General features: G+C 34.0%; 1 protein-coding gene across 1 annotated transcript; it reads left to right on the top strand.

Annotated features, from left to right (window-relative positions):
• Nucleotides 1–92,730: 92,730 nt before the first annotated feature.
• On the top strand, nt 92,731–93,217 carry LOC131145035 (uncharacterized). Its single transcript, XM_058094069.1, has one exon. The coding sequence runs from the start codon at nt 92,863–92,865 to the stop codon at nt 93,070–93,072; it is 210 nt and encodes a 69-aa protein (XP_057950052.1). The 5' UTR covers nt 92,731–92,862; the 3' UTR covers nt 93,073–93,217.
• Nucleotides 93,218–144,179: the final 50,962 nt, after the last annotated feature.

The following is a 144,179-nucleotide window of genomic DNA, read 5'->3' as shown; positions in this document are numbered from 1 at the left end:
TCTCAAAGATTCAATAGCAATAAATGGTTTCTCCAAAAAATATTTTCAAATGAAAATAGTTGGGAAAACTATTGATTTGCTCTCAAAAATATTTTTTGCAATGAAGAGAGTGAAAGTAAAAATGCTTTTTTGATTTGAGAAGATGAGAAAAATGTCCAACAATGTAATAATATGATATGAGATTAGAAAAATTCATTTAAAAGGTTTTGGGCTTAGTATTTATAGGCAAGGATACCAAGTAGTCGTTAAATGACCGTTTGACTTATTTAAAATTGATTTCATTTGAAAACTAGTCGTTTTCTAGCCATTTAAGTTAGTTCTATGATACGAATCATCGACGAGTGGCACTTAATTGTCAAAGAGTGACCTGCTATCATCGACGAGTCACCCTATTTCGTCAATGAGTCACCTGAGCTAAAAAATCAATTAAGCTACTGGAAAAATTCATCGACAACCCAAAGACCATTCGTCGACGAGTTAGCCTCATTTGTCAATGAGTCTATCCCATTGGTCGATGATTGACCTAGGCATATTTTCATTAAGGCTACTGGACTGATTAGTCGACAAATACATAGCATTAGTCAAAGAATCCCCTATTTTTCAGCCTAGTAAGCCTTCAATTTACTTTAAAATCACTTTAAACCTTTTATGTAAGTTATAACTTTTTAAGTCAAAGGTTTTCCATGAAAAATTGATTTCCTAGGGTCAATCTATGGTCGTTATTGAGTTTTCCAATCAAATCATGTAAGGCATGCATTTACAATTCAAACTAAATACAATACAATTGAAAAATGAAAGTCTTCAATCTTTTTCTCTTCAATTTTCCATGTAAAAAGGTGAGTGATGTGAGCTTTAAGATCCTCATGGCTTACATATTGCAATGACCATTTGTGCTTTCTAAATTAGTAAATTTGTTCAAAGTAATGCACAAATGAGATTATTACGATTTGTCATTATCAAAGCAGGGATCGGACTCAAAAAGTTAACAATCTCCCCATTTTCCATGATGACAAATACGGGAGCAAAATAAGGATTGCCTAGCAAGGCTCCCCCTTACAATATGCAAAATGTAAAATTTTACAATGTAGTTTAGGCATACATCAACAATGAAGACATTTGAATTTTTCAAGTTGATAATTTTCAACTCAATTTGCATTTAGATATTTCTCCCCCACTATCAACAAATTTTTGTTATAAAGGTAGGGTAGGATTTATAAGAGAAGTTCAAATTTTGCAATTACTTTTCTCAGATCTATCTCACCCTTTTGTCAACAACAACAGGACTAAACTAAGCATGATATCATTTAAGAAATATTTAGCTCGAAAAATACCCCTTTTTTGAAATAAAAATGGGCTTTGATAGAAGTTTGAAAAAGAAAATGGCATTTTTGTACACAAACAACAGTAGAGGTGGCCATCAAAATGACATTTTAGGTATGATAAGACTAGAAATAACAACAAACCATTATAGTTTTGATGTTACATAAAGCCTGTAAAGATTTGAGCTCAAAACAAAAGGCTTATGTTAGCTAAGTGTAGGTTTGAGCATTGTGGCTAAATTTTATCATGATAACACCTAATCTAACAAAATTTGGGCAACATGACCTTCCTATTTTGTTCATTTTTCCATTACAAGTCTGATAATAAATAAGACGTGTAAAACTATTTAGAATTCAAAATAAGTCTTACGGAATTATAATTTTAGTCAGCTAGGCAGCATGTATGTCTATATTTGAACATTGAATCAATCATGCAATACCCTAGTCAACTACCAGCATGCATTCACAAAGTATGCATCAGCCACGCAGATGGCGTTTAATTCAAGTAGCATGCAAGTATCCTAAATTTTTCTATAGCATGCATTCTGCATCAACCATGTAGATGGTATCCAATCAATTCAGTGTAGCTCAAAACAATTCATACTGTAATCAAGATACACTAACCATCCATTAAATAAGTTTAAGCATTCAGTACATTATGGATAGTAAGTGTAGTGTTGTTCTTACAAAGGCATACAAGCATAAACAAAAGAAGATTGTGAGTGCATTTAATTTTCAGAGCTTATAAGATCAAATTGTTTACTAGATGAGATTACAAAGAGAGCTGCTTCCCCTTAGTTATGCAACCTACTCATCACCATCTTATGCCTTAGATACTTAGCCATGATTACTCAATTCTCAATAATTTAAACTTGGCTTTGAATGCTTTAGACTTACAAGACCAAAAAGTCACAAACAATATTTCTTCAAAGAAGTAAGCATATTTTGCCTCTTTTCTTATGAATTTCAATATGTGAGAAGCTCAAGTTCAAATGACTTTCAATTTTAACTGGTTGTGTATAGGTCTCCTTTGAAATTTATGCCTTCTTATAGATTGAACCCTATAACAACCATCCTAGCTCATTAATACCATTCTAAGGAAATAAGGCTCTAATTGATTTGATTAATATTCGAAAGCTAATGTAGGGAGTGTGGATAAATACTCTTAAAAAGTAACTTTAATAATGAGTTCAGGAAGAGTATTCAGAAGATATTTTCTTTCTGGCTCAATCAAATGTTGTGAATGCTAAAAATCAAATTGCATTGCACAAATACTTTGAAGTTCATGATTAAGTGTGGGTTTCTTAGATAATCATGACAGTTCATTTTAAATACCCCATCATTGCTTTGAGTATTAGGATCCAAAGGACTTTCATCTATCATATGAGGCTTCATATTTTGATTCTCAAAGTGACACCCTATCTTATGAAAAGATTTGCCAAGTAATTGATAAAGGGTGGTTCTATTACGATATCAATAGAGAGTTAAGGATAATACTAAGTTAGTTCATCTATTGATAATATCAATCAATATTTCTACTGTCATTACTGCAGAGTACAGATTTATATATTTTCCTCTAACGATTTTCATTCTAAAAATGTAGAAGTCTAACAACTCTAGAATGTGTCTATAACAAAATAGATTATCAAGTGATTGAATTTGAATTTCTGCTGAGCATTTTGTTAAGCACTTAGAAGCTTTTGTCTAACAATCATCTTAACAAAGAGAATTTTAAGAAGTTTATTTGTCCTCTATCAAGACTTTGGTGATGCTCCCCTGATTAACATTCAGGTGACATATATTCCTAAGCAGGGGGGTGCTCATTAGTATAGCCCAAGAGCTATTTTTAAATTTAAGGTAATTCCAAAGTAATTATTAGTGGACATTATTCAGAATAAGCCAAATATTTTCATGCTAGTGGCCAAAATGTCCTAACAGCTTAGGCAGAGACTATTAAGAGTATACAAATTTTCTTGAACAATGCTCTTTGGTGAGAGAAAACATTTTCTCCTGATTTACCACAAATAGAAAGAAATCCTAAATTTTGTTTACAACTTTGATCACGGATACACAAGACCATGAATAGATAATTCTTTACTAAATATTGTTTGGTAAAGAATTCCTATAGAAGAGAAGGCTATTTGCATTAACAATAGCTATCATAGAGGAAAGCTTTGATTTACTAAAGACCTTGAATCCCTTATTAGATGCTTCTAAATTTATCATGAAGGGATTTTAGTAAGCACTGATAGATTTAGAAATGATTATGAAAATCAGTGCTTATGATTGAGAAGGATTCACTGGTAGATCATGAATTCTAGTGATGACTAAATTAACCCATCATGGGAATGAGATTTGAATGCACTTGAATATGATCAAGCAATAAAGCTCTAAGATGAGTTTAGGGTTAGATGATACTAAGTTCTATGATTAATTCCCTAAATCTCAATTTTATGCAATGGAAAAATATGCTTAACCTTAGATTTTCATATTTAAGCATGAATTAAGCATTAAGAATCATTTATCAAGTAAAGATATCTTTGTCCATTTGGAAGTGGATTTACTATTGCATGCTTCTGATATTTTACTCAAGAGTTGATGATTTTTGTTATTCATCTCAGAAATACAAGGTTCTAGATATTGTTGCCAGTTACCCCCTTAACTTATTCTTTGAACAATTCGAAGGAATGATATGGATTAAGTGGAGATTAATGCCTTATTCAAGCAGAGATTAACTCATTCCTTTAAAGTTAGCATGCTATAGCCACTATTTTCATATTCTAACCAATAATTTTGACATATACGGTAAGCGATTTTACAGGATATATCACATGAATTTTCATATTGGCTTGATTCTCTAAGGTTCTTAGTATGGCAAGTGTGTATACCAAGATTTTTCATTTAAAGAACAAGCCACTTTCCAAGCATTTGGTCATCACTATCCCCTTTTCATTTATGCATGGTAACTCTACCAAGTTCTCAATCCTAAGATTTAAGGAAAAACATTTCTAAAAATTATGGAATTCGTTTTGATATCCATTTTTCCTTGACTCCTATGGGGTTAGTAACTGGTGGTTCTTTGACTCTTCAGACCATCTTGGATTTAGTGTCCTTATTTTTGAAAGGATAGTAAAATTTAATGTGGCCTTTCCTCTTATACATAAAACATATGGTGTGCAAATAAGACACTTTTGAGGGAGTATAAGATTTTGATTCTCTCACAAAATAGCTCATGTAAAGATTTTTTTTGTTTCTTATTTTCTTTCCATTAAAACTCAATCCTTCCTTGTCCAAGGATTTTCTTTGAGCACCAAGGAGTTTTTCAAAATTGTTTTGGCTCTCTGTAAATTTGTAAATAATTTTGGAGTCATCTTCTAGTTTTCTTTCCAACTCTACAATTTTCAAATTTTTTCTTTTATCAAAGTAGAATGAGACTCCTTTTATTTTTCTAAAGACTTTGACAATTCTTTATTTTTTATTTTTCAAGTCGATGTTCTTCTTAGTTATTTTCACAAGCAATTTATGAACACTAATATACTCTTGCTACAATTCCTCATATGTAGGCATGTTATTATCATTAGAATCATCACAAGAATAATACAAAGATAAAGAACAAGATGATTGTACCTCATGGTTGCAATGTGCCATCAGGCACAAATTAGCAACTTCATTGTCACTAATGTCGCTGTCAGAACTACTTCAACTATGTTTGTCCCAAGAGATTGCTTTCATGGCCTTATTTTTCTTTTTTGAGTCCTTCTTGAGTAATGGGCACTTCGGCATGATGTGGCCAAATTTCCTGTTGTTGTAGCACGTTGGAGGATCTTCCATTTTGTTTTTTCTTGCTTGACTCTCCTCTTTCTATTTGTGAGCCCCGATAATTTTTTGTCAGGCCTTCTAATATTTTTAAAGAATTTGCTGAACATTTTGGTTAGCAAGGCCTTGTCCTCTTTGAAGTCCTGATCACTTTACTCACTTGAGCTACTCACTAAAGCTTTGAGAGCTGTAATTTTATTTGCTTTGCTTTGCTTATTTAACCTCTTGTTTATTGTCATTTCGTATATGATAAGGGATCCAACGTTCTCGTCTAGCGTCATTGCTTTCAAATCTCACCCTTCAACTATGGCTGCTACTTTTGGCTCCCAGATTGGAGGCAATCCTAGGAGCACCTTCCTAATCATTCATAAATTGGAATGTTTTTCCAAGAGCATGTAGAGAATTAGTAATGTGTGTGAATCTAGTGTACATGGATTATATAGATTCATTGGAAGTCATTTTAAAAGTTTCATATTCACTAGTAAGCATATCTATACATCAATCCTTCACATCCTTAGTTCCCTCATATGTTATTTCAAGTTTATCCCTAATCTCCTTAGCAATTTTACATGCCATGATTCTATTAAATTCTTTTGCATATAATGCACTGTATAAAACATTCATGGCACTAGCATTTACTTGAACTAATTTCATATCATCATTAGTAAAATCATCCTCGACCTTAGGAACACTCTTTCCTTCAACAGTTGTTACAGGTACATACTCTCCCTTGGAGACAACTCTCCACACTTTCCAATATAAGTTTTGAAGAAAAATTCTCATCCTTTGTTTCCAAAAGGTGTAGGTAATACCACAAAATACTGGAGGGCGTGTGGACAATTGTCCCTCACCAAAAGGGGATACACCAAGATGAGCCATGTGATCTTTAAAAAAAACATTTTAAGTCTTTTGCAACAAGGCTCTGATACCAATTGAGATTTATGGTGTAATCCCAAGAGGGGGGTGAATTAGATATTTTAAAAAATCTAGGTCACTTTTTGCCATTTTTTTAAAATACACAATCAAACTATTTTAGGGTTATCATATCTCAAGCAATCAGTATTTCTCAGTCAATCTCAAGTGCAATAAATATTTAATAAATTCATAATAATCACAATAAAATAAATTTAAGCATACAAGTGCGGAAAAATAAATAATGTAGGGAAAGAGAATGCAAACACAAGATTTTTACGAGATTCGTCTATCCCCACATACGCCCTTACCTTAAGACAACCCGCTTGAAGATTCCACTATCCACTCCTTCAAACAAGATGGAGCAACCTTTAAAATCCGCTTCTTCACAAGGCGAAGCTACCTTTACAATTTGCTTCTTCACACAAGGTGAAGCTGCCTCTTTAAGTAGTGTACCCTCGCTTAGCATGGTTCACAACCCGAACAGCAAATACAAATGATATAAAAATATTTTTGTACAATGAAATACTTCTTGAACAAGCTAATTTGTACAATTAAAAACTTGATACACTCTCACAAGATATGATTTGAGCTCAATAGAGTTTAAGTGTTTCTCTTTAAAAAATATTTTGAAATAAATGAGAGTTAGTGAGAATAACCGACCTTAGAGTGAGTAAATGTGTAAAATAATAAATGCTCAAAGACTCTAATGTAATAAATGATTTCTCAAAAAAATGTTTTTCAAAATAAAGTGTAGGAGAAACTAGGGCTTTGCTCTCAAGAGAATTTTTGTAATGAAGAGATACAAATGAGCTGAAAAGTAAGGCGAACTCCCAATAAGGGGGATGAATTGGGTTTTTAAAACTTCTTTGCTTACTTTGTATTTAAAAATTCCTTAGTTGAATTTTAATCTCATCAATTTACAATAACCACAATACTATTGATAATCAATTAGTTTAACCAATATTCAATCTCATATTCAAAACTTTGATATTGACACTCAACTGATTAAATTCCAAAAATTAGATTAGGATAGTTAAAAAATAAAACTCAGATTTCAAATTTAAAAACTCAGATTTTATTCCTTTACTCCAATCAATATAATTTTCAGATATTTGATTTTTGAAAAATTTTGATTTTAAAATAGCTTGCAGCTGTTTTAATATTCAAAATCAGGACTTTGATGAATTTGTCAAACCAACCAACTAACTAATGTATGCTGAATTTAAATATGCTTTCAAAACAAGATTCCAGCACTCCCCAAAGTTTAGCAAGATATAAAAATCATCTGCACAGATAATATACTTACAAAAAATAAAGAGAGTAGGGAGAAGAGCTTAGAACCGGATTTTTTATAAGGTTTGCCCAGCAGCCTACATCCTTACCCCAAGAAACCACTGTAAGGATTCCAACTTTTTATTAGGCCAAGTTACAACCTCTGTCCTTCTCAGGTGGAGATCCCTCTCTAACAATAATAGCCCTTCTCATTAACCAACGATTCAACAACCCTGAATCGTCAAAAACAACAAGAAAAACAAACTTTGTTGTCGTACAAAGAACACTCTCAGTTAGAGCATATTTGTACAAGTTGAAAGCACAATATACTTCAGTAAATAAACAATATAAAGAGATGAAGCTCAAAGTAAATATCACCGGGGTTCTTTCTTAAATAGTGAAACTCAGTTAGAGCACAAGAACCATAAGCTTTAATTCTACAAGTACTCAGTAATAGCTTTCAGCAAAGTATTCAACAAAAACTCTTTGAAAGTATAAGAATTTAATCAATAGCTACTTGTTGGTAATTGTTGGTGTGTGTAATTCTTGGGTTTAGTATGTATTTATAGATAGAAAAAGTAAATTTCGTGTTCCCTAAGTTTACTTGCAATATTCCCCAAGTTTTTACAGAGTTTGAGGACCAGCAATTAGTTTTGAAAACTTTCTATCATTGTTTTAAATTTAAAAATTCGAAGGTCAGTCGATTGTGATTCACATGGTCAGTCACCTGATCCTCTATAATTCAACGAAAATTCAAACACATAATGGGTTGAGTCGCCTGAGCCTATAAGGTCAGTTGCCTGATGCTATTCTATTTGCTCAGATTATTCAACATAAAAATATCAGTCAACTGATCAAACAATGTTAGTTGCATAACGTTACAATATTCCAAAAACTTTGTTTTTCACCACTTTAAACCTTTGATATTGTAAAACTTAAATAAGAATTATTAAAATCATTTTTCAAGGTTTTCAAAAAACAAGTCTCTAAGTTCATAATAATTCCTAAGAGCTCAACCATTTATATTGAAATTTAATGAAGTACTTACATGATACTTCTTAATATTCTAACTTTCTATAACATTAAGTCTTTATGCTTTTGCTTCCATTCTTTGAGTCTATCTTGACTTCTTTCTTCAAAGGTCTTTAAGATTCATTTGATCTTCTATCTTTGAGTCTAACCTTTTAATGAACTTCATCAAACATTTAAGATCTTAAACCTTTTTCTAAAACGACTTGAATGCTGAAACATCATCACTTAACCACATATGTTAAGTTCTCTTGATTTATTATCATCAAAATAAGATTCTTAAGCCTTGTTAGGCCAACATGAGCTTTTGAATCTTTGCAAATGAGATATAAAAAATTGCTCAAAGATTCACTAATAAATGGTTTCTACAAAAAAATATTTTCAAATGAAAATAGTAGGAGAAACTATTGATTTGCTCTCAAAAAGATTTTTGCAATGAAGAGAGTGAGAGTAAAAATGCTTCTTTGATTTCAGAAGATGAGAAAAATGCCCAACAATGTAATAATATGATATGAGATTAGCAAAAGTCATTTAAAAGGTTTTGGGCATAGTATTTATAGGCAAAGACCCCAAGTAGCCATTATATTACCATTTGGCTTATTTAAAAATGATTTCATTTGAAAACTAGCCATTTGCATTAGTTCTACAATACGAATCATTGATGAGTTGCACTCAATCATTGACGAGTGACCTGCAGTCATCGATGAGTCACCCTGTTTTGTCAATGAGTAATCTGGGCTAAATACGCGATTAAGCTATTGGAAAAATTCATTGACGACCCAAAGACCATTCGTCAATGAGTCGGCCTTATTTGTTGACGATTCTATCCCATTCATCAACAATTGACCTGGGCAGATTTTCATTAAGGCTACTAGATTGATTACTCAATGAATGCATAGCATTAGTCGACGAATCCCTTGTTTTTCAGCCTAGTAAGCCTTTAATTTACTTCAAAATCACTTTAAACATTTTGTGTAAGTTATAACTTTTTAAGCCATAGGTTTTCCATGAAAAATTAATTTCCTAGGGTCAATCTATGGTCATTATTGAGCTTTCTAATTAGATCATGTAAGGCATGCATTTACAATTCATACTAAATACAATACAACTGAAAAATGAAAGTCTTCAATCTTTTGCTCTTCAATTTTCCATGTAAAAAGGTTAGTGATGTGAGCTTTAAGATCCTCATGGCTTCCATGTTGCAATGACCATTTTTTCTTTTTGAATCAGTAAATTTGTTCAAATTCTAAATGCACAAATGAGATTATTATAATTTGAAATTATCAAAACAGGGATCAGACTCAAAAAGTCAACACATCTCCTCTCCCTCGGACTGGGACTTTAGTGAAATCGCCAAAAGAGATCTCCCCCTGAACTTTCTCATCAAGTTCAATGAATAGATTCTTTCTGCTAGTCATATGGTTTCTGGCTCTAAAGTCGAGGCACCAAACACTTTGGTCCTGGGTTGAGTTGTGCACCATTAGCATCAACAACTCTCCATCTGCATGTTCATTTTTAGAAAGGTTAGCCTCTTCTTGTTGTCACTCCCAACACTTGTTAATATAGTGGCCAAACTTATGGTAGTTATAGCACTCAATGTTTCTTTTGTCAATGTTCTGACGGTTGTTGTAACCGCCACCTCTTCTTCCACATCCTCTTCCTCGTGGGACGTTGTTCTGTTGTCCACATCCTCCTTGTCTGCCTCGATCTCCTTCTATGGATTCAGTATATCCAGATCCTTTTTTGCGAGATACCCGACCTCGCTTTCATCCTCAATGCAACGTCCCCCCTTGCTTGTGTCTCCCATCAGTCAAAGATAGTTTCAACTGTAGGAATTGTTCAAGTGACTTACCATCACTTCTTTTGTTCACCTTCTACTTGTGAGCTTGTAAAGATCCTACGAGCTCTTCTAAAGACATGGTCTCTAGATCTTTCGTTTCTTACAGCGTGATGGCTATGTAGTCAAATTTTGGATCCAAAGATCAAAAAATTTTCTCATATATCCTTATATCTATGAGATTCTATCCATTTCTCCTCAAATGGTTCGAGACAACCATTACCTGAGTATAGTACTCGGCAATGGATTCAGACGACTTCATTTGCAAGGATTTGAATTCACCTCGTAGTGTTTGGAGGCAAATCCTCTTTACTTTGTCGGCTCCTTTGTATGTCTGGTGGAGATTATTCCAGACTTCTTGGGACATCTTGGTGGAGGCGATGATTTTGAAGGTGGCCTCATCAAGACCCTGGTAGGTAATGGACTTGGCTTTGCAATCCCTTTTTTGAATGATGCAGAGGATCGTTTGTTGAGCATCAGATGTAGATGCTTCGGCTTCTTCTAATGGGGCTTCTTTCTACTCATCTTCAATGATATCCACGACATCCTAAGCACCTAGTAGGGCTCTAATTTGAATGCACCAATTGTCATAGTTATCTTTGTCAGCTTTGGAATGACCGCTTGTGCAGTACCATTCATCATTAGGTTTGATATATATATATATATATATATATATATATATAATGAATTTTGAGGATGGATTTTGGCAAATCTGATGCCACCAGTGTGTTCTAAAGGTTGAAAAACTTTAAGAACCGGCATTGAGTTGCAAAGAACCAGTTTAAATACCACTGAACTGGCTAAAAGAAGTTCTCAACCGGTTTTTTTTTAACGACCGTGAATGTCGTTAGGCCACGTGGCAAAGTCTAAGCATGCCGCATATTGTGATGATCTGTGGACCTAGACGCGTGTCAGTGCGTGAAGCGAGTTATGTCACCGACAGCACTCTCACTGGCACGTGCAATGCATCTGGATGACACATTGTCAGCTGGTGGCATTTGTGAGCGCATGGGAGGGCCTCTAGACTCCGTTTGAGATGCAGCTTTCACCTATGGACTCATGTCGAAGCATTCTACGTGATGATATGCTCAAAATTTGATTTCAAGCAACTTCAAATCTCAGAAAAAATTTGATTTCCTCTCTGTTTGGCTTTGTTTGGAGAATTTCGGCAACCTTTGAGGCTCTAATACCACTAATGGGTGGAGGGGACTTACTCAATCACTGGCTGTATTTGAACTCAGTGAGGAAAAACTTTGATTGCATAATAAAACACACTTTGATTTCAATCTTAAAATTATATATGACTCATAAACTATACAATCTCTTCTCTCACTAGTTACTCTCCCTCTACTACACCATATATGTAACAACCCAAAAAAAAAAATAATATACATGTAAGTGTAAAAATAAAATAAAATAACATTAAATAAAATAATAATAATAATTATTATTATTATTATTATTATTATCAATTAAATAATATAATATAATATAATGATATATTAATATAATATAATATATATATATATATATATATAAGCTTGTGAAGGATCAGGAGCCTTCAGGAAACTTAAATTCCCCCCTCTTTTGTTCTCACTTCTCTCTCTCTCTCTCTCTCTCTCTCTCTCTCTCTCTCTCTCTCTCAATTTCTCAGCCAAATTGAACAATGGACATCATTCCCGAGTCTCAGCTCCGCTCTTCAAAGATTTAACCGGAGAAATTTCATCTTTTGTGCGTCGTAGGCACCACTCCAGGGTTAGGGTAAGTGGGCTAGATTATGTCAGAATTTATTTTAAAATATACCTAATTTAAATTGAGTACGAGAATTTAATTATTTCCATGTTCATATTTCATTTTAAAAATATGTTTGTTTTAAATTAATTACGTGAATTTAATTATATGTATATGTTTGATTTAAATTAAGTTTGTTAAATTAATTATATTGGTTTTATTCAAATATATATACCTGAGTTAAATTAAATTACGCGGATTTTATTGATTAAATTTGAGTACGTGGATACGGTTATATTTGTTTTATTTAAATATAGTTGCATTAAATTAAATATATGGAGGTGATTATAGCTGCATTTTTATTAAAATATACCGGAGTATATTATTATATGCTTTCTCTAGTAATTTATGAAATTATAATTATTATACAAATCGTGTGGCATGAGTTTAATTTATTTTATTGCATAATTTAGCAAGTTTGGGATTTTTACAGTATTATATTTATTAAGTGTTTATTGTGAATTTTACGGGGTTATATTTATTACGTGTTTTATTGGAAATAATGATGAGATTTGGTTACAAATTATATGTTGAGAAAATGATGAGATCATTATACTGTGTTGTTGTATAAATTGCAATATTATGTTTTAAGAACCCTGATGGGCCGAACGTGGTGGATGCTCAGTACCGAAGCTATAGATAAGCATTTGTGCAACCACATTGTTGTGAAGGTGTTGGTGGTGGATAGTGGATTTGGCCTAAGTAGAGGAGTACACGCCTGTTTTTGGACCAGAATGTGAGGAAAATTTCACTTACAGACATAAACCTTTGATTTAGCTTTGGTCGGCCAACAACGCTAAGTCTAGTCTTCAGACCGCACACCTCGATAATGGGGGTTAAACATGACATGCATCGGCCGAAAGGAGTTCTTTTATATAAATATTTGGATATTTATATGATTATGACCACTTAATGGGCTTAATGTGTGTCGCGAAGTCTCGGACCCTGCCTAGAGAACCAATCTCAGGAAAAAAATGGGGTGCGGCTGTGAATTGGGAAAAATGGATGTCTAATTTTGAAAAAGTATTTTTCGTGGAAAACAATGTGTGATGGAGTCACCACTAACCTTTTGAAGTGTGGTTAGAACACTTGATTGCTATCCCATTAGGGGTAGAATCAGTCTGCGTCACCAGAATCGGGCTCAGGAGTATGATTACGCTAGGGGAAGGTATTAGCACCCCCTATGTGCCCATTCTTACGAACAGTACTAGATTAATAAAAAATTATCCCTAAAATAAATCTAATAAGTCTGTCAAAATTACTCCCTTTCCAAAATCAAAAGAATGAAAATAATATATAGGTATTCCCTCATAACCGAGGCAATCGAATACTCCGAGGAGTCTATACCCTTGGTTGCAATCATCGGGAAGGAAAATCAAGAAAATAAGGTACGAAATATGCTCCCAGGGGTTTTGAAATTTGTAGGTTTTTCTAAGTAGGAAAATACTTTTCGGGAGGTTTTTGCAGTTTGTTCGGGATGAAAATGATTTTCTGTGCCTAAAAAAATATTTTTGTGACTTTTCCTAACTGCAAAAACATTTTGTTGTATTTTTTGTGATTTTTCCCGAACTTCAAAATAGCACAAAATAAGACCATGAAAATCAAAGTATGAAAATATTTTTTAGGTTTTTTGAGAATTTTGTGATTTTTTGTGAATTTTCTAGATATCTAATAATATACAAGTGATATGGAGGAAACTTGCGTGAACCGGTTCCGAGCATGGTGAACCGGTCAAACGTTGATCGGTCTGGGGGGGAAAACCAATTTAAGGTCTTGGTCAAGACCATGAATCAACACGCATTGCCTTACGCATGGGCTATGTGTGTTCAGGTGTATTCTAGCGTGCATAAACGATGCATGTGAGCATGAATGAGCACGCGTACAAATGTGCGTGCATGCATGAATGAGCATGTGCACAAATGTGCATGCAAACATGAATGTGCACACGTATGAATATGCGTTCATGCATGAATGAGCATGCGTATGAATATGCGTGCATGCGTGAATGAACACGTGCATGAATGTGTGCATGCATGATTGGGTACGTGCATGACTGTGTGTGCATGGATGAGCATGTGCATAAGTGCACGTGCATGCATGAATGAGCATGTGCAAGAATGTGTGTGCGTGCATGATGTGCACATGTATGAATGTGTGCATGCATGATTGGGTACATGCATGACTATGTGTGCATGGATGAGCACGTGCATGAGTGAACGTGCATGCATGAATGAGCATGTGCACGAATGTGCGCGCGTGCATGATGTGCACATGTATAAATGTGCACGTGGATGAATGTGCACATGTATGAATGTGTACGTGCATGAATGTGTATGCATGCATGAATGAGCACGTGCACAAAAGTGTGTGCGTGCATGATTGAACACGTGCATGAATGCGTGTACATGCATATGCGCATGTGTATGAATGTGTATGTGTGTGAATGATGTGCACGTGTATGAATGAGTACGTGCAAGAATGATCATGCGCACGTGCCTTATTGAGCACGTGCATGAATGCATGTGCATACATGTGCATGTGAACATGCATGTATATATGCGAATGAGCATGTGCACGTGCCTACTTGCATGCATGAACAATGACACCGACGCATGAATATGCGTATGCATGTGAGGCACGAGTAAGCATGTATGTGCATACTGTGTGAACGGGTATGCACATGTGTGCGTGCATGCATGAGTAATGACTTAGATGATGACATAACGCATGAATATGCGTATGCGTGTGAGGCAGGAATGGACGTGCACATATGCATGATATGTGATGGATGGGCGCACGCGTAAACATGCGTACGTGTGCATGCATGCATGCGGGAATAATGACACGATGTAAGTCCTAGACTAGAATACTCATGCCACGCATGCATGAATGGACAATGACCTACATGATGATGTCATGGGTGATATCCAAATGCATGAGGTGGGTTGCAAGTGCACAGGTGTATGAGTGTATGATTATGTGCATTACATGCATGTACATGCACGTGCACTTGCATGTGTGTTTGAGTGTGAGTGCATACATGCATGTGCATGAATGTGAATGTGTGTTTGTGCGACAGCATGCATGCATGCATGCATGTGTGAAGCATGTGTATGTGAGTGCATGCTTGCATGTGTACACATGTGCATGTGAATGTATATGAATGCGTGCATGCATGTGACCGTGAGTGTATATGAATGCATGCATGCATGTGACTGTGTGAATGAGTGGCTAGGCGAGTGTACGAACGCAGGGGTATGTATGAGTGTGTGAGTTTGCATGAACTAATGTGGACATGCATAAGTGTACGTATGTGGGGGTGTACATGTGCGCTTAAAAAAGGTATGAGAGTGCTTGAATCATGTATGTGTGATAGAATTACTAACCTAATTGGGATTTTTCTTTTTTTTCTTTTTTTTTTTTTGGCATTTTTATTGAATTTTTATGAGTTATTTTAAGCTTTAGGAGAAATTATTGAAAACTAAACCAACCATATACCGGCTCAACAGACCCAACTGGTTCAGGAAACCGAACCAGTCGACCCAGGTCAACCCGGTTCAGGGTCTAGGTCAGGACCGTGCGGTTCGGCGGGGACATGTGGTGACATGAGGATGGTTGGGTTGGCATAGGTGAGATCTCTGGCGTGGCTGGATCCTATCCATCCTTTCAGCGACAGCGATCCAAGAGTTGAGAAGCGGTTGCATCATGTTAGCTTCATGTGGGGCAGACATGCGCCACACGTCGGGCATCTGGATAGCCCACGAGTGCATGGATCCGACGCCTAGGGAACAACGAGGCTCCCTCATTATTTTCCAGGGGACAAATCATCCATGTGTTGGCTTCCAGGCGATGGTGTCTGCAAGCATGATCGGTGTTCTGATGCGGGCAGCTAGAACCGTTGAAGCGGCAGTGATCGAACGGCTGAGAATGGGAAGCGCCTTTGCATTGATTTTGAGGGAGACCGGGGGGCCACATGGTGTGACATTGGTGGATGGGCGGGATTATCATTTATACCTACTAACACGGGCGAAATCCAGATCATTGATGCAATGGAGATCAAACGGTGGTGGTTAAGTGTGTCAAAGCTACTGACGAGTGAATCATTGCCATTCAATGGATCTAGATCGTATGGTGAATAGAAGACTACACACGACTCACAAATGTGGTATAGATCAGAAGCGTTGGCAACAAACACAAAATGGACGGTGAGGATTCGACCATTTGCAGCTTCAATCGTGCGGATATTGGAGACACCATTTGTCATTATCTTGGAGTACCGAGGCCTAACATATTTAAACCAAAAAATTTTGGTTCTCTCATTTTTGCTCTCTCGAATTCCCTTTGACTACTCTCTTTCTCATTCTCTCTCTATAACTCCGAAGACGAACCCTTTACTTCTTACGTGCAACTTACCTCTTTGTATTCTCTTCTCTACGAACCAGGCTCAAAGACCCTAATGGTTTCTACAAATCCAATCTTTTCTTTGCCCCTCCCCTTTTTCTGCTTTCTATTTTTCAATTTGGGGGGGGGGGTCTTTAGGAACCCCAATCTCCCTTCGAAGCCCACTCTCTTCATTGATCTCTCTCTCCTTTTTCAGTTCCCCTCTGTTTTATACAAATCTCATGTAATCCAAATCCTAGGTCTCCTCTCAAAACTTCCTCAAACCCCCTTTGTATCCTTCTGAGATGGGAAGCTAGAGTTTATGACCCAAACTCCAAAGGGTGTTCTTAAGAGTAAGGTCGAACACGGGGGTTTAAGAGAGAGGTTCAATTCGATCAGGCCATTTGAAGATAAAACCACTAGCTGAGTATCTTCGAACCTTCTCCCCCTTTTCATTATTATTGTTTTTTTTTTTTTTATGAATGATGCATGAGATCTTGAATATTGCTGTTTCTATTGTGTGATTCGGGAAATGGGGCTATGGTTAGCTTTACAAGTCTCAAGTTGAAGACGAGCGGAATCATTTCAACCCAATGAGTGGGTGACCGGGTTGACTCGCGTGAGTCAAATAGGAGTGAGTGAAATTAGAGTTGAGTCATGAGAGTCAACTCAAGTGGGCTGAGTGCACTAGGGTTAGTCCGAGTGGGGCTTGGCACGTGAAATCAGACACGTGTGGGTCTGGTTAGGCAATGGGCTCCCTTCTGGTTTTTCATTTGGGCCTATCTTGAATTTTAAAATGTAGACCGGCCCATTTCACCTTTTAAACACAAAGCCTCTTCTGAATTTTAAAATGTGGGCCAACCAATTTAAGACAATGCCCATCTGTCCTTTTAAAATGTAGACCGACCCATTTTACCCTTTAAACACAAAGCCTCTTCTGAATTTTAAAACACGAGCTAACCAATTTAAAGCAAAGCCCATATGTCCTTTTAAAATGTAGGCCAACCCATTTTAGTTTTAAGAACAGAGGTCCAGCTCGAGCCCAAAACAGGTCCGAGGATAGAGTTCAAGTCTGGTGAGTATCAGGAGGATCCAAACCCGAATTAAGGTTCAGGTTGGATGGTCGAGTTTGTGAAGCTTCCTATACTAGTTTAGGAGTTTTGAACCTGAGCAAAGATACTTGCAAGCATATAAAAACAAAAGGCAAATAGCAAATCAAAAAATAAAATACCTCAAGCCCTTCTCTCCTCTAGTCCTTCCTTCCTTCTTTCTGTATCCGGCTGGGTGGGGTACTAGCTCCTTGGTCCTACTTTTGGGTCTCTAGTGGTTCGGGGTTCAGCTTCTGCTTTCTACGCCGTTCAACACAAGGCCCCTGCTACCAAATGAGCGAAGCTTTCCCACCCTCAATTGTCTTCCCTCTTCTTTCAATTCTTGCAGGGTGACTTTGTGCTCTTTGTTTTGCCTCTCAATGTTGATAGAACCTCCCCTCAATTTCTTTATAGTTTTCTCCCCTATCTCCTAATTTCCTTCTCTCTCAATTCTTATAGGATTTCTATGTTCTCTGTGTTCCCTTTTTCCCCCTTTCTAACTTACTGTCTCTCCCCATTTTTGACAGGGTATGGCTGCTTGTCTTCCCCTCGCCACTACAGTGCTGGGAACCATCCCTATTTATAGGGAGGTGGGGTGATCTCCTTGGCACCAAAATCCCCAGCGTGGCCTCCTCTAATGGAATTCCCCCCCAACAAACTGTCAGGGAATAATTCCCTTTAACCACTCCCACGTGTGACTCCACTTTTTCTTTTTCTTTTTCCTGAAGTTTGCACTAACAGATTGATTTGGTGGCTTTTTTGTGTGCAGGGGCTTTGAGAGAAGACATTCCAGGTGGCAGCTTGGTGGTGGAGGGCTTGGCATCTTCATTTTTATTGAATTTTGTATTTTTCTATTTTTGTGATTTTTGTATGAATGTAACTCGGGGTCACCACCCCCCCCCCTGTAACCATTATTTGTATACTTTATTATTTCCTTATGTTTATCTTGTAATTTTCCTTTCTGCATATTTAAGAACCTGTGTGTGCATGTGTGCACACCTGCCCATTGTTAACCAATTTTGTCATGAAAGGACCTGGTGACTAAAGTATAAATTTAAAATCTAAACAAAACCCCCGACTTTGAAATTAAAGGACTTACTTGATTAACATTCTCATTAAAAGTTTGAAAGAGTCGATTAAACATTTAAAACTCAACTTTCGACGATACATTGTTTAATTTTGAAATTCAACTCAAAGATCATCATTCAGGTTTAAATTGAGATTATTAAGAATGAATCTTGCAGAACAAGCATTTTCTAGCATTAAATATCACAAAAAGATCAATTTAGAACCATGGTAAAAATGATTTTTCTTTCTCTAGAATACTGAGACATACCTAAAAATTTCAAAAACTCTCTTGAGATAACTAGGCTTTCATAATCGGGCTCCAGTTACAAAAGGGACCCAGAATTGGGACGATCGGGGCTCAATTAGGCTTAAAGTCAACTTTATCACACCGGGTCTTTCCAGAAAGGCTTGGTAAAAATTAAGGTGTCTACAATGTGTTTTGAAGAAAGTGATGTATATTGATATACGTGATCCACGGGCTACAATGGAATTTTTATTATAGAAAATTTATGTGGTTCTCTGTTTATAAATGTGGTTTAACAATTGAATTATTAAATTAATTATTTTTATACCACAACTTATTTTAGTCACACAATGATAATAATCTAGTCCTTACTTACTAAGAGGTGTCTCACCCCAATTTTTATCAAACATTTTAGTTATCTTGAGGAGCATAGCCGAAATCAGAGTAGCATAGCGGAAGCGTGGGAAGGATTAGAAAGAGTTGTTTAGATTAGATATTAAATTTTTTATTCTTGTATATTTTAGAATTTTTTTAGGAAGAATTAAATTTGATATTGGAGATGTTGTTTTAATGAGGTTATTTAGTACTCTGGTATAAAATGAAATTGAGGTCTTCCGCTGTATAAAATTTGGGTCGCTACAACTGTTATCAAAGCAATTTTTAAGTTGTTACTCCAGCTCAACAATTCAACGAAACAGGCTGGGGTTGGTGAAGCTGCCACTATCCACGGTTAAGTTTAGATTTCAACAAAAGTCAACCTCAAATTTTGAAGGAAAAGAGATCAAGAATTACATATGTGTTGCAATAGAAGAAAATGAAGATAAAAGGTTGCATTAAATAGTTATCCAAAAAATAACAAAGACATTATCATTGAATTAAATAATTGTTTCAACAATTATTATAGAATTTGGACTATGAAACACCATTTTCTTACATAATTAGTCAATTACTTCGATTATTTTTTTTTTCCATTGTTTTTTCCTCACAAAAATTTTAAACATAATCATTCAATTACATTGATTATTTTTTTTTCCTTTTTTTTTTCCACTCAAAAATTTTAATTGCTAAACACAATTGTTTACTTTTTGAGTCTGATCCCTATTTTGATGCTGACAAAGCGTCTGTATCTCATGTGTACATTTAGTGTGTGAACAGGTGTATATTTTAACATGCACATGAGGTCAAAGGAAAATAGAAGCCAGAAGGACCTCAAGATCATACATCCTGGTGTATTCCATAAAGCTTGAAAAGCAAGATAGAAGAAGAAGACATCTACTTTCAATTGTATTGCATTTTGTTTTAATTTGATCTGTAATAATTGCATGGCATGCATGATATGAATCTAAGCTCAAGACCATAGAATGACCTTAGGGATCACCCTTCAACCAATCGACGCCAGATTTTTGGGACTAATTAAAAATCTTAGACCATAGATCGACCTTAGGTCCCTACACATCCCTTGCATTAATCATACCATATGTATTAGGGGTAACATCTAGAAAAAATCTGGACCTAAAATTAAATTTGAAAGGGTTTAAATCAACTGAACCTATTCGACCGAACCTTTCAGATGTCAACAGTTTGACCAGGGTTTAGCCGACCGAACGGTTTTTGAACATATCTTCCTCAGCCGACCGAACTAACTCGTGTATGACACCCAACCATTTAGCCGACTGAATCTCTAGTTCATTTTTTATTGGGTTGACCAAACTATATGATCAGTAGACCGAACTTAAATATAGTCGACCGAACCTTGAAGGGTTCGAAAATCGCCTTTAATTCAGTCGACTATATCTTTAGTTCAAAAGTGCCTCGGTTGACCAAACTTAAAATACAGTCCACCCAAACCTCTTGGGTTGGACATTTTTATCGTGACTTAAACAAGGTTGTTTTTTATTAAACCAAATTAAACATTTTCAAAATACCCTTTATGTCCCTAACGGTCATATTTTCATCCAACTCTATATATACCCCTTCATTTGTCTTAATTAGCATAGGATTAGCAAAAATAATTAAGAAAAATTCTCTCAAATTTTTATACTCATTTTTTATCCTCTCTTTATTATTACTTTGAAAAATCTATTTTTAAGAGAGCATTATATTTATCTTGAGCATTTGTTTTTACATATCATATTATTTTACTCTCATCTTGCATTCATTTTTCAAATCATATCTTTTAAGAGTAAATCCATAGTTTTCTCTCACATACTTCATGTTAATTCAGGTGTAATCCCAAGACGGGGGTGAATTGGGTATTTTTAAAATATTTCAGATTATTTACCACTTAATCCCGATTTCTATATTTAACAAATTAATTGCACAGGTTTGAAGCTGATTCAAATAATTATCTCAATGAATTCTATTTTACCCAAATAATTATCAAGTGTGTGTGGGGTTATTCAATTGCACACATGCAATATAAGTAATGAAATGCAGTGCGAAAAATAAAAGGAGTAAAGGAAGAGAGAAAGCAAAGACAGTTTTTGTGAGGTTCAGCCAACCTGACCTACGTCCTCGCCTTGAGTAACCCACTCAAGGATTCCACTAAATCCCTGCTCCTTTAACTTGGGTGGAGCTTCCCTTACATCCGCTGCTTACAAGAGGCATAGCTTCCTCCTCACCTGGTTCACAACCCGAACCATGATTACAATACAGAATTTTAAATCTACAAAAAAAACTTAAGATTTGCTTCTAACAAAGAAAGTGAGTACAATTGAAATCCTAACACAGTATGTATGTAACGATATAATCATTATATGAATGATATGCTTCAACACACAATTTCCCTTTTTATCAAATCTCCCGAAGTAATGATATAAGTAAAACTTTCGAGAAATTATGATTCTAGTTCAACTTATTTGATGCACAAATACCAAATGTAATCTCATCGAAAGATTTGTCTTGAATATTATAACGATCAAAATCAATAAGTTTTCTTCCAAATATTCTTCCATAATATGATCTTTGTAATACACAAATATATATATATATATATATATATACATACATATATTTATGCATATGATATGATTTCCAAAGATCAAAAACCTAATATAATAGTTTTCAAAAAATATCCTTCAAGTATATATATATATATAGTTATGCACTTTATGGATATTTAATCAAGTGGTTTTGTAATATCGAAAATATCAAGTCTTTAACTGAATACACACTTGAATCAAAATCGTTTAACCAATGGCGAAAACTTTTCTCAAGTGATGATCTTGTTAAAACAATTTAATATGAGCACACTCAAGATCAATCTCTTAACTAATATTCAATAATGGATTTTGAGATGAAAAGTTCTTTGAAAAATAAATATCAGCAAGCAAATCAGTTTACATGAAAAACTCTATGAGAATAAATATTAACAAACAGATTAATTTACCAAACCTCAATACCAAAATGAAAGCACAACAATTGCTAGATTGCTTTTTGAAGATCAAGATAGCCTTAGCTCAAACTTAACATATAAACTTTGAAATCCCAAGAAAAAACTTCAACAATGTGTTCAAAGTTCTCCTAAGTTGTGCTAAACGTACAATATGCTCAATCGTATACCAAAGGTTGGTTCTCTTTTCACTTCTTGGGGGCACAAGGGTTTAGATGTTGATTATATAGGTAACCTTGCCCTTAGGATGATTTCTAACTGTTGGATCAACTTGTTGAAGAAATAACTCGCACGTTCTCTCATTAAAAAATCAAATTTTTAATCTTCCCGTAAGTTCATACGACTGAGGGTTAAAGCTCAGACAACTAAAGTTCCTTAGAGTTTCGAAAAATAGAACCTGGACACAAGGTCAGACGACTGAAGTTGGTGTTCAGTCTTCTGAAGTTGTGGGTTCAGACGACTAAAGTCAGGGTTCAGTCTTCTAATGTGCTTCTTCCTGTTTCTGTATTTCTCCAATAATTCTTTAGGTGACTAAACTTAATCTTCGGTCTTCTGAAGAAATTCTTCAGATGATTGAGGTTAACTTCGGTCTTCTGAAGTTGACACTTCAGATAACTGAACATGGAGTTTGGTCTTCTGAACAGTGCATTCTCTGAATTTTTCATTTTGGTTTCAAAAATCTGTTTTGCTCTCTTGCTTTACTCTTTTATAAAATATTTTCCAGGGTTTCAAAAACAACCTCTAAGTCCATAAATATCCCCTAAAGATGTTCATGAGTCCTAAGGTTAGTCCAAGGTATATTTTGAGCCTCAAATTAAATCATATGAAATATGTGAATACATTTAGTTCTAAATACCCATTCCCATGACGATCTTGAACTTGCCACTTGCATCTTCATTCTTCAACTCTTTTAGTTCCATGGATTTTACCAAGATGTATATTCTTTAATCATCATGGCTTCCATGATTTGCTAGCCTTCTGTGCATGTTAAATATCATTCCTGTTCACAATCTCAATGCACAGATCAAATACCAAATGATTTGTCATTATCAAAACAGGATTGGACTCATAAAGTCAACAATCTCTCCATTTTTTATGATGACAAATACACGAGCAAAAATATATAATGGGTTATGCCTAACAAGGCTCCCCCTCAAATAATGCACAAATATAGCAAATGCAATATGCTCATGCCAAATGAAATATGTTCATGCTCTTACACAATTAGTTTCCCATTTTTGCTATAGCCTAATTCTTCTCCTACATATTTAGTTTTGCCAATAATTTTTGCTAGCCTGATTTTTCTCCCCCTTTTGACATCAACAAAAAGGTGTATAATAATATATGAGTGGACATAACCATATATTCTTCTCCCCTTGTAAATCTTAAATTGTTAAACTCATTCAACCTTCAGATTTTAAAAGTTGTGCTGTTAAATGTGTCTCCCTATGCTAATTCAATTTACTTCTCCCCCTTGCTAATGCAGAAAGCTGTGTTGTTGAATGTAAATTGCAATGTGAACATTCAGTGTGACAAATTTCATAGGCATGGATAAGTAAACACAATTACTAAAGTTCAATGATTATGTGAGGATTACCATGTGTAAGTTAATATGCTCTTATCATGATATGAGTTTGATGCCAAATGGTAACTAATGTGATACGAACTTGGGACAAATGAGCCTGTGATATCAACTTGCTCCCCTTGAATTATGTCATCTAAGATAATTCTAGGCAACCTCTTAACTATGCATCAGGCCTAATTCAAGCCTAATTTGGATAAACCTATCCTCCGCAAGTGGTTTCGTGAATTTGTCTACACATTATTTAGATATACCTATCCTCCGCAAGTGGGTTCGTGAATTTGTTTGCACATTATTCATCTGTGCATACAAACTCAAGTGTCACATCTCCTTTTTGCACATGATCACGAAAAAAATGATGTCTTATTTCTATATGTTTAGTTCATGAATGTAATATGAGATTCTTTGAGATGTTTATTGCACTCGTATTATCGCATCTCATAGGTATTGTGTCATAACTTAATCCAAAATCCGTTAATTGTTGCTTCATGTATAGTGTTTGAGTACAACAACTTTCTGCCGCTACATATTCTGCCTTAGCTATGGAAAGAGCTACTGAATTCTGCTTCTTGGAAAACCAAGAAACTAACAAATGTCCTAAGAAATAACATCTACCACTCGTGCTCTTCCTATCCACTTTGCTACCAGCAAAATCAGCATTTGAATAGTTGATAATCTCAAAAGATGTATACTTAGGATACCATAACCCAAGTTCAACGGTTCCTATCAGGTATCTAAGTATTCGTTTGACAGCTAACAAATGTGACTCTTTTGGTGCAACCTGAAATCTTGCGCACAAGCATACACTAAACATTATGTCAGGTCTGCTGGCAGTCAGATAAAGTAAGCTACAGATCATTCCACGATAGAGCTTGACATCTACTGGTATACCTTGTTCATCTTTTTCTAATTTCAACGAAGAGCTCATAGGTGTTCCTAGTATTTTTCCATCTTCCATATTAAACCTTTTGAGTAGATCTCTAATGTACTTCGATTGATTTATGAAGATTCCATGTTTCACTTATTTGATCTGAAGTCCTAGGAAGAAATTGAGTTCACCCATCATGCTCATCTCAAATTCATTTTGCATAGTACAAGCAAACTTATTTTACAAGTCTTTATTTGTAGCTCCAAATATGATATCATCTACATATACTTGAACTAGGAGCAAGTCATCTTTCTTAGATTTTATGAAAAGTGTTGTATCTATCCTTCTTCTGATAAATCCTTTGTCAGTATAAAGCTACTTAGTCTCTCATCCCAAGCTCTAGGAGCTTGCTTTAAACCGTATAAGGCTTTTATTAGTCTATAAATGTGATCTGGATACTTATGATTTTCATAGCCTAGGGGTTGTTCTACATATACCTCTTCACTTATGTATCCATTTAAAAATGCGCTTTTGACATCCATTTGATATAACTTAAAATCTTTATAAGCAACATAGGCTAAAATCATTCGAATGGCTTCCATTCTAGCTACAGGTGCAAAGGTTTCTTCAAAATCTATTCCTTCTTCCTGGTTATATCCCTAAGCTACTAGTCTAACCTTATTTCTAACAACTATCCCATGTTCATTTTTTTTGTTCTTATATATCCATTTTGTTGACCTTATGGGTCATAGCCTATTTTGATTATGACAAATACTTAGGTATTTAATGTCTGCCGAGTTGATGTGCAGGTTTATCTTGGCGATATCATATGATGGCACTCAGAGACCCGAAGAAAAATGAAGACCCTGAAGACCTTGTTTATGTTGTATTATAATTTAATCTTTTATTTGGGTCTGTAATAGTAACATAGGGACATGGTCTGTAATAATTAATGTCTTACCTGCATGGTAGGATGTATAAGCTCAAGACCATAGATGGACCTTAGGGAACACCCTTCAGTCGACCGACGCCGAATTTTTTCAGGGTCTTCAAAAAGACCTTGAAAATGACCCTAGGACACTCACTCATGCACGTATATGAATGATTATTTGAAATGGGTGATTGAGCGCTTAAAAAAGGGCTGAAATGCACAAAATGTGCACCTTCAGTCGACCGGCCTTTCATGTATATTTTCCCCCCGATCGACCGAACCCGGACCAAGTCAACAGTTTGACCACAGTCCAGTCGACCGAACCCAGCTAAGTACATATCTACTGATCGACCGAACTCCATCCAAGTCAACTATTTGACCTCCTAGTCGACCGAGCACATTTTGTACACCGCCAACCTGGTCGACTGAGTTCCCACGTATGGGAACTCAACGGTCTAGTCGACCGACCAGTTCAATTCATATTAACCCTGGTCGACCGAACCTCGCAAATGTTGAAAATCTCCTTCTGACTTACATGTCCGGTCGACCGAGGACCTCAATTCATTTCACGCCCAGTCGACCGAACCTCAAGAACTTCGGTCGACCAAACTTGTCCTGGTCGATCGGTGCTCTCGGGTTACCCCATATTTTTAACTACGATTAACTTTTTTAAATGGGGTTAATTTAATTAAATAATATTAAAACTTTTCTAATTATTCCACATGTATCCCTAACAGTTATATTTTTGGGGAAGTCTATATATACCCCCTCATTTGGAATAATTAGCATGAGACTAAGAAAATAATTAGCAAATATGTTGACCCTATGGGTTATATCCTATTTTGATTATGACAAATACGATATTTAATGGTTTGATTAGTTTGTGTGTAGGACCGATCGAACGTATCATATAGTGCACGCACACGATACATGAAGTGAAGACCTGAAGACCCTGTTTATGTTGTATTGTAATTTAATCATTATTTGGGTCTATAATAGTAATTAGGAGAATTTGGTCTGTAATAATTAATGTCTTACCTGCATGGTAGGATCCATAAGCTCGATGTTTTGAAAAAGGCTTAGAAGAGACCTTAGGACACTCACTTATGCATACATATGATTGATTATTTGATTCGGGTGATTGCATAAGGAAAAAGGACCGAAATGCACACATTGTGCACTTTCGGTTGACCGGTCAAGGCAGTTTATTTTGCCCTGATCGGCCGAATCCGGCCTGGGTCAACAATTTGACTTCAGCCCAGTCGACCGAACCAGATAGTTCATTTATAGCTCGGTCGACCAAACCCAGGTCCAAGTCAACAGTTGACCAAGGTCCTGGTCGAACGAAAAGTTTAGTTCAAAACTCCCCAGTCGACCGAAACCCTCTTTGGTCAACAAGTTGACCATCTGGTCGACCGAGTCATTTTTATACTCCAACTACCTGGTCGATCGAGGGTCCTCGGGAAAAATCCTAGAGGTCTGGTTGACCGAACCAGCCAGTTCAAAATGGCCTGGTCGACCGAACCTCGGTAAAATGGAAAATCGCCTTTGAAAAGGCACTTTCGGTCAACCGACCATTCAGTTCAAAAATGCCCTATTCGACCGAACCATATAAGATCTGGTCGACCGAAACTATTCTGGTTGACTGGACCTCTCGGGTTGCCCCTCATTTTTTATCGTAGTTAATTTTTTTAAGCGAGGTTAACTTGGTTAAAATGTATTAAAACTTTTCTAATAATTCCATATGTGTCCTTAACGGTTATATTTTAGGGGTTATCTATATATACCCCCTCATTTGGAATAATTAGAATTAGATTAGCAAAACAATTAGAAAATATCCTCTAATTCTCAAAAACTCTATTTCTCACATCCAAGCTATATTTCTTCATTTTTACTTATCCTCATTGCAAATCTTATTAAGTAAGAGTGCTTTTGTGAGTATCTAGTTAAGCTTACGCTCTCATTTGTTCTAGTTGATTGATATATACTTTTATCTAAGAGTAAACTTAAAGTTTTTCTAGGAGGCTTCATTAATAAGTCTTCCATAGGAAAACTTCGTAGAGCTTGTGAGTTTTGCATCATCATTGCAATACTCAAGAGTTTGTATTTCTTTTTGTTTGTGAAATAAATAGTTGTAAATCGATTTCAAATATCTCGTGTGATTTACTTTGAGAAATATTTTGTTGAGATATTTGAGCATATGCAAAAAGATCTTTGTTGAAATATCCTTTGATTAATTTTATCTTCTTGAACACAAAGATCAAATTATTTTATAAACTAAATATGAATATCTCTTGTGGTTTATATTGGGAAACATTATCCGTTGAGATATTTGAAGTGTGCTTGTGATCTTCGTCTGTGCATTGTGATTGAAATATTATTTTAACACAAAGATCCTATCGTTTACACTCTCACACACTGATTGCTATATTTGCATAAATATTTGAGAGTAGACACTCAGACTACACCGAGCTTATCAAATCCTATCTCTTGGTAGTGTATTAATTACATTGTGCTTAGTGGTACATAATCAGCTTAGTGTAAGAAGCATTTCCTTGTACAAAAAATTATATACACATTTGTTGTATTTCCAGGCATGAGCCTGAAGAGGGAGACTAGCCCTAGAATAGTCCCGGATTGGCTTAGACCCGGTTAGGAAAGCTAGCTGCGTCATCCTGTTAAGGCGTGTAGGTTGAGGTCAGCCCCACTAATTGACCTGGTTAAGGTTGAGGTCAGCCCTATGCTCATTGACCTGGTTGTAATTGGTGTCGCTCCACCCTTTAAGTGAGCATTAGTGGCCTTGTGCTTGTTAGCCAAGGTGGAGACGTAGGCAATTTGGCCGAACCTCATTAACATATCGCGTGTACTGTTACCTTTCCGCATCTTACTATTATTGCACGTGTATGTTTATTCATTGATTGCATAGATTGTCCCCAGGTTTGTATAAATACTGTTGCTAGTGAATTAACCTAGGGGATAAATTTTAAAATACCAATTCACCCCCCCCCCCTATTGGGATAGCACCAAAGCTAACAAAATATCCTCTGAATCTCAAAAAGCCTATTTTTCATATCCAAGCTTTATACTCTCATTCTTACTCATCCATATTACATATACCACAAGCTTAAATTCTCGCTTGCGTATACTGATTGAGATTTAATTTTCACAAAGAGTAAACTTCTAGTTTTTCTAAGGGGCTTCGTAAATAAGCCTTTCGTAGAAAAAATTCTTAGAGCTTCTGAGTTTTGCATTTTTATTGCAATACTCAAGAGTTCATATTGTGTTTTGGTTGCAAAAATATTTTTCGAATCATTTTTCAAATATCTCTTGTGTTTGCCCTTGAGAAATATTTTGAGATATTTTCTTGCATGCTGAAAATCTTTGTTGCTATACTTTTTCATTGAGATTATCATTTTATCACAAAGATCAAATAAATATTTTTACAAACCATTATTTGAATATCTCTTGTGGTTTATATTGACAAAAATATTGGTTGAGATATTTGAAGTTTGCTTGTGACCTTTGCATATGCATTGTGATTGATTATATTGTGTGATACAAAGATCATATCATTTGCACTCTCACGCACTAATTACATCGCTCATATAATTATTTGAGAGTAGACACTTAGACTACATTGAGCTTATCAGATCCTATATTTTGGTAGTGTATTGATTATACTGTGCGTAACTGGGTATATATCTGCTTTACATGAAAGCACAATCATTGTACCATTTGATTGAATGAATATTGTTGTATTTCCAGGCGTGGCCTGAGGGGGCGGTAATCCAGCCCGGTAAGGATTGTGTAGGTTAAGGTCAGCCCTGTGTTAATTGACCTAGTTGTAAATGTTGAGGTCAGCCCTGTGCTAATTGACCTCGTTGTTTAGGTGTCGCTCCACCTATTAAGTGAGCTTATAGTGGTAATCCTTGTGCTTGTTAGCCAAGGTGGGGACGTAGGCAATTTGGCCAAACCTCAATAACATTTCTAAGTGTCATCTCCTTTACTGCTTTATTGTGCATGCTTGATTAAATTTTCATTGCGGTTTAAATTCCATTGTATATTTGCATTGATTTATTTTAAATGCACTAGATTGACCTTAGGCTTGCGTAATATTGTTGATTAGTGGATTGACTTAGGGGATAAAATTTTTAAATACCCAATTCACCCCCCTCTTAGGATTGCACCAAAGCTAACACATTTTGTTCCAATAATTGTCTTATCTTCAGGTCTAAGATGTCCATACTTTATTTCTCTCAAACTGGTCTAGCTCTTCTTGCATGGACATCACCCTTGATTCATCCTCAATTGCTTCACTCATATTCCTGGGTTCTTCTTGAGATAGAAAGGTAAAATGACTAATCATATTCCTAAGTGAGAACCGTGTGGCTACTCCACGTAATGGTTCACCTATTATTTGATCAATGGGATGATTCTTTATGTACTTCCATTCTTTAGGTAGTTAATTAATCTCATTTTCAATTTGATTAGTTTCAGCAGATGGTTCCTTAATTTCATTTTTCTTTCCTAAATCATCTTTGAAGGACAGTTTTTCAAATTCCTTATTTATCTCAATTTCATCTTCATCGGTCTTCTTAGAGAAGGGATTTGACTCATCAAACACTACACGAATGGATTCTATAACGGTTATTATTTATTTATTGTATACTCTGTAGGTTTTACTATCTAAGGTATACCCTAGAAAGATACCTTCATCTGATTTCACATCAAACTTTCCTAAATGTTCATTATCTCAAAACACAAAACATTTACAGCCAAAACATGAAAATATGATATGTTTGGTCTATGGCCATTCCATAATTCGTACGAAGTCTTATTAAGAGATGGTCTAATCAAAACTCTATTTAGAACATAGCAGAAGGTATTTACTACCTCAGCCCAGAAGTACTTAGGTAGTTTATGTTCGTTTAGCATAGTTCTGGCCATTTCTTGTATAGACCTATTCTTCCTTTCAACTACACCATTGTGCTGTGGTGTTCTAGGATCCGAAAAATTATGAGCAATTCCTAATGAATTACTGTAGTCTTCCACGCTTTGATTTTTAAATTCTTTACCCCAATCACTTCGGATTTTAGTGATAGTATAACCCTTTTCATTTTGAATTTTCTTACACATATTTATGAATTGTTCATATGCTTCATCTTTGTGACCTAGAAATAGAACCCATGTATATCTCGAATAATCGTCGACTATAACGAATGTGTATGATTTTCCTCCTAAACTCTAAATTAGGTTTGGACCAAATAAATCTAAGTGTAGCATTTGAAGTGGCCTAGTAGTAGAGATTACTTTCTTCTTCTTAGGTCATTTTTGCTTGTTTTCCTAGTTGGCATGCATCATAGATTTTGTCTTTCACGAATTTAGTCTTAGGCCTTCCCGTAATTAATTCTTTCTTAACAAGTTTAGATATTAAATCCATGTTTGCATGTCCTAGTCTCCTATGTCAAATCCAACTAATCTCATTTATAGCAGAAAAACAAGTAACATGTTGAGAAGCAAGGTTATCAAGGCTAGTGATGTATACATTTTCATGACGATCAGTAGTAAACAATATTTTGTTTTTAGAATTGTTCTCTATAGTGCATTGGTCATGTTCAAATGAGACTTTATAACCTTTATCACATAGTTGACTTATACTCAATAAGTTATGTTTCAATCCATCAACTAATAACATATTATCAATGACAATTGAAGGTTCCTTACCTACTTTACCAATTCCAATGATTTTACCTTTAGAGTTGTCCCCAAATGTAACAAATCCTTCATCTTTGGATATGATAGATGCTAATTTAGCTTTATCTTCTGTCATGTGTCTCGAGCATCCGCTATCCATATACCACTTGTCCTTTGAAGAGGACAATCTCAAGCACATATGTAGGACATGATCAGATTACTACTTTTGGTACCCAGATTTTCTTGGGTCCATGGGGGTTAGTACTAGATTCTCTTTTGACTTTCCAGAATTTCTTAATTTTGACGTCTTTATTTTTGAAAGGACAATCAAATTTTATGTGACCCAATCTCTTACATTTAAAACATGTAATATTTCTATGATAGTCTTTAGTTGGAACAGACGATTTTAACTCTTTTACAAAATATCCCATGTAGAGTTGTTTGTGTTTTAGATTCTCCTTCCCATTAAAACCAAGACCTTCTTTCTCTAGAGAATTTCTTTGAGCTCCTAGAAGTTTTTCAAAATTATTTTGACCTTTAGTAAATTTACATATAATCTTAGATTTATCTATCAAATTATTTTCTAACTCCTCAATTTTCAAATCCTTGTCTTTCATAAGAGATGCATGAGATTCATTTTGACGTTCAACTATTTGAAAATTCTTTCAATTTTAATTTCAAACCAGAATTTTTATTTTTTATTTTCTCAAGAATTTTAAGGGTGTACAAATATTCCTGATGCAATTCATTATACGAAAGCATGCTATTTTCATTTTCTGAATCACTTGAATGGTAAGATGAAGCAGAACAAAATTATTGTACCTCATGGTCATCGTGTTCCATCAAACATAAATTTGTCATCCCGTCATCACTGGATTCAGATTTCGAACTACTCGTACTGTGTGTGACCCAGCCCACTTGATGTGTCCAAATTCTCTATAGTTATAACACATGGGAGGATCATCTTTTTGCTTCCTTTTGCTTGACTCTCCCTTTTCTGCTTTTGACCTCTTGAATTTTCTGATGTATTTCTTGTTCTTTCTCATAAATTCTCCAAATTTCTTAGTGATGAGTGTCATGTAGTCATCCGATTCCGAATCACTTCCTTCACTGGAGCAATGAGATAATGCCTTAGGTGCTGTAGTTTTCTTTGGTTTAATTTGCTCATTCTTCCTCTCATTTATTGCAAGCTCATGGGTGATGAGTGATCCAATTAGTTCATCAACCAACATCTCCTTGAGATTTCTCCCTTCTGCTATAGCAGTAGCTTTAGCTTCCCAAAATGGAGGTAGTCCCCTGAGTATTTTCCTGATCAACTCATAAGTAGGGTAAGATTTACCAAGAGCATTTAAATAATTTGTGATATGTGTGAATCTAGTGTACATAGATTGAATAGATTCATCAGTAGTCATTTTAAATGCTTCATACTCACTAGTGAGGATGTCTATCTTACTATCTTTTAGTTCCTCAATACCTTCATGTGTAACTTCTAATTTTTCCCAAATCTCTTTAGCAGAGTTACATGCCATTACCCTATTAAACTCATTAGATCTAAGGCACAGAATAATAGATTCATTGCAGTAGCATTTATTTGCACTGATTTCTAGTCCTCGTCAATATACTCATCTTCAGTTTTAGGTACATTAACCTTATCAACTACTTTCATAGGGACATAGCTTCCTTTGGAAACAATTTTCCACACTTTCCAATCTACATTTAATAGATATATACTCATCCTTCTTTTCCAGTAGGTGTAGTTTACACCACAAAAAATAGGTGGTCTAGTGGAGGAGTGTCCCTCACCGAATGGAGTTACACCGATGTGTGTCATGTGATCTTTTTACAAATAAACAATTAAGTCTATGTAAACCTGCTCTGATACCAAATGTTAATTCAGGTGTAATCCATAGAGGGGGGTGAATTGGGTATTTTTAAAATATTTCATATTATTTACCACTTAATTTCTATTTCTATATTTAACAAATTAATTGCACAAGTTTGAACCTAATTCAAATAATTATCTCAATGAATTCTATTTTACCCAGATAATTATCAAGTGCATGTGGGGTTATTCAAACATACACACATGCAATATAAGTAATGAAATGTGGTGCAGAAAATAAAAAAGAGTAAAGGAAGAGAGAAGGCAAACACAGTTTTTACGAAGTTCAACCAACCCGGCCTACGTCCTTGCCTTGAGCAACCCACTCAAGGATTCTATTAAATCCCTACTCCTTTAACTGGGACAGAGCTTCCCTTACATCCACTACTTACAAGAGACACAGCTTCCTCCTCACCCGATTCACAACCGAACCATGATTACAATATAGAATTTTAAATCTGCAAAACAACTCAAGATTTGCTTCTAACAAAGCTAATGAGTACAATTGAAATCCTAACACATATCCATATGCTGAAACTTGAAGCTCAGTATGTATGTAACAATATAATCGTTATATGAATGATATGCTTCAACACACAATATCCTTTTTTATCAAATCTCCCAAAATAATGATATAAGTAAAACTTTGGAGAAATTATGATTCTAGTTCAACTTATTTGATGCAAGAATACCAAATGTGATCTCATCAAAAGATTTGTCTTGAATATTTTAACGATCAAAATTAATAAGTTTTCTTCCAAATATTCTACCACAATATGATCATTGTAATATATATAACATGATTTCCAAAGATCAAAAACCTAATATAATAGTTTTCAAAAAATATCCTTCAAGTATATATATATATATATATATATATATATATATAGTTATGCACTCTATGGATATTTAATCAAGTGGTTTTGTAATATCAAAAATATCAAGTCTTTAACTGAATACACACTTAAATCAAAATCATTTAACCAATGGCAAAAACTTTTCTCAAGTAATGATCTTGTTAAAATAATTTAATATGAGCACACTCAAGATCAATCTCTCAACTAATATTCAATAATGGATTTTGAGATGAAAAGTTCTTTGAAAAATAAATATCAACAAGCAAATCTGTTTAGATTAAAAAAAAAAAAAAACTCTATGAGAATAAATATTAACAAGTAGATTGATTTACCAAACCTCAATACCAAAATGAAAGCACAACGATTGCTAGATTGCCTTTGGAAGATCAAGATAGCCTTAGCTCAGATTTAGCGTATAAACTTTGAAATCTAAAACAAAAACTTCAGTAGTGGGTTCAAAGTTCTCCCAAGTTGTACTAAACGTACAACATGCTCAAACGTATACCAAAGGTTGGTTCTCTTTTCACTTCTTGGGGGCACAAGAGTTTAGATGTTTATTATATAGGCAACCTTGCCCTTGTGATGATTTCTAACCGTTGGATCAACTTGATTAATCTTCCCATAAGTTCATACGACTGAGGATTAAAGCTCAGATGACTGAAGTTCCTTAGAGCTTCTAAAAATAGAACCTGGACACAGGGTCAAACTACTGAAGTTGGGGTTCAGTCTTGCAAAGTTGAGGGTTCAGACAACTGAAGTCAGGGTTTAGTCTTCTAATGTGCTTCTACCTGTTTCTATGTTTCTTCAATAATTCTTCAGGCGACTAAACTTAATCTTCGTTCTTCTGAAGAAATTTTTCAAATGACTGAGGTTAACTTCGGTCTTCTGAAGTTGACACTTCAGACGACTGAACAGGGAGTTTGGTCTTTTGAACAGTGCATTCTCTGGATTGTTCATTTTAGTTTCAAAAATATGTTTTGCTCTCTTTCTTTACTCTTTTATGAAATATTTTTCAAGGTTTCAAAAACAATCTCTAAGTCCATAAATATCCCCTAAATATGTTCATGAGATGCATGAATCCTAAGTTCAGTCTAGGGTATATTTTGAGCCTTAAATTAAATCCATATGAAATATGTGAATACATTCAGTTCTAAACACCCATTCCCATGATGATCTTGAACTTCCTGCTTGCATCTTCATTCTTCAACTCTTTTAGTTCCCTAGATTTTACCAAGATGTATATTTTTTAATCTTCATGACTTCCATGACTTGCTAGCCTTCCGTGCATGTTAAATATTGTTCTTGTTCACAATCTCAATGCACAGATCAAATACCAAGTGATTTGTCATTATCAAAACTGGATTGGACTCATAGAGTCAACACTTCATTTGATAAATATTCTTGGGAGTTAATATTATTTTCTTGTGAATCTTGCACATCCATTGCAAGATTCAAAGGCTCATTTGCCTATGCTAGCGAAAATATTTTTGAGCCATAAACTCTAAATTCTACAGCACCTTATTAAGAAAAATATTTTTGGAGAAATTTCTTATTTGGGCATAAAATCTTTGAGCACTCATCATACACCTTTTTACTCAAATATTATATTCAGAAAAACACCATACTCACATTGAACTTGTATTCATATCATACATGAGGGCATTGTGCTTATAGTTGTATACATCTGCTTGTTGTAGAAGCATTCATTGTCGTACCAAATATTTTATTATTTGTTGTTTTCCCAACATATAGTCAGAAAAGGGAGACTAGCCCTGTGAATAGTCTCGGACTAGTTCAGACCCGGTTAAGAGAACTAGGTGCACCATCCCAGTAAGGTGTTATATTAGGTGCCGCTCCACCCGTTAAGCGAGCCATAGTGGAATCCTCCTACTTGTGAGCTTTAGGTGGGGACATAGGCAATATTGGCCAAATCCCGATAACATATCTGGTGCATCTTTTATTTTTCCACATTTTCAATTTCAGCACATATATGTTTTATGTTTGATTTATTATATGCAGTACATGTGTTTGATTGTTTGAATATTTGATTGGGTCTACGATTATATAGAAAGACCCTAGGCTTATGTAATACTGTTTGTGGAATTTGAATTGACCTAGGAGAAAGTTTTAAATACCTAATTTATCCCCTCCCTCTTGGGAATACACAAATTTTAACAATTGGTATCAGAGCCTCGTTGCACTAGACTTAAATGTTTTTGCAAAAAGATCGCAATGGCTCAATTTGGTGTATCCCCATTCGGCGAGGGATCGTTACCTACTAACCCTCCATTGTTTTGTGGTGTAAACTACACCCACTGTAAAATTAGAATGAGTGTTTTTATAAAATCAATGTATTGGAGGGCTTGGCAGGTGATTGTTGGAGGAACTTGTATGCAAACGAATGAAAATGATACTACTTAGTGCATGCAAATTCATATGCATGGAGATTTTATATTGTGCTTTAGAATCTAACATTTTTCATGAGATAATATCTTGCACGAGTCCAAAGGAAATCTGGGATGAACTCGAAAGAAAATATGGAAAATCCTGGGAGAATGAGACCACCACTCAAGAAGTGGTAAATGATAGGGAAATTGCACAGAAAAAGAGGTATATGATTTTAACTCGAGCTCAATTGATGATTCTTACATTAAATGCTGTGATATGTCAAATGTTGAATCATCTGTTGAATATCATGATAATTTTGTTAATGATGCATGTGATGATTCTTATGTTGAATGCTATATTGTTTCATATGATGAATCATCTAATATTCCCTGTGATGATACTGTTGACATTGCGTGCAATGATTCATATAATAACTATGATATATCTTATAATGAATCATGTTCTGAATTGATAAATGAAAGCATGCCTTCGTATGAAAATCTAGATAAGACTTTATTGAAAATGAATAAATTTCTAGCAAAGTTATCTAAGCCAAAATCATTTCTAAAAAATGAGAATAAAAGGATAGCAAATCAATTAGACGAATTAAAAGATTATCATGCTATTCTTGAAAAGAAAAAGATTGAGAAGATTTTGAAAATCATCTACTTAGAGAAAGAGATAAATGATTATTCTATAGGTATAAACAAAGCTTAAAATGAAAAGAATAATCGTACCGAATCCTTCGTAGTTAAAATGAAAAAAAATTCAAAAAGGGTTCATATTCTATCTATCAAACCCAAAGTCATAAGAATTTTCATGCCTCATCTGGAGAAAACAAAACAAATAAGCAAATTCCTTCACTTGCATATAAAGCTTGCTTATCTTGTATAAGAAAAGGGCATGTTTGGTTTAATTGTCTACTTAGACTTGCCAGAGGCCTAGATAAAGAAATGATGTGGGTTATCATGAAGGTGGACCCCGCAGGACCTAAGGAAAAATGGATTTGAATTAATAATTTTAATTATTTAATTCTTCCTTAGTTCCTAGGTTTAAGGGTTGTGATGACTATAGGCTCGGGAAGTGGTGCATGCTTAAAATTTCAAATCTTAGTATATGCCTTCATTACACACTACTTGTATACTAAGAACTTCAGTGAAATCATGACAAAACAAAAATTCAAGAAATTTATCCAATTTGAACCTAATGCATTTACATCTTAATGATTGGGTAAAATATGAAAATATTGGTCAAAGTGTGTGAAAGTAAAATCCACTTCCAAATGGACAAGGCATGTTTTATTGGTAATTTATTTTAAATGCTTAGCACATATTTAATTATGAACATCTTAAGTTAAGCAAATTATGTCCATTGCACATGTTTGGGACTTAGGGAATCCATTGTATATCACTTAACCCTAAGCTTACTCCTGAGCATAAAAGTCTAATCAAAGTTCTGTCATCACTTTAGGTTTAAGCACTAATAATTATCAAGTTCCCATTCCATCAAGTGCTTATTTAAAAGACATCCCTTCTCAACCAAATTAGGGGCATCCACTAAGGGAATCAATTCTTCATCTAGTTATCATAAAATTATTCCCTTCATACTTGAAATATAAAAATCCTCTATTTTGGTTTACCATCCCCTCCATAGGAAATCTTTACCATACCATGATCACATTCGGTAAAGATTTTACCTATTCCTTGGTTCGTATCCTTGTTCAATATTGTGATCATATTCAAAGGATACTTTCCATTCTCTGAAGAGCATTGTTCAAGAAAATTCATATACTCATAAATGCTCTTTGCCTAAGTGTTTGGACATATTCAATTTCATGCAAATATCTTGAATCATGTCCACTTATAATGAATACTCTTCAAATTTAACAGAAATTTTAATCCTTAAGAGTATTTTTAATCTATACTTCTCACACATAGCTCTCAACTTTTAAATCAAATCCTTTAAAGCTATATATACCTTGATTGTGTTGAATGACTAAATTGGTTACCTAGGTCCTAATCTTTATAAATGCATATATCTCAAAGTGACCTATGCACATGTGATTAATATTGGAAGTCATTCAATCTTGTGCCTCTCACACATATTGAGATTCATAGGGAAAGAGGCAAGGTAGGCTTATGACCTTGAAAAATATTGTTTGTGAATTTTTAATCCGATAAGCCTAAAGCATTCATCGCCAAGATCAAATTATTGAAAATCTTAAAACACTTGGCTTAAAATTTGAAAATTCAAAAAGGCATAAAATGAATAAGTACATAACTCAGGGGGAGCATTTCCATTTCATGGTTATATACTTTGAATGTTCTCATGATATTTATATCCATATGCCCTTATGATAAACGCATTACAAATTACTATCCATACCATACTATTTGGTTAAATATCTTTGATGGATAGCCTTTTTTTTCTTTTATATATGAATTGTTGATTGTTACCTGATTGCATGCTTGTGTAGAATGTCTCCTGCATGGTGGATGCAGTGATGTGAATTGCATGTTGGTAGTGGAATTTAGGTTGTTGCATGCTTTATACAAATATTTTGTTAAGAACAACCACCTATCAAGTACAGGTTTTATGGGAAAATATCCAATTTACAGACGGCATGCTGCCAAAATTTCAATAGGAATTTTCCCAAAATAAAACCTTCTATACAAATGATTATGATAAAATTAATGTTAAAATCTTTAACGTAAAAAAGGGGGTAAATACTTTTTAAGAGGGGAGTTCTCTTAAACTAAGTCTTTTTTCAAATGACAATTTTTTTTCACTTGACTTAACTCTTTTTTCTGATGCCAAAAGGGGGAGAATTTATATGAGAGCAAAATGCTTCACCAAAAGGGAGATTTTGTTTAAGGTAAATATTTTAATGGGGTAAATATCTGAGTTGCATGCATGTATGCATTTATGCCACAATGATAAAACTAAATGCATATTATTTGAGATGTCTTCTTTTGTGAATATGCTTGACATATATTATTTATTTTCAAATTATGCATATTCTTAGGGGGAGCCTTTTCAGGCTTATCCCATTTTGTTCTGATGCATTTGTCATTACAAAAATGGGGAGATTGTTGGCTTTTTAAGTTCAATCCTTGTTTTGATGCTGATAAAGCGTCTGTATCTCATGTGTGCATCTAGTGTGTGAACAGGTGTATGTTTTAACATGTACATGAGGTAAAAGGAAAATGGAAGCCAGAAGGACTTCCAGATCATACATCCTGGCGTATTCCATAAGGCTTGAAGAGCAAGACAAAAGAAGAAGAAAACATCTACTTTCAATTGTATTGCATTTTGTTTTAATTTGATCTGTAATAATTGCATGGCATACATGATGTGGATGTAAGCTCAAGACCATAGAATGACCTTAGGGATCACTCTTTGGTCGACCGACACCGGATTTTTGGGACTAATTAAAAAGCCTATGCCAAAGATCAACCCTAGGTCCCTAAACATCACTTGCACAAATCATACCATATGTATTATGGCTAACTTCTAGTAAAAATCTAGACCTAAAATTAAATTTGAAAAGGTTTCGGTCGACCAAACCCCGCTGTGTATATTTAGCTCAGTCGATCAAACCTCTCAGGGGTCAACAGTTTGACCAGAGTTTAGCCAACCGAACATTTTTTGAACATATCTTTCTCAGTCGACCAAACTAACTCGTGTCTGACACCCAATCATTCAGCTAACTGAATCTCTAGTTCATTTTTGATTGGGTCGACCGAACTATATCTAACTACCAATTTAAAAAATTCATGACAAGTCCCAAAGCAAAAGACACAGAGTGCCATAAAATATAACATAATTAACTTATAAAAGAAATAAAATTTTAAGATATGGGGTAACTTTTTTATAAATATAAAAATCAATAAATTTAAAAAAAAATAAAAATATAATATATTAATAACTTTATGTGAAAATAAAACTCAATAAATGATGGGTTAGCTGGCATGAAATATATGAGCAAAAATATAATATATTAATAACTTTATATGAAAATAAAACTTAATAAATGATGGGTTAGCTGGCATGAAATATATGAAAGCATATTCATGCCAACTCATTGTTTGCTCTAATTTTTGACTCGATCTATAGAACAAATAATAATAATAATAATAATAATAATAATAATAATGAACGAGAATTTGTAGTATTTCGTTCAAATAAAATATAATGGTAGTTATGGAATTTTTCATGTTAGAAAATTATATGAATTTATTGTAATGAAGACAAACTAAATGTTGGAAATTGCTCACAATCTTATTTACTCGTACACAATCCACGCATTCTATTTTGTTTAATGGAGAGATAACTTCAGTAATAACTCCTCATTAATAAAGATGTTGCTACACAAAAGTTTTGAAATTCATTAATTGCAAAATAATATTTTAACATTTTTATTTATGCTAATATTATATGTTTTAAAAATAAGATAAAATAATGATGCAACATAATAATTTGATATGAAAAAATTGAATAAAAATAGAATTTTATTTTTATAATTTTACATGTTTACTTTATAAATTTTCCTTCTATTATTTTTGTATAACATTCCATTTTGATGTCCCAAACAAGTCAATAATCATACAAAAATATAATAATTTTTAAAATATCAGTGTATGAGAGTTTGTAATATTTCGCTCAAAATAAAATATAAAGATGGTTATAGACTTTTTTATGTTAAAAAATCATATGAATTTATTATGTTGGCGACAATCTAAATGCCGACAACCCTAACTAACCCTATGCGGCTAACACACACTTTCTTCTCTAATCAGGCGACAACTTCGATAGTAACTCCTCTTCGAGAAAGATTTATAAGGATGTTAGTACACAAAAGATTTTATATTCATTAATTGTAAAATATTATTTTAATATTTTTATTTATAATAATATTGTGTTAAAAATAAGACAAAATAATAATGTAACATAATATTTTAATGTCAAAAATATTAATAAAAAAAATAAAATTCAATTTTTATATTTTTACATGTTTACTTTATAATTCTATTCTTTTTGTACAACATTCTATTATGGTGCCCCAAAAAAGTCAAGAACTAATAAATATAATAATTATAAAAGCTTATAATATTTCGTTGAAAATAAAAAAATAATAAGATAGCTATAGACTTTTGTACAACATTCTATTATGGTGCCCCAAAAAAGTAAAGAACTAATAAATATAATAATTATAAAAGCTTATAATATTTCGTTAAAAATAAAAATAATAATAAGATAGCTATAGACTTTATTATGATGCATATAAATAAAAAAATTGTTTAATTTCTAAAATTTATAAGAAAGAGTATTAATATAAAGAAAAGTTAAAAGTAGAAAAAATATGTAGTGATTATTAATTGTTTCTTTTTTATATTTTTTTTATTATTCTAGTCATTTTTCGTAATACCTCTATACAAGAAATTTATGGATTGAAATGTTAAAATAATTAATGTACATGGTTTTTAGGAGATTAATAAAAATTATTCGTTTTTATTGTTTAGTTAAAAGTTATTTTGTTTTAATGATTGGGAGTATCATCTAAGATCTTGCCCATTCTGGGCTCTCCATTAAGTTGACATTCATTATTGTAGACACTCCAATTTTAACCAAGTCACACCAAGCAAACCTAGTAAAGTAGGACTTAGCTTTGAGATCTAAAGGATTCAAAGTTTTAAAATTAAGACCCTAAGTACCCATGGTTTTCAAGAAAAAGAGTCAAGCCCTATTAAGCTCCTTCACACATCCTCAATGGAGTCCCTATAGTTCTTGAAGTCCCTAAAGGTTGGGCTTCATTGTCCTTCAATTTCAGAGTCAAAGTCCTATTCTCTAAAGTTGATTGTACTCTCAAAAAACCCAAAAATAGTTTAGGGTACTCATTCTAATAAAAAGTGATCCTTTAAATTTTAGAGTTATTGTTCTCCATGATAGGCCTTGGTCTTATTCTCCAAGTTTTCAATTTTAATCTCAAAATCCAAAAAGTTAGTTTAGAATTCATTTTTCCTTATAATAAGTCTAGGATTTCAAAATTCAAAAGGATCATTTTAGAGTCCTCATAATAGATCGGATGTGGTCCTTTAATTCCAAAATCAATGTTCTTCATAATAAGTTTAGATCTCATCCTCTAAGTTTCAATTTTAAGAACAGGTTTAGTTAATCGAGTCCATTAAGTTTCCATGAGTCCAAAAATTTTCAAAGTTGGAATTAAGCTTCCAAAATCTTTAACCTGTTTTGAAATTGGGTCTTAATTTTAAAACCGGTTTCATTTGGAGATTAAAGTCATATTCTATTTTGATTGGGTCAAGATTGGTCAGAGTCAAAATTAAAAAGTGCAGGCACCACAATTTGATTTAGAGGGAGCACGTGCAAGAGTGATACACGCAGGCAAATAATACATATGAGGTGCAGGGAAATAATACATGCAAGTTTCCATCTGTAGAACACCAATAAGGTGTACAAACTAAAGTTGCAAGAAAGTTAAGTCGGGGGTACCTACATCAGCATACAAAATACAAAAAGAAATTAAAAAAAAAAACACAAATAAAAAGTGCAAAACACAAAAATCAAAAAACAAGATCATGCGCCCTCCATTCTTGGGCCACCACTTGGCCAAAACTCTAGTTTCTCCAATCCAAGCCCGCCAAGCTAAAATAGCCCTGAAAGCCCGCCATCCCTGTGCTACCACCTGGGGCTCCAATTCACGTACGCACATAAAAGAAGAATAAAAGTTAGTTAGCTAGAAATTCACAAAATCAGAAGAGGGAAATCACATGTGAGTTTGTTAAAGGGAATTATTCCCTGCCTAGTGGAGGGGAAGGCTGTTAATTAGCGCCAAAATGCACCCTCAGGCTCCCTGTAAATAGGAACTCCCAGCACTGTAGACACACACGGAGGAGAGCGCAGAAGCACCTTGCAGAAATTGAGATAAAAAAAAAAATAAATAGTAGAGTAACTCTATAGAATTAGTGAGAGATTTGTGCAAAACAGAGAGCTAGAGAGGATGTCGCCAAGATTCAGAAAAGCTCTATGGCCTACAGAGTGATCGGGATTGCTCTCCGAGCACACCACCTTGATCAAAATATAGGAGACACCCCCAAGGTATCATCCTCTTCCGAGTTTAGAATTCAAAACCAAGGAGCTAGTTCCCCACCCGACACCCAACTAGATACAGAAAGAAGAGAGAAAAGACTGGAAGAGGGGAAGACTTGAGGTACATTTGTTCAATCTTGCCATTTACTATATGTTCGAATTGTAAATTCTATTGTGAATAGGTGTGAGTGCAGGTGCCTCCGGTTTGAACTCGGGTTTAGGCCAGCACCTGAACTCGTGCCCGAATAGAGATCCAAACCCCTAGCCATGTGACCCGAACCCCTTGACGTGAACCTGAGTTTGGGTTCAAAGCCCATTTGAAAGCTTTAAACCCCACCAGCCCATTTTCAAGACTTACCCGAGCTCTGTTTCAATTTAACCCAATCGGAGCCCAATTTCAGTTTTAAAAGCTAAACCAGCCCATTATGGTTTTAACCCACGAGGCCCTGTTTTAAAATCCAAATTAGGTCGGCTCGTTTCTTAAAATCAAATGAGGACCTATTTTAAAATCCAAATTGGGCCGATCCGTTTTTAAAATCTAAGGAGGCCCCATTTTAAAACCTAAATAGAGCCCGTCCATTTTAAAATCCAATGCAAACCATGTTTTTAAAATCTAAGTTGGGCTAGCCCATTTTTAAGCTCAACCTTGGCCCATTTTGAAAGTTAACACACACAGGCCCAACTCACTCAAGCCCACTCTTGCAAATCTCAAAGTCCACGCGTGACTCGAGCACGTGACGAAGCCCACGTGGCTCACTCAGCTATATCCAAGTCACACAAACACATACTAGTGAGTCACTTGAGTCAACTCCCTTTCACTCACCCACTAACTCACTAAGTGAAACGAACCCTCAACCTAGACCCTGAGACGAAACCCTAGCTAGAGAATTTCATGGCCATACCAACCAAGCTTCACACACGAGTACAAAATCATCACCCCAGGTCATAGCTAATATAGTACACATCACACGTCAACAAGAAGAAACCAAAACATAAAACAAAGATAATAAAAAAAAAAAAAAAACTATTTGCTTTTGAAATGGGGTATCAGCTGGGTTAATTCTCTGGTGTTACGTTTAAACTCTGTCCCTTCGAGCGTCTTTGAATGCTTCAACACCAGTGATAAGGAAAAATTAGCTATGACATCAGCTTAACAAAGAATAGAAGATAGGGTAAGGAAAGAAAGAAGAAGTGGAAGAGACGAGAGAAGGTAAGATGGGGTCTCGGAATCTAGAGATGTAAAGAGGGGAAAAGGGCACCGAAAGCTCTCAAGAGAGAAAAGAGAGCTAAGAGTGAAGCCTTAGAGTTTTAGAGAAAGAGGTTGAAAGAGGAGTGGGGCGGATTGCTGAGGAACCTTAGGGTTCCTACTCACTCAGGGATGTTACAGAAAGAATGAAAGGAGAAAAGAAAGAAGAGGGATAGAGAGAAGAGACAAAGAAAGTGGGGCGAGTTGCAGAAGAAACCCTAGGGTTTCACTCGCAGAGAAGGGAACAAAAGAGAGAGAGAGAGAGAGAGAGAGAGAGAGAGAGAGAGAGAGAGAGAGAGAGAGAGAGAGAGAGAGAGAGCTTTCGGGTGAGACAATGAAAATGAGACAAACGAAATTTTTAGTTTAAGTATTCGTGGCCTCGAAACCGCAAGATTAAGACATGTGGCGTTATTTCCCTCATTCGATCAAGGTGCATGCAAAACCTCCTCGCGACTGTTGGATATGTGCTTCCTATCAACACCTCAGATGCAGCCATGTCAGCGATCTGGTCGCACTTCCTTCATCGCTGTTAGATCTCTGAATGCGTCAATGGTTGCAATTGCTTTATGACAGAGGTCATCATGAAAGTCTACACACATGTCACTCGGAAGCTGACGCGTGGCACTCCTATCTCCTGCATCATTAATGCTGGGAGGCTCCCCTCTCCCAAGTCGTCGGATTTGGCACCCCATCAACGACCGAGATCCCTCATGTTAGAGACCATCATTAAATCACAACAAGAATCTTTGCTCGGAAGCTAACACATGGCCTTCTCGGTCTCCCTCACCATTAATGCACACAGGCGCACAACTGGGTCTCTCTTGACCGTTGGATCTGCACCCCCCCCCCCCCCATGAATGTCTGCGATGGTGCCACGTTGTGGATCTCATTGGCATCTTTTCCACTGCTCTAGCACTGCCTGTTGGCTTTTTGAGTCTGATCCCTGATTTTGATAATGACAAACCACAAGTTACTTTTATGTGTTTTTAGTGGTTGAACATGTTATAATTTAACACAAACATAAAAGGTCTGAGATGGAAACCAGACGGAGCTCAAAGAACACATTATTTGGCATATTTCATGAAGACAGAAGAGTAAAAGAAGAAGAAAAAGAAGACATGTTTTCAGTTGTATATGCATTTAGTTTTTTCTATTTTGGTATGTAATAACTGCATACATCCTGTATAATATGTCTTAGTGCTCAGACAGAACCGTAAACGGACCTTAACACTGACTTCGATCGACTGAAGGTCGACCAACGCTAGGTTTTTAAGGGTAAATTAAAATGCCTAGACCTTAGAGAGACCCTAGGACCCTGCACTTCACTTAAGGAAAATAACAGGGGCAAAATATAACCTAAGTTGAAAATTGAAAGGGATTCGGGTGACCAAACCAGGCAAGTCAAACTACCTTGGTCAACCAAACTGTTGACTGGTCAAATAGTTTACCTAACTTCAGGCGACTGAACTCAAATGATTGTAGCGTCTTCGGTCAATCGAACTTGTACCCTATCCTTTTCCACCAACTCAGGCGTCCAAACGTTTACGTTCAAAATACCCTTGGGCGATCGAACATGCAAGTTCGGCAGACCGAACTTAAGGACAGACGACCGAATCTCGAACACTTTGAAAATCGTCTAGTTCAGCCACCTGAACTAGTTTTCAGGCAACCAAAGTTCAAAATTGCATTTTTCTCATGTGTCTATTCAGGCAATCGAACCTATGGCTCGGTCGACCAAAACTCTCGAGTTGGGGTATTTTTAAATGCTAAAATGGATTTAAAATTTAATTAAACTTTTTTAATAATACCCAGTGTGTCCCCAACGGTCAAAAAATTCTTAGACTCTATCTATTTCCCTTCATAAGCCAAGACTAACAACTTCGATTAGCTTAACTTTTCTCTCAAATATTTTTCCTAATCAAAGTACCCCCCACATATTCTTTTACTTGAAAAATCATTTTGGGGCCAAAATTTTCATACTCTCCAAACACTCTCTTTCATTTACTATTGAAAATCATTTTTAAAAAAGAATATTATTTAGGCATTTTGTTTACATTCAAACCCTAGGTTCTGCTATGTCTTATTGAAAATATTTTTCGGAGAAATATTTGGTTTAGGGTTTAAATCTTTGAGGTGCTCATCATACATATTATATTTAAAGATTACAAAAATTATTTTGAAAGCATCCTTACTCCCTGAGCATTATTTCATATCATTGGAGTGTGTATTTTTATGAGCTTAATGTGTACATCTATAGTTGTATTTTTCAGAAGCATTTTCATGTACACATATATTTTTATTGTATCAGTTGAGTTCAACCCATAATTGAACTGTGGAGTCTCAGCCCCGTAAATGAGACTGGTTCGGTTCAACCCGAAAATTGAACTGCAGAGTCTTAGCCCCATAAGTGAGACCAATTTGGTTCAGCCTGAAAATTGAACTGGGGTTTTCCTCATCCCGTAAGGAGAGGATGTAAATGGCTTATGCTCCACTCGATTAAGTGAGCAGGGATAGTGTAATCCTTGGGGGGTATGCCCAAGGTGGGGACGTTGGTTGATTTGACCGAACCTCGATAACAAATATCGTGTGTTCCTCTTTCCCTATCTCATTTACTTTCCGCATTGTAATTTCAATATGTGTATGCTTGTCCATTTACAGTTATAATTATTTGCATGCACACATTCATTTAAATGAGATATGTTGCACGTGCATATTTGCACTCACAGTTTTATTATTTACATACACGTTTATACTTTAAATGGGATATGATTTGTGGTGAATCGATGAAATGTTTAAATTAGCTAAAAAATTTTTAAAACCCAATTCACCCCACCCTCTTGGAAATACACCAATTCCAACACCGCCACATGGGCAGTCTTGACCCAGACCTTAAACTGGTTTCTCACAAACCGGTCAACGCTTGACCGTTCCCCCCCCCCCCCTCAACCGGTTCTCCTCAATTTTCTTTTATTTTGAATAAAATCCTTTAAACTTCAAATAACTCATAAAAATCCATAAAAATTCATAAATTGTTTTAGGAAAAATATAAAAAAAAAAAATTAAGAAATTCAGGAGAAAAATCTAAGAATAATTTTGACTTGATCTTTATTATTTTTACGTAATTATCTTTGTGTTATTTCAAATCAAAAGCCGCAAAATCATTTTTGAGGTCAAAATTACTCTTATGCTCGAAAAATCACATAAAAATTCAAAAAAATCATAGGAATATATATATATATATATATATATATATATATATATATTTGAGTTGGAAAACTCATTTTTACAAGATCTTTCGTTCTTAAACGGATTCAAAACCTTCCGGAATATTATTTTTCATACTTAGACAAATCCTACAAATTTCAAAAACCCCAGAAGCGTACTTTGTACCCGATTTTCTTGATTTTCCAATTTCAATGATTTCAAAGGGAGACATGAACTCTTCGGAATACGATATGCTCCAGTTCTGAGGGAATACTTATATAGTATTTTTAGTTTTTTGATTTTCGAAAAGGAGTAATCTTAAATGTTAATTTCATTTAGTTTAAGGGATATTTTTTGATTAATTTAGTACCGTTTATAAGAACGGGCGTGTAGGGGGTGCTAATACCTTCCCCCCGTGCAACCGTACTCTCGAACCCAACTCTGGTAACGTAGATCGATTCTACCCTTAATTTGGTAGTAATAAAGTGTTCTAACCACATTTCAAAAAGTTAGTGGCGACTCCATCACACTTTGTTTTTTCACGAAAATACTTTTTCAAAATTCACCTATTTTTCGTAGTTCGCAGTAGCACCTGCTACTAGTGTTGGCGGGTCCGGGACATCGCAACAATTATATTAATCTTACATAAATACATTCATCTATATTTTGAATAGTAAATGAAAAAAAAAACACAAAAAATGACTCAGCCCCATTTGGATCTCTTTAAAAAAAAAGTACTTATAACATTTATCACTTAAATAAGCACTTTTGTCAAAAAAAAAAAAAATGATGTTTGAGTTGTACTACTATAAACACTTATTGTAAATAGTGTTCTTCCAAAATCACTTTTTTGATAACTTTTTGAACAAATTTTGAGAAACAATCTAAGATAGTATTTTGGTCACTTATAAGTGGTTCTATTCACAGGCGGGTCAATTTTGTAAATATAAGAAAATTTAGTAGTTAATTTATAATTTTAAAATACATTAGAAGATAATCAATCATATACTATTTTATTATGTATTATTATATTTTAATTATTAATGAACCATAATTCAATTGTGGAATGAATAAGAAAAATCATTTGTTAATTTGAAACAATATTAAAAAACTAAAAATACAAATTTAATTAATAATATTACTTTAATGTGAATTAATATGATAATCATATGTTATAAGTATAGATTAAGAACAAGATTATTGCTTATTAAAAAATAATATTATATTATTTTAATTAATAAAATATTTAAATATAAATTAAAAATAATAGTTAACATAATTATTAATTAAATTGTTAATAAAAAATTAACCATATATTATTTTATTATGCATTATAGCCTATTAATTATTAATAAAATATAATTAAATTCTAAAATAAATAAATAAGCCATTTATAAATTTAAATTAATATTAAATAAATTAAACTTTAAATTTAGTTATTAATACTATTTTTAGCATAACTTAATGTGATAATCATATGTTTTAAATGTACATTAATAATAATATTATTGTTAATTAATAAATAAGAATATTATATAATTTAGTTCCTAGAAAATATTTAAATTTTAAATGAAAAATTAATATTATTATTATTTAAATTTAGTTACAAAAATATTATTATTTTTATTTAAAATATATTTAAAAATAACTATACATTATTTTACCATATATTATGGTATATTAGTTACTATAATTCAATTCTTGATTGAGTAAGAACTATTTATTAATTTAAGTTAACATTAAATAAATTAAAATTTTAGATTTAGTTAATAATATTATTTTTATCACTATTTAATATGATAGTATTATGTTATAAATAATTAATAATAAGATTATCATTAATTAAAAATAATAATCTTATATTATTTTTAATATAAAATATTTAAATTTTAGTCATAAATAATTAAAATAATTATTAAAGAAAAATATTAATTAAAAATGTTAATATTTATAATCTAAAAATAATCATATAGTACCCTAGAGTAAAAGTAAATATCCAAATACCATTTATTTTAAACACAATCAAACACCACTTACAATTTTCAACATTTTTTCAGTTCAAAACCTATTATCAATACTTATTAAATTTAGCAATTGTTTTATTAAAATATTTATGTATAAAGTGGTTCCAAATGAACCTGGTCTTTATGTCTATACAAACAAAGTGCACAAATTCACGGTTGGTGTAAAATTGAAATATAATTGACCTATTATGGCCTTTGTTTTGGATTAAAGTGTAATATGCTGACACGAGGAGCCTAATTTTTGAATTGAAGAGCCCATTATGGGCTTGTATGTAGGTATGAGGCCCATTGTGAGCTTGACTTTACAATTAGACCCCAATCTAGGCTTGAGTGCTAATATGAGGCCCATGGTGGGCCTAACTTTTGAATTGAAGAGTCCAATATGGGCTTGTATGTAGGTATGAGGCCCATTGTGAGCCTAACTTTACAATTAGACCCCAATCCACGCTTGAGTGCTGATATGAGGCCCATGGTGGGCCTAACTTTTGAATTGAAACCAAATGAGGGCTTCTATGCTAACTGTGGGCCTATTTTCCTCACACCCAATAAGTTGCTAGCCCACATCATCTTAGTTGCCATATAGAACATTTTAAAGAGTAAATATTTTTTTAAAATATTTTGTATAAGTACGTTTTTTTATAAATAGTGTGTTTCATACTTAAATAAGTACTTATTTCAAAAAATATATTTTAAAATTATTTTTATTTTTAAAAAAGTACTTTAAGATATTTAAATTACTTTTAGATAAGTGCTTTTTTCTAGATAAATGCATATTTTTTTTTAAAAAAAAAGTATTTTAAAGCAGTTCTAAAAGCACAAAGGGGAAATTTTAGTAGTTCCCAAAGTGCTAAAAATTGAAATGTCGATTCTACAATAGTGCTTATAAATATATTTTCTCGGGGTTCATTCATATCATGATCTGCTAACTAATTATCATCCATTTAAAACATCTAAAGTGCAACAAAATACACACACATTATTTCATTCCCTTTGGATTGATTTGGATATTAATAAATATGCTTGTGTGTGTAATATGATATGACTCTTATATTGTTCTTAAATTAATGCAAGTAGATAACTCTAACTTTAATCAATGAATTTGTTTCCTCTTTTTTGATAAAATCATTTTTTTTTCCCATCCATGACATCTTTATTTCATTTGCTCATTTTAGAGCATGTTTTCACATTATAATAAATAAATAACCAGGCATTGTAAACTTTTGACTTGTTTAAATAAATCTTGCTATAATTCATTTTTAATATTAATTCTACCTGAAATTTTTTAAAATTTGGCTCGGGCGAATGTTTGCAGTGGAACTTTAAATGGTTTATTTTACTACTCTAAGCCTATTAATATGCATCTCTAATTTTTTTTAATTACCATAGCATTGGTTTACTATCCCAAAAAGTATCGAATGATTTTTTTTTTTTTTAATGTTGCTATACTATTGCCTCGTGTTCAACTTGTGCTTTGTGACGCTTAATAAATTGGGTACCCAATTGTTATTTTTTCACACCATTACAAATTGAACCAAATGCTACAAACTAAGATTGAACCTCTGTCTATTATTTTGAAATGACTATTGTTTTTTATATAGTAATTATTAATTTCTCTTAGTTTCTTTCTCCTTTTATCTCTAATCCAAAATATTTTGCTTTGAAATTTTAGTACTTTTATCAAGTTGAAGGGGAACGGCTTCAAAAGAATCATTATGCAACCAATGAGAAATATTTGGAAACTACAAGTGCTAAATTGAAGATTATTGAAGATTTTGCTTAGACCAAAAGAAGATACAAAAACATTTAGAGGAACCAGTGAGTAATATTTGATTTAATATTCTTTGTGGTATGAACTACTCCCGCTTTATTCATCATACTTGTGTACAAATATGATTTAGTTAGTATATAGCATATCAACACATCTATTTTCTATTTCTATATTTCCTTAGATTCTATTGCTTATATTACCAATATCAAGGGTTTTAATAATATTATAAAACGATTTGTCATGTAGTCCCACTTAAGTTATCCATGAGAGAGTATGACTTAGATCTCAGTCCGAACAACATTGAGGTTGAATGTACTCTTACTCACATCAATTAAGCAACCCTATGCAATGGTGCATAAGCGAATTATGAACATGCATTCTGCCTCTAGCACACTATAAAGAACTGCAAACTCCAAAATATTTATTCGGCAATCCACTCAAGATAAAACCTCTTTGTATGCAATTAATGTCCTCAATAGTGATGGTTTGCAAAACCGTCACTAAATAAATTAATTACAACTTATAAAATAACAAAATATAAAAATATTTTAACTATTAGTGACGGTCCAAAAGTTGTCACTTAAGAATACAAACTATTAGTGACGGTTTACAAACTGTCATTAATAGCTAAGTTTTAGTGAAGATTTAAAACTGTCACTATAAATATTAGCTGAATTTTTGTTAATGTAGAATAGGTTAAATTATTAGTGACGGAAGCAAGTCGTCACTAAAAATGGTAATAGTGATGGACCAGAAATTTGCCACTAATACTTAATAGTGACCAATAGTTTTCGTCAACATCTCATGATCAAAGTGGATGTGCCTTGGGGAGGTGAGGGAATAAAATATGATTTTTAAAAATTTTAAATTTGGAGTCGCCACTAACCTATTTTTCCTTGGTGCGGTTTGAACACCTAATTACTACTCATTTAATTGGTCTCTAGATTAAACCTAAGCCAAGGAACTAATAGTCTTTGTCTGCATATACCAGGATTGAGATCAAGAGTTTGGTCATGCGAAGGGAAGGTATTCACACCCCTACACACCCGTTCTACGAACGGTACTTAATTAATTAACAATTATCCCCCAAATTGAATTTAATAACCTTTCAATTAACTCATTTTAAAACAAACAAACAAATAAATGAATAAACGTACAAAATTAACAGGAGATTAGAAAATCTGAGTGTAACTTAAGAATGTCTAATAAGACCTCCAAAATAGAGGATCTTGTTAGAAAAACTCCCCATCAAAGCTGAGACAGATGAAATCTAAAAATACTCCATTGCCCTTTTTAAAATCATAGAGACACATCCACACAAAAATGAATAAAATAATATATTCATATATATATATTTAAAAATATTCCCAGATTTTTCAAAAAATTATAGAAATTTTTCTAAAATTTGTCTATATTTTTCAAAAAAAAATTATGGGATTTTAAAAGAATTTCCCTCAGCGCTTTGTATTTTATTTTCCATTATTTTTTAAATTTCAAGTCAAAATAACTCAAAATATTTTTCCAAACTTCAAAAATATTTTTCCAAATTTCATCTCTACGATTTTTTTGTGATTTTTCTTTTATTTTTTTAAATCAAAAACTAATTAAAATTTAAATAAAAACAATAAATAAAATAAAATAAAGGGAAAAAAACAGTGAACCGGGCTAGCCGGTTTATTTAAAATAAACCAGGTCAAACCAGTGGGATACCACGTGTCCACCCACAATGGTGACACATGGCCCCCTTTTATTCTCTTTTTTTTTTTTTTTGAATTTTTGAAATAGGGTGACGTCATGGTGAAATCACCCTAACACATGTCACTACTCGGTTGATTGAGGTCACAAAACACGGATCGCTGACGTGACGAAGATTTGACCATCTAGAGAAAACACAGATCGGACGTGTTGGAAATGGTATGATCCCAAAAGAGAGGGTGAATCGAGTTTTAAAACATTTTGACTAAATTAAACATTTTGCGATTCACCACAGATTATATCCCAATTGATATTACAGCGTGTATGTAAAATGATTAAACTATGAGTGTAAACATACACGTGCAGCATATCTCATTTAAATAAAAGTGTGCATGCAAATAATTAGACCTATACATAAACGAGCATACACATATGGAAATTTAAAGTGCAGTAATTAAATGAGAGAGAGAGAGAGAGCGAGAGAGAGAGAGAGAGAGAGAGAGAGCGACACATGATATTTGTTATTGACATTTGGCCAAACCAGCTTACGTCTCCGCCTTGGGCATACCGCCCAAGGATTATACTATTCCTGCTCACTTAAATGGGTGGAGCAGAAGCCTTTTACATGCTCTCCTTACTGGGCGAGGAAAACCCCAACTCAATTACCAAGCTGAGCCCAACTGGTCTCCCTTACGGGGCGGAGGCTCCTCAATTCAATTTTCGAACCGAACTGAATCGGTCTCACTTACAGGACTGAGACTCTCCAGTTCAATTCCGAGCTGAACCCAAACGATACAATAAAAATCATTTTTATACATATTAACATGCTTATAAATACAAGCATAGATGTATACATTAAAAGCTCAAATACATACACTCTCTAATGATATGAAATATGCTCAGAGAGTAAGAGTGTTTTACTCAAAATAATATTTTCAATATTTGAAAAAGATGTATATGATAAACACATAAAGATTTAAACCCTAATAAGATTTTCTCAAAGAAAATATTTTTCAATAAAGGATATAGGAAAATTGACCTAGGATTTTTAACTCAAAAAGAATTTTGTTCATGTTGGCCTTACAAGGCTTAAAATCTTGTTATCGTGTTTTGATGCTAGCAAACAAGTGGAATTTAACATATTTGTGTGAGTAATGTTAATTTAGGGCTCACATATGAGAAAGTAAGGTCAAAGTGCTCAAGAGGATCAAATGAAACTTAAATGAGTCAAAACATGGATTTAAAGATGATATATGAAACCTTGAAAAATATGAGGACATAAATGAGTTATTGAAAGCTAAGGCATATTAAAGTCTAAAGAGCCAAAGAAAAGCAAAGTGAGAGAGCTCAAAGAATATGAAAGTTTGAAGAAAAGATGGAAGCTTGAAAAAACAAAACATGAAGACTCAAGAACCTAGAATGAGAAAAGTTTTAGAAGTTTTCATGTAAGTGCTTTAATGTTTAAAATATCGTTTGAAATATTTTGAAGCTCTTAAGTTAACATAGACCTAGATACTTTTTAAAATACCTGAAAAATATTTTTATAAGGTCAAAAATTATTTTAAAAATGTTAGAATCATTTTTGGAATGAAAGGCATCAAAAAGAGTTTTTCCATTTGCTGTCAGTTTTTATACAGCTGCATTGAGGTAAATTGTCTCTATCAAAAACTCATTATTTTAAAAAGTGGTAAACATAAAAGTTGTAGGATTTTCTTTTAACTTTCTTTTGACATCAAGAAAACGTAATTTGGAGTTATACATAAAAAGTTATGGCTAAAATACTAAAATGGGGTCACTGCTGACAGAGAACAAGACATAACAGGTAGAGAGTTGCGGCAGCAAGTTCAGACGACTGAACTTGCGACTTCATTCATCTGAACCTACGACATCAGATGACTGAAACCTGATTTCAGTCAACTGACCCTGTATCCAGTTCTATTTTTTAAAGGGTTAAGGAACTTCAGACGACTGATCTCGACACTTCAGATGACTGAACACTATTCAATGGGAAAATTTTTAAAATTCTAATATTTTAAAATATAACCGTTTGAGCTCTAAACTTTCTAAAATTTTGGGAAACACTTAAAGGAAACTTTTGTAACATGGAAACAAGTTTGAAAACCTATAAATACATGGTTTTTCAAATCAAAACTTATCCAAGAATTGAAAAATCTACTTGTAAAGCTAAAAGTACTCTTGTTCTTCAAAAGCTCTCTTGCTCACTCATTGCAAATCTATTTTGTTGAGATATTCTGAAGTGTTAATTCTTCCTCCTCTGAATTCCTACTGCTAATCCTTATCTAAGAAGGATATTGGTGAATTCTACACTTGAGCTTCATTGTATTATATATTGATATTTTACATTCAAGTATATAGTACTGAAATTGTACTAACTTACTCTTTGAGAGAGTATACTTGTACGCAGATTATATCTTGTTTCTTATAGTTCTTTGACGTTCCAAGGGTTGTTTGGATAGTTGGCTAAGCAAGGGGACATTGCTTAGAGAGGTGGGCTCTAGCCTATATAAGGAGTGACCGAACGAGGGAATATCGTTTGGAGAAGGCGAGCTCTAGCCTTAACCAAGGAGTGTTGTAATCGGTATTGTTCCACCCGTCAATGGAACTGAACTAGTGAATCCTTTGGTTGTTTGCCAAAGGCGAGGACATAGGCTGGGTATAAGCCGAACCTCGTAAAAATCTCCATCTCATTCTCTATTTCCCTTATACTTTATTTTCAGCATATTTAAATTGCATGGATGGTTTAAATTTGAAAATTATATAAACTACATATATTTTGTAATCAAACAAACTTAAGGTTTAATTTTGATTTGGGTTGCGGAAACCAAAAGGGAGTACATTGGTTACACCATATCTTACGGAAACCTTACGGGAGTACGTTACTTAGTTAACATCCTAAAGATAAATTTATCAAGAGTTTATTTGAGTTCTAAATATTTGGAAAGAGTGATTTGATTCATCTATAAAGGGCTTTACATTAGCAAGCATAAATTCTCATTCACTACAGGGCTTGATTCAAATTTAGCAAATATAAACAAACAAACATCTTAAGTTGTTATATTACCAAAGTGCTGAATACTTTATATCTTGGTTTGGTTGTTTGTTGTTTAACTTGTACTTGGCAAATAAATTGATTGTTTGGCTTGAAGATATTGTTTAATTGATTGGTTGTTTAATTGTGTTATTGATTGAATAAAGGAACTAAGTTCTCGATTGATTAAATTAAACAAACAAGTCAAGAATTGGTTAAAAGAAATAAAGGAAGTTTAAGGTATCTCAAAAGGAATTGAAAGAAATTTTTAAAAGCCAATTCACCCCGCCCCCCCTCTCTTGGGAAGCTATTCCTAATTTCCGTCAATAACCACAAGTAAGCTTATGAATATTTGCAATGAGTTGTGCAAAGATTCACAATGCCATAAATAATTTCTCTACAAGATTATTTATCAAAGAAAATATGGGAGAAACCTTAAGTATACTCTCCAAAAGATTTTAAAATAAAAGCTTGAGTGAGAGTATATGCTATGGATACAAACTAAATGCCTAAAATGAAATACTCTCTTCTAAAAAGATTTTTCAAAAGAAAGATTGAAAGAGAGTATGAGAAAGTTTAAAATATTTTGCCCCAAAGAAAAGATTTTTGCATTAAAAAGGTTTGGGGGAACTTTGATTAACAAAATAATTTGAGAGGATTTTGTAATTAATCAGAGTTTTTAATCAAAGCAAATGAAGGGGTATTTATAGTTTTTCAGAAGATTATAATCGTTGGGGACACTTTTGGAATTTTAAAAAAATATTTAATTAAATTTTAACCCCAATTACCATAGTTAAACTTGCTTAACTCGAGAGGTTCGGTCGACCAAGGGTAAGGGTCAGTCGACCAGCTTGTGTAAATTTTGAATTTTCATGCTTAGCACGGTTGATCAATTGAATAGGACGGTCAACCAAAGAAATGCGATTCTGAACCCTTTGTGGGTTCGGTCGACCATGACTAGAGGCTGGTTGACCATTCATGAGGTTCAGTCGGCCAAGGTATTTTTGAACTATAAGTTCAGTCGACCAAGTAGGTGGAAAAGCAAATTTTTATAGTTCGGTTGAACGAGGAATGCTAGTTCAAATTGGGTCGGTCGACCAATGTTTTGACTTTGGTCAACTTCTCAGTTCGGTCGACCAAAGTCAAATCGACCGAGGCAAGTGAGATGTAATGACCTCAAAATTACTACCATTTCTTATATTTATATATATATATATATATATAAATATATCTTGTAACAAAAGAACATTACTCCGATACCTATAACAATATTCACTATAACATCTCGAACCTCAAGTGGTACCGACGATACCTGTTCACATCATAAACTTCTATGCAATGGAAAACATAAAATACAATAACCTTATTTACAATACCAAAGTTCCAGTAATTCCCAATATATATACATCTCCTAAAATACAAACACCCCACCCTAGGCATACCACAAAATACATTCCCCGACCCAAAAACTCACCTAGGAGCTAAGGCAGTACAAAGGTTCCCTCTATCTCGAAGCACGCTCCGCACGCCTATCTGGATTACCTAAAATGTTTGGAATGCTGAGGTGAGATACCTCTCAGTAAAAAGAAATAAATTACAACCAGTGTGTGGCAAATGAGTTTTACGTAATTAACAGAATCATTAATTTAACTATGTCATATAGTATTTCAATATAAATATATCATAACTCACACCTATGCCTTTTTAAAATAAACTTTCTATTTGAACATACTTATAACTGTAATAGGTAGTTCCTGTTCTCTATAAAACTATATACATATATTTATATAACTATGAAAGCTTCCCTGGATGGATAACTGCTTGCATGAATTAACCCTGCATGCTCAGGTTGTGCGGCCCGTGAGCGGGACTTAACATTGGCTAGCCTACCAGGCTAAGTCAAACTATAACCTCTGTAATACGATTGGCCTCCTCAACTTGGACTGTTTGCCAGGGAGCCTACATCTCTCCTCTAGCACAATCAACTGTTCATTTCCACACTCTATCTAAGATGTGTAGTTGCACTCTATATTGTATTAGTTATGATAACGTGCTCTATAATCTGCATAGGTCCATCAGGGATCTGATACTATAAAATACTATTTCTGTATATTACTGTTTTACCATAATTCTGTAATAAGCTGTAATACCATGATTCTTTATAAACTGTAAATCATTGCTCTATGATAATGTATATCATGGTTCTGTAAAAGCTATGTTTAATCATGGTTCTATAAAGACTATATTATTCATGGTTCTATAAAAATTGTGTATAATCATATATGGTACTATAAAGGCTGTATAAAATTATGTATTAAATTTTTGTACTATATCTTATATTTCTTATGCCACATAATTTAAATAAAACTCTTTTACTATAATCTCCACGAGATAAACTGTATTTTTCCTGCTATATGAAAATAATACATATTATTCGTAAAAATTTCCTATAACCCAATTTTCAAAAATATACCACCACTGTAAAATTCAAATCCCATAACTTATTCCCCTTACCTAATTATCGAGAAGCCTGTTAAAAATACTATAATTACGTCCACGGTGTTCGGAACTCTAAAATCCTGAAATCATATAACCCCAGAATAATATCACATTCACATTTTTCTCAGAACCACATACCCCATTTAACCAGGGAAAACATCAAATAATTAATTATTTATCATCCTTACCTCATTCCCTAAGAAAACGCCCTCAGGAACCCTAAACCCGCACCTGTGGCGTTCACACCAAAACCCTGTATTCCATAAATCCCAATTAATCAATTCACCCTAGAAATATACTCATATTCACATTTCTAGGCCTATTTACCCATTAAACCAACTAAAACACCAAACAACATCATAAACAACTTCCTTACCTTAGTTTGGGATGGTGCCTGAAATCCTCAAAACACAATTTTGTTCCGGTCAATTTGAAGAGAATCGCTGCTAGGTTGTAGATTCGGAGTTCGATCATCGATCAGGCAGTTCTAGAAGTGAGAAAATGAAGAGTGAGAAGGAGGGTTTCGCAGCTGATGAGAGAGAGAGAGAGAGAGAGAGAGAGAGAGAGAGAGAGAGAGGTTTTAAAATTTTTAAAAGAAAAATAACATGTAGGTCTTTATAAGCATTCTGTCTTTGGCAAAAACAGTCGACGGTTTTCTTAAGTTCCCAGAAAATCATCGCTAGTTTTCTCTTTAACTGGCCTAGTTTTCACCGTTTACCCATTTATCCGGTTGCGGTAAAATCACATAGCTGTCGACGGTTTTCTTAGCTCTTTAGAAAACTGTCGCCGGTTTTCTCTTCACCCAACCTATTTCTCTCTTTTCCTTATTTATTTTTAATATTATGTTTTTCCAGGTCTCTACATTCTTCCCTCCTTATAAATTTTCGTCCTCAAAATTTACTATCTACATCATATACCAATCTTTGAGGAAAACTCATAGCAATTTTATTAATTACCCTCAGTTATGGTGGAGGAATACCGTGGTTATAAGAAAGAGCTCTTGGTTGTAATCTTAATACTATGAATTTGAATTCACCATATTACTCATTAAGTAAGTTACATTGTGGTTGTGCATTTCATACTAGTCAGACTTAACCATAGAACCACTATAAAAGCATTTGAATCACTCTTCCCTACTCTTTTTTAATTTAATTATTTTATATTTGTGTACTTACTTGATTTGATTAATTTGATTTAAATTTGATATCTAGCACTTAATTTTTTTTATTAAACCCAATTCTACTTCCCCTCTAAGCTTGCCACTTGGGACAACATTTATAGCTTCAACTCGAAAAATAAAGTGTGATTTTTGGTTAATGATTTACCATTTTATAAAAATAAATAAATTAAAAAAGTTATAATTGTCCTTTTGAAAGTTGGAAAAAGTCTTTGATGCCTTTGTTTATACAATCACGCCCATATTGTTAAGCATTTTTCTTATTTATATATGAAAGATAATAGAAAGGAAAGATAGTTTTGGCAAGATACCAAAACCATGTATAACATTAAGCTTATATAAACTTTATAGTTGAGATATCATATTACAATAACAACTAGCATACATACAAAATATAAACCAATAGAATCAAAAGTTTAAAAATAAAATAGCCTACTTTGTAGGAAGCACGGGATTGATAACCTTGATATCAAATTACCATAACAACCAACTTAACATGCCGGATGTACACCAATAGAATACAAAGTTTGAAAATCAAATAGCCTAGTTTGTAGGAAGGACGAGATTGATATCCTTAATATCCTTAACACCCCCTCAAATTGGAGGGTAAGGAACATACCAACAATTTGTCACATAAAATGCAAAACTGATTAGCAGTGTGTCCTGGTGAAGATATCTGCAACTTGATTGCGGGTATTAAAATAACGAACAACCACATGTTTCTTAACCACCTTCTCTCTAATAAAATGATAATCAAGCTCGATATGCTTGGTTCGAGCATGGAAAATAGGATTAGAGGCCAAAGACATAGCACTAATATTATCACACCAAAGCATAGGGGGGAAGATAAATAAATGCGCAATTCTTGCAAAAGTATACGGATCCAATATACTTCAGTTGTTGTTAAGGCCAAGCTCTAATACTCTACTTTAGTACTGGATCTAGAAACAACAGGTTGTTTCTTAGAAGACCAAGAAACCAAACGCTGCCCAAGATAGATTCCATACTCACTTAAAGAACGCCTATCATCCGGATTACCAGCCCAGTCTGTGTCACAGAAGGCATATTAGGCAATAGTACTCAGTTTATAGTGAAGACCAATATCGGTAGTATGCTTTAAGTAATGAAGGACTCCCTTAGCCAAAGTCCAATGGGTGCTAGTGGGAGCTTGCATATGTTTACATAACTGATTGACGAAATACACAATACCAAGACATGTAATGGTAACATACTATAAGGCCCTGACAATATGGTTGTATTCAGAGGGATCGGTCAATAAATCACCATCAAAATTAGGCATTTTTTAACTAGAAACACAGGGAGCCTTGTAAGGCGGAGCGCCAACCATATTTGCATAATCAAGTGAATCGGAAATATACTTAGATTGATGTAAATGCAAACTAGTATCATCATGTGCAACCTCTATCCCCAAAAAATAGCTCAAATCACCCAAATCCTTCATCACAAACTCAAACTTCAATTATGAAATAACAGATAAAATTATAGAATCATCATTGCTAGTGACAATGATATCATCAACATAAACTAGTATAAATATATGCAATTTTTCTCTGTGAAGAGTGAAGAGGGAGTAGTTGACATGCGAACTACAAAAAACAAGATCAAAAAGTGCATGTGAGAGACAAGTGAACCAAGCTCGTGGTGCCATCTTAAGGCCATAAAGAGAGCGATGTCTCAAGATGCTCAGCATTGATAAACCCCTTCGGTTGCTCCATATAAACTTCCACATCAAGGTACCCTTGAAGAAAATCATTGGAGACATCTAGCTGTTGTGTAGTCCAATGAAATTGTACAGCCAAAGCAAGAATAATGCGAAAAGTTGTCGATTTAACAACTGGGCTAAAAGTCTCAAAATAGTCAATGCCAGACCTCTAATCAAATCCTTTGGTGACCAACCTCGCCTTGTAATGTTCAACAAAACCATCAGGTTTATGCTTGATCTTGTACACCCATTTGTTGCAGACAATATGATGAGAAGAAGGTCGTGTACAGAGTGACCATGTACCATTGTCTAATAATGCCTTGAACTTAGATTCCATAGTTGCACGCCATTCCAGTTTAGAGACTACTTGTGTGAAAGTTTTAGGCTTAGGAGGAATGGCAACCATACGAAATAGCTTAAGTGGATGGCGCGAGGAGTAGTAGGTCACAAAGTCAGGAAATTGGTGAGGTCGGGATCGCCCAGTTTGTGAGCGAGTAACAGCACATTAGATAGTGATAGAAAAGTGCTCGATAGGTTCCAAATAGTTAGGTGAGTCAACGATATCTGATAGGGTGAAGGTGGAGGCATCATGGTTGAAATTTGAATATGAAATGAGGTAGGTGAAACATGTGGATCAAAGGACACATGTGGCTTAGGGTGACACATGGGGAGCAGACACGGAAGGCATAGTTGTTATAGGAGGCCCTGCGGAAGAGTTTATCCAATGGATAGGTGATAAATGCGAAAAATCAGGAGAAATTGGAATTTGAATTGTAGAAAAGGACGTACCAGTTAGGATAACAACACCAGAAGAAGAGTGATTCGAGATCCTTATTTTAGCTGAAAAATATTTTTCATCAAACTCAACACTGCGAGAGATGTAAACACGCTTACTTACGGGATCACAGCACTGATAACCCTTTTGAATTGAGCAATAGCCAATGAAAATGCATGGGATACTATGATATGACAACTTGTTTTCACCATAAAGACATAACAAAGGATAGCATCGACATCCAAAATTGCGTAGAAAAGAGTAATCAGGTACAACATTGTAAAGTTTATAAAAAAGAGTATCATTATTTAAAACTAGCGTAGGTAACCTATTGATTAAATATACAATAGTTAAAAATGATTCAACCCAAAATTTCTCAGCGAGTCCAAACTGCGCAAGTAAAGTGAGTCCTATATCAACAATATGGCCATGTTTACATTCTACAGTACCATTCTTTTGAGAAGCATGCAGACATGTTCGCCTATGTAAAATACCATTTTCTATAAGAACTGAGAAAAAAGGAAGGAGATGTATTCTCCACCATTATCGGTTTGCAAACATTTAATAAGAGAAGAACTTTTTTTTTCCATAAGCAGTTGAAATGAACAAAAGAATTGAAAGCATCATATTTATTTGCAATCGGATACAACCATGTAAATCAATTGAAATCATCAACAAATGTTACATAAAATTTAAAACCACTATGCGAAGTAAGGGGTACGACCCAAACATCTGAGTGTACAAAATCTAAAGGACCTAAAGTTTCATGATGAGAGGAGGGAAAAGGTTGTTGGATGGATTTGCCAAGTTGGCAAGATTCACAAACATCCTTTTGCATAGAACCAACAAGTGGAAATTTAGAATTACATAAAACATGACGCAAGATAGACTTAGACGGATGACCTAAACGTTGATGCCAAAGAGAACTAGGTGCCTTGATTCCCATAAAAGCAGTTAGTGTGATACCCCGTGGAAGAAAGGCTTAAAACGATTAGATGTTACTACCCATATCAATAAGGTGCACCTTTCTTTTTGGGAACCTTGCCATAAGAACTCCACGGTTAAGTGTGTTTGGTTTGGAGTAATCTTAGGATGGGTGATAGGATAGAGCCCATTTTCACTCAGACCCTGAGCGTGATTCCCATCTGATTGTCCTAAACAGAATAAGCATTATGTGTGAGATGAAAAGTAACATCATTATCAGCACAAAATTTGTTAAAAGAAAGAAGATTGGTAACAACTTGAGGATAGTGAATAATGTTGTCAAGAAGAAAATAGTTGTTCTGAGAATGGACAATGGATGAACCAGTATGTTTAATAGACAAACTTGCACCATTAACTACATTAGCAGTCTCATTACCATCAAACGGGTGTTTGGAATCAAGATTCTTAGCATTATTGTTACGTGTGCATTAGCACCACTATCCGTAAGCCATTGACTATTCAAAAAATTAGCAGTAATATCAGCAACCATGGCTGCCAGCTCTGTAATAGGATGATGTCCTTGAAATGAAAAATTCATCCGCCGAAAACAGTCCAATGCCTTATGATTAGTGCCCTTGCAAATCTAGCAGGGTAAACGGCCACCAGAGTTGGAAAAAGGAAGTAGGGCGAATGTCCTTGGTAGAATGAGGGTCGAAGGTTTAATGGACAAATTCAGCTTGGTAGCGTTGAATTTGGAAGAACCAAATATTTGTATTTTATGCTTCAAAGGCTAAAATTTTGGATGAGTGGTAAACAGAGCAAAGGAGGACGTCTCTAGCGTAGGATTGAGTGGAGCATAACGGTTGAGAATTATTTCATGACTCAGCAGTTCATACCTAAAATAAATAAATAAATAAAAACATAGAAGCCTCCTAAGTATGGAAGGAGTAAGAGGTGATAAACTATGTAAAAGTGGGATTAAGACCCCTAATAATAAAAGAGATGAGATCATCATCATCAACTGACCTTCAAACAGCAGATAATTGATCAGCCAAGAACTTGGCTCCGAACAGATAAGAAGCGCAGGTCATAGAACCTAGTTGGAGGTTTTAAAATTGATGTTTCAAATGGAAAATCTGAGACTTCGGCTGAGAAGCAAAATGAGCAACAAGGGACTGCCATGCCAAAAACGACGTATCCAAACCATAGAGAGAAGACACCAGTGAAGGAGAAGTAGAGGAGATGATCCAACTTAGCAAAAGTTGGTCACGACTCTGCCAACTAGTGTAGGTTGTATTCATGGACTCACTTTTGGCAGCATTATCGTCAACAAACATAGCAGGATAAGTGTTAGAACCATCAATAAAACCAAGAAGATTGTGACTCTTGAGGATAGGTTTACAATTAATAAAAGGCAAATTACATTCATGCCCCCATAAAAAAAGTAAAAAAAAAGTACAGCAGCCGTTGGATCTCTCTTAATATGGACGGCTTGGATTTTTCCTTCTTAAAGCTTGACACTCCAATAATTCTCCACCTTGGCAAGCTTGTGACCCTTACACCTCCTTAGCATCTCCTATGGCGGTTCCTGCAAAACAAACACTAGCAACTTCCAAGATTAACCAAGTTTGAACAATGTTCAAACTTGGATTTAGGTACTGCTTTAGTCATCATATCAGTAGGATTATCCTCTGTTGGAATTTTCCTTATTTTTATCTCACCATTAGAAATAATATCCCTCATAAAATGCAACCTAACGTCTATATGTTTCGACCTATCATGATAAACATGATTCCTAGCCAAATGAATAGTGCTTTGATTGTCACAATAAATTATAACGGTTCCACTATACATTCTTAACTCTAGACACAGTCCTTTTATCCATATAGCCTCCTTAAAGGCTTCAGTCATGGCAATATATTCAGCCTCCGTGGTAGACAAGGCTACCACCGACTGCATGTGTGATTTCCAACTAATAGCACTACCTATAAAAGAAAAGACCATACCAGACAAAGACTTCCTGGTATCTAGATTTCCAACATAATCATAATCTACATATCCTTTTAACCCTATTTCACAATGCATATCCTTTTTTCCAAATATTAATCCTTGCTGTTTTGTTCAAGACAAGTATTGAAAATTTTGTTTCAAAGCATGTCAATGTGGTTTTCCAGGTTTGCTCATAAATCTACTTACTTGACTTACAGCATAAGATAGATCAGGTCTAGAACATACCATAACATACATTACACTACCAACCATACTAGCATAAGGTATTTCATTCATAAATAGTGACTCATTTTCAGTTTAAGGATACTGTTTTCTAGACAATTTAACATGTTGTGTAACAGGAATAGAAGTAGATTTAACATGACTCATTTCAAATCTTTTTAATACCTTTGAAATATAAGACTTTTGAGACAATTAGAGAAGCTTTTTATTCCTTTCTCTAGTTATTTCCATACCAAGTATTCTTTTAATAGGTCCTAAGTCTTTCATTTCAAATTCAGATTTAAGCATGCACTTAACTTGATTTAACATATCCAAGTCTCCACAAGCAACCAACATGTCATCAACATATAATAGCAAATATATATGACATTTATCACATGATTTATAATAAACACAGTCATCATAATTGCTTCTACAGAAATCATTTTGAATAATGTAAGAATCAAATCATTTATACCATTGTCTAGGTGATTGTTTCAGCCCATATAAAGATTTCTTTAATAAACATACATGATTTTTATTCATTTCTATATCAAAACCCTCAGGAGGTTGCATATAAACTGTTTCTTCTAAAGTACCATGCAAGAAAGCAGTTTTAACATCAAGTTGTTCCAAATGCAAGTCATGTATAACAACAAAAGATAATAGAATTCTAATTGAACTATGCCTCACAACAGAGGAAAATATTTCATTATAGTCTACCCCTTCCCTTTGTGTAAATCCCTTTGCCACTAACCTAGCTTTATACCTAGGTGGTTCAACTCCAGGGATTCCCTCTTTCCTCTTAAAGATCCACTTGGATCCTATGAGTTTCTGTTTTTCCGGTCTAGGTACCATCACCCATGTCTTATTCTTGGCCTCTCTAAAAGTTCTAGGCTCCACCTCAATTTCTATTTCAGCAACAGAAATAGCAAAAGTTGTCATATCAGCTTCCTCATACCTTTGAGGAGGTCTTATGACCCTCCTCTCCCTATCCCATGCTAGAAGGTAGGTTTACTTAATTCAGAGGTTTCTGGTTCTGAGTTTTGCCCCTCAAAATCTGCAGCATCTGTTTCTAAATGGCTTTGAGAATGGAGGGTTGCTCCACCTCAAGTTGCAGGTCACTAGTATCAAAGTGCTAACACTTTCATATGAATTTTCTGGTTTTCCCCCCATTTTCGTTTCATTAAAAACTACATCCCTGCTAATAATACATTTTTATTTTCTAGGTTCTACAACCCAGAGTCTATAGCCTTTAACCCCCTCTGGGTATCCCACAAAAATGCATTTAATAGCCCTAGACTTTAATTTATCAGTTCTAATGTGGGCATAAGCTACGCACCCAAAAACTTTTAAACCCTGATAATTAGCAGGCTTACCCGATCAGATTTCTTGAGGGGTTTTAAAGTTTAGAGTTGAGGAAGGACATCTATTAATAAGGTATACAACAGTGGTCACCGCCTCTGCCCAAAAGGTCTTGGGCAGACCTAAAGTGGCTAACATTCATCTTACCCTTTCCAGAATAGTCCTATTCATTCTTTCAGTTAGTTCATTTTGTTGGGGAGTATGCCTAACAGTCCTATGTTTAGCAATGCCCTCAGCTTTACAAAATTTAGAAAATTCATTCGACAAGTATTCTAATCCATTGTTTGTTCTCAGTGTTTTAACTTTTCTGCCAATTTGAGTTTCAACTAAGGTTTTCCATTCTTTAAACTTTTCAAAAGTATCACTTTTATGTTTTAGAATATAAACCCATACTTTCCTAGAAAAGTCATCTATAATTGACAGAAAATACCTAGAACCACCATGAGAATTAATCGTAGCAGGCCCCCACAAGTCTGAATGTATGTAATCAAGAGTCTGTTTTGCGGTGTGAGTGGACTTCTTAAAACTAACCCTAGTAGACTTACCCAAGACACACTCCTCACACTCAAGTTTCCTATCCCCAAGCAACCCCTGTTTATCTAGCTCCTTTAGGCCCTATTGGCTAACATGTCCTAGCCTCTTATGCCACAAGGAAACCTAATTTTCTACCCTATGATTGATAGGTGAAGTCTCACCAATCACTGTCTTTCCTACCAAGGTGTATAGCCCATTCTTTATCACCCTTTTCATCACTATCAGTGAACCCTTACATACTCTTAGGCTACCTCCTTCAGACTTAAACATGTACCCTGTCTTATCTAAGCTACCAAGAGAAATCAAGTTTCTCTTTAACTCAGGTATGTATCTCACATCTCTTAGCACTCCTTCAACCTCATCATGCATTAGAAGCATCAATGTCCCAATACCCTATATTCTACATGACTTATTGTTTCCTAGGATAACATGACCTCCTTCTAAGCATGTAAAGGACTTAAACCAATTTTTCAATGGACACATGTGGAAGAAACATCCTGGATCTAATATCCATTCTTTTCCTGAATCTTTCTTAGAGACATTCAACACTTCTGCACTATCATACCCATCTAAAACTATAGCTACCTTACCCTTTGATTCAAAGGTGGTGGCATTGGCAACCTTTTTCCTTTCAGGGCAGGCCCTCTTAAAATGTCCTTCCTTGTGATAGGCAAAACACTTTAGTGCTTTACTTTTAGACTTTGATCTAGACCTCTTGCCTTTTCATTTCTTGTCCCTCTTTTCAGACCTACCTCTCACATTTAACCCTTCCCTTGACCTTGATTTAGGCTCAAACTTAGTGTGCAATTCCCTAGAGTGCAAAACGACTTGCACATCTTCTAAAGTCAGCCTCTCTCTCCCATACATCATAGTTTCTTTAAGATTTTCATATGTGGAATCAAGAGAACTCAATAAAAGAATTGTTTAGTCTTCTTTATCTATACTAATATTAATATTAGCAAGATCCAAAATAATTTTATTAAATTCATCTAAATGTTCATCAATAGATGTTTCAGGGATCATTCTAAAGGTATAGAGTCTAGTCTTCTTATGGAGTCTATTTGCTAGGGATTTTGTCATGTACAAACTTTCTAGTTTTGACCAAATTCCAGTTGTCGTATCCTCATTGACAACTTCCCTAAGCACTTTGTCTCCTAGGGACAAGATAATGGCACTATGTGCCTTTTGGAGGATTTCGGGCTTCACTTTGTCGGTGGAGGGTAAACTTGGTTTCCCCTCTTGTGAAGTGGAAGGCCCTTTCTTTTCTCCACTCAAGCCCCTGCTATACCAAGATGGCACGCATCTTAATCCTTCTTAAACCAAAATCATTTTTTCCAGTGAATTTTTCTATTTCAAACTTAGCGGTCCCCATCACATAGCCAGGCTCTGATATCACTTGTTGTGTGAATAACCTGACTACTTATTCTAATTTTCAGATTTTAATTAATTATAAATGAACCACAATAAGAATCTGATGTTATCTAAGCATCAACCACAATCACACCTAAACTAAAACCTATTTATTTCAACGTGTGCGTGTGTTCCAAGTCTGATCAAGAAAAATATTTTATTCACCAACCAATATTCAGCAAAGCCACAATAAATTCAAAAAAAACATAAACATGCCAAAATCACACAATCACAAGAACACATTTACGTGGTTCGGCCTAAAAATTGGCCTACATCCACGGTAGGAACTCACCTTCGAAGACGCTATATTAAATCAGTGGAAATAAATACAAGTACACAAATTTACCTCTCTTGGCTTACCGATCTCCTTTGAAATCAGTTCAAGAAATGACCAAGAAAAACCCTATTCGCACCTGCGAAGAGCCCTAGGCTTCTTCTTATCTTCCTCCCTTATTTCCTTGAAAGAAACCCACCCAAGAAACTAGATCTGTGCTTACCTTCCCCTTACCCGTGCGTGAACCTCCGCTGGAGGCTAGAGATCCCCAACGCCGAACCTCCTCCTGCCATCTCCTTCTCTCGTGTGCCCCTCACTCTCCCACACGGCTGAAGGAACTCTCGGCTGCAGGCGTCTCTCGCGGTTGTGGAAGGCTCTCGCGGCTGTGGCAAAAAAAAGACTCTCTCGCTGAATCTGTAAGAAGAAAGACTCGGCTGCGCTGAACCTTTCCTAAAGCTGCCCCAAAAATGAAAGTAAAACTCCCCCGCCCCTGCTGTATTATTTTTCTATTTACAATTAATGAAAGGCAAATTACATTCATGCCCCCATAACAAAAGTAAAAAAAAAAAAGTACAATAGTCGTTGAATCTCTCTTAATATGGATGGCCTCGATTTTTCCTTCTTCAAGCTTAACACTCCAACATGTACATCGTAAATCATACGCAATAGGCCCCATTCCATAAAGATTTTCCCACCTAACAATTCCCCTTTCTTCCTAATATATTCTATATAGTAAATTCACGTAGGAACCTTGCAAAGTTCATAGGCTCTTCAAAAACATGATAAAAAGAGGATGAATAAAAAATAAAAAGGAACAAAAAAGGGGTTATTCTTAAGTATGCATTTGAAGAAGAAAGCATGTATGAACTATGAAGCTCTAAAGTAGCCGAGCAGATCAGCAACTTTATTCCAGCGATTGCGTTCTCACGCGTGACAACACATGCGAGGCTGTCCATGTTCCAAGCAATCCAACCCTAACCGAGCCAGCCGCCCTCCATATATTATTTACTCTACATTTCCTTTTTAAATATGAGAATATACACCTTTAATTGGAAACTTTAAATTTTAAAAGCCTATATGCCTTTTCAATTCTGGTTTTTCCTTAGGGCGTTCACATTAATTCATCCCATATAGTTCTTTAATTTTAGTTATTTCAAAAGTAAAATTATAAAGGCAAATAAAAAGTGCAAGCGAACAATACTAAAAAGTCTTAATTACAAGATGGACGGTTTAAATCATTTTTTGTCGTTATACTATATTCAAAACAATACATGCACTCTAAAAATTTTTCAAAAATTCAAACATAGAGATATAATTAAAATGGTAAAAAAAAATAAAAAAAAAAAAAGGCGAATTATAGAAAAAATTCAGAACAAGTGATGAAATTTTTATCATGATCTCTCTGGAGACATAGGACAGGTTTCATCTTGTAATGTATAAATGAAAGAGTAGTGCTAAGTTACATTAGTCATGGTAGTTTCGAATTAATGTCATCTAGGTAAGATTCAAATTATTACAATTATAAACTTTTTATTTGACGCCTTATTAAAGTCAAATTCTAAAAAAGGGATATGAAGGGATACCGAGGACTCGAGCTCAAACTTTTTTCAAGCTTATCAAATATTTTAAATTTAATAATAACTAAATAAATTAAACTTCGTAGCACAAAATATGACTTTTTTCAACTAGTATAAAATGTTACCATACTCAAGGTCTTATATGTTTGAATCTCTAGTTATATATAAAAAAAAAATTTATAAATAATATTTTTTTTAACTTTAATCAAACTTATCCCATGATTATAAGCTTGAAATTTAAATATTTGATCTAGATTAGAATAAAATTAGATAAAATGCTACTAAATTTCCTTAAAAATTTATGAGTGGTTAGAATTTGATGCTTTCAAAAGAAATGTTTGTTTTTCTTTTTAAGAAATAATTTTTTAATAAAAAAATTGAATATGAACATCAATAAATGTTTGTCTTACAAGGTTTAGAATCTTATTTTGATGATAACAAACCAAAGGAACTTAACATGTTTTGGTAAGATGAGTTTCAAGGCTCAAATGATTGGTTAAACAAATTAAGCTCAAAAGTTCTTGCTGAAAGACAAAATTCTTAAAAATACCAAGGTCAAGTGCTTGAAAAGTCCATTGAAAGCTTGTACTTAAAGTTAGAAGAACTTGATGATGTACTTAATTCAATGAGTTATGAAGGAAGTCAAAGCAAATACATAAAGATATTGAAAGCAAAGCAAATATATGAAGATACTAAAAGCACGGCAAATAAGTGAAGACTGTTACTTAGAAAGTTAAAGTCTTTTAAGAAGTCTCACGTAAGTACTTTAAACGATTTCAATATGGACACATGAAGGTCTTAGTGCTAGGACCAGAGGAGCCGATGGATGGGCTTGATACATATGAGTGAATACTAACTTGACCCAAAAGCTTAAGCCTATTGGGTCTTGGGTCCAACCATGTATATAAGCACCCATCATCCACTCAAATTTTCCAATGTAAGACAAGCTCACAAGTGAAATTCTCAACAATCTCCTCCTCACTTGTGAATTCCAACTGCTCCCTCTTGAACGGAAATCATCTCCCTTTTGAGAGTAAGCCCAACTCTCCAACAGTTGCTCAAGTGGGCCTTACCATTGGCGTCTTACATGCATCAGATTGCATTTTTGGTGCCTCCGAATCAATCCTACCTCTCACATCTTGACCCTATTCGGATCCATCCACAACCTAGATGATCCTTATTGGTCTTAGCCACACACTTGGTCCTCCAACTGTTAGCACGTCAGAAAAATTAGCTTCACGTATCAACTTTTTACAATGTCACTCACTCAGAATTACAAACCGTCGGCTCTGATACTACTTGTTAGGACCGGAGGAGCCGATGGGTGGGCTTGATACACATGGGTGAACACCAACCTGACCCAAAAGCTTAAGCCCTTGGGTCAAGTTGGTGTTCACCCATGTGTATCAAGCCCACCCATGGGCTCCTCCGGTCCTAACACTTAGGTTAATTACTTAGACCTAGATACCTTTTAAAATACTTGGAAAATATTTTTATAAGGTCAAAAGTTATTTCAAAAAAGTTTAAATTATTTTTGAAATGAAAAGTACCAAAACAAGATTCTCCAAATTCCCTTCTTTTTTCTACATCTGTATTAATGAGCACTTTTCTCTATCAAACACTCTTTATCTTAAAAAGTGTTCAACATGAAAGTTGTGGGATTTTATCTTAAATTTATGTTGATACCAATAACGTCCAATTTCAAGTTGTATGGAAAACGTTATGACTAAAATACTGAAAGGTGGTCAAAACTAACAGCTTAGGCGATTAACTGAGTATTCTTAAGCGACTGACTAGTTTCTGAGGTTGAGTCAGGTGACTGACTGAACACACTCAGACGCCTGACACAGCACTCACTTTTGAAATATGTTGTATTTTTAAGTGATAAGCGCTTGACACTTTTTGACAGGCGACTGACCTTCATAAAATTCAAATTTTAACAGTTAGGAAACTTTCCAAAAGTGTTTACTTGGCCCCCAAACTTTGTAAAAACTTGGAATACTCAAAGCAACTTGGGTAACATGAAAAATACTTTTTAAACTCTATAAATGCATGCTAAACTCAAGGATTATATACACCAACAAAGATTAAAAACAAAAGCGGCTATTGATCAAATTCTTTCAGATTCAAAGAGTTCTTGCTGAATATTTTCTAAGAAGCTATTTTCTAAGTATTTTCTGAATTAAAACTTGAGGTTCTTGTGCTCTAACTGAGATTTCTTCAAATCTAATGAACCCCGGTGATAATTTATTGAGCTTCATATCTTTATATTGAATTTTTGATTGAAGTATATTATGCTAATCAATTGTACTAATCTGTTCTTATTGAGAGTTGTTCTTATATACAAAGCTTTTGTTTTTATTTTGTTCTTTTTTACGGTTTAGGTTGTTGAATTGTTGTACCAAGCATGGGGTATCGCTTTGCGAGGAGGTATCTATCCTACTTGAAGGAGTGTGTAAAAGGTTTGCTCCGTCCAATCAAGGGAGCAATATAGTGAAATCCTTAGGTGGTTTGCCTAAGACTGCATATAAACTACGTGGTTGTGTACTTAATTTACTAAAAATTAATTTGTTTTTGGGAATTACGGAAACTGTAAGGGAGTATGTTGATTGATCAATATTATATTGCGGAAACCTCAAGGGAGTACGTTGATTAATTAATACCAAAGCCCATTAATATATTGATTGGTTACATGCTTAAATTCAAGATACTTATTTGATATCAATATTTGAATTTTAGAAGCTTGGTTGAATTTTCTATTTTATTTCATATTGCGATATCAAGCTCACCTCATTGATTGGATTGACATTGAAAACCTGGAATTTGAATATTGAAGTTTTGATCATCATCATCATTCATCAATAAATACTAAATCTTGGATTAAGTATTGGTTATTACAAATCAATTGTACTTGTGAAGTTGTTGTGTTGTAGAGTGTGATTGCAAATTAACTCAAATTGAAAAGGGAGTTAATACTTAACTAAACGAATTTTTAAAACAAGAATTTATAAAAAAAGTTTAAAAAACCCAATTTATCCCCCTCCCCTTCTTGGGAGTTCACTGTACTTCTCAATTAATATCAGAGTCAGGTTGTAGTAAATCTTAACCTAGAAGCTACCCAAAGATCCCTATGCAGGCACAACTAGGTGTATCTCCCTTTGCCAAGGGTCAATTCTCTTATAGACCACCCCTCTTTTGCGGTGTCAACTATACTTTTTGGAAACAATAAATAAGGATATACTTGCAAACCATGGATTTGAAAGTTTGGAAAGTTGTCACATATGGTGACCTTGTCCTTACCAAAAACATAGATAACAAAGAAATACCCAAAGAAGAAAAAAAGATGGCCGACAATGACCAAAACATGTTGCAAGTAAATTCAAGCGCAATGATTGCACTATATTGTGCTCTTAACGTAAATGAATTCAACAGGATTATGGCATGTAAATCAGCTAAATAAATTTAGGAAAAACTTAAAGTAACCTATGAGGGTACTATTGATGTAAGAGATGCGAGTATGAAACTTTTAGGATGAACCCGGATGAAACCATCACTAGTATGTACACTAGGTTCACCCATATGATAAACTCCCTCAATGCCTTAGGGAAAAACTACTCTACATATGAGATGATCCGAAAAATCCTTAGAGGACTTCCACCGATTTGGGAACCCAAGGCCACTACAATAACTGAAAGAAGAAATTTGAAAAACACTTCCTTAGATGAATTAATTGGATCTCTCCTTACTTATGAAATGGCAATAAACGAAAGAACTAGAGGAAAATCCAAAGCCAAGGAATCCATCGCTTTTAAAGCTTTAAATAAAAGTTCTAGCGATGAAGATGAAGAGATGATGAATGATAACGATATAGCCCTCATAACCAAGAGACTTGCAAAGATCCTTAGAAAGAAGAATAAAATAAAATTCTGGGACTCAAAATCAGATGAAGAAGAAACTAATGAAAAGAAAACAAAGAAAGAACCTCCTACATGCTATAATTGTAAGAAATAGTTCACAAACCAAGGACTCCATAGATCTTAGGAATAGTCATTCTTTTTGGGAATTAAGAAAACTAAATCTATACTAAAATGAAAAAGGATGCCTCCATAGCCTATAGGATTTAAGGTAGCCAATTCAAAAGAGATTTAGTGATAACTATAAGTGTGCTTTAATAATAGATAAATGTTTAAAGCGTAAATTATTAACAAATATGCTTGCTATATTAGAGACCTTGAGAAAATAATGCATAAATTGATATGAGGTATAATAAACTTAAAGAAGAGTTTTTGAGCTTATTAATGACTATAATATTGAAACAAATGAATACAAAAATGGTATTGTTGGCCACAAATCAAGAAAGCTTGGATTGTACAAGGTTTAACTTAGAAAGTATTGACATTTGGAAAGCCATATGAATTTTGGTATTCATATAAAAAAGAATTTTCTGAAATCAAACACAAAGCTGAATTGAAATGTTTGACACTACTATTTTTTTTTTTTGCTTAGCTATTTTATTTGTTTTCTCTTGACCATCTTAGTTCACATGCTAATGCTGGATTATGTTATATAAACTATGTGGTTGTGTACTTAATTTGCTGAAAATTAATTTGCTTTTGGGAATTTCGAAAACTGTAAAGGAGTACGTTGATTGATCAATATTATATTGCAAAAACCTCAAGAGAGTACGTTGATTGATTAATACCAAAGCTCATTAATGTAGAGACCTGAGAAAATAAAATAATAAAAATAAATGAGAAAAGGAGGTTTTTGGCTGGAGGGGGAGAAAAACGGCGACGGTTTTCTAGAGGGAATAGAAAATTGGCGACGATTTTAGAATTTACTGCGGAGCTGTAATGGGTAAACGGTAAAAACTAGGCCAGCCAAATAGAAAGCCAGTGACTATTTTTTGAGGGTCAGAGAAAATCGGCGACGGTTTTCTTTGCAGTGGATGTATTAAGGAGATCCTGCGAGTCATTTCTTATTAATCAAACAAAACCCTCTCTCTCTCTCTCTCTCTCTCTCTCTCTCTCTCTCTCTCTCTCTCTCTCATGCAAACCCACGAAGCTCCCTCCTTCTCTCTTCGATTCCAGCTCCATTAAAGCCTGGATTGACAATCGGGAACCAACATGAGGTTCCTAGGAAGATTCTCTGCAACCTATGCGGAATAGATTTTCAGTTTTGGGTTCTAGGGCACCATCCCAAAACCAAGGTAAGTGGTGTATTTTAGAGTTTTTAAGTTATTTTGGAGTATACATAATCTAGGAAGTGTTATATGGAAATTATTCTGGGAATTGAGTTGAATAATTTGGGGTAAATGTAAATTTCAGGTTTTTGGGCTGTTAATGCCGAAGGACGTAGAACTTGGGTGTTTTAGCGAAATCTCAGTAAGCCAGGTAAGGGAAATAAATTATTACAGTTAATTTGAGAAATACTAATTGAGTTATTATGTGAAAATGGTATTATGATATTTTACCTGAAATTTATTATGATATAAATATCAGATGAGATTTGTGTACCAAATGATTGATATTGAGATATGTTTAAAACTGGGTTAAATGATTTACCCTAAGAACTATGAGATTATGAAATGTGTATTGAAATACGGGGTTGAAATGTGAAAAATGATGAAAGTAATTTGTACTAAAAATATATCTTCTAAGAAATGATGAAGTGTGAAATATGGAAATATATTTTTGAGAAATATTGAATACTGTGAAATGAGATATGTATATGGTAATATGAGATGAAATGAGTTGTGAATACTGAATTGCGAAAATTGAGTTAAGAATACTGATTATGTAGAGACCCGAACTCGTAAATAAGGAAAATAAATAAGAAAGGGGCAAAAAGGGAATTACAGTAGGGTTTGTCGACGAAGGCAGTATGTTCATCGACAAAACAACTGCAACTCTTCGTTGCTGAAATTTAGAGAGTCGTCGACGAAGAGATACCGAGTGAAACCAAAGAAAATATCTGGATGGGGTTCGTCGACGAAGGTACAGCTTCGTCCACGAACTGAATGGCTGGTTCATCGACGAAGGCGCCGCTTCGTCGACGAATTTGACTCGATCAAAGGCTCTATAAATATCATTTTTGGTTGCTTAAGGGTGAAGAACACCTAAAAGCTCTGTCTCTCTCTCTCTCTCTCTCTATGATCCTTTGCTCTTCGTCGTCTATTTCTACGATCAAAAGTATATGTGTGGATCAGGGGAAGAAACTCTATAGTTATAAAAGATCATATCATCATTTTGAAGATTTTCGGGTTTTCCCCTAAAATCGAGGTAAAGATCTGATTTCGTTTTCAATTTGGTAGTTACGTAGTAGTCGAGATTATAATGAAGTAATGTTCTTCAATTTTTTAGGTTTCGAAGATGTCGAGTAGCTGTTTTGGACCGATCCGTTTATATTTCTATTTTCAGGATTAAGGTAAGGGGATTTATTTACATAAATATTTTTAGAAAACTGAATTGCTAGAAAGTTGGCTTATGCCTTTATGCACATTTTGACTGCTTATCTACAAAATTTTATCGAGTATAAATATTGTTTCTTACGATTTTACGATTTTTAGTAAAAATAGAGGTTTTGGTATATGAACTCCAAACTTTACAAAGCTACTCTAATTGCTTTAAAACTAAAGTAGGAACTGCTTGATACCCATGTTTGTGGTCAAAATGGAATTTTTTGAGTTATACACTGTTTATAGCGGATTTTGACGAAACAAACGTATGATATGAAATGGAACATATTGAACTGTATACTGGTAATTGAACTAAGAAAACTGAAATTCCATTTTTGTTATCTGAAAAATGTGGAAAATAGGTGTCGGTTAATCACCGAGCTTAATTTGTAAAAAAGGTTGAACCGAGAGCATTTGTGCCGGTTAATACCACTGTCTAACAGAAAGAATGAATGCATGAAAGATTGCATGATTCTGATTATGAAAATACTGGAACTACACAGGTTATTATGTTTTATTGTAAATTATATATATGATTGATTGGGACCACAACTTGTTACTAAAGAAGTAGAAAAACATTTCGAACGAGTTGAAAGATACTCCAGGTTATCTGAGGCTTTCAATAGCTAGAGGCGCGGTTCCCTTCCTGACTAAGGTATAGTGCAACCACACATGTGAATCAGTGTGGTTATCGAGATAGTCGGCTTGCAGGAGTGTATGGGGCCACTAGTGAAATAATAGACCAGGTGGAGCAGCCGGACTATATTTGTGATGCTTGACATGGCCTACACGAACAGGGCTCTATCAAAGTTATCAGTGCACAACCCATGCCACGAGGTAATTAGGCACATTACTGAAAGTTCCAAAGCTAGCCATTATCCTAAATTTTCATATACATGATTTAAAAACTGAAATGAGCAAAGTCACAAGGTGAGTATCGTGTAAAGGGAATCGTACAGTGTATGAGCTTGTACTTTACCCTAACCTCGGGGACTCTCGCTTGTAATGATGTCGTTTTATGTTTATATATCTCTGATAGTATTGTACTATGTATGTAATACTGCGTAACTATTTTTAACAGGAATAAAATCATATAATCACGTGTCGATGTAATATCTTCCACCTTACTGAGAAGTGTCTCACCCCAATCTTACAACCTTTGTTTCAAGTCTTATAGGGGACTTTGGCGCGTATAGTCTTGTTAGTAGACGTAAATTTTTGTATCAGTATTGGGTTGTTAGCTTGGTAGAATGTAAGAGAGTGTAATATGTTTATGTTTTAAACATGGATCCTTTGTACTGAGGAATATAGATTGAACTCTAGTATATGTCTAATAGAACCCCGAATGGGAATGTTTATGTTTTCCACTGTGCATGAATACAGATATGTATGAGATACACCCGTTTGTCCCTGTTTAGGGCGGGTTGTTTATATATGCTTATCAGATACATGTATAACAGAATTTGTGTAGTAGCACTCTGGGTTTGTATATAGGACCGGGGCGTTACAAATTATGTGAATATTTCAATGTTAATACTGCAATGCAAACTTTGAAATGTGAAAAAGAGAAATGAAAATATTGCAACGTAAATACTGCAATATGAATGTGATATGAGTATACTGAAAATGTGAACATTGTAATGATAATGCTGCAATGAGAATAATGATATGTGAATATTGGTATGTACATATGAATATAAGAATATGAGAATGGGAAATATTGCAATGTAAAATTCTACAATATGAATATTGAACTGTGAGAATTGAAATGTAAAATTTTGAAATATGAATACAGAAATGTGAATGATGAAATGTCAATATCGCATAATGATTGCGGGTATGTGGTAGGGATAACCCTGATGGATGGATATGAAAACTCTAATGATGAGTTGTGATATTGAGCATGGTACCATTGCTAGTGGAGACTGAAAAGCAAGGTGTAGTCCCAAGAGGGGGGTGAATTGGATTTTAAAACTTTCTTTTAATTCCTTTGGGGAATTCTTAAACTTCTTTTATTTCTTTTAAACAATTCTTGACTTATTTGTTTAACTCTTTAATCACAAAAGAACTTAGATTCTTTTATCCAATCAACAATACTATTGCTTAGCCAAACAAGTAATCAATCATTCAACCAAATAGCCAAGCCAATCAATCAATCACAAATTAAAAGTAAACAACCAAACCAAAATTAATACATACACCACTTTGACAATGTAAGCACTTAAAATAGTTTGTTTGTTTATATAAGCCCTGTATATATGAAATTTGTACTTGTTGATATAAAATCCTGTATTGATTGTTTTGCTTCTTTAATACGATGTGCAATACAACATCCAATCAATACAATATCCACACTCTTCCCAATATTCAGAATTCAAATAAACTCTCAATTAATTTATCTTTGAGATGTTAACCAAGTAACGTACTCCCGTATGGTTTCCGCAAGGTATGGTTTAATCAACGTACTCCCTTTCAGTTTCCGCAATCCAAATCAAAATTAAACTTTAAGTTTACTTGATTCCCAAATATACGTAGTATATATGATTTTCAATTTAAACCATCCACGCAATTTAAATATGTACTGAAAATAAAGAGTAGGGAAAGAAAGAGTGAGATAGAGATTTTTACGAGGTTTGACTTATACTCAGCCTACGTCCTCGCCTTTGGTAAACCACCAAAGGATTCACTAAACTTGTTCCTTTAACGGGCGGAACAAACCTTTACAACACTCCTCGGTTAAGGCTAGAGTCCGCCTTCTCCAAACGATATCCCCTCATCCGGTCACTCCTTAACTAGGCTAGAGCCCGCCTCTCTAAGCAATATCCCCTTGCTTAGGCAACGATCCAAACAATCCTTAGAATCGTCAATCAATAAAAAATAAATCAAATAGATGTGTACAAGAACTTGCTCACACAAAGAGCTAATTAGTACAACAATTTAGAAACTAATATACTTCAAAGTAAATAAAAATATGGAATTTAACTTGAAGCTCAATGAAGTATATCACCGATTAATTCTTTCAATGAATGAAAGATTTAGAATTTGTAGCACAAGATTGGTGATTGAATCAGTAAGACCTCAGCAAATTTCGTAGACAAGATGAGAGTGAAAGAGCCTTTGAGTATTGAGAGCAATTGAGAGAGATTTTGAATTTTTGCTGAATTTGAATTTTTGGTGTATTAATTTAATGATCTTTGAGGCTTATTTATAGACTTGAAAAGGTATGTAACTTGGTACCTAAGAGACTTGAAGTATTCCCCAAGTTTTCACAAAGTTTGAGCCCCAAGCAAACCATTTAAAAAATGTTTCCATTGAGGTTTTTCTAAAATTCTATTTGTGGCAATCGCCTGCCACAATCTGGCAGTCACCTGCCATGTTATTTTTAAAGGAGCAGTAGGGGCAATAGGGTGGCAGTCGCCTACCAAGACACAGCCAATCGCCTAACTTGACCACTCAAGTGCTTGTCCTAGTTCAAGCAGTCTACTGGTTGCTGTCAGCTTCAAGTACCCTTCTATTTTTCGATCATAACGTTTTCTATGTAACTCCAAATTTTATGATCTTGGTGTCAAATGAAAGCTAAAAGAAATCCTACTACCTTCATGTTGAACACTTTTTAAAATAAAGAATTTTTGATAGAGAAAAATACACCTCAATGAAGATATAGAAAAATTAACAGCATTTGGAAAATCCTCTTTTTGGTATTTTTCATTCCAAAAATGATTCTAACCTTTTTGAAATAATTTTTGACCTTATAAAAATATTTTTCAAGTATGTTAAAAGGTATCTAGGTCCAATAAATTAACTTAAGAGTTTCATGTATCCATATTGAAATTATTTGAAGTACTTACATGAAATTTCCTATAAACTCTTTCAAATTTTCAATTCTTGAATTCCTTGAGGTCTTTATGCTTGTTTCATCTTTCTTTCAGCTTTCATCAAGTTCTATTTAATCCTCATGCTCTCATAATCTTCAAACTTTATCTTTAAATCCATTTTTGAATCCATGCTTTAAGCTTCATATTGATCATACTTCTTTGAAATATAAGCTTTCATGAATTCTTTAACCTTGCATTCATCATTGAGTCCTAAAAATACATCACTTAAACAAAGCATGTTAAGTTCTACTTGTTTGTTAGCATCAAAACAAGATGTTAAGTCTTGTAAGGCCAACAATCTCCCCTTTTTTGATGATGACAAATAAGAAGCAAAAATTGGAGTGAGCCTTAAAAAGACTCCCCCTTTCAATAAGCATCATCTTAACAATATTTGTAAGATCAATATCAATTTCAAAACCTCTTTTACAATCATACTCATCACTATCAAATACTTTTCCTTTTGATATATATATAATGTTCATGCTCAGTTTTTGCAATTTGCAATACTATGCTCAATTTTTACTTTAAAACTTCTCCTCCTTTTGACATGCATCAAAAAGAGAAAAAAAAATGATTAAATTCAAATAAAATCACATGTTGAGCATATCATCAAACATGCCTATTAAACATATGAACACACTCAATTTATTATTTTTCAATATAACATGTGTAGTGTGTTATAACATTCAAGTATATGAGTTGTAACTTCATTACTAATAGCTTTCTCCTTTAGACAATATTCAAGATTTCAATTGTTGATTTTATGATATCGATTTAAAATTGAATTCATGATATCTATTTAAAATTCATGATACCAATTGAGAATTGATACCAATTGAAAATTCTTTGAATTGATTAATAGAGAAACAATCATAATATAAACAATATGACATAACACTCCCCCTGAATTCAATATATTTAGTTTTGTTATCAATTTTGCTTTCATCATCCTATATTTTTAAAACATTGACTCACATTATATATCAAATATCAATATTATGCTCATATCATCAATGTCATACCATGCTCATAGATATAATTATTTTTTTCATGCTTAAAAAACCAATTGATCTTTTAGATTGTGATACCAAATGAGCTTTTTTTAAATAAAAAAAAAAAATTGTGATACCAATTAAAATTTTTAAATTGTGATACCAAAAATATTCATGGATACCAAAGACTTTATAGATACCAAAGTCATTATCACATTATACACTCATGGATACCAATATAACCATTATATCTCGCATAACTCATGGATATCAATATAAAAAGCAGTAAGTCTATCCATGTAATTCATCAATAGCATGCATGATCAAGAATTAATCTCATATCAAAATTCATGCTTATACTCAATAATCTTATGCTCAAATTTTCAACATAGTGAGCCATAAATTTTCAATATAAGTCAAGCATATCATGTAGCATATCATATAGGCATGTAAGCATATAGCATCTCATATAGTCATTCATTCTCAAACTTATCTTAAACTATTCTTTAAGTTTTTCTATTTTTAACTATTTTGTTTGTTTATCATGAATTAAGTTACTTTCTCAATTTTTAAAGGGAATGACTTAATCCATGGAGTTTTTCATTTATGAACTAGTCTATCATTTCGGTACCCATACTTTCCTGGGTTCGGTTGGTTTCATTAAGGACGTTTCTTTAACTCTCCATATTTGTTTAGTTTTCACACATTTTCTCTTAAATGGACATTGGAACTTTATATGCCCATTTTTCTTACATTGATAGCATATGGTGTTAGTGTAAGCATTAAAGGATGTACTTGCATTATCTTTGGAGGCTTTTAAGAAATAACCCATGTAAAGATTCTTTTTTTTTTTATTTTCAATTCCATTAAATCCAATATCTTCTTTGTTTTAGAGACATTCTTTGGGAGCCTACCATTTTGTGAAAGTTTGTTTTTCCTTTTGTAAAGTTATAAATGATCCTTTCTTTATCTTTAATCTTATTTTTGAGATCATTTAACTCTTATTTCTTTCTTGTTGTCAACCTTCTTTAGTGATTTTTCTAATTCTAGAGATAGTTTTCTTATCTTATCCTCTAATTCAGAAATATATATATATATATATATATATATATATATATTTCTTATATTCTATAGAGGATAGGGATCGAAGGTCTTCTATCATCTTTTTATTCTTGCTTTCTAATTCTTTAATTTTTAAATCTTTTTCATTTTTAGCAAGATTTTTGGATTCTAACTCCTTTGTTATAGTTTCATTCTTACTTTCTATTTTCTTGATTCTAGAATCCTTTTCTCTTTCTGCAGCCTTAAGGAATTCTAACTCTTTCATTATTCCTACATTCATATTTTTCAATGAAATATTTTGTTTAGTTACTTTAATTAGCATCTTATGAATTTTGAATAAATCATTTTGAAGTTCTTCATAAGATGGCATGCTCTCATTATCGGATTCATCACTACAACAATTATTTAAAGATTTAGATGAGGAGCTTTCCTCATTGTCCCAAGCCATAAAGCACATATAAGCAACCTCTTGGTCACTTAATTCATTCTCTGAACTACTTGTACTCATCATGACCCAAGTAGTGACTTTTATGGCATTTTTCTTTTTCTTCTTAGACTCTTTCCTAAGTAATGGACATTCGGTTTTATATGTCCAACTTTGTTGCAATTATAACATGTGGGGGTTTTATTTCTTGAGTTCTTTGTATGAGTTTCTTCTTCATCTGGTTCAGAGTTTTGAATTCTTCTTTTAAATTTGTTTCTCCTTCTTAGTATCCTTGCTAGCTTTTTAGATATAAAGGCTACTTCATCTTCACTACTTGAGTTCTCTTTTGAGGCTTTGAAGACTATTGTGTCTTGGGCTTTGGTTGTGCCACTTTTTTCATTTATTGTCATTTCATACGTAAGGAGAGAACCTATAAGTGGTTTTCAAATTTCTTCCTTCCGTTATGGCAGTGGCTCTTGGTTCCCATTTAGGTGACAACCCTCTAAGAATTTTCCTTATCATCTCATAAGTAGTGTAAGTTTTTCCTAGTGCATTTAGGGAATTAATTATGTGAGTGAACCTAGTAAACATATTAGTTATGGATTCATCCGGGTTCAATTTAAATGTTTCATATTCACTTGTAAGCATATCCTAATATCCCTAACATCTATAGTGCCTTCAATGTTACTTCTAGTTTGTCTTATATCTCCTTAACTGATTTGCAAGCCATTATTCTATTAAATTCATTGGCATTGAAAGCACAAAATAGAGCATTCATGGTACTAGAATTTACTTACAGCATCTTATAGTCTAAGTCTATCATATCAATTTTCTCCTTAGGGATTTGTTTTCTATCAACTAATTTAAGGGGAATTTGGTCACCATCTATAACAACCTCCCAAGCTTTTCAATTCATAGTTTGAAGATATATTTGCATTCTCTTTTTCCAGAAGGTATAGTTTAAACCACAAAAGATTGGTGGCCTAGTTGAAGATTGACCCTCTCGAAAGGGAGTTACGCCTAATTGAGCCATTTTGATCTTTTTATAGCTACTAATTAAGATTTTCTATAACCCCTCTCTAATACCAATTGAAAAGTAAGGTGTAGTCCCAAGAGGGGGAGGGGTGAATTAGATTTTATAACTTTCTTTTAATTCCTTTGGGGAATTCTTAAACTTCTTTTATTTCTTTTAAACAATTCTTGACTTGTTTGTTTAACTATTTAATCACAAAAGAACTTAGATTCTTTTATCCAATCAACAATACTATTGCTTAGTCAAACAAGTAATCAATCATTCAACCAAATAGCCAAGCTAATCAATCAATCACAAATTAAAAGTAAACAACCAAACCAAAATTAACACATACACCACTTTGGCAATGTAAGCACTTAAAATAGTTTGTTTTTTTATATAAGCCCTGTATATATGAAATTTGTACTTGCTGATATAAGCCCTGTATTGATTGTTTTGCTTCTTTAATACGATGTGTAATACAACATCCAATCAACACAATATCCACACTCTTCCCAATATTCAGAATTCAAATAAACTCTCAGTTAATTTATCTTTGGGATGTTAACCAAGTAACGTACTCCCGTATGGTTTCCGCAAGGTATGGTTTAACCAACATACTCAATTTTGGTTTCCGCAACCCAAATCAAAATTAAACTTTAAGTTTACTTGATTCCCAAATATACATAGTATAAATGATTTTCAATTTAAACCATCCACGCAATTTAAATATGTACTGAAAATAAAGAGTTGGGAAAGAAAGAGTGAGACGGAGATTTTTACTAGGTTCGGCTTATACCCAGCCTATGTCCTCGCCTTTGGTAAACCACCAAAGGATTCACTAAACTTGTTCCTTTAACAGGCAGAACAAGTCTTTACAACACTCCTAGGTTAAGGCCAGAGCCCGCCTTCTCCAAACGATATCCTCTCGTCCGGTCATTCCTTAACTAGGCTAGAGCCCGCCTCTCTAAGCAATATCCCCTTGCTTAGGCAATGATCCAAACAATTCTTAGAATCTTCAATCTACAAGAAATAAATCAAATAGACGTGTACAAGAACTTGCTCACACAAAGAGCTGATTAGTACAACAATTTAGAAACTAATATACTTCAAAGTAAATAACAATATGGAATTTAACTTGAAGCTCAATGAAGTATATCACCGATTAATTCTTTCAATGAATGAAAGATTTAGAATTTGTAGCACAAGATTGGTGATTGAATCAGTAAGACCTCAGCAAATTTCGTAGACAAGATGAGAGTGAAAGAGCCTTTGAGTATTGAGAGCAATTGAGAGAGATTTTGAATTTTTGCTGAATTTGAATTCTTGGTGTATTGATTCAATGATCTTTGAGGCTTATTTATAGACTTGAAAAGGTATGTAACTTGGTACCCAAGTGACTTGGAGTATTGCCCAAGTTTTCACAAAGTTTGAGCCCCAAGCAAACCATTTAAAAAATGTTTTCGTTGAGGTTTTTTTAAAATTCTGTTTGTGGCAGTCACCTGCCATGTTATTTTTAAAGGAGCAGCAGTGGCAGTAGGGTGGCAATCGCCTGGCAAGATACAGCCATTTGCCTGGCTTGACCACCCTGGTGCCTGTCTTGGTTCAGGCAGTCTACTGGTTGCTGTCAGCTTCAAGTACCCTTCTATTTTTTGATTATAACACTTTCTGTGTAACTCCAAATTTGGTGATCTTTGTGTCAAATAAAAGCTAAGAGAAAATCCTTCAACCTTCATGTTGAACACTTTTTAAAATAAATAGTTTTTGATAGATAAAAATACAACTCAATGAAGATGTAGAAAAATTAACAACATTTGAAAATTCCTCTTTTTGGTGCTTTTCATTCCAAAAATGATTCTAACCTTTTTAAAATAATTTTGACCTTATAAAAATATTTTCAAGTATGTTAAAAGGTATCTAGCTCCAATAAATTAACTTAAGAGTTTCATGTATCCATATTGAAATTATTTGAAGTACTTACATGAAATTTCCTATAAACTCTTTCAAATTTTCAATTCTTGAATTCCTTGAGGTCTTTATGCTTGTTTCATCTTTTTTTCAACTTTCATCAAGTTATATTTAATCCTCATGCTCTCATGATCTTAAAAATTTATCTTTAAATCCATTTTTGAATCCATGCTTTAAGCTTCATATTGATCATCCTTCTTTGAAATATAAGCTTTCATGAATTCTTTAACCTTGCATTCATCATTGAGTCCTGAAAATACATTATTCAAACAAAGCATGTTAAGTTCTACTTGTTTGTTAACATCAAAATAAGATGTTAAGCCTTGTAAGGCCAACAGAGACAGTACAACCACACGGACTGGTGGAGCGTGTGACGTGATAGTAGACTGAACTGTATAATAGAGTTGTTGTGCCCCCTGAGTCCAAATCAGGGCTATAGGTCGACCAATCGTACTGTAGATACGGGATATATGATATGACATTTTGATCTAACCGGGTCAACCAACTGCGATTAGATCCAGCTTTCGGGTCGCACAACCCTATTCATGGGGGAAGCATGACGTAGAGAGATATCCTCAGGGTAGCCATGAGTTACAGACACGGATGTATCAGTTAGGAGGACACTCATGAGCTAGATATGACATGGAAATGAAAATTGAAATGAAAGTGGAAATGTAAATGGAAATGAAAATGAAAATGGTAATGGGAAATGGAATAGCGTGAGTTATTATATAATTAATTAAAGCGAAGTAAGACACTCCGCCTAAGGGCTTACTGAATATGGTGAGTGCTCTGATAAGTATCAGTTGTAACTAAACTCGAGTTAATCGAGTTAGGATACAAACGGTATCAGGATAGAGGGAAGCTACTTGTATGGGCGGGTAAGCTTCCCTATTCTCGAGAACTTCGCAGGTAAATATGGTTTGTGTGTGTATGGTTTTGGAAATGAAAGTAAAAACTTTTGAAAACTTGTGTTTTATATTTATATGACTATGAATATGGAATGGTATATTTTCTCAGAAGATATTATCACTGAAATGAATGTGTTATGATATAATGAAACTCATATTACCACATACTGTAAATAATTTATTCCGTCTTATTGAAATGTGTCTCATCCAATCATTTAAATATTTTAGAAAACCGTGATAGAGCTCCGAGATAGAGGGGAGCGAATACCCTGGGTTGACTGGGTGAGTCTTTTGAGGTAAGGAGATTTGTTTCTCCTAGAGTTTATGTGGTAGACATGTATATATGGATGATTAGTACTCTGGTATGTGTAATCATTGTGGTATGTATATATACGAAATGACTTCTGCTATTAGGTTTGTGTTTATGAGTATGATTGTGTACCCGATACCTACTTTCGAGTCGAGTGATGTTTTGTGGTATCAGAGATTGACGTGGCCGATGTATGGTTACATGTGTTATTTATATGAAAAAAAAATGGTATGAAAAATCGGGGCGTCACAAATAATATATTAGTTAGTTACATACTTAAATTCAAGATACTTATTTGATATCAATATTTAAATTTTGGAAGCTTTGTTGAATTTTCTATTTTATTTCATATAGCAATATCAAGCTCACCTCATCGATTGGATTGACATTGAAAAGTTAGAATTTGAATATCGAAGTTTTGATCATCATCATCATCATTCATCAATAAATACTAAATCTTGGATTGAGTGTTGGTTATTACAAATCAATTGTACTCGTGAAGTTGTTGTGTTGTAGAGTGTGATTATAAATTAACTCAAATTGAAAAAGGGGTTAATACTTAACTAAAAGAATTTGTAAAATCCAATTCATCCCCCATCTTGAGAGTTCACCTTACTTTTAAAGAAGGTTTTTGGGTAGGGTGAATTAGTTAAGATCAAGTATGAGAATTAAAAAATGAACTAAGTCATTTTATATGTGTATAATTACAAGGTTTGCTTACATGAACTTAAGATGCTCTTGCATGCAAGAGGGTCCTCATGATGAATGTTGTGCTTTAAAAATTTTGTATGATTGTAGTGCCAACCATAGCCAAAGAATCTCTCCCCCCCCCCCCCCCCCCCCCCCCCCCCGTCTTTTCCATTTCCTTGCTAAATCATTGCATTTTGGAGTCCGTCCTTTCCTTGCAAATTCTGCAAGTCACCTTTTTGCCCATGCTTGCAGTCAGATTTGAGGAGGCCACTTTACCCTTCGTCTTTTCCCTTCAATCTGAATTCCAAACTATAAATCATGTCCATCTTTCCTCTGTTTTATTTATTTATTTATTTATTTATTTATTTATTCACACCTATGGAAAAATTGAATTGAAATCAAGTTAACAAGAAAATTAAAATTGTGAAATTTTCTATCAGAAAAAATTGGGACGGATTGGACCTCTTTTTTTTTTTTTTAGAGTTCCAAGTTTAAGTTTTAAATTTTAATTTGTATAAATTTATAAAATTAGTTAATTTTTTTTAAAAAAATTTAAAAAGGTTATTATATGGACTACTTCAATTCCTCTTATAGAGGTTCAACCTAATAGACACAACGGGATGTTCACTTTTCATATTAGAACCATATTTTTATGATAGATGCAATGAACACGTTAAATAACATGAGTTTTTGACGTCACGAGCCTACGTGTTAGCAAATGAGTGAGTGAAGTAATGTGAGCCCCACTTGCTTTAATCACTTATCGGCCGACACATAATTTTATGATAGTCACGTGATCATGCATTTCACCAGTACTCTAATTCTATGTTTAGAGAGGTCTTCGATTTGATATTGTATTGGATTTAAATAAGATGTTATGTAAAATTGTATCGAAGTTATTCAAATTCACCCAAATCAAAATTTAAGGTCCTAAATTGATGCTCCCGAACACGGCGTAGATGCAATTGCTTAGGGTACATTTGACATGTATGGAATTGAAATTTAACCGGATTCACAATTTTATGAAATGACAATTCTAGAATCACTCTATATATCTATTATTGTTTTCAAGATGCAATATATTCGTATCTAGACTTTTAAAAAGGTTTGGAATATAAATCCTGAAAGAAAATATTGTAATCTTTTTATGTTTACACCTAATAGTAGATTTCAAAATAAAGTTTGATTCCATGATTAACTTGTAGCAGAACTAAACAAAATATTTTCAATCGAAATATCTTAATGTTGAACTACTTAAATTAAAATTGAATTTATTTTTCCTATTGTGACCTTGCATTTGAAATTTTGAAGTTCAAACTATGCATTTAAATTTATGCGCATTTATAATATAAAATTATATTAAAATCAAATATAAATCCAAACTAAAGACCTCTTTAAATATAAGATAAGAGTTACGTTTCTTCTTGATCTTGTCATGGTCAATTTGGATAAAAAATTTTGTTTGGAAAAAAGGAAAAAAAATAAAAACTAAAATTTTTAATTATATTTTATCTCTTTATTAAATACTATTAAAAATAAAATAAAAATATTTTAATATAATTAAATATAAATAAAAATTAAATATCGATAATGCGTAAATAATCAAACGTAAAAAAGTAAAATCTTGTGCACTTTCCTTTCCTTTTCTCAATATTTTTCAAGTTCTAAACAGACACAATATTTTAACATAGCAAATGATTTTTTTGGTAGCGTTTTTTTTAAGAGTTAGAGACTAGTTTCGATCGTAATTTCCTCCTTTCTGTTAATATTGATCACTATATCTCTTGCAATGACGTCCATAATAATTAACATGTTTGATATACAAAGTGCACGTGTGTCTTAGATTGATTGAGACCTACATTGTACCAATGTTTCCAATCAATTATATGTTTAATCCGATTATTCATTGTGAATATATCTTTGATCTAAGTGGCCCGGTCTATTCATAGTCACAAAGATGTTATATTGATATTTAAATTCATTGAAGTGATGTGAGTATCATTTTTTTTCACATATGAGGGTTTATAATTAATTAATGTTAACTTCTCCTATAAACAATAATCTGCCTAACCTAAATCATGCATCCCACCACAACTTAAGTGTCAAACTAAGTGACATGACCTTGAATATGTGGCACCTTATTTACTCTAATTCATAAACTTAATCATTATTATTTGTAGTCCGTTTACTAGAAAAGAGAATAAATACGTACTGCAAAATTACATTGGCGCTTACATTAAAATAAGATAATTAAATTGTCTACATCACATGAATCAGACATCACTTCAAAACTCTAATTTGAAAAATTAAAGAATGGTTGATTACTCTAAACTATAATGTTATTTTTGGGTTACAATCCCTTCACGCATATTACAAAAAATGTTAATAATATTATGATGCAAGAAAAACATTAATTCGGAGGCTCTATTTCAATCAAAATTAATTATTTTATTAAAGGAGAAGAAAATTAAGCTGAATGATGAAAACTCATTCAAATATGACTAAAAGCTAAGAAATATCAAAGGCTAAGAATATATAAATAAAACTTTTGCACACTGATTATCTAGTAACAAATTTTATTTCAGTCTCACTTTAATTTCCCAAATAGTAAAATATAAATAATAAATATATATATTTTTAATGATGTATATTTTTAAATTTTCAAATGAGATCTAAAGAAGCATAGTAAAACATCATATTACAATTGCATAATTTATTCACGATTGAAGCAAAAAAAAAAAAAAAAAATTCTTGCTAATGTAACTTGCTACGAAATTTCAAACTCTTGCTAGCATTTCTAGACGTCTTTATTTGAAACTTAAAAATTTAGAAAAAGAAAAGAAAGGAAATTAAATATAAAGCGATTCGATTTTTTGTTTCTGGTTATTTAAAAAAAATTAAATAAAAAAAGAATTAAATCTCATTTTCCTTTTGGAAAATTGATAATTAACTTTACAAAGAGAAACCATAATTTCAAGTGCTGCATTACATTAGTTGCAAGGTACTGAGATAAATTAAAGAGAAAGTTTGAGACAAATTATAGTGACTTTTAAAGTAAAGAAGAAGCAATGGTGAAGGGAAATTTGGAACCCTAAGCTCACAGCCTCTTATAAAGTTAAATGGAGTATAGCTGGAGCTCTAACGGTCACTAATAATAAACCCAACGGTCAGTGCCACTTGTGGGGGAGCAAGGATGGAGGAGGTGAATTGGGTTGCTATTTATATATTAAAAAAATCATCTATAAAAAAAGTTTATGTTATTTTTTAAATACGAAATGAAATTTATATATATATATATATATATGTATATATATTTTGTTATATTACACTATGGATTTATAGAAACTTTTATAGTGAAGTTTACTTCATGAAATACAATACATTTTCTTCTAAGAATCTCAAACTTTGGGGACAAACTTGGCTAATATTTCAAAAGCTCAATTTATGCAAAATATAGTTACAAATTGCAAAGAAATAAAATAATACTTTTTTGTTTTTGACAATGCAAATAGCATCTCTAATACTACAACTAGGATTCCCAGCCCGTTTGATGTCATCTTTCATAAATGTCCAATTTATTCCTATAATAACTACCAATGATTATTTCAAAATATTTTTTTAACTATTTATAACTATTCCAAAATACTTATGATTATATCAAATTTATTCTTATAATTATCTTTTATTTTTTCAAAGTACTCCTATAATAATGATCTACTATTATCCAAAATACCATTGTACAGTTTAATTTTTTATTATTTTTAAAATAATTTTTTAAAAGTTTTAAAACAAATATGGAGTCCATGGCTCGTTTAAATTATTGCAATGTGGTGTGTAATGCGTTTTTAATTGGCTTTGGATACACTACATGTGAATGTCCTACAATGTTAAATTAAAAAATAATGTGAAATATATGTGGTAATAAAGGATCTTTGGAGTTGAGGACACATTTTTTTTTAGAAAAAAAAAAATTATTTTAAATCATGGAACGCAGTCACCCCTCTTTTGAAAAACGCGGAGCTGTTATTCAACATATTCTCTCAGTGCAACATTTTCAATTACCAAAATACCCTTATTGAACCTCAATAATGACCTATCCCGCACCCTATAAACCGCGTTGGCCAGGAAACCGAAATCAACCACCGGGCCTCAACTCCCTTCTTCCGTTTCTCTCTCTCTGCGACGGGCCGAAGGATACAGAGGAGAGAGAAGCCATTGCGGTACAGTGAGATAAAGGGTATTCGCGAATGGCGAAGAGGGGAGGACTTCTCGACAAACTAAGAAACCGTCGCTGGAGATGGCGTTTCGCGAGGGGCGGTCTGTTCCGATGGAAAGGGCTGAGCTTTCAGCTTCGGTTCGTCGACGACGTGCTCTTCAAGATCGCGTCGGTGTTCGAAGCGATCGTGCTCGTCTCCGGCCTCTGCCTCTTCTTCCTCGTTTGCGGTTGCCATTTTTGATCCATCATGCGACATTGAATTATTGACGCGTTTTACTTTACCAACCGTGGCTGATACTGCGAAGTGTTGGGTCGCGCGGGCAGAAAGAGACTGAGATACGGGAGAGGCGGTAAACGACGAGGACGCACATTATATGTTCTATCTATTGTCTCACTGACGGTGATTATGGAGAACGAGAAGCGGAAGGGGCTTGTGGCGTGTTTTCCAATGCAGTAGTTTTCAGGCGTTAGTACCAACATTCCTCTCTGGCCGACCGTGGAAGTTGGAACGTAACATTGACTTCGTTTTGTGTAGGTTTTTTTTTTTTGGGAGTGCATTAGGGCTTTGAATATATTGTAATTAATTGCTTGTGCCTAAATCGTATGTAATCTTTTTAATGTGTGCAAAGGAGAAATATATTTTCTTAACTTGAATATTCTCGTGTTCATGAGCGATGGTGTATCATCTGGGGTGTTGACAACTCATTTCTCCACAGATTTGTCATTTCAAAATCATCAAAACAAATTTGTACTGTATTTTTTAGAATTTTTTTTTCTGTCGAAAGTATGAATACTATTTTTCTTTTTTCCCAAAAATATATCTGTTTCTGTAAAATATATATATATATATTTTTAAAAAAAACATATGATACTAAAAGAAAATTTTACGTATTTTAATTAACCTATGATTACTTACCTTAGAAAGCAAGTATATATATTAACCCCTCTCGAGGTTTTTCAGAAAGATGCCCACCATTGCTAGTTTGGAACAAATGTCTTTTGATTGATGTTAAAGTTATTCTTTCTTTCTTTTTTTTCCTGGGGGCACTGTTCAAAGAACTAATTATCTTGTTGTTGGGTAGAAACTTTCTAGTATTTCTATGTGACATGACGTGAAAACTTGCTCATTATGGATTGTGGGCTGGCAAATTTATACTAACATAAATCGTACTCAATGGTCCAAAAATCAAAATGATGATCACTAGCCATTATAGGCCTAAACATAATATTGATATTTATTTCAATTCAAGGTTTTGTAAAATTAACTTTAAAAAGTTCATAAAAGTCTTTAACTTTTTTTTTTTTTTTTTTTCACTTGGATAGTAGTGAAGGTTATTTGAAATAAAAAAAAAAAAATTACTCAGATTAGCCTGCGGCATATATGAATGTAAAAAATGTATATGCATATCTTTACCATAACAAGTCAAAAAACGAAATAATTGTTGAAAAAATGTACTTAAAAATAAGATGCCAAAATAGATTAAGAAAATTTTTACGGTTGACAAGCCTTAAGGAAGATTTCTTCCCTCTAATAGGGTAGAGAAGGCTTGTTGACGTCTATGCCTGAGATATAACAACTCTTTCAATCGGAAGACATGGATAGTGCTATTTAGTTAGCCAAGATATATGATCACATGAAAAAAAAAAAATCATTTGTACCAATAATAATAATAATAATAATAAAAACTTTATCAAGAAGAAGGAAACCATGACATTTTGGTACTTCTAAATCTCTACCTTAAAATATAGGGTAGAAAACACTCACCTCTCTAGAAGTTTGACAAAAAGAAAAAAAAATCTCCTTTGAGATTTCAAAAATACCACAAATCTTTCTTGAAATTTCAAAAATATTACAAACCTCTCGCGAGGTTTGCCAAAAAGACACAGACATTCCCTAAAAAATTGTCCTTTTCAAAATATAAGAGCAGGTTACTATCTTTTTGGCAAATCTCAAGAGAAGTCCCTTAAGTTCTTGAAACCTCATGGGAGGTCCTTTAAATTTTGGAAACCTCAAAAGATTTGGAAACCTCAAAAGATGTCAATGTCTTTTGCCCGAAGATATATATATATATATATATATATATATATATATATATATATATATATATATATATCTGTGTGTGTGTGTGTGTGTGTGTGTGTGTGTGTGTGTGCGCGTGTGCGTGTGTGTGTGTGTACAATTAATTTTAAAATGGTTATAAAAAAATGGTCATAAAATAGTCACAAAAATGGTCAAAAGTTGTTGGTCACAAAACAGTCATAAATCATTTTCATAACTGTTAATAAAATCAAATATATAATTTAAATGACGATTAGAGGAGGGTGGTAAAGACTTTTGAAATATCTTTATACAAAATAACAACAATCCTCCTTTATTCAAAATGTCAAAAATATCTGAGTTAACCAATTAGAATGTAATGTATTTTATCTTGTGTCTTTTGGATTATCAACCGAACCTAGATAAATATGGTGAAATATTAAGTTTTGGTGAACTAGAATTCCTATTATAAGTCAGATAAGTTTTCCATCTACATTACAATCTTAGGTTTAATTGTTCAATGCAAATTGGCGCAAATATGTCATGTGCCTTACTTGGTTTTTATGAGTGTTCTAGTAATCCTGCCTAAGATTACATAGGAGTAGTCCTTACTTGCTTTTATGGAATTCATTAAAAGCAAATTCTCAACCTCACACATTGCAATCTTATACTATCATCGCCAAAAATATGGTCATTTATAAATTCAATAATAAATGTGTACAAGGACAATCAATGACTTGTTATTACCTATATGAACATACTTCATTGGATCTCCAATCAATTACATTGAAACGGTCCTTAGTTGCTTTTATGAAATTCATTAAAAGCAAACGCTCAACCTCACACATTGCAATCTTATACTATCATTGACAAAAATATGGTCATTTATAAATTCAATAATAAATGTATATAAGGACAATCAATGACTTGTTATAACCTATATGAACATACTTCATCGATTCTTCGGTTATGAGCATAGGTTGAATTACCATCACCTTTGACCTTCGGTTTGTTAGAGATGGAGCCAGAAGACAGCCAGGAGCTGAGTTGGAGATGCGTATCATTCATGGAGATGAGTTGAAAAACGCATTGAAATTAAGTGTAATTTATCTCTCCATTATCCTCCCCATTGTAACTCTCATTCTTGATTAATTTTTATCTTAATTGTAATTTAATCCAAGCCCTATAAATAGAGGGCTGTAGAAGATGTAAGATACAATAGCACAGAGAGAGTGCAAAGAGAAGCATGAGAAGCTCAGAGAGAGCTGAGAGGAAAAAGGGAGGAAGAGAGAGAGAGAGAGAGAGAGAGAGAGAGAGAGAGAGAGAGAGAGAGAGAGAGAATTGTAATATTTTCCGGCGAGATAGTGAATTCTTGGTGTGTGCTCCGTGGACGTAGGTCACTATTGACCAAACCACGTTAAATTTTTTGGTGTCACTTTGATCTGGATGCTCATAGGTTCCTAACAAATAGTATCAGAGCCTGGTTGGAGCAGAAAAGCCAGATTGAAAGTGATCCCGAAATTCAGAGCTCTGTCTAGTAGATCAAAACTGCATTTTGAGGCCACCATCACATTCCGCTCGCCGAGACGAAGAGAAGGGTACCAGCTGGAGCTCCAAAGGAGTTCAGACGAAGCCGCACGCACCCTCACTCGTCTTGCTAGAGCAAGACGCCTCTCCACGCACCGTACACGCGCTAGCGAACAGTCCCTCACGTGCTGGACGTGTTGCACGCGTCTTCTTCGCCCGATCCGCCTCGACCTGACCTGGTCCACTGCTCGACCCGAACCGGCAGGACATACAGACCCTAGTGAACCCAAGATCCAATCCACGAATCGGATCCGACTCGCCGCTTAGAACCAGCCACGTCAGCGCTGCTGCGTCAGCTGCCACGCTAGTTAGGACACGTTAGTAGGAGTGTGCCACGTCAGCCAAAGGCACCACGCCAGCACTACCGCGCTAGAAGGTGGGCCCACACTGCCACGTCATCAGTGGGCCCCACTAGGCCACATCATCAGGGGACCCCACTTCCACGTCAGCAGTGGCACATCAACAAGCTTGACCAAGTTTGGCTAGGTTTGACCAAACTTTGACTGAGCTTTTTGGAGTCGTTTTGAGTCCGTTTTTCGAGCGACTTGAACCATTTCTAGGGTTTTCAATCGTTTTGGATCCAACCGCGCTATCCATTTGAGCTAATTCCATCTCTAGATCAGTAAATCAAGATGTCAAATGAAAAGAGCTAAAAAATCGAAATGTTCAATGGAAACAATTTTGGTTTTTGGAAGATACAGATAGAGGATTATTTGTTTGGGAAGGAATTACACTTACCATTGAAGGGTAAGCCAACATCCATGAACGAGGACGAGTGGGAGTTGCTTGATCGAAAAGCCCTCGGAGCCATCAGAATGACGTTCTCGAAATCTGTGGCGTTCAATATCAAGTATATAACATCCACCAAGTCTCTGATGGATGCGCTCTCTAATATGTATGAGCAACTTTCAACCGCAAACAAGGTACATCTCATGAAAAGACTATTTACAATGAACATGTCTGCAGGTGAGAGTTTTAGCAGGCATTTGAATAACTTCAATGAGTTGTCTGATCAACTCGCCTTAGTCGGGATAATGTTTGATAATGAGATTCAGGCTCTACTGATCCTCAGTCAGTTGCTTGAAAATTGGAATGGTGTCATCACTGCCATTAGTAGCTCCATAGGAAAATCGAAGCTTGTATATGATGAGGTTGTTAGCACGATTTTGACGGAGGAAACAAGAATGCAGCTGAACCATAGCTCCAATTTGAGTTCAGCCTTGAACATGGAGAGTCGAGGCAGAGGAAACAGGCATGGACGATCAAACAAGCGCGGCAGATCTAGGCCCAGGCGGTCTAAATCCGGAAATCCCAAAGGTACTCAAGACACAGGTTCTTAGAGCACTAAAGCTATTGAGTGTTGAAACTGTGGAAAGACTAGTCATTATAGGAACCAGTACAAGAGTCAGAAGAAAGAATTCAAAACGAGGGCAAAGATAGAAGCAAATATTGCTTCTGAGAATGATGAGATGTTGATCTGCTCTTTGGAAAGTAAGCAGTAGTCTTGGCTCTTAGACTACGGAACCTCATTTCATGCCACATGCTGCAGAGATTGCCTAGAGGAGTACACACCAGGTAATTTTGGTAAGGTGTACCTTGGCAACGATCAAACTTGCGACGTAACCGAAAAGGGAGTTGTGAAGATCAGTATAAACGGGTCAGTATGGAAACTGAAGGATGTCAGGTATATTCCAGACCTGAGAAAGAATTTAATCTCAGTTGGTCAGTTGGCAGATGAGGGATACATGACGAAATTCATTGGCGATGAATGGAAAGTTTCAAAGGGTGTACTAACGATTGCGCAAGGTAAGAAAAGCGGAACACTTTTTCTAACCTCCAATACCTCCATGTCTATTTCAGTTGCTGCAGGAAATGACAACAGCAACATCTGGCACCAACGACTTGGTCACATGAGTGAGAAGGGACTTAGGGTGATGCACGCAAAGGAAAAATTGAGTGGTCTACAGTCAGTACAGGTTGACATGTGTGAGGATTGTATAATCAGGAAACAGAAGAGGGTTGGTATCCAGATAAACACTTGTACCCCAAGAAGAGACTAGAACTGGTCCACTCAGAATGTGTTGGGACACAATAGCAGAATACCGAGAATCCTCATGTGGAAGAACCAGTGGAGCAGATCGTCGCACCACCATCTCCTACTCCAGCACCAGAGCTTAGGAGATCTACTCGATTTCATATACTAGACAGAAGGTATATTGATTACTTACTTCCTACAGATGGAGGAGAGCCCGAATGCTATGATGAAGCATGTCAAGTGGTAGATACGAGCAAGTGGGAGCTTGCGTTGAAGGATGAGATGAAGTCCCTCACCTCCAACAGAACATGGAAGTTGCCCAAGGCCTTCACAACAAATGGATGTACAAAATTGAAGAGGAGCACGACGACTCCGAAAGGTACAAGCCTCAGTTGGTAGTCAAAGGCTTTGAGCAGAAGGAAGGGATTGACTACACAGGCATTTTTATACCAGTTGTGAAGATGACAGCCATCAGATTAGTCCACAGGAATCAAGCAGACAAGAAGATGGTGACTAAAGAGAAGCTGAAGTTGTGTTCAACTTCAGTTGGTCTTCATATTTGAAGACACATATTATGAGCACATCATTTATTTATGATACTTTGGTTGAGGAGGCGTCTCTGTCTCCAAGTGGGAGATTGTTAGAGATGGAGCTAGAAGACAGCCAGGAGCTGAGTTGGAGACGCATATCATTCATGGAGATGAGTTGGAAAAATGCGTTGAAATTAAGTGCAATTTATCTCTCCATTATCCTCCCCATTATAACTCTCATTCTTGATTAATTTTTATCTTAATTGTAATTTAATCCAAGCCTTATAAATAGAGGGCTGTGGAAGATGTAAGATACAACAGCACAGAGAGAGTGCAGAGAGAAGCGTGAGAGGCTTGGAGAGAGCTGAAAGGAAGAAGGGAAGAAGAGAGAGAGAGAATTGTAATATTTTACGGCGAGATAGTGAATTCTTGGTGTGTGCTCCATGGACGTAGGTCACTATTGACCGAACCACGTTAAATTTTTTGGTGTCACTTTGATCTGGATGCTCACAGGTTTCTAACACGGTTATGAGCATAAGTCTCATTACCCTTGATGAGTTGCACACTAGCTTTTGCCTAGCGGTTTAATCAAAAGATCTACTAAATTCTTTTTGACTGTGCTCTTTCTATGATTGTGTGTCCTATCCCTCTCAGAAAACCTCTATTTATAGGCTTGGGAGCATTGATCAACATTGAATTTGATTGATAAATCAACATTCAAACTGATCAATCAAATTAAAAACGGATCGATCAACTTTATTATTGATTTCCTAACGGCTTATTCTTTTATGTGTGTGTCCTATCCCTCTCAAATAGCCTCTATTTATAGGCTTGGGAGCATTGATCAACATTGAATTTGGTTAATAAATCAACATTCAAACTTATCAATCAAATTAAAAACGGATCAGTCAACTTTATTGTTGATTTCCTAAAGGCTTATTCTTTTTTGTATGTGTGCAGGTGTTAGTGTGGAGAATTAAAGAACTTGGATCCCCCTTCTTTATTTCTTTTTCCGTTTCCGTCTTTGCTTTCAATGTAAAATTGAATCCTATATTTCAAATTTTTTTCTTTTTCTCTATTTTCTTCATTTTATTGGGATAAAAATTGTATAATTTTGTTATATTGGTCCGAACAAAATGAGGTGTCTACAAACTCCATGAAAAAATGTTTTTAGCTTGAAAGTCAATGCATCTCCTAGGTACTTAAAAGCTTGTTGTTTTAAGTTTGAGTTTGCACTGATATCAAACTTTATAATGTAAGCATTGCCAAGACAAGCTTTCGATTTTGCATTGTCATGCATAATTTTCCTATCTCAAAGTTGCCTAGTTCAAATAAACTCTTCGACTTAAATTATTAACATTCTAAATTTATTACTACATCTACTAATGACCCAAAGATTGTTAAGTACATGCTTGAAAAGTAGAGAATTATATGATAAAATGACCTATAATAATCATGATTGTCGTGTTCTTTATAGATTCTCATTCTTCGTCATACATATAACTTCATGTTTGGTCTCATTAAAAATATTTAAAATATATAAAAATATTATGAAAAATTTGAGACTTATATCTAATTACATGATTAAATTTGATGATATAACATACAAAATTAATATTCGTTAATGGAAATTGTTGAGATCATACTCGGTCCATAATGCGAGTTCTCTGTTTATTATATAAGAGCAATATAAAATTGAAGGGCAAAATGTAATTAACATGAAAATTTTCTAAAATTGCCAAACAACCACACAAATGTTTGAAATTTAAAAATAAAAAGGAAAAAAATAAAATAAAAACATATTGAGACTAAGGGCTTATTTATTAGGACAATCCATAATGAAACAACTTACCCTCATTCCAAGTAGAAATTAGTAGGTAGACTAGATCTATCACATCATCTATAGACTAATTCAATTAAATGTTGACAACTAGAAAGTAGACGCATCAATAAATCTTAGTTAAATGTTCCTTCCCAAAAAAAGCTCTATTTTCCTTTCTTGTTTAGGATATAAATGCATCTTTTGCCTTTTTTTTTTTTATGTATTTAAATTTATACAATTTTTAAAAGAAAAAAATCATATTGAAAAGTAAAAATAAATAAATAAAAAATAATTTGAGTTTGGGATGTAACATAGTTAATTGAAGAGAAAAAAAAAATTACATTTCCTAGTACCATTTTAAGAGTATATATAATTGCTCGAAAATGTAAAGTTGTCCTAAGATATAAATAGATTATAAAGGCTTGTTTCTTAATTTCTAAAGATATGCCACGTTACAATATTATTAGTATATATAAATAATAAATACATATTTTTCCTAATAAATGTGAAAATAATATAATATATAGTATATAATATTTTAAAAATCACTTTTCTAATAATTCCCCATTAGAAAATATATATAATATATATTGTTTATTATTATTATTATTATTTGTATTATAATATTATTTATTTATTTATTTTATGACCAAACTCCTACCTAGGCAAGCCCTTTGAGCCCACCTAGGTGGCACCAGATTGAACAAATGAAAACATTGCAATCTACTCGTAGAAGCATCCCTGATAATTCATCAGGCAAACCACAAGGCACATTATAAAGAGTTAAGAAAACTCTTTATACTCTACTTATATGTCAACTTTATATTCTTTTTTTTTTTTTTTCATTTTTTTGAATAAACATATACTCTCAATTTTATATCAATTCTACTAGTTAATTTATTTTTTCCCTTTCTTCAAGAAAATAAGATCATGTTATGTCTTGAACTCATTTGTTTTATTTTCAGTGTTATTTTTATTTTGAAAATATATAATTATTCCTTCCCATAATAATTATTTTTAAAATAAAAATAATACTAAAAAAAAAAAAAAAAGAGTTGAAGAGAGAACATGTTCTTATAAAATTGAGAGTATATGTCAAATAAGTAGATTATAAAAATTTTTCTTAACTCTTTATAGTGTATCTTATCATTTGCTTGATGTATTATTAGAGATGCATTAATAAATGGACTACAATATTTTCATCTTTCCGGTCTGCTGCCACTTGAGCAGGTTCATAGGGCTTGCTCAGGTAGGAGTTATGGTCATAATATAAATAAATAAATAAATATAATAATATTATCATATAAATAATAACTAAAAAATAATTTAGATATATTTCCTAATGGGGAATCATTAGAAAAGTGATTTTTAAAATATCATATATATATATATATATATATATATGTCATCTTCTTTTCATAATTATTAGGAAAAATATATTTTTATTATTTGTATATACTAATATTATTGTGACAGCACATTTTATAAAATTAAGAAACAAACTTTTATAATCTATTTATATTTTAGGACAATTTTATATTTTCGAGCAATTATATATACTCTCAAATTAGGGTCCATGCTACTAGGAAATGTAATTTTTTTTTTCTTCTTCTCTTCAAGTAAATAAGATTACGTTGCGTCTCAAAATCAATTTTGTATACTTTTTACTTTTCAATGTGATTTTAAAAAAATTGCATAAGTTTAAATACATAAAAAAGACAAAAAAATGCATTTATATCCTAAATAAGAAAGGAAATTAGAGCCTATTTGACCATGATTTGCTAATGTAATAACCCCAAAAATGTATATATGATTAAAGCATAATAATAATAAAAAAAATAAAAATGGTCATTAAGTTTTTTTTTTTTTATTACATAGGAACTCTAACTACCAACAAGCTTTTCGGACCCCCCTGATGTGGCACCAAACCTACGAATCAGCGTCCTCCTCATAGGTCTTGCTGATCAGGGTAAAGTCTGAAATGCGGACACGGTTTCCATGCATCAGTTGGATGTTCGGCTAACCTGACCCCTAAGATACATCTCCATTACGATCCACGGTCCCCGTTGGCTCATAGAGAACTCTCTCCATCCACCATACCCGCTAGTTCACAGAACGAACTCTCACCATCCACGGTCCCCACTGGCTCATAGAGTAAATTCTCACCATCCACAGGTACCGCTAGCTCCGTGAGTGTATCTACCTAGAATTGAACCCCCGATGCTCCTTACGTACTAATGCATTTCCACTGTACCATGTCCGTATGGGCAAAATGATCATTAAGTTAATATCAATACGAAGGTGTTTCTCTATTAGGATCATTGATTTAATGATTGATGTCTAAGAAAAACCTTGTCTAAGCGAGTGCTTAGAGATCATTGCGGCTTAGTAGCTCCTTGGAGGTCGGTCTGGTCAAAAGAGAATTGCATAGGATAAACAAAGTAGATGTAGAGGATGTAATGATTTCAAATAATAATAATAATAATAATAATAATAATAATAATAATAATAAATTAATTGATTAAATAAATTAATTAAAAACAATTAAATGAGAGTGTCGGCAAGCACTTCCATTTTTTTTTTTTATTTCCCTCACATCTATCCCCATGCCCATCCCATACCTCCCTTCCTAAGCTCTTACCAAACTCATCCCATGCTCATTCATTAATTTTAAAAAAAATTATTATTTCACCTCTCTCTCCATACTTTTATAATTTTCATTTTCTTTCCCAAAATTTTTCTATAAATAGGAAACTTTCAACCTTCATTTTTCACAAAAAATTTCCAAAGAAAGAGAAGGATTAGTGAGTGAAAGAATTAGTGGTGGAGGGAGAATTTTTGTTATACTTGAAATTCTCACTCACACACTCTTTCCAACATCATTTTTAGAGATACTCGTTATAACCGTCTCACAAGGTTAAATAAGAGTAAGTAAATTTTGATTATGTTAGCTATTTTTCATAAAATTTTTCAAGTTTATTTTTACGCATATTTATTATACCAATTTTATCTTTAATATACTTACGTTATTTTTTAGTTAAGAAATATTCTAAACCCCTCGGGTATTTTACAACATTAATTTCTATTCAAGAAAATATTTTTAACATGAAAATCGTGTGACATGAGTTTATTTCTACGTTACATATTTCACGAAAATATGAGTAAAAATGACATGAAGTTATTTTTATGTTGCGTATTTCATGAAAATATGAGTAAAAATAAGATCTTCATGATATTATTTTAATTGCATAAATTATATAATAAAATATTTTCAAAACCCCTTATGGCTCAGAGGATATAGAAAATTACGAATGTTTGGTACCGTAACCTAAAATTTAAACGGATCAGAGTGCATCCATATTGTTTACAGAGTGATTATATATGGTAGTAGATTTCTCTTGGGTGCACACTTGGTTATGGGTCAGGACTTAATAGGGAAATATCACTTAATTATGATGTAAGTTGATTTAGTTTGGCTGGTCAACCAGTTAAGCCCAGTCTTCAGACCGTACAACCCAGTCATGGAGGTAAACATGAATTACGATTGATAGGCCTAAAAGCGATTTTTATAGTATATATATAGACGTGTACAAAGCTATTGATGATCTGAATGAAACGTATAAGAAAAAGTATACACATATATATAATTAAGTATTGTAATTACATTTTAAAGTTAACAAGTTCAATTTAACAGTTGCAGTGTATAATTATAAAATTTTACTTCTATAGTTGATGTTACAAGTTTTATACAAAAATTTTTAAATTTGCATTTATTTTAAATGCAGTCTTGAAATTTCAATATTAAATGTTATTTTTCAAAATTATAATATTATAAAAGCTCATTTTGGTCACACACTAATAATAATATTATTTACTTACTGAGTGTCTCACCCCAATCATTATTTTACATTTCAGATAATTTGAAGAGTGTACTAGAAATCTAGCATAGCAAGTGCATGAGCAAGAATAGAAAGAGTAGAGTAGAATAAAAATTTAGTATAATACAATTTTAGAATATGTTTATGTATTTCAAAATTTTAAGAATGTAAATTTTAATAGTTGAAATATATATTTGTAATAAAGCTGATTAATGCTCTAGTAATAAAAAGAATTTAGATTTATTTGCTTCCACTGAAAAATTTATATTTAGGAAGCCCCTCGGGTTCGAGGTCCTTACAATTGGTATCAAAGAATATGTTATAGGTTTTGTAGACTTTAGGAAATAATTTTACTAGAGCTTAGGCATAAAACATAATTTGGCTAGGATTGGGTAGTTTAGGATATTTCTTTTAGTCTGTTATATTATTATGTGTTAATAATAGATTTATGATTTTAAAATAACATTTAATCATTATTTAAGAATGGATACGGAAACCACGCTCGCATCGCCGGCTCCCTCCTTACTCGACGACCTCAGCCTCCTTTCTGACCTCGCCTTCTTCCACCATGCCCCAACGACCCCTGCCTCAGCACCGTTGCTGAAATCGACCCCAACTACGCCCGCCCTCTCTCCCCGATTACCTCGGCCTACTCTCCGACCCACCCTCTTCCACACCAACTCCAACTGCTTCTTCGGCACCTTACTCCACACCTTCGACGACCTTTGCTCTCTAGCTCGGCTGTCGGTCTCCGTCTCCCTTCTCAAAAATTCTTTGACCTCCATTTCAACACGTTTTCAATGGCAGCATCCTAAACCAACTCTTCAGATTGAAACTCGTTGCCCCTTAGACACTCCGCCCCTTTAGAGCCGCTGTGCCTCCTAGAGCCACTCTCCGTCACGGCTTTTCCCTGTGAAATGAACGCCAAGAATCAAGGTTTTTGTTTCTGGGGAGACGCACGAGGGGTAGCATAAAACAACGATTTGTGACAAAACTGCGAGCCGTCTCCATCGAGGACAGATCATGAAAACTACACACCGTAGTTGCTTAAGGAGTCGCCAAACAATGCAGGTCAGTCTCTTTTCCATTTAGAAAAGTTTAACTTTAATCTCAATATATTGCAATACAGTGTCGTCCCCCGCTGATGGTCGCATTGTCAGTGGGGAATGTCGTCCAGGCTAGTCCTAGGGTGCAGTCATATGCGCAAGTTGTGAGTAAAAAAGTGGAGATACCTGCGTTCAAAATGCCTATGAGATTGCTCGTTAATATCAATAAGGAATTGGGATTTATTTTCTCAGAAGTAGAGATGGTTAAGGTTGAGGAAGAATTTTGTTTTGCATTAGTAATTAAATTTTTTAGGAATCGGCCATCTATTGATAAAATTCGGCCATCGATTGTGAAAACGTGGGGTTTGACAGAAATTCTAATGATTAGTGTTATGGATGATTATCACGTGTTAATTCACATGAAAAACGAACGAGACTTTCTGCATGGTTGGGCAAGGGAAGGTAGAACTATGCAAGGCAATTCTTTTCGGTTCTTCAAGTGGACGAAGGATTTTGATACCAAAAAAGAATCTCCATTGGCTCCTCAATGGATTTTCTTACCGGGGTTACCAATGCATCTTTACCGAACGAATTTTCTCCAAATAATAGCGAATTTGTTTTGGTCGTCATTATCTTGGAACTGATAATGCAACAATCAACCATACGAGAGTATCGAGGACACGTATTTGCGTGGAAGTTGACCTAACAATGGAGCTGGTAAAGGGATTTCCTCTTGTTTTATCTCTGAAACAATATATTTGGCAAGAGGCCAAATATGAAAAGATTGATTTTTTTTGCTCTAAATGTTGCAGGCAAGGACATACCTCGATTGTTTGCAGGGTGGGAGAGAAGTGAAGGGAGGATGAAAAATATATATAAAAAAAAGATATGGAAACTAAAGACTAATGACGGTGTAATAGAAACCGATACCAATGTGGATAAAGGAGTAAAGAAGGTGGTGCAAGAAGCAGGACCCAGTAATGTGCATATGATGAAGCTAATTAATTAGGGGCCCTAAAATAGCGAAAAATCCTGTGGTTCAAGGAAAAGGGGATCATGCAAGGCAAAACTCTGATAGACCGCAGAGAGGATTAGAAAATGATGGGAATGAAGGTTCAACAGAGAGGAATGAAGGGGAGTGTGAAGAAGTCGGGTGTGATGATGATCCTCGAGTTTCAAATGATGAACCTATATCTCAAGAGGAAGTGGATCACATGGGTAGTTTTAAACTAACTGAAGGTGGGGACCAAGGTTTGCATCAGGAGGAATTGGCTCGGGGTTATTCGTTCGAGAGGGAGGATGGTGAAATATCAATTTTAAAGGGCAAAGAAAAAATGTATGAGTCTGATAGAGGGCATGAATGGATTTTTGTAAAAAATTCTGTGAGGAAATCTTAGAGGGTTCTCATCTAACCGCATAAATTAAATTTATGATGGATACAATTCTTTTCTGGAATATTAGGGGGTTAGGCAGGTCTAGAGGCAAGTTAAAGAAGTTAATTAAAAAGTTTAATGTTGGGTTGTTTGCTATTTCAGAAATGTTCGTGGCTGAGGAGCGGATGGTAATGTTGGGTAATTTTATAAATTATCACCATTTTATATCTAATGAAAATCATGGCGGCAAATTGTGGCTGTTTTGGAAGGATATAAATGCCTTTTAGGTGATTTCAATCACAACTCAAAAGATTTTCGGGTGGTTTTTTGAGGATGGACATAGACTTTTGGCGAGTTTTGTCTATTCCAAATGTTCTTATGTTGAAAGAAGAGAGTTATGGTGGCAAATGGGGGAGTGCCAATTAGATTTTCCTTGGTTGGTCCTGGGTGATTTTAATGTTATTCGAACGGATACTGAAAGAATTGATGGAAATCCAAGACCATTATTACCTTTGATGGAGTTTAATGACTGCTTACATCATTGTGGTCTCTTTGATTTATCAAACACAGACTCACAAATGTCGTGGTGCAATGGCCATGAAGGGGTGGCTCGTAGTTGGGCTAAGCTTGATCATGTTCTTATTAATAATAGTTTTTCCAACCTATATGGTTTGACTCAATTCAAATATCTAAGTCAGAAATCCTCAGATCATAGCCCTATGATGTTGTATAGAAATACGTCTTTCTCTCGGTATGACCTTACCTTATTTCGGTTCTTGAATATGTGGAGCTCGCATGATATGTTTTTTTCGTGCGTTAAAGATGCCTAGATCGGGAATGACTCGGCCTCAGGTCTTTTGAAACTTGGTATTCGCCTTAAGAGAACTAAAGTTGCATTACGTGCATGGAGTAAAATGTCTTTGGAAGAGTGGAAGAAAATTTAAAAGCTCTTAAGGAAAGGATGGACTAACTAGAAAATCAACTACAAGCAAGTTTTTCTGAGGACGTCGAAGTTGATTACTTGACTACTAAGTTGGAGATTCAGGTGTGGGAGAATAGGGAAACATCTCACCTAGGACAAATTGCAAAAAAAAAAAAAAAAAATGGTTGATCGAGCGGGATCAAAACTCTAAATTCTTCCATTCAGTTATCAATCAGAAGCAGAATAAGAGTCGTATAGACCGTATGGTTCTGAACGACGGGAGGATATTGGAGGGTGCGGAAACAATTCATAATGAAGTAGTTGTTTTTTTTTTTTTTTCCAGAATTTTCTTTCAGAGTCTTCAGTGGTTGAACCATGTGATCTCTTCGAGTTAATTCAAAGACAAATATCAGATGTTGATAATAATTTCCTCTGGGTTGAACCGGCAGAAGAAAAAGTTAAAAAAGTGGTGTTCTCTATTCCCAAAGAAAGCAGTTCGGGACTAGATGGATTTGGCTCTGAATTTTATAAATCTTGCTGGGACATTGTAAAAAAAGATCTCTTGGATGCGGAAATGGATTTTTTTCAGGGCACTACTCTTTCCAAGTTTTTTTCCTCTTTGTTTATTGTTTTAATTCCGAAGGTAGATAATCCTTCTAGTTTTGATAAATTTCGGCCTATTAGTTTATGCTCTGTGGCTTATAAAATTCTTTCCAAGATTATTGTTTTTAGACTAACAGAGGTTGTTGATAAGTTGGTCTCGCATGAATAAAGCTTTTATTCCTAGGCATAGTATTTTTGAAAATATTACACTTGCTCAAGAAATAGTTCAGTCTTTACACAAAAAAATAGCTAGCGGCAATGTGATGGTAAAACTCGATATGGCTAAGGCTTATGACAGAGTGAATTGGAATTTTCTTCTTGAGGTTCTTAAGGCTTTTGGTTTCTTTGAGAGGTTTTACAAGCTTATTAAAAATTGTGTGGAGTCCCCATGATTTTCTGTTTTGATGAATGGAATCTTTAAAGGGTTTTTCAATCTACGAGAGGCTTGCGGAAAGGAGATCCACTCTCTCCTTATTTATTCATCATAATGGAGGAGGTTTTGACAAGGTTACTTAGGAAAAACTATGAGACTGCTCGGATTGGTCAATTTAATCATTCGATTCGATCTTCATTGGTTTCGCATTTGTTATATGTGGATGATATTCTTATTTTTGCGAATGGTGGGAAGAGGTCTATTAGAAATTTAGTTTACGCTCTGGAAATGTATGAGAAGTGGTTGGATCAAAAAATCAGTAAGACAAAGTCAATGTTATTCCTTTCGAAATACATCACTCCTGTTCGGAAGCGTGGTTTATTGAGAATCATGAGTTTCATGGAAGGTAAATTCCTAGTTACATATTTGGGTGCGCATTTGATGTCTAGAAAATTGTCTTCTAGGATAGTGGAGCCTCTTGTGGAGAAGATTAGAAAGAAAATTGTAGGGTGGAAATTTAAGTTGTTCTTGCAAGGTGGAAGATTGATTTTATTAAAACATGTGTTGTCTAGCATGACTATTCATTTCATGTCTGTTATTAAGGTTTTGCAGGTCACATATTCTCGCATTAATTCTCTTCTTTCTAATTTTATTATAGGGAGAGGTGAAAGATAAAAGGAAGATTCATTGGCGCTCTTGGGGGAAAATTTGTAAATCTACCTCGGAAGGGGTCTGGGTCTAAGAGATCTTAAGGAAGTTTAGAAATATTTTATCATGAAATTTGCCTTCAAATTGCTCACCTCTAACAATCTGTGGGCAGATTTTTTCAGGGCTAAATATTGCAGCAATGACCATTTATTAATAAGGAAGGGGAGACCAAATGACTCTTGGTTATGGAAATCAATTATGGCCACCATTCCAGAAGTTATAGATAATGTTAAAATTTTGGTGAGAGGTGGGAACTCTTCTTTTTGGTTTGATAGGTGGCTGCCATCAGGCCCGTTATTTGTGAGCACTGAGGATATTTTGAACAAGAAATTCTGTATTAAGGATTATTGGATAAATAATAATTGGAACTCTGATTTAGTACAAGAATTGATTGGTGCCGATAAAACAAGAAAAATTTTGCACCAAGTGCCGGCAGGTAAAAGTGGGCAGGACATTTTTGTCTGGAAGCCTGCCCTTGACAGTAATTTTTCTACAAAAAATGGCTTGGGAGGTAGTGAGGAACAGAAGTGATAATTTTGTGTGGAATGACTAGTTTTGACATTCTTTATTACCCAGAAGAATCTCAATGTGTTTGTGGAGAGCCTGATTTAGATACTTAGCTGTAGATGATAGAATTCAGGCCAAGGAATATCAATGACTTTGGCTTGTGATTGGTGCGTTCAGAGAAGCCAGGAAAACATTGATCATATTCTTCCTTTAGGTGAGGTGGCTTTAGAGGTCTGGCGTTGGGCTAGTGTGGCGTTGGGGATTTCTTTCCAACGATCCCTTCCTTGGAAAAAAAAAATGGTAAATTGGTTCCACTATGCTCAAAAATCGTCTATTAAAGGTATTTTAATCAGGCAGATTCCGTGTTTGATTATGTGGTGCCTATGGAATCGAAGATGTAAAGTGAGAATGGAAGGAGTTTATCAAAGTGCAGATCACATGTGGAGAAATATTTAATTCTGGGTTAGTTTTATTGCTGAGAGAACCAATTCTTTTCAAAAATTGAAGAAGTCGGACATTAAGATTTTGAATGAGTTTCAAATTAAGCATTAGGGAGTTTGTGACAGGCTTGGAAAAATTATTTCGTGGGTTAAACCTCCAGTAGGGTGGAAAAAACTTAATTGTGATGGGAGTTATAGGGGCAATCCGGGTACTTTAGGAGGTGGAGGAATTATTCGGGATTGTCATGACATGGTAAAAGTGGGGTTTTCAAGTTATTTTGGCAATTGTACGAATAATATTGTGGAATTAAAAGCAATCAGGGGAGGAATTTGTTTGTGCAAACGTTTGCATTATTTTAATGTGATTATTGAAAATGACTCGCGAATTGTAGTTGATTGGCTTCGGAAAGGTAGATGTACTTTGTGGTATCTTTGGAAATTTTGGGAGGAGCTCGTGATGGAGCTAGAAGGAGTGAACGTCATGGTGATGCATCAATATAGGGAAGACAATAGTGCGGCTGATTTTCTTGCTAAAGAAAGAGAAATGGGAAATAATGTAATCTACGAAGAACAACATCTTCTACCATGTTATCTGAAAGGTATTCTTCGGATGAATAGGTGGGGTCTCGTTTTCGTTCGTTGATAGTTCAACTCTAGAGTTTCGTTTTGTGTATTTTGTTTTGATTTTAGTTGTGTTTATGTTTTTATCTTTTTTGTTAGTTATGTTTAGTTTCGTTGTCCTAATTTAGTTGGTTGCTGGTGTTGGTTTTTTTTTTTGTGGGAGGGTTTTTTTATACTCTCCCTTTTGTTTTATATTGTAACCACGGTATTCCTCCGCCAAAAGTAAGGGTATATTAATAAATAAATGGAGGTGCCGCGATCTTATAGTTAAAAAAATAAAAAAATTAAAAAAAATGGATCCTAAAGATAGTAACATTTAAGGAAATGAGATTAACATGAAGACTCCCAATGATATGTAACAGTCCTATATTCTCTATAAGAAATGATAGTATTATTGAAGACACGTCAATTAGTTAAAATATATTATGTTTGTAGAAACACATATACATATTGATGATCCATAATTAATTTTTAAATTAGGTACATCAACAAAAAAAAAAATCATATTTGTAATATATAAATATAATAATAATAATAATAATAATAATAATAATAATAATCTAGGATTATTTATTTTCATTGTTATTATTTTATTTTCGCTTAAAATATTTATAGGAAGTAACACCTTAGACACTACTGGATTTGGAGGTGCTACACATACAAATAAATATAAACAAATGGTTTGTTCTGATTTCTGACTCTACCCAAAAATTCCTTAGTATATGCAAGTTAAATATGAATATATATATATATATATATATATATATATATATATATTTCTTTCATTACATATTCAATTCCCATCAAGTATCCAAGTTTGATTTAGGAGTACAAATTTTGATGAAATCTTTAATTGTAATTTTGTATAAATTTATACAAATTAATTTTACTATATTATATTTAAATTAAAAAACAAGAATAATATAGGGTATATATTTTTAGCTTATTTGTTATTTGCAAGTCGATTATTTACTTTCATGCACTATCCTATAATAATAATAATAATAATAATAATTTAATATTTGGAAGTAAAAATGCTCAGATGTGATGACACTTGGGAATCTTTCTTAATAAATGATTACCTAATAGCTTCAATGTCTTTCTTATGAATGTGGTCAAACTGAAGAAAAGGACAAGCCTGGTGTGGAATTTTAAAAGATGGCAGTGAGCTTGGATTAAGGTCATATAAAATTGATTGAACCTGAATGCAAACTAATGCATATTTATATAATTATTTACTGAAATCCAATATTTTTATAATCATCCAATTTGATTCAATTCCCTAAGCCTATTGTTATGAATAAGAGAATTGACCATGAATCTTTCTCTAGTTTTGTAGCTTCTCATTTAACCAACAATCAAATCCGATCTAGATCCAACAAATATGGTTTGTTCACCACAACTATTTAAAAAAAAAGTATTATTGTGGACACACGTCAATTAGTTTAAATATATTATTGAAGAAACACATACACATATATTGATGAGCCATAATTAATTTTTAAATTAGGTACATCAATAAATTAAAATTTCATATTTGTAATTTAACCAAATATATAAATATAATAATGTAATGATATTCGAGGTTTATTTATTTTCATTGTTATTATTTTATTTTTACTTAAAATATTTACAGGAAATAACACCTTAGACCCTACTGGGTTTGGAGGCGCTACAAATACAAATAGGTATGAACAAATGGTCTATTATGAAATCTGACTTTATCCAAAATTCCTTTGCATGTGCAAGTTGGATATGAATGTGTATTTTTACATTACATATTCAGTTCTCATCAAAATATTCAAACTTGATTTAGGAATATAGATTTTGGCGAAATCTTTAATTTTAGTTTTGTATTAGTTTATAAGGAATTAAATATAATTTAAATGTTACTATATTATATTTAAATGCAAATAAAAATTCAAGTTCATCATTCAATTATATTGTAGTGTTGGCCTTACAAGACTTAATATTGTGTTTTGATGCTAACAAATAAGTAGAACTTAACATACTTTGTTTAAGTGATGTATTTTCAGGACTCAATGATAAATGTAAGGTTAAAGAATTCATGAAAGCTTGTATTTCAAAGAAGGATGATTATATCAAAACTTGAGGCGTGGAGTAAAACTTGAAGATCATGAGAGCATTAATATTAAAGAAAAAGTTTTAAGAATAAAAGCCCAAGTGATTAACATGTAAGCTCAAAGAAAGATGAAACAAGCATAAAGATCTCAAGGAATTCAAGGAATGAAAATTTGAAAGAGTTTATAGAAATTTCATGTAAGTACTTCAAAGGTATCTTAGGTTAATTTATTGGACCTAGATACCTTTTAACATACTTAGAAAATAATTTTATAAGGTTACAAATTATTTTAAAAAGGTTAGAATCATTTTTGGAATGAAAAGCATCAAAAAGAGGATTTTTAAAATGCTGTTAATTTTTCTACATCTGCATTGAGGTGTATTTTTCTCTATCAAAAACCCTTTATTTTAAAACGTGTTCAACATTAAAGTTGTAGGATTTTCTCTTAGATTTCATTTGACACTAAGATCATCAAATTTGGAGTTACACAAAAGAAATTATGACCGAAAAATAGAAGGCTACTCGAAACTGACAGCAACCAGTTGACTGCCTGAACTAGGACAGGGGCCTGGGTGGTCAAGCCAGGCGACTGGCTGTGTCCTGGTAGGTGACTGCCAACTTACTGCCCCTGCTACTCCTTTAAAAATAACATAGTAGGTGACTAGTGGATTGGGGCAAGCGACTGCCATGAACAAAATTTGAAAAAAAAACCTCAACGGAAACATTTTTTAAATGGTTTGCTTGGGGCTCAAACTTTGTGAAAACTTGGGGGATACTTCAGGTCACTTGGGGAGCAAGTTACATACCTTTTAAAGTTTATAAATAAGCCTCAAAGATCATTGAATCAATACACCAAGAATTCAAATTCAGAAAAAATTCAAAATCTCTCTCAATTGCTTTCAAATTCTCAAGACTCTCTTGCTCTCAACTTGCACGAATTCAACTAAGATTTTGCTGATCTTCTTCCACTAGAATTGTGCTACAAATTCTAAATCTTTCAAACATGGAAAGAATTAATCGGTGATATACTTCATTGAACTTCAAGTTAATTTCCATATTGTTATTTACTTTGAAGTATATTAGTTTTTAAATTGTTGTACTAATCAGCTCTTTGTGTGAGCAAGTTCTTGTACACATCTATTTGATTTATTTCTTGTAGATTGACGATTCCAAGGATTGTTTGGATCGTTGGTTAAGTAAAAGAGTATTGCTTAAAGAGGTGGGCTCTAGCCTAGTTAAGGAGTGACCGAACGAGGGAACATCGTTTGGAGAGGGCCGGCTCTAACCTTAACCAAGGAGTGTTGTAAAGGTATTGTTCCACCCGTTAAAGGAACAGGTTTAGTAATCCTTTAGTGATTTGCCAAAGGTGAGGACGTAGGCTGGGTATAAGCCGAACCTCGTAAAAATCTCCGTCTCACTCTCTCTTTCCCTATTTTTATTTTCAGTACATATTTAAATTGCATGGATGGTTTAAATTTAAAATAATATAAATTACGTATATTTGGAAATCAAGTAAACCTTAAAGTTTGGTCTTGATTTGGGTTGCAGAAACCAAAGGGAGTACGTTGGTTGAACCATTCTTTGCAAAAACCATATGGGAGTACGTTACTTGGCTAAACACCCCAAAGATAAATTAACTTAAGACTTTATTTGAATTCTGAAGTTTGGAAAGAGTAATTGGATTTTATATTGAACATCATATTAAAGAAGAAATTTCATATATACAGGACTTTGTTCAAAACTCACATTCACCACAGGGCTGAAAAAATTAAAAGTTGAAAGTTACATATATTATATTGATTGTGATTGGATGGTATAAAGATTTGTTTTATATTCCAAGAGTCTTAAATCTTGAATGATTTCATCAATCTAATAGTGCTGCAGTGAACTTATGTTTGGTAAATAAATTGTGATTGTGTTGGTTTGGAAATTGTGATTAATTGTTTGATTGTTTTTACTTTCAAAGTGTGGTTGAAGATTGAATGTTTAATTGTATTTAATTGTGTTGTTGATTGATTGTTCAAAAGAAACCAAGTTCTTGTTTAATTGAAAAAATAAATAAACAAGTCAAAGAATTGGTTAAATATTAAAAGAAGTTAAGGACTTTAAAACAACTAAAGAGAAAGTTTTAAAAAGCCAATTCACCCCCCCCCCTATTGGGAAACTATTCCTAATTTCATGTAGGCTTCTTCTTCCAAGATAGTTAAGAAAATTAACCAGCCCTGACCAGGGTTGTCAACAGTAGTATATATTAAAGTAGAGTTCCTTATACAAAAATGTACATAAGTGGCTCGAAACAACTTAATAATAATAATAATAATAATAATAATAATAATAATAATAATAATAAATTAATAAATAAATAAAAATATAGCCTCATGGGTGGGAATCATTGACTAAAGCTCACTTACTCCCGAAGTAAGGTCAAGGCATGAGACCACTAGGGCAAAATAGCGGGGCCAAGATTTGAAACCGTGACATCTTGGAAGCATGACCGGCCCCTACCACTAGGCCACCTACCCAAGTCACCTAGGTATGTGATTAATTATAGTTAAACCATTAATAAAGATGTAGAAACATGAATAGAACCTTGATTTCAAAAATTTTGCAATACGCATTGCTTGCTCGATTTCTGCGGCACCCGTAGCTCTCTTTTGATTTCCACGACACACATCACTCTCCCTTGATTTTTACAAAACATGTCGCTCTCCCTCGATTCTAGTGACACATGCCACTCTCCCTCGATTTTTGAAAAACGCGTCGCTTGCAGCACGTGTCGCTCTCTCTTGATTCTTGCGGCACACATCGCTCTCTTTCTATTTTTGCAAAAATGCATCATGCGCTCGATATATGCGGCACGCATCTCTCTCTCTCTCTCTCTCTCTCTCTCTCTCTCTCTCTCTCTCTCTCTCTCGATTCTTGCGGCACACATCGCTCTCATTTGATTTCCACGACACACGGCCATTCCCCTATAAAAAGGGTCCGCCCTAGGGGTGAGCAAAATTCGGTGAAAACCGAATTAACCGAATTAACCAGCCGAAATTGGTCGGTTCGGTTCGGGTAAAAATCCTGGTTCGGTCGGTTCGGTTATAATTCCACAAAATTTCAGTTAATCGGTTTCGGTTCGGTTAAGGGTAAAAAAATTTCGGTTAACCGAATTAACCGAATTACTAATTAATTAGATTTTAAATATAATTTATGAATATAAATTTTGCTTATGCAAGTGCATGAAGGAGTTTAATTAACATATTTCGATTCTTTGTTTTGCGGTAAAATATTATTTTCATTAATAAAATTAATAAATAAGGTATTTAATTAAGTTAGATTTGGTTTTAAAAAAAATTTATAATTGTATTATATTTCTAACAATTAATTTTAAATGATTTCGGTTAAAATCGGTTAACCGAATTACCCGAATGGGCAATTCGGTCGGGGTCGGTTCGGTTTCCATCGTCAATTCGGTCGGTTCGGTTAATGGTTTTATTTAACCGAATTTTTCGGTTAATTCGGTTAATTACCCGAATTTAACCGAACCGACCGTTTGCTCACCCCTAGTCCGCCCTCCTCCAACTCTAAGCATCATAGCCTTCTTCCATCTCGAACAACTGCATTTCTATTCGCAGAGATTAGCTCTTCCCAACTTTCCTCTTAGTTATCTCATTGCTCACTTTATTAACTAAAAATGTTGCCAAATCACCCAACTCCCAAGGTTGCTGAAAGCAACACTAGATTGTCAATCCAAAGGTGGAAACCTAGCAAGAAATAGCTGGGGGTTCTAGAGGAGGCCTTTCGCAGTAGTCAAAGGGAACTCCCTTCTATAGAGCGGACTATCTTGCTTGTAGCACGACTCTGACGATATGGTCCGATCGAACCGAAGAATGTACGCTTTTGGTTTGAAAACTGTAGGTGCAGGCAAGGATCAATTGAAGAGGTCAGCACTTCAATTACTGTGTTATCCATCTTACCTCCTCTACCACTACTGCCCCAAGCAGTGCCCCACCATTTTCTCAACTACTCATTTGCTCATCCCTATCGGCAATATTCCGTTTATGAAGCTTACAACTATCATCACTTCAATGAGCCCTGACTCACTCGAAAAATGAGTAACTCGGAAGCTATCCCAAGTATAGGAGTTCAGTCGTATAATACTTAGCCCAAAGGCCAGATCGTCTCCTTAGGGAATGTAGTTTAATCCCAAATTTTATGTAATTCCAATCAGAAAATAAGAAACAAAAGGGTTACTGAACACAGTTCAGATTCGGATTTCCCTAGGTGTTTTGAGATTTTCCTTTTTTTATGAATTTAAAGAACACGCAATTTAAATTCTAAATCCTAACACGAACTAAATTTAACAATGAGAAATGAAAATCCTACATTTAATAGTCAGGCAAGAATTGAAACACGCGTTGAACTCTAGGAAAAAAAATTAAAGACGATAACTTTAATACGTAATTAAAACATGCAATTCTAAAAAAAAAAAAAACTCAATCAATCACAAATTTAAACAAAAACCAATTTTAATGCAATTAATAACTTAAACAAAAATTCAAAACTTTAACAACTAAACAGTAAACGAAAACACGATAAAAAAATCGGACTTTAATAAAATTATACTTAAACTAAATATAACTTAACAAAATTTAAATTTTAAAGAAGACAACTAATTTAACTTCTAAGGAAAATATTTTTTTTTCTTTTTTTTATTTTATTCTCTCCTTTTTTTTAAGAACTAAACCGAACTTTAATCGATAGAACAAAATGACTCAAGTAGAAATTAAATCTAATGCTACATATTAATTAAGAGAGAAATGAAAGAAATAAGCTTTAATGATAACACCCACACAAGATCTAAAAATTAAAACTTCAATTAAAATTCTACCAAAAAAAAAAAAACAATTATTCAAACTTTTAAAAGCAATAACAAAAAAAAAAAAAAAAAAAAAACAACTAAAGGAAAAGAGAAGTAAGAAAAAAGAAATAAAGAGAAAGAGAGAGAGAGGGAGGAAGAAGATGTTGGTCGTGTGGGAGTTGGAGCAACAGCAACAGTGTGGAGGTTCCTTGGGTTGGTAGCACATATGTGAGGAAGGAGCTAGGAAGTAGGGAGGCTCTCTAGCAGCAGTAGCACATGAGGATGGTCTGAGGTTTTCCTTCTAGCAGCAGTAGCACAAGAGGGTGGATGCTTGGATAGCAGTAGAAAGGCTTCTCGGGTCCTTCCTCAGCCCATAGCAGCGGCAACATAACAATGGGGAACTGGAAGAATGAAGCAGCAGTTGAAGCACCACAAAATTAAAGCAGCAGGGTTCTTAGTTTTGGGGAGCATGAACCGTAGAGAACAGAGTTGAGAGAGAGAGGAGAGGGAGAGAAGACAGGGAAAGGAAGAGTTAGAGTTAGAGAGGAAGAGAAGAAGGAGAGAAGGGAAGAGAGGGAGAGTTGGGAGAATCAGGTATGGCAGCGGGCCGAGAGAATGAGATGGAGAGAAGGAAAAAGGGAAGAGAAGGAGAGAATGAAGAGGGGGAGAAGGTCCGGCTGTAGGGAAGAAGAAGAAAAAATATAAAGCTCCCTTTTGGGGAGCCCTACCCAGCGCACCATGAAAAAGGACCCGGCTGCATGGCTAGGTCAAATAACAAATTATTTTTTTTCTTTTTTATTTTCTTGTTTATCTTTTTTTTTTTTTCTTTTTGTTTCCCAGGGAACAAGCTCAAGTTTGACCCTCATAGAGCCCATATCTCTCAAAGTTTGAAACATGAAAGTCGTAAAGCACTCCTTTAAATTTCCTTAGAATTTTGAATAGTCTCGATCGGAGCTCAAACGAGAAAGTTTCGCCCAAAATACAAAGTAGTGTCGATTTTTGCTTCTAATAATTGCCATGTGATAAAAAATACCAAAAATTCATAGATTACTCAATAAAACCCAAGTATTATAAATAGAATACAATGTTAAAATATTGAGAGTAATTAGGCATTTAATTAAAAATATAATTATTAATGCACGAATTTAAATGCCTAATTACGCAATTTAGGTGCGTAATCACACCCCCCAACTAAAGTTTTGCTAGTCTTTAGCAACAAGAATGAATTTTAGGGCGGTACCCATAAATACTAACTCCAAAAATATGAAATTAATGCACATGCAGTACAACCATACCATTTCACATACAGGAGTATAACCAAATTACACACCAACTCGTCGTATACAATGCACGCAACTCCGAAGTAAGTCATTCATGCAAGTTTCATCGTTATATTGCCATTAAGAACAGTATACTCATATGAAGTTGACCAGCAATATAAATCAGATTTAATGTAGTCATATAAATTCGAGTATAAGTAGGAGAAATCTCAAGATATGTGTAATGTGTATGACTCGTTACACATAGGATACCAGTGGACACCTACAGAATGGTCATTTTGACTCGACCTAACTGGTATACCCTCAAAAACACTAAAAAAGGATAGGTTCACTCATCATATGTGAGGAGGAGTGTCACGATCAAACATCCCACATATTGCAAGGAACAAATGCTAATTGTATGGAGTGGACTAATCTAAAAAGGATCTAACCTATTTGTGAGGTGTCGGGTCATTCACCCTAGCATCTTCTCACCTACTCGCCATGTCCAACCAAGGCCACCCTAGATCAACTTATATTCACAAACTGAGCGTGAATATGTGGAGAACATGTGTCATGTCCCTGACTCTTTGTGGTATTTGTGTGGAGCAGGTATTAACCTTTCATTTCATGTGCATTTCTATTTTTCTTATTCTTTCTTCTGCTCATTCTTCAATTTCTGTCTTTTCATTGTTAATTAGGAAAATCATTACACTTCTTTTATTTTCTTCATACCACCAATGGGAATTAAGCTCGGATAATAATCCATGAATTAAGTTTAACTTTAGGGGTGACTCAACCTTCACATCTTGAGTAGGCTACAAGCCCTAGGTTTCTATTTCCCCACTATATGCCACCTTTAGGCTAGCAAGTCAAAAACAAAAACTAGTGTATAAAGAATCGTCCAGAAGAAAAGAGAACTGAGTTTCATGAACTATGATTTGATGTTAATGCTCAAAAGGAAGATAAATAGTTCAAGGATACCTCACAAGGTGTCATAGTCGCTACGGTTGTTCTCTTAGTGCTCACAAGGAACCCTAAGTGCATTGAATCACGTGAATGTGTCTATTCAGTCTCATGAGATACCATGTAAATACAAGAGTTTCTATAGCCAAATTAACACGAATGAACTACTAATCAACCTTCATGGAATTACAAAGTCATATAAAGAGAAACTACCCATAAATGACTTGAGTGTGTAATTCTTAGGTTGTATGCAAGTATGTGAAGGGTATAAGTCAGTGCTAATCATGGTATAATCATCTATCTTCAATACTCTTTCTTTCTTTATTTTTATTTATTTTTAATTAATTAATAAAAAACTCAGCAAGTGGATGTGCACAGTGTCACATGTAAATTCTTACCCCCAACTAAAGTGGGACATTGTCTTCAATGTGAAAGCACAAAGGAAATAGAAAAGATGTGCATGGGAGAAGTAAAGCGCATCTGGGTGGAGAAGTAATGGAAAATAAAAACTAAAACTATAGAAAAATGTACCTAAAAATAAACTAAAAATAAAGCAAGGTAAAACAAAATGAAAAGAAGGGAAAAAAAAAAAACATCACAGTCTGTCTAGCGGAGGCTCTGGAGGAATTTCATCTAGTAGGTGCAAGTTTATAAATTGAACCCACGAGTATCCAAATTTGAGTCGCCATGATGAATCAGCCTTGTTACCTGCACAAAAGTTAGCCTTAAATAAATCAATGATTTCTAAGGCACAAGAAAAAACATGTGCAGATTGCCTTCCTTATCTTAACAAGAAAAGATCTTTATTCAGTATATTTTTTAGAAAATTCACTTCTTTAAAAACCGGTCCTTGAGGCAGAGTTGTCGAAGTAGTTACTTTTGGTTCTTCAGAAGCATCAACATTAAAATTCTTACCTGGCTCTTTAAAAATTAAACTCTCACCAGTCTGCTCACTCTCTTTATCAGGTGTACCCATTACCTTACCACTGCAGGGATTTGCTTCAACATTACACTCCTTGACATTTAATCTAGTAGGGAATGATGGTTCCACTGTTGTCAATCTCTGAGGGTAAGGTACCACAGGTTTGTACTCCTTACTGGTCTCGGTCTCCAAGTTAACTGACTTCTTCAATTCTGGGCTTGCTTCGTCTGATTTTTATTTGACCTCATCTATCTTAGTTGTAACTTCAAGAGTCAAAACAACTGTTGGTATGTTGATGAGTATATCAGGTTGAGAAACTTCTTTTCCACTTCTCGAAGTAATAATGACCTCCGCTATCTCGAGAGAAACATTATGTATTTATTGCTGTTGGTGCTGGTATTCTTGAGGATTAGGCTGAGGTTCTACCATAAATTCCCTTTTTTATTATATATCAATTGTGTGCTTATCTCATTATTGGTGTCCCGCAATTCATTTGTGGCCTGAGTGTATTGATTGTAAGTTGTGACTTGAATTTGCATAAACTGCTAAGAGGCATCCTCAAGAGACTTCTCTTATGGCGCACGTGCTGCATTAGATTGAAATCCCGAAGGTGCATAACTCTAAGAGATCTATTGTGGTTGATACTGATTCTGAAAGACAACTTGATGATATGACGACTGATAAGGGGGTGCATAAGACTGGGAAGGTTGATTCCAAAGTTCTCTGTACTATTCTCCTTTTCCATCTCCATAGCCTCCACTCTTCTGGTGAGTTCAGTCATATGTGCCTCAACATAAAAATCATATTTCAGTTTATTCCACTCTCCACCATCTACTACTCTCAATGGTTGAGCTGTAATTGATCTTCTATCAATCCTAGTGTTCCACTGCTGAGCATAGTAAGCTAAATGATCCAGAGAATCCAATGTCTCATTAGACTCCTTGTCGAAGAAATATCCTAAACACATAGTATGAACAAACTATTTCGATTTAAGAGTCAACGCAGTGTAGAAATAGTTGACCAGACACCATGATTCAAATCCAGGGTAGGGACACATGTTAACCAGATCTCTAAATCTCTCCCAACTTTCATGAAATGTCGCATCAACTCATTGCATGAATCGACTAATCTATTCCTACACAAATTGAGTTCTCTGTAAGGGAAAAAATTTATGCAGAAATTCGTTTTGCATATTAGCCCAACTAGAGATAGAATTAGGCATAAGAGAATTAAACCACGTCTTAGCCTTGTCTTTCAATGAAAAAGGAAATAAACACAATCTAATTGCCTGATTAATAGTAGCCCTATCTATGAATGTAACACATGCAAGCACAAAATCAGTTAAATGTTGATACGAATTTTCACACTCCATCTCATAATATGGAGGTATCATAGATATCATTCCAGACTTAATGTTAAAGTTTAGTGCATTCTCAGGAAATATGATGTAAGATGGTTGTGTGGTTCGTGTGGGCTGTAAAAAATCCATAAGCGTGTGTGGTGCAGGTGCAGCCATATTTTTTTCAAACTTAACTTATTTTTTATTTTTTTTAATGAAAAATTAAAATAACGAGAAAAACACTAGTTTGAAACTAAAACTAACATTCCCCGGCAATGACACCAAAAACTTGATTCACTCTAAAAATGAGCAGCTCGGAAGCTATCCCAAGTATAGAAGTTTAGTCGTGTAATAATTAGTCCAAGGACCAGATCGTCTCCTCAGGGAATGCAATTAAATTCCAAATTTTGTCTAATCCAAAAAAAAAAAAAATAAGAAAAGAAAAAGTTTATTGAACATAGTTAAGATTCAGTTCCGGGGATTTTTGCAACAAAACTTAAAACAACGTAAATCCTAACTGGAAATTTATCATGCATAAAAGTAAGTAGATAAATGTCAGATTCAATGCCAGAATAATGAAAGAAACAAACCCTGCAATCATTCTATTAAATAAAAATACTAACTTTAAACATAAACCCAAACAAAAATAATCTCTAACTAAATAAAAACACTAACTTTAATAGTAAAAATACCCAAAGAAAATATTTAAATGCTAAAAAAGACCCCAAATAAGAAAAACAAACTGAATAATGACCCAAACAAATATTAAAGATTCAACGCAAGACTTAAAGAAAAAAAAATCTAAACTGAATAATTCAAACCAAAATAAAATTCCAACCACAACTTTTTATTAAACAAATATACTAAGGAAAGGGAGTAGAAGAGAGAGAAAGATTCAATCTAAAACTAATTGACAATATTTAAATAACAAGAAAATCAAACTAACTTTTTAATAATAAAAATAGATCCACTAATTGTTTAAGATTCAAATAAAAAATAAGGAGAGAGAGAGAGAGTCGTGTAAGAGTGGAGAATGGAGAAGAGGAGAGGCCTCCCTTGCTATGCACGGCCTCCCAAGGAGTAAAAAGAAAGACCTAAAAATTATATTTAAACCCTAACCTACTCTCCTAAAGAAATTATAAACTAAAGAGCCCAATTTGTTGACTTTTTCAAAAGCCATCAAAAGGCCCCCCCCTTTTTTTTTTCTTGAAATTTCGGTTGCCCCAAAGAGCTCCAATGCATGGCTTTTGCATGGGCTTCAAGCCCACTCACATGGTCACATCAAAGTAGGCCTTCATTCATTTTTTTTCTTTTGTTAAATATGTTCGGTTCTGCACTTTCAAGCCCAATTTTGACCTTCCTATAGCTTGTATTTCTCAAAACTCAAAATATGAAAATTGTAGAGCACTTTCTCAAATTCTCACATCATTTTGAGTCGCCTCGATTAGAGCTCAGATGAGAATGTTACGCACATATTACGAAGTAATATTGATTTTAGCTTCCAATAATTGTCCTGCAATAAAAAATACCAAAAATTCATAAATTATTCAATAAAATCCAAATATTATAAATAGAACACAATGTTAAAATATTGAGAATAATTAGGTATTTAATTAAAAATATAAGTTTCAATGCATGAATTAAAACACCTAATTAGGCAATTTAGACGTGTGATCAAGCCCTAACCCGTACAATGTCAACATTGCAGTCACCACACTAAGGGTTTCTAATGATACTAGTCTACTCCACCATTGCCAAAAGCTCCAATACGCGTTGAGACTCATGTATGGGCAATTGATGGCTCGTTGCAAGCAACCCCACCAGAGGCCATATGGGAAAGAGGGTAGCTCTTCCTCCCTTGCCGAACAAATGGACGTTCTCTCTCTTTTTCTAACCCAAGCTAACGACATTGTAAGGGTTCAACGCTGCCAAGAAAGAACCCAGGCAGATAGCAGTGACACCACTAGCACTTTAATATATGTTGACGTTGAGTTAAGGCTTTAATTTGAACACACACATGGGGGAGAAGGGCCAGATTTTATTTATTTTATGTTATTTTATTTTTTCTTTATAATTTATGAGATATGCATATATATATATATATATATATATATATGTATATATATATAAATTTCGTTCAATCCTTTTTCACATTTTCTGAGTTCTTCCACTTCAACCCCTATTAGACCAACGATTCTCACTTCTGTCTCCCAGATAAGTATTCTGCCAAATTGGTCCAATAATAAGACTTAGCCAAATCTTTCAAACCAAGAGCGTAAATACAGTACTCCTTTTAAATTAGTAAATTTCAAAAATAAAATTTTTATAAGGAGAGGAGGATGTAATGACCCCAAAAATGTACATACGATTAAAGCATAATAATAATAAAAAAAATAAAAAAATGGTTATTAAGTTAATATCAATACGAAGGACTTTTTATATTAAGATCTTTGATTCCATGATTGATGTTTAAGAAAGACCTTGTCTAAGCAAGTGCTCAGAGACCACTGCGGCTCAGTTGCTCCCTTGAGGTCGGCATGGTCAAAATGGAATTTCATAAGATAAATAGAGTAGACGCAGATGACATAATAATAATAATAATAATAATAATAATAATAATAATAATAATAATAATAATAATAATAATAATAATAATAATTAAATAACTAATTAAGAAAATTAATTAAAATCTAATTAAATGGGAGTGTCGGCAAGCACTCCTATTTTTTTTTTTATTTCCCCCACATGTATCCTCATCCCCATCCCATACCTCCCATTTCAAGCCCATCTCATGCCAATTTTTGAATTTTAAAAAAAATTATAATTTTACCCCTCTCCCCATACTTTTACAAACTTCATTTTTTCCCCCAAAATTTTCCTATAAATAGGAAGCTCTCAACCTTCACTTTTCAAAAAAAAAAAAAAAAAAAAAAAATTTCAAAAGAAAAGAAGGATTAGTGAATGAAAGATTTAATGGTGGAGGGAGAATTTTTGTTATACTTAAAATTCTCAATCACCCACTCTTTCTGATCTCATTTTTAAAAATATTCGTTGTAACCATCTCACAAGGTTAAGTAAGAGTAAGTAAATTTTGATTATGTTAACTATTTTTCATAAAATTTTCTTGAATTTATTTTTACGCATATTTAATTATACCAGTTTTATTTTTAATATACTTGCATTATTTTTGAGTTAAGAAATGTTCTAAACACCTCAAGTATTTTACAGCATTAATTTCTATTCAAGAAAATATTTTTAACATGAAAATCATGTAACATGAGTTGATTTTTACGTTGCATATTTTATGAAAATATGAGTAAAGATGACATGAGTTTATTATTACGTTATGTTTTTCATGAAAATATGAGAAAAAATGAGATCTTCATGATATTATTTTAACTGCATAAATTATATAATAAGATGTTTTGAAAAACCTCTTATGACTCAAAAGATACAGAAAATTACGAATGCTTGGTACCGTAGCCTAAAGTTTAAACGGATCATAATGTACTTACATTGTTTATAGAATAGTTATATATTGTAGTGGATTTCTCCTAAATATATACCTGACTCCGGGCTAAGACTTTATAGGGAAAATCTCACTTAATGATGATATACGTTGATTTAATTAGGCCGGTTAGCCAACTAAGTCCAGTCTTTAGACCGCACAATCCAGTCATGGGGGTAAATATGACTTACGATTAATGGACCTAAGGGAGGTATTTACAGTATATATAATTATGTGTACAGAGCTATTGATGATTTGAAGGAAAAATATATGTTTTTGTGGACATTGTCATTTTTGTGCCTAAATGATGATTTGAAGAAAACGTATGAAGAAAAGTATACATATATATAATTAAGTATTATAATTACATTTTTAAAGTTAACAAGTTTAATTTAACAGTTGCAGGGTATAGTTATAAAATTTTACTACTATAGTTGATGTTAAAAGTTTTATACAGAAAATTTTAAATTTACATTTATTTTAAATGCAGTCTTGAAGTTTCAATATTAAATGTTATTTTATAAAATTATAATATTATGAAAGCTCATTTTTTACCACACACTAATAATAATCTTATTTACTTACTAAGCGTCGTCTCACTCTAATTATTATTTCACATTTCAGATAATTTTGAAGAGTCTACCAAAAATTTAGCGTGACAAGTTCATGGGCGGAAATAGAAGAGGAGAGTAGAATAAAAATTTAGCATAATACAATTTTAAAATATGTTTTTGTATTTTAGAATTTTAAGAATGTTAATTTTAATAATTGAAATATATATTTGTAATAAAGCTAATTAGTGCCCTAGTAATAAAAATAATTTAGCTTTTTTTGCTTCTATTGAAAAGTTTATATTTAGAAACCCACTTGGGTTTGGGCCCTTACAGCTGATATGTTGACTTCAGAGTTATAAACATTTAATTGGATTATTTTATAGATGATGTGGTAGACCCAATCTACCAAATAATTTATCCATTTTAAGGTTTAGTAAATATATGAGCTACTTAATTGTTGGTATGGTCATATGCTAACACCCTATTCATGGCTTGCTCATGAAAATAAATAAATGAATGGTGTCTAATTTTCATGTGTTTTGTGCAAGAGTGGTTAAGATGATTTCAAATATAGATAAGACTAATGTTATCACGTAAAATACGTGTAAATTTAATAATAAGGGTAAAACCCAACAATACCACCTGCATTTTTTTAAATGTGACCGTTTACCTCACGAGTTTTTAAAAACGATAAAAAAAAATCATTGAAAGCTAAATTCATTGATAAAATGAACCTTTCTCTAGTTAACTATTTGAGTCAACTGTTAAATATATGTGAGAAAATGATCTCATCCTTAATAAAATGATAGTTTTACCTTTTTTATTCATTTGCTATAAGATAACTTAAGAGAATGGCATTAATTTAATTAATTAAGTTGGAACATTATTCAACTAAGTAGAATGTGTGTGTGTGAAAATTGAACTTATAAGTGAATTGCACACCTAGTTCTCGATTTGAGTAATCTAATTGATCTGTCTGGTTCATGTCAACCAGTTGACATAAGCATGAGAACATAATTGGATTATTATTTTAAAATTTTAAAAATATATAATAATAGTTATAATTCAAAAAATTACTTAGATAACTATATTGTTTCAAAATATTTCTTATATATAATTTTCATAAAAATTAAATGATTAAATATCTTTTTTAAAAATATAATATAATTTAAAAATCTACTTATATTGAATAGTTGGTTGACTTGCGGCTTGTGTTCTTGGTTTGGTTGAATCTCATATTTTAAAACATAGCAACTTGAATAATATTAGGAAAAAAAATTAATGAATTGGCTCAATCAAAGGTAAACCAATTAATATAAATTTGAGTTTTCTTTATCCATTGAGCATTCATATTTTATATACAAAAGATCCAAAATTCAAATTTATAATTTTAATTTATAAAGTATGAATTTTGAAATTTTGATTTATTGTTGGCCTAACATGGCTTACAAATCTTATTTTGATGATAACAAATCAAAGGTATTTAACATGTTTTGGTTAAAGTGATGATGTTTCAGTAATCAAGTGTATGAGTTCAAGTTTAAGTGATTACAAGCCTTCTTGAAAGATTATATTCCAAGGACAAGTTGAAAAATGAAAGCTTAAAGAGTATGAAAGCATGGATTCAAAGATGATTTGATAAAAGCTTAAAAGAGTATTGAAGCTCAAAGTGAAGATAGACTCAACAAATGACAAACATGAAGACTCTGAGCTTAGAACGTTTTTTAAGTCTTAAGAAAGTCTTTATATAAGTACTTCATTCAAAAGTCAATATGAATTTTTTGAAGTTTATTAGGATAAAACAATTGACTTAGAGACCATATTTTGAAAAACCCTAGAAAATATTTTCAAGAGTCTCAAAGTGTTTTGACAAGTATAAAAGAACACAAAATATTTTGGAAATAAAATGAAAAATAAATTTTTTAACTGTCCAGGTGACCGACCCTTGTTGGCCCAGTCAAATGAACTTTATACAGAACAAAATTGGGTAGACAATAAAGGCCTAGTCGATTGACCCTACACTGACTTTGAAATTTCAATGTTCTTAAAAGTCCAGGCGACTGACCTCTTGAAGTCCAGTCTACCGACCTTTTGAAATTCAAAATTTTAAAACTAATGAGAAGTTTCCAAAATTGAGTTTTTGAAATCTAAAAGTTATGAAAACTTGGGAAACACTACAAGTCACTTGGGGAACACGAAATACAATTTATAAACTCTATAAATAGCCCCCAAGACAAAGGATTTTTGAAATCAAGAATTAAAATTAGCAATCAAGCTCTCTATTACTTATAATCTTCAAAAGCTCTCTTGCTCACATACTTGTTGAAGTTTTCTACTGAGTCTTGCAAAGATTTTCCCACTGATCTTTGTGCACAAATTTTGAATCATTCAATCAAAGAAAGAAGATCATGGTGATATTTTTCCACTGATTTTTGTGCACAAATTTTGAATCTTTCAATCAAAGAAAGAAGATCACGGTGACAAATATCTAAAGCTTCAAATTCTTTATATTTGATATTTTGATTTGAAGTATATAGTTGTGCTTTAATCGTGTGCTAAGCAGCTCTTGTTGAGAGTGTCTTTGTACACCAAATTTTCTTATTATTCTTGTTTTTGTTGATGGTTTAGGATTGTTGAATTGTTGTACCGAGCGTGGGGTATCGCTTGGAGAGGAGGGCTCTATCCTATTGAAGGAGTGTTGTAAAGCTTTGCTTCGCCCATAAAAGAGTGATATAGTGGAATCCTTAGGTGTGTTGCCTAAGGCAAGAACATAGGCGGGGATAGCTGAACCTCGTAAACTATCGGTGTCACTCTCTTTCCTACTCTATTTAATTTTTTGCACATATATCAACTGCGTGGATTGGATATTAAATTGCTGAAAATTAATTTACTTTTGGGAATTGCGGAAACCAAAAGGGAGTGCGTTGGATGATCAATATATATTGCAGAAACCATGAGGGAGTGCATTGATTGATTAACACCCAAGACTCATTAATACTGAAAAAAATTTATTTAATTTCTAAGTTTTGGATGATTGGTTGAAATCTTTATTTCTTTTCATACTAAAATCCAGCTTATCTTGGTTGAGTGGGTTGTCATATTCAAAAGCTGAATCTTGGAAGCATTGCTGAAATTGATATATTGTTTCATATTGGGAAGCTTATCTTTGTTGATTGAATTGGTTTATTAAGTATTGGTTTAAAGTGTTGGAATAATTTTTGAAAATCTACAAAGTTTTAAATTTGGTATTCTTATTCATAATGACGTATAATTGAAATAATACTCAGTTGAACTTGTGTTTGCTGAAACTAAAAATAATTGAGAAAGAATTAAAAGAGGTTATAAAGAAAGTTTTTGTTGGCCCGGGTGTGCATCTAGAAGGGGTGGTGAACAGACATCTTTCGCGGATATAAAGATTTTTCTATAATCACAAAAATAACTTGGCAAGATGCAAGAGTATTATATCACAATTTTTATTTAAGGCAAATAATAACAAGCGAACAATATGAAAAAGGAATGATAAGAAAAGCTTAACACGGTGATATTAACGTGGTTTGGCACAAAGCCTACGTCCACGCCTTGAGACATACTCAAGGATTCCCCAAATCCACTAAGCAATCCTCCTTCACTGGCGGAGAAGCCTTTACAATCCAGCTGCTCACCGAGAGCCACAACAAGGTGCTCACCAAGAGTCACCTTACAAAGGCTCACAAAGAACCCTTCATCACAATGAATCAAAACAATAAGATACAACTTCAATTGCTCCTTTTTGAGCTGATATTACAAGTCAAAACCTCAAACTACTCTCTTTGTGAATGGTATGTAAGACAAGAGTAAAGAGCAAGAGAGTGTGTGCAAGAATGAAAACCTTATAAATGAATGCTCATTCAATGTGCTTAACCACAAAGTACTCAATTAGATAGAAATGAATGCACAAGACTCATATTAAAGGGCAAAGGGACGAGTAACACAATGAAGAGCCATTGGGCATTAATGGAGAAAAGACGGTTTGAAAACTAGCCGTTAATACGCATTAAATGCTGCCAGCAGCTCGAAATTTGTCGACGATTTAATGCCTTTGTCGACGATTCTTACACATGCCTTCGTCGATGAAACCTTGTGTTCATCGACGATCCTTCTACACTGAATTCAGATAGGTATCGGTTTCTTTTCGTCGATGAGTCCCCTATGTATGTCGATGAGCCACCACTGTACCTTCGTCGCCAAATCCTCTGTATTCATTGACGAACCAGCTCTAAGATTTTAGGTGGTCTCGGTATCTTTTTGTTGACGTTTTCCCTGTGTACGTCGACAAATCACTACATTCATTTATTGACGAATCCCCTGTATTCGTCGACGAGCCCCTTTGTTTTACTTATATAAGAATCTACATGAATGTACAAGTTCAAAGTTAGTTTTCGTTCAAGTAAAAGTTCCATCTTGTCCAGAATTATTTTTTTACCAATTTCAAGATGTCCTAGTTTGATAAAATACGTTTGAAAGCTATATTGACATCTTATGCAGTTTAAGTGACTCGACATGCATGTGTGAACTCAAAATTATGTTCTAACCTATTACAAACTATATGCATGTGTGATTTGCTTGTCTCTTGCAAGGTACTCTTGAACATACCATATGCACAGGAGTTTCAATATCAATCTTACACATACAACCCAACACATATATGCAATGTAAAAATCATAAGTGCTTTGCTTGAGTGGTTGAATTCTGAATGTGCCATATGTTGGACTTTATTGATGGTCATTTGCTCTTTGCTTGTTCGATACATCTTTGGCCCTTATGCTTGCCTTGGAGTTTTCTTATATATCTGAATTAAGCTTAAGGAAAAATGTTAGCATACTTTAAGAACTACTAATGGGTTGTTGTCATCAAAACAAGCTGGAATGAGAACCCTTAGCCACTAGGGCTAACATTCTCCCCCTTTTTGATGATGGAAAACCATTGGTGTTCTTTTGAAAAATATTTCTTAAAAATACTCCCCCTCAAAAAATGCATACATGTTTAGAAGGTTTTAACATTTTCTCCCCCTTAATGTATGTACTTTAGGACCTTTTTATGTTTGGAAATCCAATAGAAATTTTGGCAGCATGCCATCTATAAATAGAACATTTTACCATATTTTAAAACTTGAACCAAGTCAATATTTCATCCAATGCAAGCAGTTCAGTTGTTCCACAAATAGTTTAGTATTTCACAATAGTCCATTCAATCGTAGGTAGTTTAATATTTCATTAGAAGCATCAGTAAAGCATTTAATCCAGTTCAGAATTAGTCCATTCATGATTGTTTGTCATGACAAAAGTAAGATAAATAAAGGGTGCAAGGTAATTTTCATCAAGACAACAAAATTGATGCAAACTCAGCAATATACTTAACAAAAGATCATCTAAAGACAAACAGGACCATCGCTCTTCCAAAGAAAACAAAAAAATACTACTGTCCTCACTAGCATCCATATACATCCATATACATCTCCCCCTTTGCCATTATCAAAAACAGGGGGGTTTCTACCCAAAAGCTACTATTGTGGGTGATCCAATTTGGCTAAGATGGCGGCTAGAGCGGCGTCTATGGAGTCAAAGTGGGCATGATTTTGATTATCCTGCTATGCCATGGCCGCATTAAGAGAGTTGAAATAGGCACGATTGCGTTGATCCGATTGTGCCACGGTGAACTATATACCATCCAGACATTCTAGGACGGGATCAATTGAAGGTTCCTTAGCCTCCTCATCCTCTTCCATGGAAGCTTGCACCTCATCCATTGGTGTCGTACCTAGTTCATTGGCTTTCACCCAGGTATTGGTGTCCTCATTCTTCTCAAAATGGATCCTATGAAGAGTAGCCTCAGTGTACGTATCTTACGGTGAGGGTCCAATACTAGGCATGCCAGGGTGGATAAGATCGAAGTGATCAAAGAATGTAGTGAGCAAGCGGTCGTACGGCAGAAAGCCCCATTGTCGTTTCATATTTTCCTCCATATGCTAGATAATAACTGTTGGCAAGTAAATCCCTTTGCCATTCCATAGACAATACATGGAGAAAATGTTACCCACAGTCAACCAGTCTCACCTACCTATCCATGGTGAGAAGTTGTGTGTGATCATATGGTGCAGGATGCGAAATTAAATAGTAAGGTCTTTAGATTTGGGTCTAGCAACTGCAAGAATATGGGGGTCACCAGTGATTAACTTCAAGGCCTCGAGTGAATTGAACTAGTCATATTGTGTAGGCCATGATGTCTTGGGAAGACATTGAATTGGATAAAATTGGCAACCCAAAACTTGAGAAAAGGCATGGTCTGATAACCATATATGGTCCTCTTAACTATAGAGTACACCACACAACCACGAGCAGACAGAATGAAATTTGCATAAAATTCATGGATTAACTTCTTAGAGACGAGCTATCCCAAGTCGAACAGAACTTCCCACCCCATAGCTTTAATCTTGACTAACATAGTGGGGAAGTTAGCCTGAAGGAAAAAGGAAGGAACAATCTTACCATGAACAATGTGCCACTTGGAGATGTCGGAGTGGCAACGATGGGCAGCTTTAGAGTATACGAAGCGTCGGTTAGCTTTGGCTGTGGCTTTCCATGACTGCTCGGTGGGAGGGTTCTGAGAAGATCCTTTTCCTTGCTCTGGTTGAGAGGAAGTGAGGGCTCTCTTCATCGATCATGGTGCCATTAGAGTGAGATGAAGAGAGGGTGAGAGAAGTGTGTGAGGGGGAGAGCTGGATTAGGGCTCAGATGACTAGGAGATTTGGTGCGCTGGGAGAGGAGCCGTGAATGGAGAGACAAAGAGTGAAGGAGGGTTGCGAGGGTTTTGGAGGCTTAGAGGAGGATGGAAAATGGAGAAGGAGAGTTTCAAGGAGGTTGAAGGAAGAAGAATGGAGATTAGAGGGGCGAAAGGGGGCAAAATTGCGAGAGCTAGGGTTAGGGTATGGAGAAATCAATCTAGTACGCTGGTATTTTAAGTTGCCCCGATAGAATTCATCGACGAATCCCTTGTGTTCATTGATGAAGTGCTCTTCACCGACCATTAACGAATCCCCTATGTTCGTTGACAAAATACTCTTTACCGATCTTCAACGATTCCCCTGTGTTCGTCGATGATATCAGTTAAAACTGTTGTGTTATGACTTTTTGGAGTTTTGAGTCATTGAAAAGCAACTTGATGTTCTTTAGAGAAATTCTCACTCACCCTTTCAAAAACAAAGAGCAAATTTATTTTATTTTATTCTTTTATTTACAAGGTCCCTGTTTGAAAGAGTTTCTTCTGAGAAAGGGGTTTAAGGAGACCTTTGCAACTTGTAAATCTAAGGGCATTCCTTATGGCAAAAATCAAGATAGGTCCTTGGAGGTGCACATGCCCAATTCATGCCTGATTTTTCTAAACCTTTTTTCGTTTAATCATTTTGTTAAAATATCAGCTAGTTGATCTTTGGTATTTACGTATACTAATTCAGTGTCCCCCTTTTGAACATGATCTCGAATAAAGTGGTGTCATATCTCAATATGTTTGGTCCTAGAGTGTAGGCAGGAGTTTTTTGGGATATTGATGGTACTAGAGTTAACGAATTGGTGCACCCTTAATCAAAACTCTAAAATCCTCAAGTTGTTGCTTCATATATAAAGCTTGAGTACGGCAACTACCGGCTGCAATGTATTCAACCTCGGTGGTTGAGAGAGAAACTGAAGTTTGCTTCTTACAAAATCATGAGACAAGTGAATGTCCTAGAAAATGACATGTTCCACTGGTGCTCTTTCTATCAGTTTTGCACCCTCCATAGTCAACATCTGAGTAGCAGGTGAGATCCAATGAGGCATTCTTAGGGTAAAAGAGCCCTAAGTCATGTGTTCGTGCTAGGTACCTAAAATTTCTCTTGACGACATTAAGATGTGACTCTTTGGGACATGATTGGAATCTAGCACATAAGCAAACGTTGAAAATAATATTAGGTTTGCTGGAAGTGAGGTACAACCAACCACCAATCATCCCTCGGTATAGTTTTTGGTCGACATTCTTCCTTTTTTCATAATTATCAAGTTTCATTGTTATGCTTATGGGGGTTGCTTTAGATTTTCCCATTTTAAGACCAAATTTCTTAAGCATGTCCTTGACATATTTGGTTTGATTAATAAAAATTCCATTCTTCATTTGTTTTATTTGCAACCCAATGAAGAAGGTTAATTCGCCCATCATACTCATCTCAAATGTCTCCTACATAGTTTGGGCAAATTCTTTACACATATTCTCATTTGTAGCACCAAAAATGATATCATCTACGTAAATCTGTATGACTAGCATATCATTTTCCTTATGTTTCACGAACAAGGTAGTGTCAACCTTTCTTCTTGTGAAGCCATTTTCTAAGAGAAACTTGCTTAATCGTTCATACCAAGCTTTTGGTGCTTGCTTAAGTCCATAAAGATATTTTGAGAGTTTAAATACACATTCAAGATGTGTCTGATTCTCAAAACCTGGGGGTTGTTTAACATAGACTTCTTCATTGATGTATCTATTTACAGAAGCACTCTTTACATCCATTTGGAATAACTTAAAGTTTTTATAGCAGGAAAAGGCAAGCAACATCCTTATGGCTTCAAGTCTTGCTACAGGGGCATAAGTCTCATCATAGTCAATACCCTCTTAACCCTTGCGTGACCAATCTAACTATGATTCTTACAATGTTACCATCTTCATTTTTTTATTCCTAAACACCCATTTTGTGCCTATTATTGTAGTGTTTTTGGGTTTAGGAACTAAATCCCATGCTTTGTTCCTTTCGAATTGGTCCAGTTCCTCCTATATGGCAAATATCCAATTTTCATCATTCTCAGTTTCCTCAAAGTTCTTAGGCTCTAATTGGGACACGAAAGCTATATGATTACATCAACTTCTCAAGTGAGATCTAGTACTGACTCCATGGGATGGACTACCAATGATGAGATCGGTTGGATGATTTTTAACAAATTTCCAAGCTCTAGGGTGTTCCATATTTTCATCTTTCGGTTTCATAGACTCTTCTTGATTTGATGATTCTTGATGATCATTTTTTATTTCTTGGGAATTTTTATTTTGTTCATCATTTATCTTAAGTTGCTCAAGTTTCCTTTCAACTCTTATGGCAGTCTCTTGATCATCCAGGTCAACTGCTGTTTTGGGTGTATATGGGTTAGTTTCACAAAAAACAACATTTGTTGACTCTTGAATAGTTTGGGTTCTTTTATTAAACACTCTATAAGCTTTTTTGTTCATTGCATAACCTAGAAAGATTCCTTCATTGGATTTTGATTCAAATTTTTCTAAGCGTTCTCTATCGTTTAATGTAAAACATTTGCATCCAAAGACCTTAAAGTGTGAGATTTTTGGTTTTCTACCCTTCCATATCTCGTATGGGATTTTGCCTATTTTGGATTTGATGATGACACAATTACTAACACAGCAAGTTGTACTAATGGCTTCGGCCCAAAAATATTTTGGAAGATTATGTTCATTAAGCATTGTCCTAGCCATTTCTTGGAGCGTTCGGTTCTTTCTTTCAATTACTCCGTTTTGTTGTGGAGTTTTTGGTGTGGAGAAGTTATGTGAATAACCATTTTCATTACAAAAGTCTTCTAATTCTTTGTTCCTAAATTCTCTTCCCCTATCACTCCTAATGTGAACAATTGGCATTCCCTTTTCATTTTGAATTTTTTTACAAAAATGAATAAGGGCATTGCAAGTATCACTTTTGTTTGCAAGAAAGATTACCCATGAAAATTTAGAGAAATCATCAACTATCACAAAAGCAAACAGTTTTCCACTAATATTTGCAGTCCTAACAAATCAAAATGAATCAATTCTAATGGTCTTGTTGTGAATATCATTTTCTTAGTTTTGAAAAATGATTTAACTTGTTTTCCACATTGACTTGCATCACATACTTTGTCTTTGACATAATTGTCTTTTGGTAAGCAATTCACTAGCTCCTTAGAGGATAACCTATGCAATAAATTCATGCTAGCATGGCCTAGCCTCCTATGCCATAACTAACTATTTTCATTTGTTGCAACCAAACATCTAACATCACAAGTTTTAACAACATCAAACTCAATTGTGTAGATGTTAGATTCACGCTTACCTACTAGTATAGTATTTCCATTCAAATCATTTATCTAGCATTGGGTAGATTGAAATATAATATTCAGTCCCTTGTCACACAGCTGACTAACACTTAATAGGTTATGCTTAAGTGTATTTAGAAGAGCAACATTTTCAATAGATAAAGAAGAATATCCTATTTTACCTTTGCCGATGATTCTACCCTTAGCGTTGTCTCCAAATGTTACTAGCCCTTCTTTCTTGTAGGTGAGAGAGAGAAATTTTTCGGCGTCTCCCATCACGTGTCTTGAGCAACCGTTGTCGAGGAACCATTTGTTCCTTGTAGAATTTGTCGTCAAGCAAACCTGCACATAGCACTAAGTAATTTGTTTTGGTACCCATATTGCCTTGGGTCCTAGGGGGTTAGTATCCTTACTCGCCCATTCATACTTCATTCCTTTTCCTCTGTTTCCTCTAAAAGGGCAAGTGAAGTGCACATGACCCTTTCTTTCACAATACAAGAAAACTTTGTTAGCATGCAAAGGGTGGTTTGGGTGCTGGTTTTTTTCTTTATAAAGAGCTTCTCTTAGCACAAAGGTTTGCAAAGCCGATTGATTTAGATGACGACAAACCATACCTTAATCCTTCTTTGAAAATTCCAAATCTTTGGATTCCAAGTAACTTATCAAAATTTTCTTTTCCATTTGTAAATTTGTAAATAATGTTATTTTAATCTTCAATTTTCTTTTTCAAATTTGAATTTTCTTGAAGAATTTCAACAATTTGGTTTTTTCCTTGTCATTTTTGGAGTTCTTGACAAGTTTTTCTTTTTCAGCTTTGAGAGAAGTATTTTCATCTTTTAAAGCATCACATGAACATATTTGCTTTTGTTTACATTTTGAATGAGTTTCTTCTAAAAGCATATTTTTATTTTTAATAGCAATCAACTCAATATGAAATCTCCTACAATTTTCTTCTATTTCTTCGTATGAGGGAAAGTATTTGCTATCAGAATTTACCTCATTTTACTCATTTGCCATAAAACATAAGTTTGCAACTTCATCTTCATTTTCTTCATCAATTGAGGTATCGTTCAGTTTGTCCCATCTGGTTGCATTCATAGCTTTGTATTTCTTGTTGTCTCCTTGTTGGTTGTTGCCTTTGTTTTTGAAGTGTGGGCAATCAGCCATTCGGTGTTCGGTCTTTTTGCAATTATAGCATCTTATGCTTGATCCTTTCTCCTTTTGCTTACAAGCTAGTTTGTTTAGCAAGAAATTTTCCGAATCTTCTTGTGAGGAGAGCTACTTCATTATCATTGTCGCACTCTTCTTCTTCTTCTTCTTCTTCTTCTTCCATAATTTCCTTCGTAAGTGTTGTCTTTAGAGCCATGTCTATTGTCTTTTTCGGATTTTCTACTTCGGTTGCAGCATTCTTCTTCTTGATCTCATAAGTCATGAGAGATCCAACAAGCTCATCAAGAGTGAGTTTAGATAGGTCCTTTGCTTCTTCAATTTCTGAAGACTTTGTGTGCCATGATTCTGGTAATGAATGAAGAACTTTTTGCACATTATCTTTCATAGAATATTCCCTAACAAGTGCTTTCAATCCATTTGTTATGTGTGTAATACGTGTGAACATGGAAGTAATCGACTCACCTTCTTCCATTTTAAACATTTCATATTCTTTAACTAACATATACTTTTTTGATTTTTCACCTGAGTTGTACCTTCATATGTTACCTGGAGCTTCTCCCACATTTCCTTGGCCATGTTGCATCCGTAGATCCGATTGTATTCTTCATCGTTCACAACACAATAAAAAAAGTTTTTCATTTTAAATGTTAGTTGTGCCAGCTTTGCATCAGCTTTTGGGAGTTTCCCAATTGATATGATCTCACCATCGTCATCCTTAAATACGTAATCTCCTTCAGTGATTACATTCCACATTTTGTAGTCATATGCTTGGATGAAGATTGACATTCGGTCTTTCCATGCCGGATAGTTGATTTCGCAGAACTTGGGTGGATGGTCAACAGACTGTCCTTGGGCAAACATATCCACCATTTGATCTTTTCTCTTGGATGTTACTCCGAATGTCCAAGGACATGAGCTCTATGTCTAAAGGGGGTGAATAGACACCTTTTGTGGATATAAAAGTTTTTCTACAATCACAAAAATAACTTGGCAAGATGCAAGAACATTATATCACAATTTATATTTTGGGCAAATAATAACAAACAAACAATATAAAAGAGGAAGGATAAGAAAAGCTTAACATGACGATATTAACGTGGTTTGGCACCAAGCCTACGTCCACACCTTGAGACAAACTCAAGGATTCCCCAAATCCACTAATCATCCTCCTTCACCAGTAGAGAAGTCTTCACATTCCAGTTGCTCACTAAGAGCTACAACAAGGTGCTCACCAAGAGTCACGTTACAAAGGCTCACAAAGAACCCTTCAACAAAATAAATCAAAACAATAAGATACAACTTCAATTGCTCCTTTTTAAGCTGATATTACAAGTCAAAACCTCACACTACTTTCTTTGTGAATGGAATGTAAGACAAGCTTAAAGAGTAAAAGAGTCTGAGCAAGAATGAAAACCCTAGAAATGAATGCTCATTCAATGTGCTTTGCCACAAAGTACTCAAATAAATAGAAATGAATGCACAAGACTCATATTAAAGGGTAAAGGGATGAGCAACGCACTGGAGAGCCGTTGGGCATTAATGGAGATAAGACAATTGAAAACTAGCAGTTAATACTCATTAAATGCTGCCAACAGCCCGACATTCGTCGACGATTTAATGCCTTCATGAACGATTCTTACACATGCCTTCATCAATGAAACCTTGTGTTCGTCGACGATCCTTCTCTGCTGAATTCAGATAGGTCTCGGTTTCTTTTCGTCGACGAGTCCCTTCTGTACATCGATGAGTCACCACTGTGCCTTCGTCGTCGAATCCCTTGTATTCATCAATGAACTAGCTCTGAGATTTTAGGTGGTCTCGATATCTTTTCGTTGAAGATTCCCCTATGTACATCAATGAATCACTCCATTCATTCTTCAATGAATCCCTTGTATTCGTTGATGAGCCCCTTTGTTCTACTTATATAAGAACCTATATGAATGTGAACAAGTTCAAAGTTAGTTTTCGTTCAAGTAAAAGTTTCATCTTGTCCAGAATTAATTTTTACCAATTTCAAGATGTCTTGGTTTGATAAAATACGTTTGAAAGCCATTTTGAAATCTTATGCAATTTAAGTGACTCAACATGCATGTGTGAATTCGAAATCATGTTCTAACCTCTTATGAACTATGTGCATTTGTGATTTTCTCATCTCTTGCAAGACACTATTGAACATACCATATACATAGGAGTTACAATATCAATCTTATGCACACAACCCAACACATATATGCAATGTAAAAATCTTAAGTGTTTTGCTTTAGTGGTTGAGTTTCGGATGTGCCATATGTTGGACTTTGTTGATGGTCATTTGCTTTTTGTTTGTTCGATACATGCTTGACCCTTATTATTGCCTTGGGGTTTTCCTATATATCTAAACTGAGCTTGAGGAAAAATGTTAGCATACTTTAAGAACTAATAATGGGTTGTTGTCATCAAAACAAGCTGGAATAAGAACCCTTAGCCACTAAGGCTAACAGTTTTAAAAGCCCAATTCACCCCACCTCTTGGAAGTACCCCTACCTTTTCAATTGGTATCAGAGAGAGGTTGTAGTAAGTCTTAACCTAGTAACTACATAAGGTTTTCTATGGCACACCTAGGTGTGTCTCCTTTTGCTGAGGGTCAATCCTTAACTAGACCTCCTATTTTTTGCGGTGTTAATTACACCTTTTGGAAACAAAGAATTAGAATATGTTTATAAACTATGGATTGGAAACCATGGAAGGTTGTCACACAAGGTGGCCTTATTCCCACTAAAATCGCAGATATTAAACAAATCCCAAAAGTGGAAAAAGAAATGACTAACAATGAGCATAAAATGTTGCAAGTAAATTCAAGTGCCATGAATGCATTATATTGTGCTCTTGAAATAAATGAATTCAATAGGGTCATGGCATGTAAATTAGCTAAAGAAATATGGGATAAACTAGAGGTAAGCTATGAAGGAACAGTTGATGTTAGTGATAGTAGAATCGACATGCTCACAAGTGAGTATGAGGCCTTTAGGATGAACCCGAATGAAACCATTACTAGTATGTACAGTAGGTTCACTCATATAATCAACTCCCTTAATGCCTTAGGAAAGAATTACTCAACATATGAGATGATTTGAAAAATACTTAGAGTTCTTTCACCCATTATTGAACCTAAAGCCACAACAATTACGAAAGGAAGAAATCTCAAAAATAGCTCCCTAGACAAATTAATTGGATCGCGTCTCACCTATGAGATGGCTATGAAATGACAGGAATTCTAGAATAACAGACAAAAGAAATCAATAGCCCTCAGTGACGAAGACGAAGACAATGAATTAGATGATGATGAACTAGCCTTCATTATTAGAATACTTGGAAAGTTTTTCAAAAGAACAAGAAGTTTCCTCAGAAGTTTAAAGAAACAAAAACTGATAAAGGAGAAACAAATAAAAAGGAATCCAAGAATGAACCTCCTACTTGTTATAATTGCAAAAAGGTTGGACATATTAAACCCGATTTTTTATAGCTGAAGAAAAACAAGAAGAAGAAAAAGAAGGTAATGAAAGCTACATGGGATGATACAAGTTCAAGTGAATCGGAAAATGAATCAAATTAACAAGAAATGGCAAACATATGCTTCTTGGCTCACAATGCTAAGGTAAACCTACTATAGCTCATCCAAAGTATCCAGTGATGAGTCATGTAGTGATTCATGTGATAGTATGCCCTCATACAAAGAAATTCAGGCTGAATTATTTGCCTTACACAATAGGTTCATAAAAGTAACTAAAAGAAGCATAGCCTTGAAAGAACAAAATGAAAAGCTAAAGAATTAACTAGAAACCTCAATATCTGCTGAAAAAGAAAAAGACTCACATATTAATGATCTTATGAAGAAAATGAATGAGATTTCTTAAGATTTAGTTAAATTACAAGTGAATGGTGAAAGTAAGAAGGACTTAGAAATAAGTAATCTTAAAAGTAAAGTTGAAGATAAAAACAAGATCATCTACAATTTTATAGAGGAAAGAAAATTTGAAAAGATGGTTGGACAACAAAGGATGATATGTGATAAAGAAGGAATTGGATACAATGGAATTGAAATAAAAAAGAAGAAGAACTTATTTATGGGATATTTCATAAAAGAAGTAAAATACTATGCTAGTACATCCTATACAAATATTTATGAACACACTACCTGCTTCTTGTGTAGGAAAAATGGGCATATAAAATTTGATTGTCCACTTAAGAAGAAGTTTGTCAAAATCAAGAATGAATAGAAAGTTAACACTAAAGATAGACATGACTTAAAAAGAATTAAGAAAGTTTGGGTTCCAAAAGTAACACCTTAAATCCTTCTTGTAGATATGCTTTAGGACCACTCCATCAAAGGATAAGGGGTACTTGGACAGTGGGTGTTCAAGACACATGACCGGGGATAAAACAAAATTCATCACGCTAATGCAAAAGGATAGAGGATATGTCACCTTCGCGACAATGCTAAAGGTAAAATCATCGGAATCAAAAAAATAGGTAAAGAACCTTCATTAACTATAGATGATGTTTTACTAGTAGATGGGTTAAAACATAATATTTTAAGCATAAGTCAACCAAGTGATAAAGGGTTTGACATAATCTTTAAAAAAGATAAATGCATAGTTGAAAATCCAGGAAAACATGCAGTTTTATTCACTGCTTATAGAGTTAATAATGTATATTGTATAAAGTTTAAAAATTTACTTTCTCAAAAAGTTACATGCTTAGCTGCCATGAATGAGGTCAGTTGGCTTTGGCATAGAAGACTAGGACATGCAAGCATGGAATTGTTATCAAACCTATCTAGAAAGAAGTTAGTCAAAGGTTTACCTAGCACAAGATTCATGAAAGATAAAATTTGTGATGCTTGCCAACTTTGGAAGCAAATTAATACCAGCTTTAAAAAGAAGAAACATATTTCTACTAGTAGACCCTTAGAACTTATTCATTTAGACTTATTTGGTCGTATTAGAGTACAAAGCATAGGAGGAAAGCAATATGCTTTTGTCATAGTTGATGACTACTCCAGGTTTACCTGGGTACTTTTCTTAGCCTCTAAAGATGAAGCATGCAAGATGCTAATAAATTTGTACAAGAAACTTCAAAATGAAAAAGGATGTGGTGTTTCAAACATTAGGATTTGATCAAGGAAGAGAATTCAACGACAAAGAAGTTGAAAATTTTTGCAATGAACATGAAATCAATCATAATTTTTCAGCATCTAGAAATCCACAACAAAATGGAGTTGTTGAAAGAAAGAATAGGTCCCTTCAAGAGATGGCTAGGACCATGTTAAATGAGCATAAGCTACCTAAGTATTTTTGGGCTAAAGCGGTAAATATCGCATGCTATGTGATAAATAGAGTATCCATAATATCTAACCTAAACAAAACTCCCTATGAATTATGGAAAGGTAGAAGGCCTAACATATCTTACTTTCATGTATTTAGATGCATGTGTTTTGTACTAAACGATAAAGATGATTTGGGGAAATTTGATGCTAAATCTGATGAAAAAATATTCTTAAGATATGCATTAAAGAGTAAAGCATTCAGAATATATAATAAAAGAACCCTTACAATTGTAAAATCTATACATGTAACCTTTGATGAGGAAAATTCATTCACTAAAACAATAAATGTTGAAGAAGTTAATGCTGATACTACACAAAAACCAGGAGACTTAGAAATCCTACAAGTAAAAGAAGAGAAAACTAAATTAACTTCAAATGATGATCCTACATAAAATCCTGAATTACCTAAAGATTGGAAATTTGTAAGAGACCGCCCAAAAGATCAAATCATAGGAGAACCCTCACGAGGTGTATCTACTAGATCTTCTTTGAAGAATCTATGTAATCATTATGCATTCTTATCTCAAGATGAACCCAAAAACATTGAGGAAGCCTTAAATGATGATTCATGGATAATTTCTATGCAAGAAGAGTTAAATCAATTTGAAAGAAATAAAATATGGAAATTAGTTCCTAGACCAGATGACCATTCAATAATTGGAATAAAGTGGGTATTTAGGAATAATAATAAAGAAAATGGTATTGTAGTAAGAAATAAAG

Source organism: Malania oleifera, chromosome 12, assembly GCF_029873635.1.
Source record: "Malania oleifera isolate guangnan ecotype guangnan chromosome 12, ASM2987363v1, whole genome shotgun sequence".
Taxonomy (NCBI): domain Eukaryota; kingdom Viridiplantae; phylum Streptophyta; class Magnoliopsida; order Santalales; family Ximeniaceae; genus Malania; species Malania oleifera.
Note: the sequence above shows the minus strand (reverse complement) of the source record. Positions and strands in the feature narration are given on the sequence as shown.

What these genes read in the sequence shown, in the direction of transcription:
- LOC131145035 (XM_058094069.1), top strand. Translation starts at nt 92,863, where the DNA reads ATGGCGAAGAGGGGAGGACTTCTCGACAAACTAAGAAACCGTCGCTGG.